This window comes from Pseudorca crassidens, chromosome 5, assembly GCF_039906515.1.
Source record: "Pseudorca crassidens isolate mPseCra1 chromosome 5, mPseCra1.hap1, whole genome shotgun sequence".
In the NCBI taxonomy this organism is placed as follows: domain Eukaryota; kingdom Metazoa; phylum Chordata; class Mammalia; order Artiodactyla; family Delphinidae; genus Pseudorca; species Pseudorca crassidens.
In genome coordinates, this window is record NC_090300.1 from 27,056,903 (window position 1) to 27,201,081 (window position 144,179).

The following is a 144,179-nucleotide window of genomic DNA, read 5'->3' on the forward strand; positions in this document are numbered from 1 at the left end:
TCGATTGAAACAGCTATTGATAGAATCACTCATGAATCCCACTTGATCAATTCTCCATCTTCATGTTACTTAATGTAACAGCCATATTGGGCATAGTTTCTCATTCATTCATTTTTGAAATAAACTTCTTCACATGGCTTTTAAAAACCACATTGAGATATTTTTATATTCTACTTCTCTGGCCACTGCTTTACAGACTCCATTTTTAGTTTCTCCTATTCTCCCTGCCCTCTTAATGCTGGAGTGCAACAGGTGGCAATTTTGCCCCTCTTCTCTTTTGTTGCTTCACTTACTCCCTAGATATTTCATGTAGTCTCAAGGAGTTAAATACTATCTCAACACTCAAAATTATATATATATATATATAATTATTATTATTATTATTTTTGCAGTACGCGGGCCTCTCACTGTTGTGGCCTCTCCCGTTGCGGAGCACAGGGTCCGGACACTCAGGCTCAGTGGCCATGGCTCATGGGCCCAGCCGCTCCGCGGCATGTGGGATCTTCCCGGACCAGGGCACGAACCCATGTCCCCTGCATCAGCAGGTGGACTCTCAACCACTGCGCCACCAGGGAAGCCCTCAAAATTATATCTTCAGTGTCAATCTCTCCACTGGACTCCAGATCCATGTTTAAAATGTCTATTCAACATCAATACTTGGTGTCTAAAGGCATTTCTAATTGAGGTCCTGATCATCCTCGAATTCTGCTACTTTCAGTCAAAGTAAAAGCCAGTAAAAGCCAGCATCATTTTTTTCAATTGCTCCGACAAAAAACAAAAATCGTTATCATTCTCGATTTCTTCCCTTCTCATGCATTTCACTTCCAGGCTGTCAGCAAAATTGTTAACTCTACAGATATTTTTTTTTCCAGAATCTAACCACTCCCTACCACTTCAACTGCTACCAATCCAGTTAAATCAACATTATCTCTAGACTAGAAAACATAGCCTCTAACCAATCCCCCACCTTCCATCCTCTCCCCATTGTAAACTATTTTCTATGCTGTGAGCAGAGTCATCTGTTTTAAACTATAAATCTGATCATGCCTCTCTTCTGCACAAAACATTAGAAAGGAAAATAATAATTTTAATTTCAAAACAACCTTTCCCTATCTGTCTCAGAGTAAAAGGCAATTGTTTTTCCAATGGCCCAACATTAGTTAATGTAATGTTAGCTAGCTGCCATAACAGAGCCACAGATGTATAAGGGCTTAAATGTAATAAATGTTTACTTTTGATTCTCATAAGTCTTAAAACAAGCATTTCTAATTGGAAGGTATTTCCCTTGCCCATGGCAGTTCAAGGCCATGAATTCAATCTCATGTCTCCACCCTCTTAAGCACGTGGCTTCCATGGTGACTATGCTTATCTGTCTCATGTCAGCGAATGAAGAAAGAGCATGATGATCAAACCTGAGAGATTTTTATAGGCCAGGGCTAGAAATGGAATACATCACCTCACTTCCTGTTCTACTGGATATAAGTCAATCACATGACTACATCTGATCCAAAGAAAACTGGGAAATGTCTTTATGCCCCATCAGAAGAGGAATGCATTTTGGTAAAGAAACTGTTTGTGACAAAGATCCCAAGGCCTTATGATCTGACTCACTCTCACCCCTTTGATCTGAATTCCTGCCATTCTCCCCTTTAGACTCTCAACCCCACACTGACATACTTACATTCCTAAAACAATATGAATGTATTTGATGCCACTGTGCTTAATGCTCCCTTTACCTTGAGTGCCCATCTCCAGACCCACCCTTAGGCCCCTGAACATTCCTCAGATGCCACCTAATCAGCAAGACCTTCTCTGATTCTGTTTAACGTAAATTAGAAATTGCAAACACCAATATTCTCTATTTCTTCTTATTATCTGTCATTTTTCTCTGTAGAGCTTACATCTGTTTGCTTATTTAATGCTTTATCTGTCTCCTATTGCTTTATACGCAAGGCGTTAAGAATATAGTAACCATTCACTAAATTCTTAACTAAAATTATTAATAAAAGAATGGATTAATAAATGTATCTATAAACTGATCCTGCCAATCTCAATATATTACTTTGGGCATCTCAATATTCTAATTACTACAAAAAATAAGGATGCCTCTCCAAGTGGCCCCTGTCTCCACTGACCAAACTGACAGCTTCTCCTTCAGTTGTTCATACAACAGCTAGCAAGGTGGAAGAGTAGATGAATTTTTAATTTGGCTGAAATGGCCTAGGGTTGACGGTGCGTCAATGGAGTTGAGGTTAAGCAGATTAAATGTATAATATAACTGTGAAATCAGTTCTTCATTTTAAATTAAAACTTGCCCCAAATTCCTTTGTAAACCCCTTTAGTTGGTTTCAAAATCCTGTTTACTAAAGCGAAGAATCCTAGGTAATCAAAAGAGCATAGGTACAGCTCCCAAATGTGTGCTGTAGGTGTCTGCTTGTGAAAGAGTACATGTTTTGTGGTAGGGAGGTGGATTTGTATTCTTCTGATGGTTTGTCTAATTGATTGAAATACAGCAGTTTTTAAGTGACAAAAATTTACTGTAATACAAATCCACATTTTTTATTATCACATGGTAAAATGATTAGACCATAATATATTGAAGGGGATAAGTATTTTTCAGCTTTGATTTAATATTAACAGGAGAAATTAGAGATTAGTGAGTAACACCAGAGTACCAGCAAATCATGGTTTCTAATATTTAATATAGTTCCTGGAAGAATTAGCTTCTAAAGCATTGCTTCTAAGAACCATAACACACTGTTTTTTTTTTTTTTATTACCTTTCAACTGAATATGTTCATCTGATTACCTCGTTTCTCAAACTCTCAACTTTTTAGCTTGTCTGTTTTTTTTTTTTTTAGCTTGTCTGTTTTTATAGTGATATGCAATAATAACTGAATAAACCTGCCTCATTTTTTGGACTGACAGAATCCATGAGAAAAATATACAGGTACAAAACTTCATGATTTTCACTAAAAAACTTAGCTGTCTGATCTTACCTAATATTATTCTGTGTACTATAAGATTTTAAATATATTTGTCTTTACTTATCTGTTATCTTTTCATTTTTCATGAAAAATGCTCCTTAAGCTGTTTCCTATGCATGTGGTTTGCTTGGGAAGATATATCTAAAATGTTGGAGGAAGGGTCTTTGGAAGGGTCTTTGTCAAGACTACTTTTCATTCAGTCAACAAAACTTTCAAAGACCACTTTGTGACAAAGTAATGAGGAGTCACTGAAAAATTTTAGGAAGAAGGGTGACACTAACAAGCTGGTGTTTTACAAAGTAAGATTGTAAGATTGTAAGAATTTAAGCTGAGAGGCAGTAAGACCAGTGTGGATACAGGCACTGAAATCACGCATTTGAAAAATGATAGTTTCCTGGATGATTTTCATTGCAGTGAGAATTGAGAAAGTAGATGCAATCATAAGCTATATGTTGGTAGAAGAGAAATACTGGGTGATGAATTGAATAAGACTTGCCATGATAACCTGTCCAGCCCCTGGTCAGCCTGATAACCTGTCCAGCCCCTGGTCAGCCTTCATGTGGCAGACATACTTCCAATATTAGAATTTTCAAAACATTTCCATGTTTTTGATCTCAGGCACAGTTTGCCCACAGGTCCAGAAAGAGAAGTATTTTTCCTTACTTATTTTAAAAGTTACTTCATTTCCTCCTACACTTGACCTTCTTCCAAGATTTGACAATGGGTTCAAGTGAAACTCAACCCACTCACATAAAGAGCTATCAAGTCCATGGCCGGGATAAATCTAATCAGATTAGTTGACCATATGCTTCCAAGATTCTGGATTATTAAGTCTCAAATGAGACCGTATGTGGCTCAGCAACAAAGGGCTCCAGGTAGCACTGTGCCAAGTTCAGGGCAGTTGTTTTCCATTCTTTACATTGGCAAGAGATGAAGATACTCTAGCCTGCATGTAATCTGTACTGACACATGATCTTCACTCTTAACCTCCTGTGACCAAGAGGTGACACAAGCACTCACATATCTAAAGACGAAAAATATTTTTTAAGTCAAAGCCATTCTAAATCTAGATGTGAGAGAAAGACATTTTCTACATTTATTGTGCATAATTGTAATAAAGTCACACGAAATTCAGATTCCTACATAATATGTTCCACATACACCACATCTCAATCTGAAGTTACTACATTTGTGTTATAACAGAGTCAGGTCTTGAGAGAAAACTTCCACCAAATAGTTACATTTTACCTTATACATGTGAAAATAAAAGACACATTAAAGAATTTATATCATGCTAAGAACAATTTCTCCCAAATGTAAAAATTTCAAGACCAAGGAATGGAAACCGCTTGTTTCTTTCAAAATGGTAAAGTCCTAAGCTACACCCAGCACTCCACACATTGTTTCATTTCCAAATTTAAGAGACACTGATAGAATCCACACTACCTATCAGAGATATCTTCACTTGTAAATCAAAAATTGTTTGTGGTATTTGTGTGTATTTTTCTTCCCTTTGAGAGGGCCTCTCAGTGATTGCCATTTATGTTTATTCTCTAATGTACTAACAGAATGTCTGTTCAGTCTACTCTACAGTTCTGGAATCAGTCTTTTTTAAATTAATTATTTATTTTTAGCTGCACTGGGTCTTCGTTGCTGTGCGCAGGCTTTCCCTAGTTGCGGCGAGCGGGGGCTACTCTGTCGCGTGTGCGGGCTTCTCATTCCGGTGGCTTCTCTTGTTGTGAAGCATGGGCTCTAGGCGCGTGGGCTTCAGTAGTTGTGGCACGTGGTCTCAGTAGTTGTGGCTCGTGGGTTCCAGAGCACAGGCTCAGTAGTTGTGGTGCATGGGCTTTGTTGCTCTGCGGCATGTGGGATCTTCCTGGACCAGGGCTCAAATCCGTGTCCCCTGCATTGGCAGGCAGATTCTTAACCACTGGGCCACCAGGGAAGTCCCTGGAATCAGTCATGTTTTCCACTCCTGATGCCACTAGTCCAGATCATGGCTTTTTTATTTTTTATTATTTTTTAATTTTATTTTTAACTAGAACCCATGTTATTGTACTCGCCTCTTCACTAACCTCCAAAATGTTAATTTATTTAGTCACCCTACTTATCTCCTATACTGCTACTTGAATTACTTATGTAAAAGCAGCTGAGATCAGGTCGCTTCCAGGTCGCCCATACCCATTTTACAGAATAATATTCAGAATCTTCAGTGTCCTTGTCAGGCCCCAGTCAGGGTATGTTAAGGATGAGTGAAACTGCTTGGTGGAGACTGTGGGACTAAAGATCACAGATCAAGACTGTAATCATTCAGTTATCTTCAAAATATTTTTAGATGACATTAAGTAGCCATACAGACTAAGTAGAGGCCACGGATCTTTAGTTTGCAATTTCTGAACCTAGAAAACCTGGTTATATTTTTCCTTCCTAGATTCTATTCTTACTAAATATTTTTCACCGAGCCAGACTGAATCATGGGTCTGCCCTGTATATTCTCTGAATTTTACTGCCTTTCATACATTAACTCACAAATGATCGGTAGCCAAGAATGGCCTCTCCACCTCTGTAGCTAAAACAATATTCATTTCCTTTTAGACTGCGCTCAAATGAAAGTGTATCCCTAAAACTGTCCATGATTTCAGAACTAGAATCCATAGTGCCTGATCAGAAGTTCTTTAATGTTGTTCTTTACTTTGGTCCTCAAGTCAATTATTAGTGTGTGTGTGTGTGTGTGTGTGTGTGTGTGTGTGTGTATTAGTATATTATATGTATATATACATATATTTTAAATTACTCACACAGTTCTTTTCCTCTATATAGATGGAATGCTCTGGCTCTCAGGAAATGTACTTGATGATCTTGTGTAACTCTCACTCTCTGATATAGTGTCTTGGATATACCAGGTCCTCAGTAAATTTTCATGAAAATAAATATGTGAAAGGGAAGCATCTGAGTAAATAAAATGAATGAGTTTTGGATCTAAAGGAATTTGGTCTGGGACTTCCCTGGTGGCACAGTGGTTAAGAATCTGCCTGCCAATGCAGGGGACACGGGTTTGAGCCCTTGTCCAGGAAGATCCCACATGCCGCGGAGCAACAAAGCCCATGCACCGCAACTACTGAGCCTGTGCTCTAGAGCCCACGAGCCACAAGTACGAGCCGGTGTGCCACAACTACTGAAGCCCACGTGCCTAGAGCCCATGCTCCGCAACAAGAGAAGCCACCACAATGAGGAGCCTGCGCACCGCAACGAAGAGTAGCCCCTGCTTGCTGCAACTAGAGAAAGCCCACAGCAGCAATGAAGACCTAACACAGCCAAAAATAAATTAATTAATTTAAAAAAAAAAGAATTTGGGCTTTATGTTTCTGCTTATTAGCTAAATAAATTTTACCCATTATCGAAATTCCCTGAGTCTCAATTTGTTCAGCTCTAAAATTATCCTAATAAAGCAGACCTCACAGAGTTGATATAAGGATTAATCATAATCTAGTATATATAAAGTCCGTGACATGTAGTATGCACCTAGTAAACAGTGGCTTTTATTACTAATATTAACCTTTGCCCATTAAAATGACTTGTTTGGGGGGTTTTCAGTTTTGTCCACTTAAAATTCTTTTTGATGGGATGGTTCATATTGAACTCTTAATCATTTGACATGAACTACTGCTGTCCCCACAATAAATTTAAAAATAAAGCACTATGGGACTGAAGCACTATATATGATTGAATATTGTCTAATATTGACTGATGGAATGTATAAAGTCTGATGGAAAGCCCCAATAAAATAGAAACAATTCCCAGTTGTTTGACAGCTACATATCTATATGATAAACTAGGGACCATTTTAAGAATTTTCAATCATTTTATAATTTAAGATACTTTCACTAGCAAGTAACAGAATATACAACTCAACCTGGCTTAAGTAATCTAGGGGACTCAGTCTAGAGGCTAAGCTCGAAGCATGTTCTTTTTTTTTTTTTTTAACACCTTTATTGGAGTATAATTGCTTTACAATGGTGTGTTAGTTTCTGCTTTATAACAAAGTAAATCAGCTATACATATACATACATATCCCCATTACTCCTCCCTCTTGTGTCTCCCTCCCACCCTCCCTATCCCAACCCTCTAGGTGGACACAAAGCACCGAGCTGATCTCCCTGTGGTATGCAGCTGCTTCCCACTAGCTATCTACTTCACATTTGGTAATGTATATATGTCCATGCCACTCTCTCATTTCATCCCGGCTTACCCTTCCCCCTCCCCGTGTCCTCAAGTCCATTCTCTACATCTGCGTCTTTATTCCCGTCCTGCCCCTAGGTTCTTCAGAACCATCTGTTTTGTTTAATTCCATATGTATGTGTTAGCATACAGTATTTGTTTTTCTCTTTCTGACTTACTTCACTCTGTATGACAGACTCTAGGTCCATCCACCTCACTACAACTAACTCAATTTCATTTCTTTACATGTCTGAGTAATATTCCATTGTATATATGTGCCACATCTTCTTTATCCATTCATCTATCAATGGACACTTAGGTTGCTTCCATGTCCTGGCTATTGCAAATAGAGCTGCAGTGAACATTGTGGTTCATGACTCTTTTTGAATAATGGTTTTATCAGGGTATATGCCCAGTAGTGAGATTGCTGGGGCATATGGTAGTTCTATTTTTAGTTTTTTAAGGAACCTCCATACTGTTCTCCATATTGGCTGTATCAATTTACATTCCCAACAGTGCAAGAGGGTTCCCTTTTCTCCACACCCACTCCAACATTTATTGTTTGTAGATTTTTTGATGATGGCCATTCTGACCAGTGTGAGATGATACCTCATTGTAGTTTTGATTTGCATTTCTCTAATGATTAGTGATGTTGAGCATCCTTTCATGTGTTTGTTGGCAATCTGTATATCTTCTTTGGAGAAATGTCTATTTAGGTCTTCTGCCCATTTTTGGATTGGGTTGGGTTTTTTTGATATTGAACTGCATGAGCTGCTTGTAAATTTTGGAGATTAATTCTTTGTCAGTTGCTTCGTTTGCAAATATTTTCTCCCATTCTGAGGGCTGTGTTTTCGTCTTGCTTACGGGTTCCTTTGCTGTGCAAAAGCTTTTAAGTTTCATTAGGTCTCATTTGTTTATTTTTGTTTTTATTTCCATTTCTCTAGGAGGTGGGTCAAAAACGATCTTGCTGTGATTTTTGTCATAGAGTGTTCTGCCTATATTTTCCTCTAAGAGTTTTATAGTGTTTGGCCTTACATTTAGGTTTTTAATCCATTTTGAGTTTATTTTTGTGTATGGTGTTAGGGAGTGTTCTAATTTTATTCTTTTACATGTAGCTGTCCAGTTTTCCCAGCACCACTTATTGAAGAGACTCTCTTTTCTCCATTGTATACTCTTGCCTACTTTATCAAAGATAAGGTGACCATATGTGCGTGGGTTTATCTCTGGGTCCAAGCATGTTTTGATCAGACATCAGACCCACTTTTTGGCAATTTCATTTATTCTGATCTTTCCTATTTATCAGCTTCCTCTTCAAGCTTCGCTTCAAAGGAAGCAAAGTACTTGAGGCAGCTTTAATTCTACATCTATATAACATGCTTTTTAAGAGAAGGTAGAAGCACCACTCATCACTACCACCACCGCTGAATGACATTTCTGAGCTTCACTCTGATTGGGCAGACACAGGCGATGATCCCTTCCCTGAACCAATCAATTAGTGAGGCCAGTGAGGCCACCTTAGCTGATAGGTGATTAGTTTAGTTGAATCAGTGCCAGTCTAGCAACTGGAGTTAGGTTAATATAATCAAAATAAACAGCTACTACACAATGGTAAGATTAAAATGAGGAATTCTGGGGAGACAGTCACTGTCCTAAGAGTGTGTGTGTGTGTGTGTGTGTGTGTGTGTGTGTGTGAAGACTGTCACTTAATTTTTCAATAATGACCTGAGTCTGGTTTAGTTGTAACCAGTATAAATGTTATCAATATATCATTTCAACTCTCCATTTCAAATCTTATAAATATTTCCTTTTACATAATATGGGTGCAAAAACCAGTTCTCAGGAAAATTTTTGAGTGTAAAATTCTCCCTTTAAATTCATTATTCTAGTTTTTACTTTTTTATTTTATTAATCTGAATTTCCTTAATAAAGGATCTAAAGTGTTTCTGTGTTTTTTATTTAGTTGTAGAGGTCATGGAATTTACAAATAATATTTCTTTGGAGAAACAAGAAACCAGCTACTAGTTACAAAATAAGAAGTTCTAGAAAATTTTCCTGTTCTTAATTTTAACATCCAAAGAAAACAGACCTAAGTAAGTGTCTCCTAAAGTCTTTTATTACAAACTGCTAATATCATTAAGGTCAACTTAAAATACCTGAAAAAAAAGTGGTATTTTTCAAATATATTCAAAAAGTGAAAAATCTCAGACTCAGTGACTTAGCAGTTTAGTAAACCAGAATCTTTGGAACCAGAAGTATTTTCCTGCTAATTTAGACAAGTTGTACCCTCTAATTAAATAAGTAGTTAGTTGATCTCAACATTTTTTTTTTACACATGCTTTGATCTTTTTTAACATGACATGGTGGATCAATGTTGGTTTTAAAACTGAATTATGGACTCTAACACAGTACATGTTTCCACATTCACATCATAATGGTAGATAAATGAGAGGTAAGGAACATGGTACCTCTGCTTGCCTACAACATTAGACCATGGTCAATCTATGAGTGTTTTGGCACAATGACATAAATGTTGTTAATTATTGTCATTTATGAAGGGTGTGCTGGTTCTGATCATTTATTTTCTAGGAATTATAAAGTCTTCCTAACCTTATGTATCTGGATTTCAGAAGTCAATCTCTACTAGTATGTTTTCCAAGAAAGATTAACATCATCAATGTCAAAGTAATATATATTTGTGTAAAGAAGATGGTTGCAACTGCAAGGAAGAGTGCCCAAATATGGAATATGGAGAAGGGTGGAAGAATCACTGCACCCTGATCAGACCATGAAAGATGGCCCACAGTCCCACAAGGGACCTGGTGTCCTTCAAAGGTAAATAAACTATTGTTCAAATAACAACTCATGTTTTCCATGCTGAACCGCATACAAAAGTATATCGTTTCCATATTTTTCAAAGTTTGTGCGTGTTAATTAAACCTAATTAACTAATGAACCTAATTTATTGTACATGTTAATTAAACCTTACAACTAAGACCATTGTAAATCAAGGCTCTGCTGGGATAAGATTAAAGTCTTAAATATTTCAGTAGTTACATAAATTAGAGTGTATTTAAAAGTTTACTTGATCATCTGAGATTTAAAGAAAAATAAATGTTTTTTGAGATAATGAATAGGGAGAAATCTAACCTTTCTAGTCAGCTATGAAAGTCCCTCATGGTCTTTCAGATACAGAAAGGAGTTCCAAGAGCCTGATCATTGACATTGTATCAATTCATTCAGGTATGTACTGGCAGCTATCCTTAAGAGAAAAAGTTAGTAGGGTTAATTAAGCGCACCGAAATTGAAGAGAGAGACTTTACATCCACTGTGCTTTATGTAAAAGCACTTTGCTTTTTCATTTTTGGCAGAAGTCTTAGGAAGATATGTGTATGTGTGTGTCTGCGTGTCTGTGTGTGCATACACACAAATACCAAAAGATTACTCTGGAATCTTCTAAGATAGACCTACTAAATAATCATCCACTATACAACTCTGAACAATTTATATGCAATTTTTTTAGTAAATGAAAAGTAAAATAATACAGTAATATGACACTCCATGGGAGGCAAAGCAGGTTGTTAACTTTTGCTCCAGCAATTTCTATTTAACAAGCTCCATTAGCATGAAGTTTCTGATTTCTCTCTGATGCGTAGAACAAACCACAGCATTTCTTTCTGCTTGTGCTCATTTTAATAGAGTGAATCAGTGACTACAGTAAAATTTAGGGCTTCTGTAGTATTAGGGAGGCAAATAATTTTTTATTAACTTACTGTCAGTCATTCAATCTACACAAACATTGTGAATGTATCTTGTGTCAGTGTGGCCTAGATGTGAAGGTAATAGACTGACTTACAACAATATCCTTTGCTGCTAGGTGCGGATGAAGAGGGTGTGCTTTAAAATACTGCATAGGAAATGTCAGAAACTCTGAAATTTATGCACAGTGAAAAAAAACAGTTTTCAAGCAGTGTTCAAACTGGACAGACTCTCCTTCTGAAAGCTAGAATTACATACAGTGAAAACACGTGTTTATTCAGTGTATAAACTGGAAATAGTTTTGCTATCACAGCTGCAGATTTGTACTACAATCTCACTTTATACCACTACCTTCACTTCCACCAAAACAGCCTCTTTCTCCTTCTCTTTTCTCCCTCTTCTGTGCCATCACCACTACTATAGAAGTATAGCTAGTGAGGTATAGACAGAAATCAGAGCCAAAGAGAACAGCCAGAGCTGAGCACAGAACAAACACTGAGAGAAGGCATTTCCCAGGTCTCAGGAAGCAGACATTTTTTGGAAAATGTATCATAGGAAAATGAAGCATCTTAAATCCCAGCATCTCAAGGATTGGAGTCATTAGAGATGAAAAAAGCCAGAAACAAAAATAATGCTGAAGAATCTCCACTTAACTAAATTCAGATGTTTGAGTAATTACATGTCAAAGAAACATTTTCTGCAATTTCTGGAGAAAACAATACAAGGAAACTGCCATTTGTCACAAACAGACATGGGGAATGGAAGAGTTTGAGCCCTTTTAAGCAATTTTACTAACTGACATTATCAGGAAAGAAGTCCTAACGACGGAGGAGAGATATTGACGCTTGAACGATGTTCCCATTTCTTGGATGCCCTCAATTCTTGGAGAAAGAGGGAGAAAAATTAGTGAATAAGAAAGAGCAAGGTAATCAATAAAGTAAGAAATGAACCAGGATGATATGTCTCTGACACAGAGAGGGCAGGATCAGAGGAGCACATATCTTTTCGGACGGCAGGGGTCACTACTAGTCATTCATCCCTGACAAGTAAATCCTGTGAATATTCACAATGCCGACGCATTCAGATACTGCTAGGACTCTGATATTTCTATCAGTCTTTCATAGTTATTCGAGTAATAAAAACACCATACTTCATTTTCACAAGATGAATGATTTAGTTGCTTAGTTGCCTAAATTTGTTTCTGAGAATCCACAAAAAATCAATTTTCAAGGACAGCACATGCCCTTCTGAAGAACTCCTGAGTGCTGCTAAATGTAGAGGGTATTACAAAGCCATGTGATCATGAATTATCTTCATATGCATTATATGCTCCAGAATCATCCCTTTTACATACCATAGCTGTTGAAATATAATACACTGCACTGGTAGGCAAACAGTGATGTGAACCAAGATCAAATATGTAATGTATTCCCTTCATTGTCTTGGGCTACTTATTAGATGTGCTGTATTAACAAGCTGAGTCTAGGCATCTGGCAGACAGGACAGCTGGGCAGTTGAGTCAGCAATTCTGACACTATCATATTGCAGGTGCAGAAATGAAACTCTCAAATACTTGAGAACAGTGGCCTTTGGGCCAGCTATGAACTTGACCTCATTTCAGATAGCAGCTTTTCTTTCTTACCGCAGCACAGCTGAAGTTTAGAATAGAATTCATTTAGCTCAACTTTCAAAAACAAACTGATTTAAAGCCTACTTTCCTAAGGTTCCTTTGAAGACAAAATGCTACGCATTTTTTCTTTGCTGTTTAAAAGGTTTATGAAAAATTAATTACCTAGATTTTTCTTCAACAAGTGAGAATAAATTCCATACTTCTGTTTCTAGCATAGACTTTATTTAAGGTACATTAAGTGCTTAGTGAAATTTTGAAAGCATTTTCTTGGGCATTATTTTTTTATTCTGATAAGATGTAGTCCTTGAATTAATGAATAATTTGATATATTTTTATTAGACTACACAAAATTTAATAGAAGTACACAATGTCCTGATCATTTTTTTTCTATTCAGGGCATTATTATATTGAATTGCTCAGTCCAAAAACGTGACCCCAGCAATTGCAAATTTTTTATTGAGAGGTATCTGGACACCTTTCCAAAATTAGAAATAACATTATAAACTTTAGGTATTTGAGAGATCTAAGAACTAGGAAGTCTCTTAACTCTGAAGAATAACAATTTGCTAAAAATATATTTTACCTCATAATAAGGCAAAAAAGTACTTAGTGATTATTAAACCAAAGAGTTTATATCACTTGCAGATAAAAATAATCCTGCTGGTAGAAGCTGTTCAGTTTAGATCCTGAAGTGATTAAATGGAAATGGCAATGGGAAACCTCTGAAATACCACTTGAAGCGATGGTTAATGGGCTTGGATAAGACATTGACTGGTCTCTATAACTGTGGAGTGAAGAAGTAACTTTCCACTAAAAACCTTTAGACTGTCTTGTATCTTGTCCCTCCTAACACTTACACTTAGTATACAGAGAACACTGGATATTCCAGAGGACAGAGACACCAATATCTTTTTATTTTTAATTGATGTGACATTGCCAAAATCTATGTCTATATACATCTGCAGTGACTCCCTTCCCACTAGAGCCCCCCCTTCCCAACTCATACCTTTTACCACCACACATGCCTGTCATGTACTGGACCTGATCATGTTCTAAGTCTATGTCATTAAGTGAGGAAAATTTAACCCAGTAAATATTTTTTAGTGCCAAGAACTAGGAAAGGATTTGTTTGTGATATGAAGATAACTAAACATCATCCCTGCTTTCAAGGGGTTGGTCAGCCAAAAAAGAATGTGACATACGCACAGATAATACATTAAGGAGAAACTATAATATTTAAAGGAGTAATAAAATGGGGTAAGGGAGAATCATGATTCTGGGATGTTATCATGAAGACCTGCCAAGTGAATTATTTCTGAGTGACTGTATGGGACTGTCAAGCAGGGGTTGAAATGGCAAGGAAGGGAAGGCTTTCTCAAATAGAGGAAACAGTATGATCAAAGGCTCAAAAGGAGAAAAGAGCAGGAAATTCTGACAGTACATAAAAAAAGAGAGGAGCCTCTGTACTTGTTAATTTCTACTTATGGTATCTTTTTTCTCACCCTACTCATTCTTTAAGACTTAGCTTGTAAATTACCTCCTCAAAGAAGTCTCAGAAAATAGAAATATGTAGTTGGCCTGGTGATGTCTATCATAATATATTTTCAGCATCTACTGTATTGTATTATAATCCATTTGCATACATAATTGACTTCGTAACTAAACTGTAAATCCTGAAAGGGCAGGGTTTGTGACTTAATCATCTCTGTATCTTGAAACCATAGTCCAGTGCCTGATACTTTGTAAATATTTGTTGAACTGATGAATAATTACTCAAATACTTTATATTAAGATATATATTCACATCATCTTTTTTAATACTTATAGCATATACCAGAGATATACCTATATCTGTATCTATGGTAATGTGCTACAGATAATATTTATAAATGGTTAGATATTATCTGTCATATTCAGGCTTTCGGAAAATAATTTTATTCAAAATGAAAGTTTCTACTCTCAAAGATAAAGAAGTTGTTGTACTGATATAATACATCCACATCAAATGCTTGTATAAGCTTGATTCCAGACTATAAATGCAGTAGTACGTCAATGTTAAAACATTTAACTTTATATTGAAAGATTTATTTCTGTGACATAATGCTCCGTATTGAGGCTGCATTCAAGTTTCCCTATGTATCTATTTCTAGCCTGGGATTCTGAGTGTTTCAACCTCTCTTTCACCCAATACCATCTATAAGAATATGATAACAGTAACTGACGTCAGGAAAAATGCAACAAAACTGATTGGAATTATATGTGAGTGTGTTAACAGTTAATTTCTTCTTTGAATAGGTGTATACCAATTCTTCTTTTTCAAGACTAAACAGAGCATTAAATTTTTTATAATGTCAACAACTTCTTTGTATTCTTAGCTGCAAAGATTAGGGACATTTTTTTTCTCTCCAGAGTTAAAGCAATTAGAATCCCACTGATGACTCATCCCCTAAATTTAACTCAGTTTTTGGCTTTCTATTTTTAATCTTACCTATTTTGCTTTAATTTTTAATTATAAAATATTAATATTTATTAACACATATTAAAGTATTTAAACAATACAGTCGTAGTAAAAATTCTCTGATTACCAGCTCATTCCAATTCAGTCCTTCCCCTAGGTGTAACCATTAACACCATTCTGTGTGTCCTTCCAGAATTTTTTAAATGTTTTACATGCCTATATTGTACCCATAGAAAATAGAAAATATAACTTGTGTGTGTTAGTGTATTTTATATTAGAGGTGTCATACTGTAGATATTGTTCGGCCCTTAGTTTTTTTATTTAGTATCTTAGAGCTCTTCACGTCAGTATATATAGATCTATCTTTTGCTTTTTATCTCTGCTTAATATTCCTTGATGGGGCTCTACTCTACTTCACATAGCCTGTGATGGATCTCCTCATCATTTCAATGAATGATGGGTTAAATGATACATTTATTAATGCCAAATTATCCTCCAAAACATTTACTAATTTTTAATCTCACTTGACAGTCGATAAAAGTATTACATTCAAATATTAGTCAATTTTCTGTTGTAAGTATTACAACCATCTTCCTCACATAGTTTTATTTGCTCTTTAATTGTATTTATGGAGTACTTTATTTTACCAATTTTTTAAAAGTTATGCAATTAACTTTGTCTATTTCTCTTTAAGCACCCATACCTCATCCCCCACATCTCTTTTCCCAAAATTCCTATATAAAATATTTTTTTCAACACCTTTCTTTGGAAACATCTAGCCAATTGTTTTAAAACTGTTCTCAAAAAAAAAAAAACTGTTCTCAGAAGCCATTAATAGGTTAAGTTGCTCTGACATATTATGAATATTCATCTGCTTAGACTTAACCCCTTCCATTTTATTGTATGTGTATATTAAGCTTTACAAAATTTTAACACAACTCACAGCCACATTTTCTCTCCATCCTAAAGTTTCCCTCCCTAAATAAGAAATATTAGTGTTTTCACCTGCCTTCTCCTCCTTCTTGAATGTTCCACACCCTATAGGGTTCCAGCAACCTCGTCATTGAGATCTTCTGATATTTTATTTCCAAGTTGCTATTAAGTTTCAATTTGTTAAAATAATAAATTAAAATCTGTTTTAGATTACTTCCTATATCACATTCCTGAGTTGGTTTTTTTTTCTTTAATTTTGCTCAAGTATGTGCTCTAGAAACTGGGCAGTAAGGTTTTCCCTCAGCATTTTCACTGTGTTTCTCTACTTTCCTCATCTATCTGGTAATACCAATAAGATGTCTGATGATAATCTAGTTTTCTTTATTTAAAGTAAATCTATTCATTCCCACTGGAAGGGGTTTAGGAGTTCACCCTCAATACTCAGTACTCTGACATTTACTCCAACATATGTCTAGAGATGAATCTCTTTTAAATTCATCCTATTCAGTCCTTGTTAGAGCCTGTCAATCTAAGGATGTTGGCTTTATCTCAGGCTGTGAGAGTTGTTTTTTTCTTTGTTTGTTTTAATGTTTCCTCCCTTCCATTTTTGTGATTATTTTAAAAATCTTCTCTTTTGATGAATACTGGTCCATCTGAATTATTCTGTGCCTCTGAATTTCCTTTCATTTTTCTCATCTGAGTTCACTATTTCAGTTCACCGATTTGTTCCTCAGAGCTTTCTCTTCTCATTCCCTTGGGCCTTTCCCAGACTTCTCAGTGTCTCCTCACTATTCATGTTCACCCTGTTCCAGAAGGTCAGTATATTTCAGCAATCAGCATTTCCAAGTCTTTCCAGCCTCTGTCAATAACTGATCATTCCTCACAACAGTGAATCCTGCTGAACACACTGAAATATTTGCAATTCCATTACCCTGTTTTCCTATGAGAACAGAATGTAGAGTCAGAGTCAAAAAGGAAAGAGAGATAATCATGCTCCCATTATGTTAAGTCATATCTTTTATTTGAAGTTTAATCTTACTCACCTCGGCAGTGACCCTTTGATAATTCTAGATGGTAGTGTGAATTTTGCAGAAATGTGCAAAGAGAAAGTGTGTGAAATTAAAATGTCATGAAATTACAAATGCAGGTGACAGCTAGTGGCAGAAATTGGAAAGAATATTTGATTGTACTTGAGCTAATGGTGGTATTGATTTCATGCTCCAATAGACCCTAAAGGACAAGGCAGCGTAATGGTACTTCATTTCCATTTAACATTATGGGTGTAATACAAGTCAAGGTACTTTTGCTTTTCAATGTCTTCTTTTAAAGTAAGGTGAATTGAAGATACAGAAAAGAATTACATATAAATCATATTTATCCGAGGTGCATGAGTGCTTCTCCAAGGAAATGTATATAAACTATATTATTATTAAAACATACCTCACAAAATAACTTCTCAATCAACTTGATGTAAATTGAGAAAGTAGATGTGGACAAAAACAAATAGGTGCACAGGCCTAAAATAACAGTTTTATAATAAGTCTAGACACTGTAGAGCTCTTTACCTTTAGCAACAATGTGATTAAAATATTTATTTAGGCTATCACGCTCTGAGTACTGCAGAGTGAGAACAGAAATGGTTACTCTTCTCAAGGAGCTTAAGTTCTGCGTATAGAGACAGACATTATTAAAATAATCACAGAAAAAGGGGCACAATTACAAACTGAGACTGAGTAGCGTCTAAAGAGGGAAGGGGGTATTGTATATGATAGTTTCAACCTACCGAAAGACACAGGAGTATCAGGTCAAGCTTTCCTGAAAAAAAGGTACTTGAGCCAGTTCTGAAGGGATGAACAAGATATAAGCAGGAGAGGGGGAGGTTGGTGAGCATTCTGAAGGCTAAATACAATATGTGTAAAGGCCCTGTGGCAGGAGAAAATAAAAGAAAACCTTTAAGACTGGAGAGCAGTGAGACACCAAGAGAGAGTGACACCAGAGAGGAGTGGCAGCTGGGCAAGGATTCTGCATCACTAAGTACAGTTCTTTAGACTTTTTTCTAAGAACAATGGGGAGGCAATAAAGGGATTTCAATCAATTTATTAAGGAGTGTGACAGTATCAGATTTTTATTCTGAGACCAGAATAGCAGTTTCAGTCTGAAGAACAGCTTGGACACTAGGAGACCTGGTCGTGGGATATTGCTATAGACTGGACAGGTGAAAACAGAAGCTTGCACTAGGGGGGTGGCGACAGAGAAGCATATAAATAGGAAATGTGTTGAAGATGTAAAATTGTTAGAACTGGATAATGGAATAACTATGTAAGGTGAGAGAAGCCAGTATTGATCATTTTTAGGCTCAGACTTCTGTGCTTACATGGAAGGTGGTAAAACTCACCAAGATGGGAAATGCTAGATTAGAAACAAGAAATCATGCTTGATTACTGCCTAGTTCTTTACATGCGAGAGAGTATTTATAAGATCAGGGGTTTGGTCTTAGGACATACTGAATTTGAGATGAGACTGAAACATTCTAGAGGAACGAGAATTTTGAGTAGGTAGTTGGATATATACATACATAGGTTTGGCGCTCAAAGGAGAGATCTGGTCTGGTGATATACATTGATGAGTCATTATTACATGGATGATAAATGATAACAAGGAAAAGGATGAAATTGCCTCAGGAGAGGCAACAGAGTGGAAAGAAAGAGAGACCCTAGAAACTCTGTTTATTCTCTGGGTTAATTTTAATGACTCCTGAGAATGAGATGAGGTGACTTAAGAAATAGAGGAAAAATAGGAAAAGCATTGTGTTATAAATGCTAATAGAAGAGTGTTTTGTGAAGAAAGGAATGATCGGTTCAATCAAATGCTGATGAGAGGTCAAATTTCAGAAGAACACTAAAATACATCCTTTAGCTGAAGAGACACAGAGATTATTAGTGTCCTTGGCATAATGGTGGGGAGTGTTTATTTAAAACATGACTAGAGTATCTCAATGAATACTCAACAGTAAATATTACTTCTTCCCATTTAATTATTGAAGAACAAATTCAAAGTAGTTACATCTTGCTCATGTTTCCAGTGTCTGAATCAGTATTTGAATCTAAAGTCTTTCACTCAATATACTCCACATACAAACCTTCTATACAATAGAGATTAATTTTTAAAAATTAGGGGAAATAACAGACAAAATGGGAAAATTATGCATATTCCTATGTTAATTATGGGTCATTAAGAAAAGAATGAGAAACATTTATTAATATTTCTCTTGCCCTTTTCCCCATACGTATCTTGTATACTGTTTCTCCATCTGGTTAGTTCCAGCTAACTTCTACCATTTCTCTACTGGCAATTAGGCCAAGAGAAATAAAGTCTTCCAACCCGGAACTAATTGAAACTTGAAGAGAGCAATTGAGAAACTTGCTTACTAGAAGAATTACTAGTAAGAACAACCAGCTGGAAGCAAGCTAATAATCCTTTAGCAAGAGAAAGTAATCACCTGAAAAACAAATACACTTAAAGAATCTAACCACTATTTAGAAGATCTCGGTTTACTAATTTCATATTTTGTATTTGGCCAGATTTCATCCAAATTTCCCTGCCATGAATAGCATCTGTATAGACCTCACCTATGTCAATTATATTCTTAGTATCATAGTTAATAAGAATAATAAGCAATAGATAGAAATATCTAAGAATTACTAGTACCTTTTTACAACTGCAAAACAGATATGTCTTATGAGGACTACTGTTTGATGAATAAGTAAACATATATTCCAATAATACTATTATAGAAAAAACTGTATGCTGCATTTCAATAATAATACAGTGCTTCATATTTGACAATGTACTTTCATATACATTTTAATAATGAGTAACATTTGTCCAGCGATTTACAATGGGGTTTCACGTTGTCTAATTTAAGCCTTATAACAACTATGTGAAGTGAGTATTAATACCCTATCTTGCTGCTAAAGAAATTGTGACTTGGAGGTGTTCAGTGATTTGCTACTTTCACTCAGGTAGAAAGAAGAAAATCAGGGATGCAACTCATGACTACCGATTACAAATTTAGGGCAATTTCCACATGCATAGCTACCTAAAAGAATTCTTGCTTAATTATTTCTTCAGATATGGCTTTATTTTTTCCCAATATTTTTCAAGATTTAGTTAAATGAGAGTAGATTTCTCATGTTTCTTATGTCATTCTTCAAATACTACAATCACTTCACATATTTATTATCATATGCTACCACATCCACTGTATGCAACAGATATTGCTAATTTTACAAGCACCATATACTTAGCATACCTCTTCCATACCTCGGCATCCAGGTTGAAAGTTTGTTCTCAGGTATATTCTCAGGTATATTCTATATAAATATTGATAGAAAATAAACATGCTAGAAAGCAGCTCCAATTTTATTTTTAATTCCAAATAGACACATTCTTTGTTATTACTGATATTTGCAGTTAACGGATAATACATACTTATAAAATTAAAAGATTACACCATCCTTGTTACAAATGAATTAAGACAGAAATAATTTAATCGCAGTATAAAATGCTTTTAAAATAATATACTTGATAACACACGAAGACCAGAAAGATAAGAATAAATGAACACTATTGAATGAGTTTTCAAAGTCTAAAATGCTAATGAAATTTTACAATGTAGAGAAACAGCTTTCAGGAGCAGGTTTAATCAGATTCTGGTTTCTATAAAATTTGAGGTTCGTTTTTAGCAATTGGGATAAGGTGATGCAAAGTGTCATTTAAAATAACAATTCAAATGCTTCTAATAAATATACTTTAAAATGTTCTTAGAAGAATTTGGAAAGTAGAATGTCACCTAATATTCAAGTTATAAGCTTCATCATTCATAGATTTATGGGATTTTCCATAAAATTTAATTTCAAACATTCTTCCCACAAAGAACATCATCTCATATTTTCATCCATAAGCAAGCTTTACTGTAACAGTAAAGTAGACTGTGATTCTCCCAAGGAAAAAGTGCATTTTGAGGACAAAAAAAGTTTTACTTTATAAAATTAAAAGCATTTGTATACAGAGATATTTTATTGAATTTCAGTAATGGACTCAGGATAGTTAAGAAGGGAATTTGTATTTATTGAGGGCCTACTATGAGCCAATAAATGTGCTGGGCACTTCAAATACAATATCCAATTGGCAGACTCTTGTTTCTGGTCTTTTACCAGCTTTAGGAGATCCAGGATAATGAACTTCAACATTAAAAAGAAAATAAACTTGCTAAGTATGTTACTAGTTAACTATAGGAGCAATACTCCGGGATGATTTTCCATTTACCATCCATACCTATCCAAAATACACACACACAAACACACACACACAAATAAACACATATACATAAAAACACACAGTTATCTCTTTTAGCTTTACAATTATACATCATTTATGGAACTGATTTGACACTTTATCAATACTATCTGATTGAATACTCAACACCCCTGAGAGGTATCAATTTTAATCTCAATTTACAGTTGAAAAAATTGAGGCTCAAATAAATGATCCTGCCATAGTCATTCAGCAAGTAAATTTATAGTGAAAATTTGAACTCAGTGTTTCACAGAATGTGCCCTTGTAAACACTATAATATATTGCCTCCTGACAGATCTTAGCAGATTCCAGCAGTGAAGTTCAGGGACCGATCAGCTCCCTCCCCTAGAGGAATGCAGTCCTAAATCCGCAGTATCTTTGGCTCAGCCTTCCTTATCTCTGTCAAAGCTGCATTGCAAACCTCTCTATTTCTACCCTGCCAATGTTTTATACAACCCTAATCCTTTTTTTTCTAATTATCACCAATTTTCTAAATGGGTAACACATTTTCATAAATTTAAAACATGCCAAGGAATATTCAGAAACCAGGATTCAAAATCTGGGAACTGTGCTAGAAAATACATATTTCTTATATAATATTTCATGTCCTGATTTAAATGTTTAGTGTTCATTCAGGAACAAAAGTAAACTTCTATCTGACTCCCACTATTAACTTCAGTGTATAGTTGTAAACTTTTTTGCAAAGTATTTCTCTTCTCATATATTTTATACTTAATTTCATTGTAGAACAATAAAGCAGGAAAATGTGTATATTATTTTTTTCATACAGCACACTATAAACATTTACTATTTGTCTTAAAATAGATACAGTCAATTTAAGGGGGATTTTCTCTTTTCCTTGAGCTGATTCAATGGTAAACAACAGAGATACATACTCAGATCAGAATGACTTAAGATCTGTGGTGGTTTGGCTGAATGAATTGAAAAGTGTATATATATATATATATATATATATATATATATATATATATATATATATATGTGTGTGTATATATATATATATATATTTTTTTTTTTTTGCGGTACGCGGGCCTCTCACTGCTGCGGCCTCCCCCGCTGCGGAGCACAGGCTCCGTACATGCAGGCTCAGTGGCCACGGCTCACGGGCCCAGCCGCTCCGCAGCATGTGGGATCCTCCCAGACTGGGGCACGAACCTGCGTCCCCTGCATCGGCAGGCGGACTCCTAACCACTGCGCCACCAGGGAAGCCCGAAAAGTATATTTTATATTTTGCAGATTGTTCCAAAGCCAGGTGAGGTTCTATGATTCCTTGGGAAATAATAACAATTCACAGAAATTATTGCAAAATAAGATTCTGCAAAAGAACTTAGATTGATAAGTATTAAAGGTAAGTAGAAATATGGCATGTATAATTTTTTTAAGTGTTTCAGAGGATTGTGGCATACAGACTATCCCATTTATCCCTGCCTCCTAGTACTAACGCCTTCGTGCAATACCCTCCTGTTTCTTGTGTGTGGGACATGTGACTCACTTCTAACAACAGAATATGGCAAAGGTGCAGTGACAGGATGTCACATCAGTGATTATGCTACATAAGGTTTTAACATCTGTCTTACTAGAGATGCTCCCTCTTGCTGGCTATGATAAAGTCAGTGGCCATATTGGGGAAGTCCATGTGGTAAGGGAGCAAGGGTGGCCTTGTGTTAACAACCAGCCATAAAATGAGGGCAGCCCTTGGCTGACAGCCAACAAAGAGCTAAGACCTCATTCAGCCTGGAAGCATTCCCTCCCCAGTTTAACTTAAGTTAGACTGCAGCCATGGCCAGCACCTTGACTGCAGCTTTCAGATGAGATACTGAAGCAGAGAACCCATCAAAGCCATGCCCAACTCCTGACCTACAGAAACTATGAGATAATAAACAGGTTTTATTAATCCAAGGGTTGGTGGTAATTTGTTACACAGTAATAAATACTTGAAACAAGGACTACTTAGTGAAAGAAAAACATTGACTTTGTTGGGATCTCCTATCAGAACAGCCATCCTAGGCAACAGACAGATTTTGTCTCCTCTACTTTAGGATTTTCAGTTGAGAAACTCACAGACACTCCATAGACAATGAACAGTAAAACTGTCAATCTTGTTTCTGAGTATAGTCTGAATACTTGGGATAAATATAAATATATTTTATTTAGGATTAGATCTGGTTGTATGCATAAAACATACCAAATAAAATTGGCTCAAAAACAAAGGATTATACTTTCTTGTAAAATCAAATCCAGATATAGACAGTTCAGGACTGGTTTGTGGGCTCCATTGTTGGCAAGCTCACAAGCACTTTAAACATCCTCTCATTATCAAAGGTGACTGCTTTAGCTCAAGGCAAACAAGTGGTAGAAATAAAGGGAAAGGGAGAATTATCAGTAGTCATAGACAATGCTTTTCCTTACATTTAATATGACAAAATTTAGTTATACAGCTACACCTAAGTTCCAGGAAGCTATAGAAATCTAGTCTCTTAACAGGGCTCGTTGTCATCCCAAATAATATTACAGTTTTATTACTAAAGAGGAAAAGAATGTTGGAATTCTGAGAGTCAATTAGCAACCTCTACCACATAATTACACTTCTAAAGTGATTAAGTCTTGAAGAATCCTTTAGGTATAAAATTAGGTGGCATAGATAAAAGTGTTCCTGAATTATATTTATAGTTGTACAACCAGAGCATGAGTTAATAATAAAGCAAGATAAGTAGTAAGTGACACCATTTAATTTATGATAATTGAATTATAATAATTCATAACTGTACTCAAACCTCTGCTTTTAAGTTGTCACATATGCAAAAACACTATCTTAATGCTAAATAAAATCAATACCAAGCACTCAAGATTTATAGATTGACTCCAAATAATGTGGTATAAGAAAAGTTAGATTATACTTTCAAAACATAAGGATGGCCCTAATATGTCATGTTTTAAATAAATCATCATTAATAACTGAGTCTATTTCTTTACCACTCTTCCCACTTTTGAACTAATTGACTTTGGATAATCTATGTACTTTTGACCAAAGTGGGACATCAACAACAAAAACAGAAAAAAAACAGGGAAAAGTAGCTGATAAAAATACAATTAGAGATGACTGCTTTTTCAGGGGACCAAACAAATGCAAATGATTGAATAAATGGCCTGTCCTGAATATTATATTGATCTCTGAGAGTTATTCTATTATGTTCTATTATTGTTTTATTTGTCAATAGTCTTATAAAGGTAAATTTTTTATATATAACAATTCTATATCTAGGCACTTATTTTGGGGGGTAAAAAGTATGATGTTTTTATTGCTGCAGCATGAATGATCATGAAAAAATATCAACAAGGCAGCTGCTAAACTGTAAGGGATTAATAATTTATGGTATAAACATACAATAAATACTTTTCAGACTTTTTAAAAGATGAGGTTGGAAAAATAAATTATGTTTATAATGTATCATTAGTTCAACTAATATTTATCAAGTGGTTCTTTATCTTCAGGAAAATCTCCCATCATTGAACTTAAAACACTCAGTGTTATGAGGCTATTAATATGTGATCACTTTTCCAACATGTGTCACTATGACATACTATGAACGAAATACTCATTAAGGGAGAGTTAGAAATAAATACAAAAATCTCTGCTTAAATATGTACCTTTAATCTAATTATAAAATTATAATAAATACAAAGATGAAAAATATTGACTATAGTATAAATGAACTTAACAGAGTAGTTAATTTTGAGGATAAGTAACAGCATAGAAGCAATAGAAATTTGACTGGTGAAGTTTAAAAGGAAGAATCTTCTAGGCTAAGGAAGCAACATGTGGTAAAGCTTAGCCATGGAAGCCTTGGTTACCACAGAGTGTGTGCTCTGTGATTCCAGTTTTGTAAAATTATGTTGATAAAGGTCTGAAAGGATAATAAATACTATCCTAAGTGATAGCTTTATAAACTTTTCATTTATTTGTTTTAAATTTGTCTTCAGTTTATCTATATGGATATTTGGATTATGTTTCATTGAATCTAGATTGCTTTCGTAATGAGAAAAGGCACTTTTTGCGGGGGGGGGGGGGTGTAAGAAAAAATATTCAGCATTAACATGGAGTAGATGTGCCCCTATATGCTCTCACAGTGTTATGCTTCCCTCTGGAATAGCATCCTTCATCAAACTGTGTTAAAATGACTATTATGTTCATCTGGTACCACTAGGAGACTGTGAGGTCCTTGAGGGCAGGAACTTTTCATCCACCCCTGGGCCTGCCATGCTCATTGTAAATGGCACAATCATTCCTTGTACTTGTCCCTCATAAATGCTTGTACCTGGGATCAGATTTCAGTCAGTTTGAATCCCAGGTTCACCATTTACTACCTGGTGTCTTAGGTCAAATTACACAAACTATACAAAGCCTTATTTCCTTTTATGTAAAATGGGGATAACATTAAAATCTACAATGTAGGTATGTTGTATTAAATGAGATGAAGCACACACAGTGCTTAGAAGACTGACTGACACCAATTAGTCAATAAATATTTTCAAACATCTCAACAACAGTCACCATCATCAATTTACAGTTTAAAAATGTCCAGCAACAGCTTCTCAAAGGGCATGCAGTACTATTAGTACTGTTACTGTTATTCCTACTACTACTAAGCCACCAAGGATTTATGGTCCTCATTCTATTAGATTTCTACATCTGTCTTCTAAGATGAACACACATTCCCCATAAAGAAATTTCAAAGAAAGTATATACTATAGGCATCCTAGATTTTTTATAGCATGGAAAAGATTTAGCAAGGAAAGAAAGAGTAATAAAAGAAGAAAATAAGAGTGATATGTAGAAAAAAATAACATATTCTACGTACCAAATTCTGTATTAACTGTCTTAGGTTTTATTTATTTTTAAAATTAAAACCCTATACATGTTAAATTTGGAAAAGTAAAAAAAAAAAAAAAACACTATATATATGAAGAAGAAAATTCAAATTATCTGTATTTGTACCGTCATGTTTCCAGCAAGATTTTAGTACACCCCCTTCCAATCTTTGCTATATAAAAGTGACAGTGTAATTGGGAGAGGGACAGGAGAAATTTGGTGGCAGTTTTACGGATCCACAGCCTTTCCCCAGAGTCCTCATCCTATCATAAAAAGGAAAATCAGGGATGATACTTAATACAAGAATTATTAATTAATACTTAAAGAACTTGCAACCTCAAAATAAAACTTAGCACAGTGTGAATGGATAATTAACAAGGCAACAAATTTCAGTGGAAAAATATTAAAAATCATGTCACTTCACTAATTATAAAAAAGCAAAACATGTTACATATTTCGCTATTAAGTAATAAAGATATACTTTCATAAGAGGATTCTGAGTTGTCAAGGGTCCGTCAATAATGGTGATGGGTAAGTAAACAGTTAACATTTGTTGAGTAAATGAATGAGATAATGATGGGCCTGCACACCAACAATAATTTCCAAAGGAAAATTTGGCAGTAAGGGTCAAGAACTTAACAATGTTTCAGACCCTTGGACCCAGAAATTCACTACCTTATACATATTTTAATTTAAAGATTATATATAGAATTAATTATGTATAATTATATGCATAATAGGAATACATAATATATGTAGAATTACATATATATAATTTATGTAATATATATGATTTAGAAAATCACCTTAGCTTACAAGTCAATGAATTGTCAATGCACTTGTTTAACCACTATCCAAATGAAGAAATAAAGCATTACAAACCTCCCAGAAACCCCTCTCATTACCCTTTCCAATCACTACCCTCTCTCTCTTCCCAAATTTAAACACTATCCTGACTTCTAAAACTAAAAACGTTCACTTCAGATGGTGACTAGAGCTAAAATTTAAATCTAGTTTTGTCTGATGCTGAAATTCATGTTCTTTCCATTGTGTCATCCTACTTTATGTATGTTACAGGCTATGTAACTGTAAAATTGTATCACTATAGAACATGTAAAACATGCTTAACAATATAAAATGGATATCTGGTACATGGACTTGGATTTCTCATATTGTTAGAAATATGGATCAACAATTCAATAAATATCATTGATTATCTTCTGGTCATGTACTAGTCTGGATGCAGTGGATACAGAAGTGAAAAAGAAAGGCACGGTATTGCCCTTGGAAATCTGCATTTTACTGTGAAATGAACACAAAGTAAATAAATTTAAAAAGTAAGTTCAGTGTCTGCTGAATGCTGTAAAAAAAGTAAACACACTTATGTGATGGGAATTAATGAGGAGAAGCAGTGGATGGAGGATAAGTAGGTAAGCTAAGCCTGCAAAGGAGCCCAGCCATGTGCCAAGCCTGATGAATCAGACTCACTGAAGGGCAAAAGCACTAAGCCAAGCAAAGCCTCCATGTTTTCTCAGAGAAAACAGAGCAGGGCAGCTGAGCCTAGTGAGCAAAGGGGAGAAGCTATAGAATGCACTCAAGAGATAAACAGGAACTGGCTATGCAAAGACTTAGCAGAGGTGGGGGGATGTCTGCGTTTAATTCTATGGTTTTATTTAGCAATGTCTCAACTAGTATTAGTCTTTAGAAGATCATTCTTACTTTGTGTGGAGACTGAGCTACTGCAGAGTGAGAATGGAAGTGAGAAGCCTACTGAGCGAGGATAATTAAGTGACCTAGGCAAGAGATACAGTGGCAAGGACTATGATGGCAGCCTTGGAGGTAGGGATTGCTAAGGGCATGGCTGATGGATTGGAGGCAGATGCAGTGGGAGGGATTAAGGATGCTTTCACGGATTTGGGCTAGAGTGACTGGATGTATCACTCTGGGGAGTCACACTGTTACCTAGTGAAAAAGTTTACCTGATTCAGGAGACGTTACAATAGATACACACTACAATTTTCAAACAATTTGTTCTTTACAAATTAGACAGTCATTGCAGTTTTCCTATTGACACCATCACTCATTTACATTAATGCTGATGTGCTTTCTTAAGTGAGAGAGTGAGCGGTGGAGCTAAAAACAGCACACAACTACTGAGCCGTGTGCCACAACTACTGAAGCCTGCACGCCTAGAGCCCATGCTCCGCAACAAGAGAAGCCACTGTAATGAGAAGTATGCACACTGCAATGAAGTGTAACCCCCGCTCACCACAACTAGAGAAAGCCCACACACAGCAATGAAGACCCAACGTAGCCATAAATAAATTAATAAATAAAATTAAAAGAGCACGGAAGAGCACGGAGAATGTCCCACACATGTGAATGCCACCACATGTAGTGGTGTGTGTGTGCGTCTCTGTGTGTGAGAGAGAGAGAACTGAAGGAAGGATGGAAGGAAGGAAAGGAGGGAGGGAGAGAGAAAGAAGACTGACTATGAAGATAGTGTGTTTGCTGGGATGAGATGGGATTGCTAGCAAACATCTGGCCTAGAGGTATCAAAGAAAGCGATTTTAGAGGTTTGGAAGTCTGGGCCTAATTTGGATATAGTTTTATTAGATGAAGTATTTATGCCTTTGATTTCAAATACAGTGTGCAAAAGTCAAAAACAATACAGCTTGAGGTCTTATTCTAAATTTAAGAGTAATAGTTTGTGGTTTAGGATCTAAAGCACAGGTTGATGGTAACTTCCATTTATACAAGAATTGAGGATTGAGACAGGAACCAGCCCTGTGTAAGAGAGATTGTGATTATTTTAAGGTTTATCAGGATGCTGCCATCTCAAAAGGTCATGAGGCTACCTGGTCAGAACAGCTTGAGGACACTGGTATCTGAGACTGTCAAAGGTTGGGGTATTATAAAAATTAAAATAAACTTAGAGAGAGCAGATTAAGTGTTAAAAAAAAGTTCACCCTCAGTTGTATTCAAGCCTGATCCAAAATAGTAATATTTGCCAGAAAGGAATTCAAACCAAGGATTTCTCTGGAGACTACCTCATAAGAAATTCAATTTAACTTTAAATTGATATAAAAACATAAAGCATTAGAAACACTTTAGACATGATTTAGACCAACACTGTTTTTAAAATATGAAATTATAATAAGATCCATTTCATAGAGTAAGACATTCAGTTCACCTTGGTGCAAGCAAGTAGTAACTGGGTAACCTCTTAGATTACCTGAGTCCCTGTTTACCTTCTTTCCCAAGACACCAAAATTACTGCTTGATTTCATCAATTCAGCAAAAGTCAGTTTTTCTTGAAAATTTTAAAACTCTTCACTAAGTGAAAATGACTACTTAGTTAAATCAAAGCATCCACCTGTACTTGCCCCAAGAAACACACAAATGCAACACCAACCAAAGTGAGCCAATGAGAGTACCACAAATAACTGGCAAGCCTTTGCCCTTCCTCACCTCTCAAGCCCAATGGCATTACTAAAAATAAAATTTTAAATTAAAATTAAAAAATGAAAGAAAGAAAAGTAAAAAAAAATGGTGGCAACTAAATGACAGATGCCAACTTACTGAATAAAACTTGAGTATCCTGGGCTTCCCTGGTGGTGCAGTGGTTGAGAGTCCACACGGGTTCATGCCCCGGTCCGGGAAGATCTCACATGCCGCAGAGCGCTGGGCCCGTGAGCCATGGTCGCTGAGCCTGCGCGTCGGGAGCCTGTGCTCCGCAACGGGAGAGGCCACAACAGTGAGAGGCCCGCATACCGCAAAAAAAACCACAAAAAACTTGAGTATCCTGCAAGAGGACAAATAGAAGTCCTTTGAAAATGACTAATCTAAAAAAGATTAGAAGAGAACCTGCAGCAAATTCCCAAGAATGTTGATTTTCCTCTGATAGTCTTAAGGTTAAGCCTCATTCATTTGATGTGACAGAGAATGGTACAGTTATTTCAGACCTCACAGTGCTGAAGCTAAAAGGCAATTTAATTAGCATCTTTATCTGGCCACTTGGACATTTATTACTCTAGAACAAGATTTCAAAATAGCAGTGAATTCTTCTAGAAGTTTTAAAATGAATATTTTTATTCTTTCTGCACATTGTATCAGTAATTTTTTTAGCTCTTTAGTTTTCTAAGTGTATCTTCTATTTCCTACACTGTCATTTGTTCAAGATAACGCTTTCCTTCTCTTTATAACACAGAAATAAGGGAAAATAAAATTATATGAAAACAAACTTTACCCTAGATTCACTTTAGGTGTGTTTTAGGTGAATTTCAAAAATTGCCTTAATACAGAAACAGAATCATCTTTGTCTACACCACAGGCCATAGTCTCTAACAGTGGCCCTGTATGATGTTATTTCAGGTGAGCCAGGGGAGGAATCATTCAGTCCTTTCCTAGGTACCATATCCAGTTCCATCGTTGGCTACCCATAATCAGCTACCCAAATTCTTCTCAAATGAATCAACTCCTGTCAGTTTTCTCTACCAATGTCCTCTCTCTAATCTCACTCATTCCTCTAACAATCCACTTTTAGTCAATGCATAGCCAGAATGTCATTATTCTGAGTCTATAATTAGCCCAATTATTTTAGTAGCTTTACTTTCCCATGGAAATGTTTGCTTGGGGGCAAGAGCACTGACAGATGACAGAATGGAGTTATTTGTGTTTGTGCTTAAAAGAGGTGATCATATTGATATCTATGAAATCTCCACTGAACTGCATACAGTCAGGGGGCTACAGATAAGGTACAAATCCCCAGCCATGTACCTTCTCCTTGGCCCCTCAGTGGTCAAGGTTACAAGGACAAACTGAGGGCTTTGAGATTCTGCTTCTAAAAATATTCTCACTCACGTATTAAACAAACATGCTTGAATGCCTAATATCTGCAAGGCACAGCCAAAATATAAAAAGCAGCAAATTCTGGATGGACCACATTTCTTTGGTCTTTATAGCAAGGCATATTTTAGAATTTTGGTGCCTTTTACCTTTCAGTTTACACATTTTATGTCCCCAGTGTTGATAAGGCCAGCTACTGCTTGCAAAATTCCTTCTTTATTTGCATTAAAGAACAGCATGGAAGGTTATCTCATCTAAACTATTTCATGGATAGTAAGGTTATAAAAGCAATGTAATTTTAATAGATTTTAAATATTTATATGATAGAGGGATTTTTTTAAGCTATTCTTAGTATCTCTAGCTATATGGCATTTTATAAGTATCTAGAGACTGAATCTGTAACTTAAGTAAACTGAGATTTTTGCTTTTTTCATTAGTGTTAAGCACTCACACTACATCAAAAATATATACAAATCCACAAAGATTACACCATTTAGATTAATTTTTTTCCCTGAATTCTATCCAGATCTTTTAAACCACACACACATACAGCCATAATGTCTTAATTTGGTATCTTTTATAGAAATTAAACTGTTGCTGGATCCAGTTCTAATTTTCATATTCGTTTAAATATGTATATTGTGGAAATAAATGAAAGCCACTGAAATGAAAACAGAGGCAATTCAGAACTTGCTATCACAAGGGAGTTAGTCCATCACCTGTGTTTGGCAGAGACTCAAGGCAGGCGGAGGAGTGGGACAATTTCATAAAAAAAAAAGGACAGGCTTCAGGTATGCTTGATTGGAAGTTGTTGGCAGGGGAAGCTGGAGGATGGCTAACTAGAAGCAGGGCCTCTTGTGTGATAGGTCTGGGGAACATATTTGGCTTTCTCTACTTGGTCCTGAGTTGGAAGCAGGAGGCAAAATAGTAAAGTTGGTAGTCATTGACCAAGTTCTGTCCATCTGGGTCTGGTTTATACAGAGGTTGTGATTTGGCTCCTGGGGCTGGTTGCTGCAGAGATTGGGAGCCAGAGAGAGCTCTATTTTCATATAACGGTCTGACTATTGTTCCTTTGAATATTCGGTCTCTCAGTGTAATATCTAAAATAAAACAGTCTGGCTGATTCGTTACCATAAAAATATCTCTCTATAAAGTATGGTTAGGAGGCAATTCTCCCTGAGTTTCTTGTGTTTTCTGCACATCTTGTAAGCGGAGGCGTAGACATCTTTTTTTTCCAGATTATTTTTCAAGGATATTTGTATAAGAGCCTTAGAAGATATAGATAGCAGCCCCCTCCAGAGGGAAGCACAAGTACGTTTACAACTGAATACATCAAAGCCAATGTGAGCCTTCAGGAAAAAGTGTGGAGAGTTTGCTTTATAAAACATTTGAGTAGCCTAAGTTTAAGTCTCCTCAGTTGTAGCAAAACCACCGTGTGCACGACGTCCACTAAGGGCATTTCATGTGCCACTGTGGAATTTGGGGGCAAGGGGAACTGAAGCAAACAGGAAACTTAAGCTGCTTGCTGTGTTGTAAATTAAAGTCCTTCATCTCTGATCCAAGAGTATCATGCCTTCTACCAACACCCAGTTTCTACTTATAGAAACTGTGGCAGGATAGCTTGTCAGCTTAAAGCAAGATAAAAATCTCAAACTCTTCTGCTCTTGACAAGTACTAGGTATTAATACACAAATAATCAAGTCTATGAATGAATGCTATCTATTCCTTCCTCTGATTTAGGAATATAACCAGGATTACAAGAATAATGCACACAAATGTAAAGAGCACCTTAGAGAAAACTCACATAAATTAATTCAGACTGTCTTTGGTAAATGGAAAGCAATTTAGTGCTTAAGGACAAGTGGGACTAATGAAATAAGGCTTCAGATTGTGTTTGTCAAGATATATGTGCACTACTGTTCCCCAGGTGGTTGGTATTAAAATAAGGCCAATCATCAAAACTGTGTAAGAATGAAAAAGATTACAGAAAATGCTCAGATTTAATTTGTTTAATACTAAATACTCATCTTTTCCCAAATCTCATAAAAAATAATTGCAGCAAAGGTACAAAACATCTCTACTTCATGATAAAATATCAGTGCACCTGGCATATCTAAATTGTTTACTTACAAGCTGCCAACATTTTCATCTCAATGAATGTAATCTAACTAGAAAAAATTCATATGCTTAAAATACATCTAAATAGTCACCCATGGATTGGAAAAATAAATGACCTTTTTAAAAAATGTACTTAAGTAAGATAGCTTTTATGTCTCTCATATACAGTTGGAGCACATGCTATGACACAGCATTTTGCAGAGTCATATTATGCTCAGCAGTGAGTCTATCTGTAAGTCAAGTTATTATTAACAGGGTCTTTGTTAGTCTAATGCTTTGTTGTCTGAGAATTTTTATATTAATTCTAATTTATCCAATAATAAAATTTAAGATTATGTACACAGACTATGTACTTTTAAAAGAATGACCCAGAGCTTGGATTAAAATATTCAGCTTCAGAGTTTACCATGTGTTAGGCCACAGAGGCAAGAACATTTTTTATTCTGCCGGGGCACTGCATTTTCTTTTTGAGAAGGAAGGCCAATACACTTTAAACTTCAAGACAAGCTACTATACTTTTTAAAGTAAAAACTAAATATATGAGCAATGGATACATAATGGATATATAACCTTTAAAGTGGCCATCCCATAGAGCTTGTCCTTCTTTGGAGAGTATAATATGTTATCTGTGTGATAAGGATTATAATATTAATTTTCAAGAATTGGGGACAACTTCAGACAAATATCCTGAAAGTAAAACGAGCAGTAATCACATATGCAAAGGGAAGGTTTATAAATGTATTGGGACCCAAATATCCCCTGGATCTAACCAAGAAGACATAGGCATCACCCCCCCCAACTCTATCATATTCAAATGCATGAGTTAAGAATTGTGCTCCCATAACATTTCTAATATAGTTTAAATTAAATCTAAAATGAGAAATTTAAAAGATGGAGAATTTGTTTCCTGTTGTTCAGCAGAGAATCTTAATGACTGATTCCAAAAGAACAACTTTATTTCATCGTGAACATTTTTAATATAAATCAGGATGTCATTTATGTACCATAATTTGATAAAAATATCTTGAGCATATCCAGCATCCCTTGTCCTGTTCCAAGCTTATATTGCTACCTTCTGATTTGTAATTTAGTCTCCTGAGTGGCAGAGGGAAGAGCTCTTTGCAGGAGAACAGCCCTAGTTCTTGAGCCAAATCACCTAATGGCATGTCATTTGGTCTATTACATTGCTATGAGCTTATCTCTCACAGACTGAGAAACTATAAAATGATATAATTATTTTTCTCAGCCTGAAATATTAAGGACCAGATCCTGGGCCATGGTGATCCCACACAATTACTGGTGGAAGACTCTAGCTGAACCAGCTCATCTGTTCCTCTTTACTGACATAATGAGCTACCAGAAGAGATTTTGCATAAAACATAGTTTGTACTTACTTTGAAATTCAAAAACAGAAGTGAGAGTTCTAAAGAAAACCCCAGATGAAAAGATAGCCTCTCTATCTGAGTAGGAGCGACTGTAAAACCAAAACGAACATCTTTAAAGGAGATCTATAACCTTTCAAATCTAATTTTACAATAGTTCCTGTTTTAGGAGGTTAGGTGATTGATAAAATCAAATAAAAACGGAAAGGGTAGCTTTGGATGCAAATTTAAAATCTAGGAGTGTCCAATACAGACACAGGCTATATCTGGGAAAACTATCTAAAAAGAGGTAAAAAGCTCTAGAAGATTTGTTCAACTCCAGACAAAGGCTGGAGAAAAGATTCTGCTATGTGGCTGAGCAACAGGGCTGTTCAATCACTACCATGTACAAAGAAACCTAATAAGATGGCAGATTGGTTACCTTGAGGTGGGACCCCAAGTCCTGATCCTTTTGATGCCGCACGACCTTACCTTTTAGTTTTGTTTTCAAGCCCTTTAAGCTAAGACATTCAGTTTATTTTAAATAGTACTTGCTCTTTGGAACAAAGTTTCTATTATGGCTAAAGCTTTGTGTCCCCGGCTAGTAGTTTAATTGTGTTTACATGATCCTGACAGGCAGTAAGAACGAACCTGGAAGAGAAGGTTCTCTCGGCAGTGGTTCTTAGTTGACCAATTAAGAAGTGGGGCATAGAACCGATAAGTTACTACAGAGGAATAGGTACTTAAAGGCAGATCCAGCATCTGTCAACAATAGTCAAGTAGGCAAGTAGAGCATAACCTAAAGTATGGTACTAGGTAGATTCAGGCAAGTCTTCGTTATCTTCAGAGATTTTCGCAAGGGTTATATGAGGATGTTTTTAGACACGTGAAAGAAACCAAAGTAGAGTCTGGAAGAAGGACATATCAGACAGGTGAGAGATGGTTATCATTAAATAAGGAAATCTATGGCAATTAATTATTAGGGTAAATGGGACTGGGGCCCAAGTTACAGAACTCCAGCATCCTGAAGGATTGGCAATAGTCATATAGGGTCCCCAACTACAAAGAAGCAAGATTCTAAGTAGATTCGAGGCTCATGCTCATATGCTGTTTACAAATCCAGTCATGTCTTTTGACATTTGTTCCTACTATGGTCAGAGGAACCAAACAAAAGCCATATCTGTACATTTATCTGCTGTCTTATAACGGATAACTTCATTTTTATTTGTTTACCACATTGTTGCTCAACCTCCTACTTTCAACCCAAAGTGTAGTTTCTCTTGTCCACAAGGGTTCTTGAATTTGTGAACTCAGTGCTGATTTCCTGAGTATTTTAGCTTATCTGTTGACCATACTGGAATTGGCAGCCTGTTCTTTATGTGTGTTTCCTGACACACACTCCGGGTCCACCTGTTTTAACCTCGTGGTATCTAGTCTTGGGTCCTAACACATCACTGCTGCTCCTTAGGGGAACCTTACTCCTCTTTTCTGTCCTAGAGTACAAATCAGGATTGGGCTTCCCTGGTGGCGCAGTGGTTGAGAGTCCGTCTGCCGATGCAGGGGACACAGGTTCATGCCCTGGTCCGGGAGGACCCCACATGCCGCGGAGCAGCTAGGCCCGTGTTCCATGGCCGCTGCGCCTGTGCGTCTGGAGCCTGTGCTCTGCAACCGGAGAGGCCACAACAGTGAGAGGCCCGCGTACCACAAAAAAAAAATAATAATAATAATAATAATCAGGATTTACCTCCACTCAGCTTCTGCCCATTAACAAACAAGATCATAGTGAATAAGACAGAGAACAGGCTGCTAGACTCCAAATACAAGCTTAAACATAAATGAATTAGTTACTATAGTGTATATAATCACATTTTGTTGACTCATATCTCCATCTGCTTAACTTCAGGATTCTTACTACTTTGTATTACTTGTCCTCTGTATGTATTTCTGGGAGGCTCTGTAAGGATGACTTACAGGTACTCCATTCCCAATGTTTCCACACTCAGGTATCAGGAACCCCAGTTCCTCCCAAACAGTCCCCTGAGCAGTTCCCTGCCAGGAGCCATGTCAGCTGGGCTGAGCATTGTGGGCATATCCACTGTACTGTACTGCTCTGTTATGGGGGATGGTTACCTGCTTTGTTCTGTTATCCTATTTTTACAGTAAGTATTACAGCTATTCCACATCAACTTCCAGGTATTCAAGTCAGCATTTAGGAAGCAAAAGATGCAACTGGAGTTTACAGCAAAACTGAGAAAGTGCATTTCTCCCCAATGGGTTACAATGTTTTCAACAGATCTCAAAGCAGGAGTTTCTGTGTTCCAAGATGTAGTAGCACAGTTTTTTGCTTGGCTTTGTTTTTTATTTTTTATTTTTCCTCACAGCCTGTTCTTTTCCTAGGACTTAAAGGGCTGGCCTGAGGACAAATTCAGTTCACAGACAATGGACTGTGTCCAGACTGCCTGTCCCCCTCAGGACAACAAGAATTAGTAACAAAAACTCAACGTGCTGACTCATCCCATAAAATATGCTCAGCCATGCAGTCCCACACATTTGCTACCCATGTTCCATCTCTGAACTGGTGGCTTAGCAAGCAGGCGCCCAGTTCTTGGAATTTGGTCTACCTTGTGTTAACCAAGGAAGGCTGACTTTTTATAGTAGGCTGATGATTAGAGAATAAATAGACATTTCTTAAATACTCTGTACTACAGAGGTTCTCAGCCCTAGCTATGTACCAGAATCACAATTTTACAATTCAAGATGAGGCTCAAGGAGTTTACACAGCTTGTGCAAAGTCAAATATCAAGAGAATTATGGTCTGAGATGGCACTGAAACTGAGATTTATTCAAGTCCAAAGTCCATGCTCATTCTGCACTGCTACACTGCTTCCCTGTTCCTTATTTTTTTCCAACTAAGGAACTAATTTACTTTAGATCTAAGAAAACTATAGAAGCAATCTTAAACTTGACTTAGAATTTTTCTCCATGTTGTGAATTGCTTCATTTGAAATGTTTCCTGGAGGATATAATATCTGAATATGATCAGCGCATGTGGATGTTATATATATTTATGAATGTGAATTATGAAAATTAAAAAATTGACCATGAAAATATAGACAGGATTTTGATGATTTATCATGTAATTGGCTTCTAGATTGATGGAAAGTTGCTTAGAATATAGAGTTGCATACATAATAGTTTGATCTTGTACTGCTGATTAAGTTAATTCCTGCTGATGGGCTGAGAGAAAATGTAAGCAGACAGAAAGCTTTGTGACACAGAGCCCATCATAAGAGTTTAACTGAATTTTTCACCCGATTTGAGCTGCATAAATTACCTGATCACTCAGTTTTCCCTTTGAAACTCTCCCAATGGGGATTCCACAAACTCCCAATTAACCTTAACAAGAGAGCCAAGCTACTCAAATTGCTTGGGTAATGCATGTCTGGAATGTGTTCACTATTTTGTTTCCTTAGTGCTTGGGGCCCAGACTGCTACTCAGTATCCATTCTCCCCTCTTCCTTAGTAACAAAATCCAGGTATTATTCTAGGCAACAATTTTCCTAGCTAAATAACTACATTTCCAATCTTCCATGAAGTCTGAGTTGACTAATGAGAAATAAGTGGAAGCTGCTAGGTAGAACTGGGGGAAAGCTCTTTTAGAAGCAGACAGAGCTGGCATATGCCCTCCCTTTTATTCCTGCTGCTTCTCTGAAATGCAGGTTATGATGAAGAGTGTTCACTCCATGAGCCATTTTGGATCTGGAGGAGATTCTAAAGGTGGAAGACTTTGCAAAGAATGATGAAATGGAAAGAGAGGGAAAAAACAAAGGTAGGTCCTTGATTGAATCACCACATAGCAGTCAAAATAGGTCTGGACTATACAGAGTGAAGTAAGTCAGAAAGAGAAAAACAAATACCATTTGCTAACACATATATATGGAATCTAAAAAAAAAAAAGAGGGTTCGGAAGAACCTAGGGGCAGCACAGGAATAAAGACGCAGATGTAGAGAATCAACATGAGGACACGGGGAGGGGGAAGGGTAAGCTGGGACAAAGTGAGAGAGTGGCATGGATATATATACACTACCAAATGTAAAATAGATAGCTAGTGGGAAGCAGCCACATAGCACAAGGGAGATCAGCTGGGTGCTTTGTGACCACCTAGAGGGTGGGACAGGGAGGGTGGGAGGGAGAAGCAAGAGGGAGGAGATATGGGGATATATGTGTGTCACTTTGTTATAAAGCAGAAACTAACACGCCATTGTAAAGCAATTATACCCCAATAAAGATGTTTAAAAAAAAAAGAAAAAAAATAGCTCTGGACTACATATTTCTACTTTTACTCTATGAGAGAGAAATAAACCTCTCTCATATTGAAGCAACTGTTATTTCTGTTCTTTGCCACTGTAGCCACATGCAATTCCAAGCTGATACATTGTCTTTTCTGTCTAGGGCCACCTGGTGCTCAATGAAGAAAAGGTCATCTAAGCAATGTCTGGAATGATATGTCTAGGAAGTTGACCTCTTCATCCTTCAGCTCTGATCTTTTGTCTCTTTTGTCACAATTCCATATTACCTGAAGGTTGTGTTACTATTTTCCAAATGAAAGTATGGTTTGAATAGGGAAAATAGAGTTTGAGGTGATACTAGCAGTCAGCATGGTATAATGGAAAGGGCTTGGGATTTAGAATCAGTGAGTCCTGAATTCATATTCCAATTCTAACACTTTTCAACTGTGTGCCTCCTGTACAAATTATTTGGTTTTCCTAGGGGTAAAATGGGAATAATAAGAGCCACTTCATAGGGTAGATGTTTAACAATACTAGAAAGTATCATGATACTAAATAATAGCATACATTACTTTATTATTTAATTCCTATAACAAATCCTACCCAAAGCTTAGGAAGAGATTGTTATGGCCTCAATAAAGTTCTCTAACATTATTATCAATCTGACTGAAACACAATTTCTACCAATCCTGAGCTCTTATTACCACTTATATTTTATGTGTGCTTGGTTTTCCCTACAGATTCTAAGTTTTTTACATCTTAAATCACTACCAGAGGTTGTTCTAAACAGCAGCTAGTCAAGAAATATTTGAGGTTGCTGCTGTAACTATATCTGTTCTCACAAATAGTAGAAAACATATCAGGTGGGAGGGAGGGGGGTGGATTTTATCCATCAGAATTCAGTTATTTCTTTGCCACTGAAGCTGTATGTCCTATAAGGCCTGAACTAGCAGCATAAGCACTAAGAAAGGCCATTTTAACAACTTCTATCATGTGAATAGGCCTTATTTATTGTAGTTATACCTTATTCCCATTCTAGTCCATTTTTCTGCACCTTACGCATTAATTTTTAGGAAAACTTAGCAGATGTACAGAGATTACTTCTATTTACACTCTAGTACACACTGAATTCTTCATCACCAGTGTCATAGTTTTTTTCATGGATATTTTAAGATTGATTTTTGGTATCATATTCGAAAATGAACAAATCCAATTTTATATTGGTTGTGGGTGTCAGATTAAATTCAAGCTGAATTGTAAGCTACTAAACCAATTAAAAACTTCCCCTGATCTTCTTATTTAATAATACGTGAAAATAACCTTGGAAGCCATTTCTAGTTAGTGTCATTATAATTTTAGCATGACTTCAGCATTTGGAAACATAATTATATAATTAATTTCATATATACATTACTACACATTAATCATCAACATGAGATATTTTAAATATAACATTCAAATCAATCTATCTTTGAAATCAGAGATTACTCAGCAAGGTTATAAATGGTAGTTAGTACCATTAACCTCTGATTACAAAACAAGTGTCAAATATAGACAATTATTATACTAAATACTAATGTTAAATAATAATGTACTGATGCCCCTTATCAAAATATAGTTCCATAGTACACTGAAAAGGTGGTAAATGCATGTTGTATCTCACACGTAATGTCCTCTCACTGATTATAATCACACTAAACAATTAGGCAAAAACATGGACAGTTACGTAAATAGGAAATAAATTCAGAATAAGTGTATAAGTGGTAATACTTCATAACAATATAGAATACTTATTCATACTTGTATGTGTAAAAGATGCCATACTTAATTCAACTAATATACATTTGAAATTTTTCTACGTTCAGGTATTATATCAGGTCTTGGGGATTTTAATATTACTAACATATATTCCCTGCCTCCAGAGTGTTCACAGTCTAATAAGGGATAATTATAATGCAATGTAGTAAATTAAATTATTCACATGTATATATGTATACACACACATACACATACATATGTATATAAGTATACAAACACATTCACACACAATATTGTGGGCAAACATATAAAGCGTACTTAACCCAGCTGCAAACTTTAGGGAGGCTTTCTAAAGATATGATACTTAAAGAATCAAATTTAGACTGACATTCTCAATATCACACTGATTTGTCCTTTGCACTCTGTTGGCTCTTCAACTTGATATAATACTCTCCATGAAGGACATAAACAAGAGTCTTCAGGGAATGATGTAAGCACAGGCATTATTCCTGGCCCCTGCCCTTCCCATCCCCAGTCACCATTAACTGAAAGCTAAGGAAAGGACTAACAGAAAACACAATTACGGAAGAAACATGTGAATTAGAAGTAGAAACAAACAAAAAAAAGATGTCAACACATATGCCACAAGAATTGAAGAATTTTTCTAGGTTAGGTGAAATGCATATGGAACTAAATAATATTAAGATTCTAAGAAAAGCAATATACTTACCTGGAAGTTGCTGCTATTTGAGTTGTTAAGTAAGGGGTGCTGGCAAAAGGAGAAATGACTCCCAATATATTTTGAGGAGCAAGCCAATTATGAGAGTGACTTATGAGAGAAAGATGTCCACTACACTTGGATTTTTTTTTTTTTGGCAATCGAGAAACAATTGCCCATTGGCAAATCCATTGGCAACTGTGGCCAATTCCAAGTAGATTTACTAAAAAGATACATTTTTCATGAAATTTATAAATTCTTTGTTCTTTATTGTTTTCCTCATTTTATTAGAACTTTATTTTTTAAGCAGTGTTAGGTTCACAGCAAAATTGAGGGAAAGTACAGAGACTTCCCATATACTCCTGCCCTTATACATGCATAGACTTTCACTAATATCAACATCCCCTACCAGAATGGTACATTTGTTATAAATGATAAACCTATATTGACACATCATAATCATCCAAAGTCCATAGTTTACATTAAGATTCACTCTTGGCACTGTACCTTCTATGGGTTTTAGACAAATGTATGATGACATGTATCCATCATTGTGATATCATCCAGAGTATTTTTACTGCACTAAAATTCCTCTTTGCTTCGCCTATTCATCTCTTGTGTCCAATTCCTGGCAACCATAGATGTTTTTACTATTGCTATGATTTTGCCTTTTCCAGAATGCTTTTCAGATTTGCTTGTTTCACTTAGTAATATGCATTTAAGATTCCTCCATGTCTTTTTATAGCTTGATAACTCATTTCTTTTTAGCACTGAATAACATTTCATTGTCTAGATGTACTACTTTATTTACCCATTTGGCAGGTGAAGGACATCTTTGGTGCTTCCAAGTTTTGGCAATTATGAATAAAGCTGCTATAAACAACCATGTGCATATTTTTGAGTGGAGGTGTTTTCAATTTCTTTGGGTAAATACAAAGGAGCACATTTTTTGGATCAAATGGTAAGAGTACATTTTGTTTTATAAGAAATGGCCAAATTGTCGTCCAAAGTGGCTGAACCATTTTGCAATCACACTTCCTGTGGCTTCACATCTTCACCAGTATTTGGTATTGTCAGTGTTTTGAATTTTGGCCATTCTCATAGGTGTGTAGTGGTATCTCAATATGCATTTCCCTGATGGCATGTGATGTGGATCATCTTTTCATATGTTTATTTGTTATCTGCATATATTCTTTGGTGAGGTGTCTGTTAAGGGCTTTGGCCCATTTTTTAATCAAGTTGTTTGCTTTCTGACTCTTGGGTTTTATAAGTACTTTGTATATTCTGGATAATAATCCTTTGTTAGATGTGTCTTTTGCGAATATCCTTTCCCAATCTGTGGCCTGTCTTCTCATTCACTTGACATTGTCTTTCACACAAGAGCAGAAGTTTTTAATTTTAATGGAGTCCAGATTATCAATTATTTGTTTCATGAATTGTGTCTTTGGTGTTATATTAATAGGGCACCACCATACCCAAGGTCATCTAGTTTTTCTCATATCTTCTAGGAGTTTTATACTTTTGGATTTGACATTTATTACTGTGATTCATTTTGAGTAAATATTTAAAGGGTGTTTAGGTGTGTATCTAGCTTTATTTTTTTTATGTCCAGTTGTTCCAGCACCATTTGTAGAAGTCTATCTTTGCTCCATTGTATTGCCTTTATTCCTTTGCCAAAGATCAGGTGACAATATTCATCGAGGTCTATTTCAGGGCTCTCTACTACGTTCCATTGATCTATTTGCCTTTTCTTTTGCCATTACCACACTGTTTTGATTGCTGTTGCTTTATACTAAGTATTGAAATTGGGTAGTGTCAGTCCTCCAATTTTGCTCTTCTTCAATACTGTGTTGGCTATTTGGGCATTTGCTTTTCGGTATAAACTTTAGAATGATTTTGTTGATGCCCACAACATTAACTTGCTGGGTTTTGACTGAGACCACATTAAATCTATAGATGAAGTCGGGAAGAACTAATATCTAAACAATATTGAGTCTTCCTTTCCATGAACATGGAATATCTCTCCATTTATTTAATTCTTCTTTGATTTCATTCAGCAGAGTTCTGTAGTTTTCCTATATAGATATTACAAATATTTTGTCAGATTTATATCTAAGTGTTTCATCTTGAGGGAGTTAATGTAAGTGGTATTGTGATTTTAATTTCAAATTCCACTTGTTCATCATATAGCATATAGGCATATGATATATGCCTGGCATATAGGAAAATGACTGACTTTTGTATATTAACCTTGCGTCCTGCAACCTTGCCATAACTGCTATTTAGTTATAGGAGTGTTTTGATCAGTCCTTTAAGATTTCCTACATAAACAACTATGTCATCTGTGAACAAAGACAGTTTTATGTCTTCCTTCACAATCTGTATACATGTTATTTCTATTCTTTGTTTTATTGCATTAGCTAGTACTTCTAATATGATGTTAAAAAGAAGTGGTGAGAGTGGACTTCCTTACCTTTTACCTATCTCAGGGGGAAAGCTTTGAGTTTCTCATTATTAAGTATGTTAGTGGTGTTTTTTCTTTTTTTTTTTTTTTAAAGTCATTTTTTATCAAGTTGAGGGAGTTTCCTTCTATTCCTAGTTTACTGACAGTTTTTATCATGAATAGGTGTTAGATTTTGTCAGTGCTTTTTCTATAGTTATTGATAGGATCATGTGATTTTTCTTTTTTAGTCTATCAGTGTGTTGGACTGCATTAATTGATTTTTGAATGTTGAACTAGGACATTGCGCACCTGGAATAAAAACCACTTGGTCATGGGATATAATTCTTTCTATATACTGTTGGATTTAATTTGCTAATATTTTGTTAAGAATTTTTGCATTTATGTGCAATGAGAGATATTGGTCTGTAGTTTTCTTTTCTTGTAATGCCTTTGGTTTTGGTAATAAGGTAATGCTAGCCTCATAAGGTGACTTACAAAGTATTCCCACTGCTTCTATCCTCTGAAAGAGATTATAGAGAAGTGGTGTAATTTCTTCCATAAATGTTTGATATAACAGAATTCACCAGTGAACCCATCTGGGAATGGTGCTTTCTGTTTTGGAGTGTTATTAATTATTGATTCAATTTCTTCAAGAGGTATATGCTTATTCAAATTTCTATTTTTTGTGTAAGTTCTGACAGGTTGTGCTTTTCAAGGAATAGGTCCATTCCAACAAGGTTATAAAATTTTTAGAATTGTTCAATAGTATTCCTTGATTATTTTTCAATGCCCTATGTCCTCCGTCTTATGCATTCAAAAATAGTTGTAGATTTTTCAATCTGTTCAAGCTTTTTTATTTGTTGTTAAGACAGAGTGGTGACTTACATGTGGAACCAGAGACCAAACATCTATCAATCATTCTTTAAAGTTTTAAATAAACTTTTCAGTGTTTTTATTAAATTTTAAGGGTTTTGGTCTAATTTTTATATAAAATAAAACAATTTTATAACTTGTTTAGTATTTTCAAGAAGAATTTATCCTTTTTTAAGACTTTTGATTTGGAAGATTTATTTATTCTTAAAGACATCTGTTTTTAAAAAAATATTTTGACTTTATTCAGATTTTTAAAATGTCAAAATTTCTACCAATTATAAAATTGTGTTCATACAATTTTGTTAGAGATAGTTTTAAAATTCATTAATACCAGCAACATATACAGCAAACATAATGAATGATAAATGATGAAATGAATGATACATTTGAGATCTGGAAAATGGGTAAATATATTAAAATATATATAAATTGTATAATTGTATCTTAATCCAAAAATTAAAGTTAACAAAATTCCTTCAGATGATAAAAATTAAACAAAACCCTAATGGCACAAAATAATTGCAAATATTATTTTTCTATACACTGATTCCTTTGATTTATATTCTCTTTCAACCACTTTGATCTGGACAAATTGTTTTAAAACAAATGATGCATTTCCAAACAGCTACGGCAAAAAGAGTTCTGTGGAACTGTGGCTTTTCCCATACCCAAGATTCCCCTAAAATAAAAGACCACTTGCTTGACATTAGAAGCTAACCCTGACAGGTCTCAAGTTAATGTATTTATAACTATCTTTTTTTAAAAAATTCAATGCTATATTCCCCACTATATTTAGTCTTAGCTGCTGGAAAGCAAGAATCATGACTGCTTTTGTCATCATTGTATACACTGGAGTCTAACACAGTGTTCGACATGTGGTAGGGGCTTAATATATATTTTTAAGTGAATGAACATTACACATTGATGACAGCTTCCTTCTTATTTATGTATGAGCTTTTAAAAAGTCCTATTCAGTTCGCATCTGCTTTCTGCAGAATACTGTTGCTTTCAGATTTGAGAGAAGAAAGACAGAGAGAGAGATGGTGAAAAGAAATTATCTCAGTAGGATGTCTCCCTCCTGTTGATGAAAAGATTTAATAAGGTTTAAAGGAGCTCTGCAACACATCATTTAAAGGTACCTCTGCTCTGTTCTCTTACACAAAATAGGACATCCCAAAGCAGCCAGCATGTGTATAAATGCAAATGTCCTGCAGCTAATTCTATATTGTTTGTGAAGTTGCAATCAAGAGGGAGGTGCAAGTCAACAAAATTATTTGAAGACTTTCTCCCAAGTGTGGGACTTTTTAAATCAAGTGCCATGGTCTACATGGGGAAAACCGATAATAAGGGACATAGACACACTTTTCTAAGAGTAAATATTATGTAAAACTCCACACTTGAAATATTACTTTGAGTTGAATATCTTCATCTTAGCCCAAAATAGAAATAGAGGTAAAGTTAATTGTTTCAAATATTTTGCCCTTAAAATTCATCCAAGTCAGATAACCATTTGGGGAAATCATGCATGAAAAAACTCCTTGTGGATATATGTATATGTATAGCTGATTCACTGTTATAAAGCAGAAACTAACACACCATTGTAAAGCAATTATACTCCAATAAAGATGTTGAAAAAAAATCCCTTGTGCTAGTTTTCTATTTCATTCATTACAATCTGAAATTAATTTGATTTTTTTGAAATTACTTGCAAATACACAACCTCTTTAATGATTGAATCTAAACTCAGGAAAAGAAAATGCACTATTCTGTTATAGAATATATCTGTAGATATAATCGTTCATTGATACAAAGGAGGCATTAGTGCTTAACTGCTTGAATTCTTCATATTAAAGGATTTGAACAGCACATGTTTATGATCAGATTATGATGGAAGGGATAGATGCTTCTCAGGAATACGTTTGCCTTTATGATCTGTTAGGAAGGAGTTTATCCCAGCAAAACTGACATCAGCACTTAAGTCCCACAGGCACTCCAAATTTAACATGTCCAATGCTAAACTCATTTTTACTTTACCTCTCTCCATATTTATTCTTATTTACATTATCTCTATTTCAGGGAATGGTAACACCAATCACCCAGTCTCCCAAGCCAGGAATATGGAAGAGACTTTTTTTCATTCCTCTCTCTAAACCTGCACCCTAAATCTTTCAGAGCCATCCGTTCATTCTCCCTCCTTCCTGTCTCTCAAATGTACTGCTTTCTCTCCAGTCCTTCAGACAACACCCATGTTTCAATTTTCATCATTTTTCTGTGAATTTTTCTAACAGCCTCATTACCTGCTTCCCTAGTTTCAGTCATAGTCCTTTCTGACTGATTCTTCCACAGTACGTGAAGAAATCTTTTTAAAATGTGAATTACGAATGACTTTTCTGTTTAAAATCATTCACTAACCTCTCTGACTTTCAGAATGAAACCAAACTCTTTTCCATAACACTGTGGTTTTCATGTAAGCCATTCTTTAGATCACTAGTTTTATCATTTCCCTCAAGTTCCTAATTTCAACCCCTTGTCTCTTGAACTGAAACACAGCTGTTTCTCATCCTAGATTAGCCTCCTTCTACCTGAAAATTTGGCCATATTAACTTTCCTGAAAGACTCAACTGAGTCACTTCCTTTGGATCATTTTCTCTAATTTCCTTCCTCCAAAATCCCAACTTGACTATATTGGTACCTAAGCTCTAATTATCTTTTTTTAATTTATACTACTCTTAAGCTCCTCAAAGGCAAGTAGAGTTATATTTATCTCTTTGTATGTCAATAATCTTGCATAATGATCATACATCCATTTGTTTAGTTAGTGACACTGGATACCTTTCCATTCTGAAGAAAACTAGGGTACACCTCCTCTAAAGCTACACACAGGTATTCTGACAATCCAAAATGTAATACATATAGATAAAAGCAGTCTATGCCTTGCATCATAACTTGATATCTATATTCATAGCTACTTGATTATTCTTTTAAAATTTTATCTCATTGGTCTATAAAAAGCCATTAATATATTTAATATATTTAATGAAATTGAGTTATTCCTCATGCAGAATAAATATGTATTTCCAGAGTATATTTGATTGGGGAAAAAACAAAATTTATATGAATAAAGTCATTGTCTATTGTTTTTACAAATGCCAACTCTTTAGATATATTCATCTTCCATATTATAGACATGGATAAACATGACCATAATTTATGTAAAATGTTTTAATTTTCACCAAATCCAAGAATTTATAGCATTTGCTAGGTCCTCACATATGCAAAATAAAAAATTTTACTTTGTTCTTTTGAGAAGTGAAAATTGTCATTATATGCCAAAGTTTCTTTTCATGAAATGCTACCCCTCAGTCCTGAAAATTTTAAACATTATCTATGAAAACTTTTTTTAAAATATTTATTTATTTATTTTTTGGCTGCGTTGGGTCTTAGTAGCGACACACAACTTTCGTTGTGGTGCGCAGGCTCTCTAGTTGTGGCACACAGGCTTAATTGCCCCATGGCATGTGGGATCTTAGTTCCCTGACTAGGGATCGAACTGGTGTCCCTTGCATTGCAAGATGGATTCTTAACCACTGGACCACCAGGGAAGTCCCTATGAAAACCTTTAAAGATACCAATTTTTATGGTCTGTCAACACACATAGTTCCTTCTGACTGTCCTTTTCGAGCAAAGAAAGATTTCTTTCGGTAAAAGAGTTAATATTTTCTAAGTTGTCTAATAGTTACATGCATATTTATACTATGTTTTATAATCTTTAGGAGAAGGAACAGTGGAAAAAATAAAATGACATTTTTTTCTATCTATATTGTGCACCAGATAGTTTATGTATATCTCATTTAGTCATAAATGTTTAGGAAATTGTAGTTGTCATATTTAATATTAAATTATAATCTTGTTCCTTGGAAGGAAGCATCACTGCTATCAGATTAGTGAAGTGAAATTCTACTGACAAAAATAATTTAACAAATAGCATCGAGATTGTAAAGTATTCAATCAGATATTAATAGAGAATAGTCATTAAAAAATAAAATACGTCTTTATATGTATAACTATCTGTATAAAACACTGTCATATAAAGGTTTACCCCAAATGGTGCCAATTCTCCATAAGCTTCTCATTTTGCCAAAAACAGCCAACCAGGTAATAGTTATATTTCTATCTGGGTCAAAAGATGTATTGCTAAGGGTATTTCTTTTTATCCCTTATCACCTCTTTCTTTACTTTCTCATCATCCTTTTTATTTATGACCTTGGACTAAAATGTTTATGTTACTTTTCAAGTTATTTCTTTCTTGTAATTCTTTACAGACTATTTCATTTTCAGCCAAGAGATTTGTGGAAGTTTTCTCACTGTATGTAGTTGAACCAGATACCTTTTCTTCTATCTCAGTAATAAGAAAGTTGCACCTATATCCTGCACAACAATGGGAACCCACTACCAAATGGGTGTCATTTTCTCTTATTTAGAGGGAGAAACTGAAAGTCAAAATTGTCTTTGCCATAACAACTGTATAACAGTTAAAGCATGTTCTTCAGAATTCCAAAATGTTTTGTACTAGATTTCTTGAAAAATACTTCAGTGATCAAAATGATAGTCAAAGGTATAAACTTTATGTAAACTGAATATAAGAATACCCTGTAAAGACAGTTGGTACTGTTTTAACAAAATAGCCAAAGTCAATCCTTAATTGCTACTATCCTTTGTCATCTAGTTCCATATAATAAGAAAATAAGAAATTAAGAAAGAATAAAATATAAAACCCAGCTTTAAAGTGAATTTATAATACTTTCACATTAAAAAACTTTCCAAAGTGATGAGTAAAAATATTTGACTTACAATAAAGTAAAATAGGATGAGCATAAATATTTCCCTTCTGCAACATGTTTCTTACAATGGCTGTGTTTCCTAGCACCACCTTCCATAAATTACAATAAATGAATTTCTTCAATTTTTGTCAAAATGACCAAAGCACAATTGTGAAATTCTCTAGAATAATCAGAAGTAAGTGTAAAATAATATTGTCAAAAATTATTTAAAGCTGTGGAAAAAATTAAATGAAATTAAATGCCCATGATAGGCACAAAATCTGTTATCCACAATTCCAAATATATATCTTTTTAAAACAAACATATGTTTGTGAATTGCAGAAAACTTACTTGAAGTCAAAGCCTGACCTGAACCAGTGTGAGGCTGTATATGTTCTTTGTGAAAATTTTTTTTTCTTTTTTTTCTTTTTGCTGCTGAGATATTATAAGTTTAACTAAGTTCTACCACTTCAGGCCCTGTTGGCAGTGATAGATAATAAATGGTGTGTGAACAATCTTAAATTTACAAAACCCAAAACCTTTGATGTTAGAAACACACATTTTCCAAAAATTGGGAAAATGGCTTGTAGAACGCTACTATAATTCTAAATCAGCAAGGTTTCTTTTTTTCTTTAGTTTGCTTTAGAATCAAAATTATGTAAGTATGTTATAATACAGATAATATATTCTGCAAATAATATATTCTGCTATTTTGTCGTCACTTTATTCAGCAGTGTGAAAACTGTTTCTATATTTGAAGAAGAGAGGCTACCTTTACTAAATAAGAACATTCTAAATACAACATGGAAGAGAGAACTTTCTTTTGTATGTCCTCAGAAGGGAAACAAAATATGTGATATACTCTTAAAGTCAGAGTGGGAAGACTGACAATATGGTAGACAGGCTATCCCTGACCAGAGATAATTTATTTATAAATTATTTAGCCCACGTGCCTGAGCAATAATTGGTATTACTACTGCTACTATTACTACTCCCACAGCAAAAGACCTTATGCTCAAAGCCCCTGTTGAAGAAAGCCCCATTCCAACTATACTGGGGTGTTTATAACTAAAGCCTGAGTTTCCTGCCGCTAAAGCCAGAAGACATAGAAAAGCATTTGACCAAATCCAACATCTATTCCTGATAAAAATTCTCAGAAAATGAAGAAAAGTAGGGAATTCTCTCACACCTGATAATGGGCATCTATGAGAAACTGATAACAGTGTAGTTAATTTTCTTCCTAAAATCAGAAACAAGGATGTCCATTATCACCACTCCTACTCAACACTGTACTGGAGCTTATAGACATTGCAATCAAGCAAGAAAAAGAAATAAAATAAATACAGTTTGTAAAGGAAAAAGTCTTTATTCATATTGATCTGATTATATAGAAATCCCATTGGGTTTTCTTGAAATCTTCAGAAAAATGCAGTAGATTGTTGTGACTGGAGTGTGGGAGGAAAGATGGAGTAAAGAGAGAGAGAATTATGTTTATTTGAGTCCATTAATGATTGCTGTATACAACTTGCAGCTACAGGAAAAAATGCTTGTGTTATAATGTTAAAAAAAAGCAGCAAGGGGCTTCCCTGGTGGCACAGTGGTTGGGAGTCCACCTGCCGATGCAGGGGACATGGGTTCGTGCCCCGGTCCAGGAGGATCCCACATGCTGCGAAGCGGCTGGGCCTGTGAGCCATGGCCGCTAAGCCTGCGCGTCCGGACCCTGTGCTCCGCAACGGGAGAGGCCACAGCAGTGAGAGGCCCGTGTACCATAAAAAAAAACACACAAAAAAAGCAGCAAGGCACAAATATATGAATGCATTATAATATTAATTATAATGCCAAGTATTTTAAAACAATTGCAGGGAGAAAATCTTCCTATGGAGAAACTAAACCAGAATGTTTACAGTGATTAAAATGGTAAAATTATAAATTATTATTATCTTTTTATACATTTCCTGGCCTTCTATTTTTTCCCCAACATATTTTAACATAAAGGATTAAAAAAATCTTTTAAAATTAAAGTGTTCCAACAGGCTTTTTAAAAAACCTGTTTAATCTTACAACTTTCCAAAACTATTCCTTTCTTTCTCAAATTTAATCAAGACTATTCCTATACCATCCACTCAATGTGCAACTCTCAATCCTGTCATTATCCTTTTCTTATACTGCTTATCTACTTGGATTCTTCCCCCATACTTCTGAAAATATCTTACAATGTTAACAATAAAACTGCTGCAGTAGCAGTGAAAGTAATTAATATTTACCATTTATTACTTATTCTGATTCAAGCATAATGCTAACCCCTTTAAAATAAGTTTGATTAAACTTCAAAATAACGTGATGTGAGATGATTATTTAAAGTACACTTCAAAATACCTGTTTTTTCTAACTCATCATACCTAGATTTTCCTTTTTTTATTTAACAGTTTGCACTAAAATTTCACTCAAAGTACATTTTATCCTACTTGTAAATGTAGTTACTTGAAAGAGAGTGTAAGTTCCATATGGTCAAGTATGAAGTTAATCAGTCCTTCCTTACTTTCTTCCTTCCTCCCTTTTTTCCTTCCCTAATTTCTTATTTGCCCTCTCTTCTTTCTTTTTACACCATTTATTCCACTTTAGGCATGTTTATTAATATGCATTATTAAAATAAAAAGGAAAAGTTGTATAATTTCCAATTATAAGTTTGAGAAACAAAACAATTATGTGTAGAATGACATGTAAATGTAGCAGGTGTATGTATTTGTTTAGACTGTAAATAACACAGGAGCACTAAAACCATATAATGCACTGAATTCATAGATTTTACTAATTTTTTTAAAATAAGCTTTATAGATAATAATAGCGTAGAGAAGTTGCATTTGGATTCCAAGATTGCATTCATATGATGTCATATTTAAGTGTACGGAAACAACTGGATTTGGAGATAACACTTTCAGATTTCATTTGAATAATTAGGATGATTGAGATCATTTTGGTGAAACACAGTTATGAATAATGTTAGGTTTCAATTCTATTTCAAATTTGACCATTTGTGAGAAAATAATGGAATCCACAAATGAGAAGCAGATGTCAAAAGTCTACCAAACAATACTAGCTTGTAGATGCTAAATTGTTATGAGTTTACCTATAAAAATTGAGTCATGACTACTTTTACTAGAATGGAAAAATAATTAAATGGAGTCAAAATCTTGATGAGTCTACAACATGAAAGGGGAATACATTATTTAGAAAATATTAATGATATATTTAATAACCCTGGGGAATTATAATAAAAAAGTTAATGATAAAATGAGAATCCTGTGTGCAAAGTTGTTCAATCAAAATGTCCAAACACATACTTAACTTTCAGTTAGAATCACTTAAATTGAAAGAAAGCACACAACATTGATGTTTAGAAATAAATGTAGTAAAGGAGGAATCTTATACATCCTGAAAGATGTGTTGTCTGCATACAGAATTTGAGTGAGATGGACTTGAAAAAGAAGTACGCTGGACTTAAACTACTGAACTTTGGTAATACAAAGTTTATTTTTATTGAACTTTTGGTCTAGGATTATGCTTATATTTCATTACTTCATTATAGTATAAAAGAAACAAAGACTCATTTCAGCTTGTAGGCAAAGCAGAATTTTAAAAAGTATAATTCATCTAGTCTCAGAAACATGGTTAAAGTTTGTAGATGAAGAGCTTTTCTTTCAGATATAGTTTTTTTCTTTGTTCCAATCTAGTAACATAATGGTGTTGACTCCTCAGATGAGAGAATTAAAATTTAAGAGCGCTCTAGAAAAATAAAACTTCATATGTGTAAGTAGTGAATAACTTGCCTGTGTAGATCTGCTTGTGTTTAATGTTATCATCACAAAAGACTACAGATCTTCAGGGAAGAGCATTTTAGTGTGACTTTTGACATATTTGAAAAAGAAGCAATATTTACAGCTGTTTCTACAAAATAAAGCAAAGCAAAACAAAAACAAAAGCAGAAAAGACTTGGAAGCAAATAACATACCGAAACCACTTTGACTGTGGCTAATTTGTGGAATTGTGTGAGAAGTGAAACATTTATGTATTATAAATTGAGAATGAATATGTTGATTTTTTTAGGTATATATGGAGAGCTGTGATTTGTTAATAATGGCCTCCCCCAAAAAGGCATATTTAAAAAATCTTTCTTCAATTGCTATGGTAAACTTCTATAACATCATAGTTTCTATTGATCCTTAAAATAATTTAAAACATTATTAAATACCTGAATAGACAGTTTTAAACTTAGAAACTAAGCTTGATCAGGGTGGGGACAAAATGGCAGAGTAGGAAGATCCTGAGCTCACCTCCTCCCATGGGCACACCAAAATTACAACTACTTACAGAGCAACTGTTGATGATAATGACATGAAGGTTAGTGGAAAAGATTTTCCAAAACCAAAGATATAAAGAAGAATCCATAATAAGACAGGTAGAAGGGACATACACAAAGTATAATTTAGACACACACCTGGGCGTGGGCAACCCACAAATAGGAGGCAAATCACAACAGCAGAGGTTCATCCCAAGGAACGAGGTGTCTGAGCCACCGATCTGGCTCCCTAGTCCAGGGGCTCTGTAACGGGAAGACAATTCCCAGAACACCTGGCACTGAAGATCAGTGGGGCTTGCTTACAGGAGAGCCAGAGGGCTATAGGAAACAGAGACTCCACTCTAAAAGGGTGTGCACAAAATTTCACACACTCCATGACCCAGCACAGAGGCAGTAATTTGAAAGAAGCCTAAATCAGAGATAATTGCTGATCTTGGAGAGCCTCCTGGAGAGGCAGGAGGTAACCGAGACTCCCCTGGGGACATAGATGCTGGCAGCAGTCATTTTTTTGGAACTCGTTCTACTACAAGGACACTGGTGCTGGCAAGCACCATTTTTGAGTCCTCCCTCTAGCCTACTAGAGCCAGCACTTGCCAGCACACCAGCCAGTCAGCACCAGTCCTAGCACTCCCCAGGATGAGCATCCAGGTGTGGGGAACCAACCCTGCCCACCAGTGGGCCAGCACCAGCCCTGGGCTGCACAGCCAGCTTTCCTGAAACCTGGCCCTGGCATATAGCTCTGATGACCAGTGGGGAAGGTGCTGCTGGGCCCTATATAACCTCCTATATTAGGCCACTTCAGAAAGATTGGGAAAAGTGACTGACCTACTTAACATATAGGAACAAAAACAAAGAATTAGGCAAAATGAGGTGACACAGGAATATGATTCAAATGAAGGAACAAGAGAAAAAAAACCCAGAAGAAGAACTAAGCAAAGTGGAGATAAGCAATTTATCCTACAAAGAGTTCAAGGTTAAGATCATAATGATGCTCAACAAACTCAAAGAACAGATGAACACAGTGGGAAGTTTAACAAAGAGAAAATGTAAAGAAGAATCAAACAGAGCTGAAGAATATAATAAACGAAATTTAAAAATACTCCAGAGGGAATCAACAGTAGATTAGATGATACAGAGAAATGGATCAGCACACTGGAAAACAGAGTAATGGAAATCATCCAAGATGAACAGAAAAAAAGAAAAGAGAATTAAAAAAAAATTGAGTATATTCACAAGCAGAAAGTGGGTTGTGGCCATGGAGGACGATGCATAAAGAAGAACTTCCCAGAGACTAGAGCCAGAGGACAGTGCTCATAAGACCTTCTTGCACCACATTCTCTTTTCCCTTACTTCTTGCAACTCAGCTTTAACCACACAGATGTGGACACTGTCTTAAGGCTGGTGGAGAGAAAAGATAGAAAAACCTGAGTTCCAGAATGACTACATAGAACAGAGAAGTCAGCTAACTTGGAATGCTGACTTCATGTTATTCATAGGAGAAAAAAATTAATTTTATCTTCATTAAGCCCTACTGATTTTTTTTAAATGAGGATAGTTTAACAGACCTATTGAAAAACATTGAGCATATCAACACTTGCATTATAGAGGGGTCAGAAGAAGAAGAAAGAAAATGGAGCAGATAATTTATTTGAAGAAATAATAGCTAAAAACGTCCCTAACCCAGGAAAAGAAATAGACATCCAGGTCCATGAAGCACATAGAGTCCCAAACAAAATGAACACAATGAGGTCCATGCCTAGACACATTATAATTAAAATGGAAAAATTAAAAATAAAGAGATAATCTTAAAGGCAGTAGACAAAAAAAAAAAAAAAACAACTAGTTATGTACAAGGGAACTCCCATAAAACTAAGACTGTCAGCTGACTTTTCAGCAGAAACTTTGCAGATGAAAGGGAAATGGCATGATATATTCAAAATGATGAAAGGAAAAAAACTACAACCAAAAATAATTTATCCAGCAAGGCTATCATTCAGATTTGAAAGAGAGATAAAGAGTTTTAAAGACAATTTACTGTCTGCTAAAAGAGTTCAATGCCACTAAAATAGCTTTACAAGGAATATTAAAAGGACTTCTCTAAGGAGAAAAGACAAGACCACAGTAAGAAACATGAATATCACAAAAGGAAAAATCTCATTGATAAAGACAAACATACAGTAAAGGTAGTAGATCAACCACTTGTAAAGCTAGTAGGAAGTTTAAAAGACAAAAGTAGTAAAATCATCCATATCTACAGTAGGTAAAGGATACACACACACACACACACACACACACACACGATGTAAAATATGCTGTCCATAATATTAAATGTGGTGGGTGGGGGAGTAAAAATGCAGGGTAGTTAGAATATATTTAAACTTAAGAGATCATCAACTTAAAATAATCTTTACTTATTTATTTATTTATGTTGTTGTTGTTTAATATATAAACCTCATGGTAACCATAAGCCAAAAATCTCAAATAGGTACACACACAAAATAAGAGAAAGGAATCGAAACATAACATTAAAGATAGTCATCAAATCACAAAAAAAGAGAGCAATGGAAGAAATAAACCAAAAAAAACTTCAAAAACAGTTAACAAAATGGCAGTATGTATACACACATCAATAATCACTTTAAATGTAAATGGAGTAAATGCTCCAATCAAAAGACATAAAGTAGCTAAATGGATAAAAGAAAGCAAGACCCACGTATGTACAGCCTACAAGGGACTTATTTCAGATCTAAAGACATACACAGACTGAAAGTGAGGAGATGGAAAAAGGTATTTATGCAAATGGAAATGAAAAGGAAACTGGAGTAACAATACTTTCATCAGACCAAATAGACTTTAAAACAAAGACCATGAAAGAGACAAACAAGCACATTACATAAAGATCAAGAGATCAATTCAACAAGGAGATATAACAATTAAATACATACATGCACCTTATGTAGATGTACCTAAATACATACAGCAAATATTAACGGACATAAAGGAAGAAACTGATAGTAACACAATAATAGTAGAAAACAATGACAGCCCATTTATATCAATGGACAGATCATCCAGACAGAAAATCAATAATAAAACACTGGCCTTAAATGACACATTAGACAAGATGAACTTAAGAGATATCTAGAACATTCCATCCAAAAGCAGTAGAATATATTCTTTTCACATGAACATGGAACATTCTGTAGGAGAGATCACATGCTAGGCCACAAAATAAGTCTCAGTAAATTTAAGAAGATTGAAGTCATATCAAGCACCTTTTCTGACCGCAGTGCTATGAGACTATAAGTCAACTACAAGAAAAAAACTGCAAAAGACACAAACACGTGAAGGCTAAATGATATGCTAGTAAACAACAAATGAGCTACTGAAGAAATCAAAAAAGAAATAAAAAAATACCAGGAGACAAATGAAAGTGGAAACAATGATATAAAACCTATAAAATGCAGCAAAAGCAGTTATAAGAGGGAAGTTTATAGTGATACAAGCCCACCTCAGGAAACAAGAAAAATCTCAAATAAACAACCTAACCTTGCACATAAAGGAACTACAAAAGAAGAAAAAACAAAGCCCCAAGTTAGTTGAAGGAAAGAACTCTTAAAGGTCAGAGCAGAGATAAGCAAAATAGAAACTAAAAAACAATAGAAAAAAAATCAATGAAACTAAGATCTGATTTTTTGAGAAGATAAAACTGATAAACATTTAGCCAATATCATCAAGAGAAAAAGAGAAGGCTCAAGTAAATCTAATCACAAATGAAAGAGAAAAGTTAAAGCGACACCACAGAAATATTAGGGAGCATAAAGATTACTGCTAACAATTATATACCAATAAAATGGACAACCTAGAAGAAATGGATAATTTCCTAGAAATGTACAATCTCCTAAGACTGAATCAGGAAGAAATAGAAAATATGAACAGTCTGAATAACAGTAATAAAATTGAATCAGTAATCAAAAAACTCCCAACAAACAAAAGTCCAGGACCAGAAGCTTCATAAGTGAATGCTACCAAATATTTAAAGCACAGTTAACACCTATCCTTCTCAAGCTATTACAAAATATTGAGAAGGAAGAAACAATTCTGAACTCATTTTATAAGGCCAACATTATCCTGATACCAAAACAAGACAAAGATATCACATAAAAAGGAAACTACAGACCAATATCACTGATGAACATAGGTACGAAAATACTCAATAAAATATTAGCAAACCTAATCCAATAATACATTAAAAGGATCATATGCCATTATCAAGTGATTTATTCCAGGGATGCGAGGATAGTTCAATATCCACAAATTAATTAATGTGATACACCCCATTAACAAATGAAGCATAAAAATCATATGATCATCTCAATAGACGCAGGAAAACCTTTGGACAAAATTCAAAATCCATTATGATAAAAACTCCCAACAAAGTGAGTATAGAGAGAATATACCTCAGTGTAATAAAGGCCACATATGACACACCCATAACTAACATCATACCCAATGGTAAAAAGCTGAAAGCATTTCCTCTATTATCAGGAACAAGACAAGGATCCCCACTTGTACCACTTTTATTCAACACAGTATTGAAAGTCCTAGCCACAGCAATCAAAATAGAAGTAAAAGAATACAAATTAGAAAGGAAGAAAAACCATCATTGCTTGCAGATGACATACTATACAGTGAAAATCCTAAAAATGCCACTAAAAAGCCATTAGACCTCGTCAATGAATTCAGTAAAGTTCCAAGATACAAAATTAATATGCAGAAATCTGTTGTGTTTCTATACACTAACAACAAACTATAAGAAAGAAAAGTTAAGACAATAATTCCATTTATAATTGCATTAAAAAGAATAAAATACCTAGGAATAAATCTAACCAAGGAGCTAAAAGACCTGTACTTGGAATACTATAAAACACTGATGAAAGAAATTGAAGACGATATAAACAAATGGAAAGATATATCATGCTCATGGACTGGAAAAATTAATATTGTTAAAATGCCATACTTCCCAAGGCAATCTACACATTCAATTCAATCCTTATCAAAATACTAATGGCTAGAACAAAGAATTCTAAAATTTGTATGAAAACACAAAAGACCCTGGATAGCCAGAACAATCTTGAGAAAGAAGAACGAAGTGAGAAGCAACACACTTTCTGATTTCAAAGCATACTAACAAGGCTACAGTAATCAAAACAGTATGGTAGGGCTTCCCTGGTGGCACAGTGGTTAAGAATCCACCTGCCAATGCAGGGGACACAGGTTTGAGCCCTGTTCCGGGAAGATCCCACATGCCATGAAGCAACTAAACCCATGCCCCACAACTACTGAGCCTGCACTCTAGAGCCCATGAGCCACAACTACTGAAGCTTGCGCACTAGAGCCCGTGCTCCACAACAAGAGAAGCCACCCCAGTGAGAAGCCCATGCACCACAATGAAGAGGAGCTTCAGCTTGCCGCAATTAGAGAAAGCCTGCATACAGCAACAAAGACCCAACACAGCCATAAAGAAATAAATTAAATAAATAAATAAATAAAAAGAAAACAAAACTTAAAAAAAAAAAAACAGTATGGTACTGGTAGAAGAATAGACACATGGATCAGTGGAACACAACAGAGTGCCCAGAAATAAACCTAAGCTTATATGGCCAATTAATGTGTAACAAAGAGTGAAGAATATACAATGAGGAAAAGACAGCCTCTTAAAAAATGGTTTGGGAAACCTGAACAGCTACATGCAAAAGAACCAAACTGGACTACTTTCTCACACCATATACAAAAATAAACTCAAAATTAATTAAAGACTTAAATGTAAAACCTGAAACCATAAAATTCCTAGATGAAAACTTAGTACACCTTTTGACATTGGTCTTAGCAATACTTTTTTAGATCTCTCTCCTCAGGCAAGGGAAACAAAAGCAAAAATAAACAAATGGGACTATGTCAAACTAAAAAGCTTTTGCACAGTGAAGGAAACCATGAACAAAATGAAAAGGCAGCCTACGGAATGGGAGAAAATATTTGCAACCAATATATCTGATAAGAAGTTAATATCCAAAACATACAGAGAATTCATACTACTCAATATCAAAAAAACAACCAGATTAATAAATGGGCAGAGGACCTGAATAGAAATTTTTCCAAAGAAGACATACAGATGACCAATAGACACATGAATAGATTACTCAAAATCACTAATCATCAGGAAAATGCAAATCAAAATGACAATGAGACAAATGAGATATCGCCTCACATCTGTCAGAATGGCTGTTATCAAAAAGACAATGAATTGCAAGTGTTGGTGAGGATATGGAAAAAAGGGAACCCTCATGCACTGTTGGTGGGAATGTAAATTGATACAGTCACTATGGAAAACATATGGAGGTTTCCCAAAACATAAAAATAGAATTATCATACAATGCAATTCCACTTCTAGGTATTTTTCTGCATAAAACAAAAACACTAATTTGAAAATATATCTGCATTCCTATATTCATTGCAGCATTGTTTGCAATAGCCAAGATACGGTAGCAATGTAAGTGCCCATTGACAGCTGAATGGATAAAGATGATGTGGTATATATACACACGAGGGAATATTAGCCATAAAAAAGAATGAAATCTTGCCATTTGTGACAACATGGATGGACATAGATATTATGCTAAATGAAATAAGTCAGAAAGACAAATCCCATGTGATTTCACTTATATTTGGAATCTAAAAAGCAAATGAATAAACATCATGAAACAGAAATAGACTCATAGATACAAAAAACATGTAGTTGTTTGCCAGAGAGGAGAGTGTGGAAGATTGAGTGAAATAGGTGAGGGCGATTAAGAAGTACAAACTTCCAGTTTTAAAATAAACGAGCCACAGGGATGACATGTACAGCATAAAGAATATAGTCAATAATATTGTGTTAACTTTGGTGACAGATGGTAACTAGACTTATTGTGGTGATCATTTCGTAATGTACAGAAACATCAAATCACTATGCTGTGCTCCTGGAATTAACATAGTGTTGTAGATTAATTATGCTTTAATTTAAAAAAAGAAAGAAAAAGAAGAAATTAAGCTTGGACAAAATATATAAATACAGATAATTTCAATGCTTTAAAGATTTTATTCAACTGTTCTTTGATTCCTCTTATGATTGGAAATGTAGAATTAAAAAATGGGTAATTGACTTTTTAAAAATTATGAATAATTTCATTTAGGTTTTCTGGAAGAGGAAAACTAAAACCATATACAGAAAAATAATTACAGTGTTACATGATATACTTCATATAATGTATATATTTTCATGTTTCTTGCTCTTGCATAAATGTTTGTACATGCCAGCATATGCACCTTGGTAATTTTAGTACAACTGTCCTTCATACAAAAGATTATCCAGTAAATATACATGATGTTGAAATCTACTCCCAGCAATTAGTGTTGTTTTGTGTATTATTAATCTCGGAATTACACCAGCTTCAGTATTCTCTGACAATGATAATGTTTTGTTTTGGTATTTAATATGTGTCTATTATCCACTTCTATAGTTTAATACATTGTGTTTTGAAATTGAAGGGATTTTTTTTCCTCTTTCACCTTTTTTATTTTCAGATAAAAACTGTAAAGGATACATTTATAGATACTCAAACCAGTCAGTTCAGAAAGATTTCCTGGAAAAATTTTGATGTGATCATAATTGATGTTGTGTGAACTCCATGGAAAGAAACTTCCATTCTTTCTAAAGTGATCTAACAATACATGTGATAGTGCACTCTAAGCTAGCACTGTGCTTCTCTGTATTAGCAGTTGTCCAACTTTATCTTCTAGAGATATTTTCATTGTGTATTCTTTACTTGTTTGGCATTTTTTTTAAGTTTCTAATTTCTCCAAATGTGGAAAGAAGATTATGAGACTATGTTGACAGAAATAATGTTAAAAGACCAGAGGAATATGTCTCTATGAATAGTAATGTGACACATTGCTCTTCATCCTGTGTGACAGACCAGCATAAATCCAACATGACTTATCACAAATATCTTCCTGTTCTTGCATAGATTTGAGCCTTATTAGAAAACACAGGTTCTGATAGCAAATCTGATAGTTATCTCTCTGGAAATACAGTGACTCTCAATGAGCTTTTTCTCACAGCAATTGTTTATTCAAATTACTAATGATGAAACTTAAATGTTAAGGGTGACAGTAAATAAATTACCACAAACTTGTGTTTTAAAGCCACAAGTTATTATCCTACATTTCTGTATGTATAAGTCTGACACAGGTCTCACTGGCTAAAATCAAGGTGCTATCAGGACTGGAGATTTTAAGAGAGCATCCGTTTCCTTGCTCCTTCAGATTGTTGACACATTCAGTTCCTTATAGTGTTGAGATCCTTGTTTTTAGAGGTCCCAGTTTTTAGAGGTCACCTGCATTACTTGGCTTGTGCCTCCCTCCTTATATCTTCAAAGCCAGCAACTGTGGGTCAAGTTCTTCTCATGCTTCAAATCACTCCTTTTAACTCATCTCTCTGTCTCACTCCTTTGCCCCTCTCTTTTGCTTTTAAGAGCCCATGTAACTAGATTGGGTCCACCAAGATAGTCCAGGATAATCACCCCATCTCAAGGTTTGAAACCTTAATCACATCTGTCAAGTCCCTGCTGCCATGTAAAGTAACATATTCCCAGGTTCCAGGCATTAAGATATGAACATCTTTGGGGGACCATAATTCTGCCTACAACAGTAATAACAGTAGTAAACATTAATACTGTACACAAACACTTTTTAAGTGTTTTACATATATGAACTGATTTAAATCTTACAGCAACTCTATGAAGAAGATATTAGTAACTCCATCTTAGGCATGAGGAAACTGAAGCAGAGAGATAATGTAATTGCCAAAAGTCACTCAGCTTGAAAGTTAAATAATCTTCCTGGAGTCATACAGTCGTAAATCTAGAATTCAAATCTATGAGTACACAGATAGTCAGATGAGGGTTTTTTTGTTTGTTTTTTCCCTGCTCTGTCTTACAGGGAGTCAAGTCATAGCTCTGAACAGAAACAATTAAGGTAAAAAGTTTAAAGTACTTCTCTAATAATTCATCCTAGGATCTTGTCTGAAATCAATATGGGACTTATTAGCTGAGAATATGTAAACATATTCTGTCCCCACTTAAAAAAGGAAAAGGATTAGGTGTTTTTCCACATCAAGTTTTCAGGCACATTCACCCTCTCCATTATTTCCTAAAAACGATCATGCTGTCTCTGTTTGAAACTCCTTCAAAATCAAGATATTTAATCATGTAGGATCCTGAGTGTGGAGACTTGAATATATTTCAACAATTAGATGCCCTCTTGAAGTTGTAGAATCTTCCTAATAAAATGATCATTCTTTTTCAAGAGGCTATAACCACAAAAACAAGACTGGTGAAACAAACAACATTTGCTGGAATTTTGCAGTCAGAGTGTGTGCCTGCGCATTTGTGGATGCATGTACATGTATGTTAGTCCAGTAGAGAATTATAGCTGGCCATCTTTCAGGGAAAAACTTAAGTAGCATAGTCATTATTAAAACACATTAGGAGTATTTTCTTCTATTTCACTAAACAAAAAAAAAAAGGCTTTTAAAATAAATCCTGAAATATAGAACTCATTAAATATAAGGACATTAACCTTGAAATATAGAAATTGTTCTCTATGTGTCCTATATGTGTTTGTAAATAAATATTATAACCACACCACACACATTTAAATAACAGATGGTTAAAACACAATCGCTAAAACTCAATAGTTTTAAGTTTAGTGGTGACATATTGCACCTTTAGCTTCTGTCACTACAGTAAGAAAAACATGCCCAAACGTATTTCAACTGTTTAACTGCAAATTGCAATAAAAACTCCATTACATAGAACAGACTACACCCTTATGAAGATCAATGAAGTCAATACGACTTTTTAAAATAATCTTGTTAAAAAATTAATTAATTAAAATAAATTAAATTAAAAAATAATAATCTTGGGCTTCCCTGGTGGCGCAGTGGTTGAGAGTCCGCCTGCCGATGCAGGGGACACGGGTTCGTGCCCTGGTCTGGGAAGATCCCACATGCCGCGGAGCAGCTAGGCTCGTGAGCCATGGCCGCTGAGCTTGCGCATCCGAAGCCTGTGCTCCGCAACGGGAGAAGCCACAACAGTGAGAGGCCCGCGTACAGCAAAAAATAATAATAATAATCTTGTTTGTAAATACACTTACATTACAGTATATGAATCCTATATTCTCAGTTGCATGTAACTAGATTTTATGTAACTAGCTATTATGTTACCAACAGAATAGTTTACAGATGAATATGTTTGCAGCCATGAAATAGTTCATTATTTTCTTAGCTAAAATAATGACTGCTTCTTGATCCCCTTCTTTCATTTATTCTGGAAACATATTGATAGCAACAAGCATCATTCTTGAGCAAGTAAAGAACAAAGAGAATAGCAAAGAGATTGGATTAAAGGAGGAACAGAGCAAAAAAGGAAAGTGAATCACAAATATTTTGTTTTAAGAATGGCAGACTGTACATCCTGTTGGTAAATGTGTCCATTTCTTTTAAACATAGTATCTTCTATTCTGTTTCTCAAAAGGGAACAAAACCATATATTATCAACTATGTCCTATTCATAAGTAACTCTCTTTCCAGGACTTAGACAAATAATTTAAAGGTTAGGATGATGTATCTGCAAGAAATTATTCATTGTTTTAAAATTATTTCATCATGAATTGCTGAGGTCTGTAAACATCAGAATCATGTTTGCATAAATAACAACTTTTTGTTTCTATTACACATACTAAGACTACTCCAGACATCTCTACTTTATACCACTATTTCAAAAGCCTGCTTGCTTTTAGTAAGAATTTAATTTTTTTTTAATTTGGTCATGATTTGCCTAAAATAAACAGAAAATTCTTTGTAATTCTGTATACAAAAAGAAAAATGGAGGTTATTAGTCTTTCTGCCTGTACACCATGGTAGTTAATTGGCCAGAATTCCTAACTAACAGAAAAATATAAACCTCTTGATATTTTCTTTTTCCTTTTTTTTTTCCCTTTTCTTAAAAAAATCTCACGTTACTAGTATGAGCCTCCCTGAATTGAAAGGTCAAGTTATTAGCAAAAGCTGATCTCTGTAATGTTACTTTGTCTCCGAAGAAAACTGAAATGACTCCTGGTGATACTCTGAGAGGGATATGCTCATCCCAGAGAGTTAAGAAACTGAAATTAAAAGGTCAGAACGTCTTTGGGGATGCTGAAAAAGCAATGTGGTAGAAGGGGTAATCTTCTTCCCATGCTCAGGCCTGTCTATAAATGCAGTTCTCTAAAGGCAAGGCTAATTCATCAGAATTAAAATCAAAAAGAACCTTTTAAAAAATGCTTCATGTCCTGGGTACTAGTTATAAGAATACTTGTTTGGGATTCAAGATAAAAGGGCTAATCCCAATTCTGTCACTGAATTGATGTATGACCATGGACAATTTGCTGTATTTCTAGGCCTCAATTTCTTTATAAAGTGGTCTGGGATCATTGAGTGAGTAAATAGTGACATTTCTACCTTCTATCCTTAGTGTTTAAAACGTAGAAATCTGAATAAGCATTTTCAGAACTCTAATGGAAAACTGATGAATTCATAAAACTGCTAACAAAAGATCAAGATGAAAAAAAATTAATTACATGGGACTGAGTGAACTGATGAGGATGATTATAATTTTTGTGACTTTCTGTTTGAATAAAATTTTTTTAAAAAAATCTCCCCCCCCCCCCACCAAAATGTAGAATTTAGATGGATTACTCACCCAGGGTGTAATTTGTTTAGAAACCTTAAAGTACCTAGCTGATCTCTAAAATCCTTTCTGGTTTTCACATTATGGTGTTAAGCCACATAAATGTCTCCGCATTTAACATCCTCTATGATTATTTTAATTTTTCATAATTGTGAGTCAGATACCTCCTATGTATTAGAGAATTATGCAGCAGAATTGTTAGAAATACAAAGCCATATAAGACATATAACCACCCTTAAGAAGTATAAAGTCTGGCAATTGGAGGAAGATATGTAAATAGGTAAGTGCGATAAAGAATTGCAGGTGTGCTGAGAGAGCTATTAAGTTAGGGAACTATGGAAGAAACCCAGTTTTACCTGGGGCATTTTGAGGTGATTAGTCCAGAAAGACATTATATAAAAAGTGATATTTGATATTTTTGGAAAGATGACAAAAGGTGGGTCAGATGCTTAAAAGAAAGGCACACCCAGACAAAAATAATACAATAGCTAAAGCACAATGACCCCAAGAAACAGCTAGCCATGTTTAGAGTCACTATTAACAACTCAATAGGGTTGGGGTGTAGAATTTCAGTATAGATACAGCAAGAGAAAATGTCAGAGAGGTAGGCAGAAGTTAAATTTTGTGGACTAGAATTCTTTCTTAAACGGTTTGAGTTACATCCTGAAGACAAAGGGATTTGGAGGAAGCAACAACATGAATAAAGCACCAGATTTGTATTAGAGAAAGCTGTTTAAGGAGTAGAACATTAAGAAGGTATTACTGATTTCATGTACGGATTTACTGCAAAGTATAATTTTCCAAAGGCAGAACTGTGAAACTCATGAAAGCAGAAAATGAATATAAGCAAATATTTCGTTCAATAAGTATTGTTAATTAGTGAGGAAAACATTAACATTCGAGAAACTAGTTATTTACAAGCAACTTAAACAATGAATGTTAGGTTAAAATTTTTGGATTAATTTTTGGTTAATGCTCAAAAAGGCAATCAACTACAACCTTTGAGCTTTTAGTTCCATCAAATGGAACTCACTTGCATTTCTACTGGGCAAAAATCAACAAGCTAACATTTAACTTTACTAAATCTGAGACCTTTAATCAACAGCATACAGTGAATTGAAAAGTATATTTCCCTAAACTGTGTGTGAGTCCATGTTCCTATATGAAAATACATTCTATCCACCTTCTTGCCCTATTTCCAACTTTTGGATAATTTTTTCTTATTTAGGGAAACTATATTATCAGTATTTTAGTATGTATTATCCCTTCCACTAAGCTTGTGTACCATGTAATTAAACAATTTAAAATATGCATACATAAATGCTACCATACCCTATCATACTGTATAACTCATTTTGAAATTTCAAGCTAAATATACCACTTGAGATAATTTCTCTAAGAAAATTTATGAACAGCATTAAGTGGTGGACTCTCTTTAACATTTTTGAAACCTGTTTTAGGTATATCTGTTTTGCCCAGCACAGTCATCTATTGTACTTTTTAAAAGGTAACTCTTTGTTCTTCCATCATATAATCAATTAGCTCACTATGCAAGTTTTCCTCCGGATAAATTAAAATCCTGGGCTTCTGAGGCCAATGTTCAAAAAGAGAAGCAGGTGGGACTTAGGCATGGCTATTCCATCACTGACATTGTTCTGCTCATCAGTAACTCTTAGATTATACTGAAGGAAACAAAGAGGATTTGTGACTTTTATTGGGTTTCCCTTGAATGTGGACTCTGTGGTCAAGAATCCAGTATGTGCCATGTTGAATAAACATGCTAGTATCCCTGCCTGTGGATGCTCATCCTGAATTTGTTTCAAAAAAACCCAATTCTGTGAAATCAGCATCTTAACAATGTCTTACAGGATAACAACAATATTTTTTACAGGAAAAACTAAACACTTGATACCCTTCATTCACTCCCACATTCCTCAGTAGGGAATATGAGGATAAGTAACAATTTGCTTTATATACTGATATGGTTTTATTACTACAAGTTTACTAGGTGCCCTTGGTGCAAAATATGAAAAGTCCATTAAATACCATACGAAGAAAGTCCAGAGATCAACTAGTCTGAACCCTATGTGATTGTATTTTGGGCAAATGTCTTTCAATAGTTAACTGCTTTATATCTAAAGACCTTGTGCAACAAGTCAATAAACTCGTCTTCCTAGTTGTTTATTCTATAACTAATCTGTCTTGGAGAATGGACTTGTGTTACATAGTTGAAAGTTAATTTCATTCACTCATGCAACAAATATTTATCGAATTTTTCTAAGTTTCAGGAAACTGACAATCAAAAGCCCATGCTTTCAACCATCTTACATGGAAGTGGGAAAAGTCAGATGATAAGTAAATACATACATGCATAAATAAAAAAGAAAATTTCCTGTAGTGGCAAGTTCTTTGCAGAGAAATAAAAGAGATTTGTATAACAGTGATTAAGCAGCTCTCTAGGTTAAGAGCTCAGGCTAAGATTTCTCTAAGGAAGAAACAGTTAACATGAAGTTGAGTGACAAAAGAAAGCTCGCCATGAGATGATAAAGAGGAAAAGCACACAAGTCCAAGGGAAGAGAAAAGGCAGAGAGGAGAATGGATGTGCCTGTTTTAAAAACTAGAATACCAGTCTGCATGGAACACAGGAGCAAAGGAAAGAGGAGCCTGAGATGCTATGGGTCATAAATGCTACAGGGAGATTTTGGTTAATAGCTAAAATGAGCACTCTATGTCATGCCATTTGAGAACTTAATTTGCCCATTTCTGTTATATTAAGTTCCAAATTTATTCATGAAAAAAATCATGAAGCTGCTTATGATAGTATATTTCTGCAGAGAAGTTGGTCTACCTTTTATCTAAGCAAGTATTATCCAATGACTCCATTTTGGTCAAAGGGACAATAGTATTGCTAGTTCCTGTTGCAAGAGTCATTGAGAGAAATAGTCCTTTAGGAGCTTGCTTGAAGGATGTGGTTTCTATCATTCTATACAAAAAAATGTGATTGGACCCAACCTTTTTTTTCAGAGCTGAGCACCTCATCTTCATCCTACACCTTACCATTTTACTTCCTATTATCAATTTGTGTATGTTTCAGTTTCATTGATCCAAAATTGAAGGTCATTATAAAAATACCTCTGGTGGATAACCTGTTGAGAAGTGCTTTACTGTCTTGTTCTTGACAGTGTCAGACAGACAAGTTAGTGGAGGGAGGACCAAGCTGAGGAAAAACTCCATCCCAGGTCTTGCTATGTGAACCATTTGCCCCACAAAAGAAATAAGAAGTTAATATCCAGAGATGGAGAAAGAATAGAATTGACCCTTTGAGGGAACAGTTCTGAACTCAGTAAGATGGCTCTCCTGAGACTGGGAGGGAAAAGGAGGGTGGGGCTATGGATTATTCAGTGTTCTGGGCTGCAAGAAACAAACACAACTCTAGTTAATTGAAGCAAGGGGAAACTTTGAAACAACTGTGAGGGCTCACAGCATTTATAAGAAGTTTGCAGAGCAGGCTTGAGATCAATAGGAAACAAGAAAGATCCAGAAAAACAAGAGGCAAAAAGAAGGGAGTAACAGCGACTGTGCCATAACAGAAACTACGCGTCGGGAGGCAACTGCTGGTCCTCCCGATGCGGCTGGATCTCCTCAGCTGCAATGAGAATGCTTCATGCTTTTGTGTGTGATTCCTGTTATGTGAAGATCCCATGCACTGTGTTGTGCTCAGATGCAAATAATACCAACTGATTTACAAAGGTAGGTAGTGGAAGTCACGTAAGCTCCAAAGTGAAAAGAACATCAATAAATATGAATCTATTTGCTGCGATTTCATGGGCCACAAAGAAAACACTCTTATCCAGAAATACCTATAAGGTAAAATACCTTTACCTACTGTCACCGGTAAAGCCCATTAACAATTCCTGGGAAATAAAAATAGTATCTGGATAATAAAGTCTAACTATTTTTCTCCTTTGTTCTTAGTTTAGTTTCACTTGCTCCCGGGATACCACATACAGAGGCCTTGCACCCGGCACTGCAGACCAGAGTTCCTAGTGTGAAACTGCCTGACCCTTCAGCTGGGCCTGCCCTGTGCCGAAATGTTGCACCCGGCACCTGGATCTGGAGTGCTGGAAGCAGCACAGGTGCACCCAACCCGCAAGAACCCTGCTCCCCACGCCGCTGACAAGAACCCTATGAAGCAGCACCCACCCATGGCCTTTTGGGGGGAGCGTGTACTCTGGTGACAGTGGCCAATGGGTCTGGCCTTGACTTCAAGCTATTACAAAAGTCCGTTGAGTCACTGGCCAACATGGTCCTGGGTAAGGGAATTGCCCTAGATTATCTGTCAACTGACCAGGGCAGGGCCTGTGCACTGGCCAATACGTCGTGCTGTTTTTATGTTGATGCAAGTAGCCCAACTGAAGAAAGTGTAGACAGACTACTCGAAAAAGCCGCCTGACTGGCAGAAACCAGTCGGCCTCATTTGGCCAAACAAACGTGGACTGAGCCGAGCAAAACAGGCCCTTCCTAGCGTCAGTTTGCACCTTTCCTGGGCCCCTTAAGGACCATTATTCTCTTGCTAATACTTGAACCATGCATCCTAAATTGTCTCCAGCAGGTTAGAATCTATAAAACTCCAAGTGGTGGTCGCTCAGGGACAGGACCATTTAGGGCCAAGCCCTGGTGACGATCAAACATACTTAAAGGCAGCTGCAGAGAAGTTTTCTGCTCCTCTTCCCAAGGTCTGGCGCCCAAACTCAGCAGGGAGCAGTCCCAGAAGACGGACTGTCACCCCTCAGCACCCCTCAAGAATGACGAGCAGGACAAAAGACAGGAGGGATGTGTCACCGGCAAAGCCCATTAACAATTCCTGGAGAATAAAATTAGAATCTGGGTAATGAAATAAAGTCTAACCTTTTTATTTCTTTTCCTTTGTGCTTCGTCTAGTTTCGCTTGCTCACAGGGGGCTGCACGCAGAGGCCTCGCGTGCGGCGCTTCAGATCGGTAAAAGGCAGCACCGGCACTTCAAGATGGCGGCGGCGGCGGGCTGCCTGCGGAGACTCTGCGCGGCATCTTAGATACCGCGGGATCTTAGATACCGCGGGATCTTAGATACCGCGGGCTCTGAGATCGGGAGCGTGAGCAGCACAGCCCCGCCCCGCACTCCAGAACCCCGCCTCCTCCCCTCTGAGGAGATCCCTGTGAAGCAGCCCCGCCTACCGCCTTCCAGAGAGAGCGTTCAGAGTATGGAGCTGGAGCTTGTATCTCTCCATTCTTTGACGAAAGAATGAAGCTTTCCTTTGCTTTTTTTTTGTTTTAAATCTTCATTGGAGTATAGTTGATTTACAATGTTGTGTTAATTTCAGGTATATAGCAAAGTGAATCTGTTTCGTTTGCTTCTGAACTGAGCTAGGTCTCATTCCACCGATGTGGGCAACACTGCGCAGAAAAAATCTTATTGGGGACCATCGACTCGGGAGGGTAGGTAACACTATCTAATATGAGATATTAGATGCATAGTAATTGGCATAGTCCTAGGTAATAATAATCATACATTCTATATTACCGATTATTATTATTAATCATTTTATAAAATTACTGGATATTCATTTTAGACAAACTTCTTTTTGTTTTATCAGAGTGATGCAAAGATATGTAAGTAATCCAATGGTACAAAAATCTATAATTAAAAACTATAGTCTGAGGCCTTTCTTTTTTACACTTTTTATAAAGAAATAAAACTAATACAGTCTCACACTCATTATAAAGAATGTAAGCAATTCAGAATCCTAGCACTTAAAATGACATCGTTCTGATCATCTTTTTCTTCTTGCCTACAGAGAGAAGACAAGATATAGTTTTATACTTTTTTAGAATAAAAAAAATTAGATATTTTTACATAATAAGGATGAAGAGAAACTGAAGCAACTGCCAATATTTAAATACATATTTCTTCACCAAAAGATGTATTTCTTAAAAGAGCCTTATAAAACTGAGAAAATAGATTTTGTATTAAGGGGTCATTAGTTTTTAACTATAAATTTCAATTATAGAAAGTTGTGTTGACTTCCCTATATGAAAAACTGGACAATGGCCTAGTATTTTTTTCAGTTATACTAGAGTTTTGTAGAATCTAAGTTGATAGTATTTGTATATATTGTGCAATAATCAAAATTTCTTCAACATTCCACAATATTCAGTCATCTACATAAATCTTTTTTAACACAGTATTTCTTTTCTTTCTTGTTTATTGTTTTAATTTTTAAATGGTTCCTAGTATTTTTGGATTTTTCTCTAACCAGGTAATTTCTACTAGTAGTGAGAAGAATGTTTTCTTTATAATCAAACTGTAACTTACCAGCTATGGTAATTGGATCACTCATTGTTTCAGGGTTTAGTAGCTGTTATTATAATGCATCAGGCATTGAATGTTGCTGGGAAGTGTCTCAGGTCAATGTGTTTTGACTTTTTCTCTTGAAAGATTTCCTTTCTCTCCATGGATGCCCAAAATATTCTTTCTTTATGAACAGACTTTAATAAATCAATTAGACTTAACATTTGTGTCACATGTTCTATATGGAATTTTTCTAGAACTAGATGTGCTTTTTCGTACTGCAGATTAGTTCTTTATTTTAGAGAATGTTGCTCGTGTTATATTTCTGAAGACTTTTTGATTTTTGATAAATGTGTTCTCTATTCTAGGGAAATCAATAATGCTTTAACGGGATCCATTTTGTTTCTTCCATATGATTTTGCTTCTCACTGATAGCTTTAATCTCTTTGTCTTTTTCATATATGTTTGCTGCAGTTATCTGAAATCTTTACTCAATGTTAGTAATTTTAATTTCAGATGTCTGTACATTTCTTGTCACTCTAATATTTTTTCAGCATTTTTGGGGTGTGTCTTGGTCCTAACTTTTTTTTTTCACATCTTCAGTTTGCCCTTACTTCTCTTTCTGTTTTACCAACATATCTATGTATTTTGTTCTATTGCATTCATATTCATATTGTCATTTTACAGCACAAAGTATTTCTGGAGAATTTATTTCTATTTCCCATGTTTTTCTTTCTCCAAGCTGGAGTAATTTTTTAACTGTCTTTTACAAAATATATATTTTTCTCTGATCATTTTAAAAAATCTTCCCATTAAAAAAAATCTTGCTCATGGTATTTCTCTGTGCTCTGACATGGTGAGTGAATTCTTCTTTCCCTTGTCCCAGAATTACAGACTAGCTCTCCCTCACCAAGACAAAGTTTGAGGGCCTGTCATTTTCCCTCTCCTTTCTTTCCCCTCCATTTTCTAAAAACAGAGCCATAGAAGGAGGAAGAGAGCCCAGTCAAGACAGGCTCTGGCATATCTTTTCTCATCTTGTACCATTACTGTGGAAAGACATTTTTGGATTTCAGATTTTAGAACTAGGAAACAGTCAATACTGTCCATTTGTTTATTTTTTTTTCCTGTTTCTGCCCCATAACTCTTTTCACCTCAACTTCATCACAAAAGGTAAAAAAAATAAAAAATAAAAGAAAATATTTACTCAATTTGCTTCACATATTTATAAAAATAAGAATTATTAGTGTTTTGTGAACTTATCAGCATGACTTCTGAGGGATGTAGGTAGATTTAGGGATATTGCTACCCCTCAAAAATGTTTTTCTTTCTTCAAAATCTATGGACTGGCTCTGTGAATCCCCTGTTAAATGTTTCTGTGGTAAATACCTTCTTAAACAGTGGACAAATGTTTCCCAATGGAAATTAATTGTTAATGAAAAGAAATAAGAAAGGTGACTATGAGACTGGAAAATTGCACAGCACCTTGTTTTATCAAGGGGGCATCTCTTAAAAATCATTTTCCATTGCCAGGATTCAGGGAGTGTTCTTAATTCATCCCTTTGATTTTAATCTGAACCAGTAGTTCTCAACTCTGCCTGCACATTCGAATTACCTGGGGAGCTTTAAAAAAAAAAGTGTCTCTACTCAGGCCCAAACCTAAACCAAAGGAAAAGAAAAAATTTCTGTGGTGAGACTCAGGCATTCACATGTGATTCTGATGAACAGTGAGTGTTAGAAGCCACCAGTGCACACCAACATTAAAGCTGTTACTTGATTTGTTAAATATACCTTTGAACATTACTTTTTTCTACCCAACCTAATGTTTTATTAAACATTAATAACTTTCCATTACTAACATATAAGCTTTTCTTCTAAGAGACGAAAAAATACATATTACGTAAGCCTAGCAGAACTTCTAAGTAAAGCTATTATTATGTGGCAGAACTAACAATTCTTTCATCGACTGAACATGTTCTATTGCACTTTTCATATATAGTTATGCCGTTAGCTATCTAATGTCATATACTATTCAGAATGTTACAACTGGGAGCCACTGGTATTGGTCTCCCATCTCACCAAAATCAAATCAATGTTATGTGAGAATATCTATGAAGCAAACTGTTAAGCAAGATGTTAAAGTCCTTACTCCACCAATTCTTTTTTAAAAAATCTAGTAAATCAGTCTGTATTTAATAGATTCCACTAATATTTTTTTTCTGTTAGCCTTTTACCTAATTAAAAAAGAGAAAGAAAAACCTTTGATGTGCTTCACAGAGTATCTATCAATGCAATATTTTACTGCACAGTTTAAATCAGAATATTGTGCACTGAAGCAATTTAAAATTTCAGTAGGGAACATAGTCTATTAGTCACTTCTGTTGTATCACTTGGACCTTGGAAATTGTGTAACAAAATGATCTAATGTAGGTTCACCCCAAGAGATTTACTGATGAACAAGGATGTAGTAATAAGTAATAGAACAAGCTGAACACTGTGGTCAAAAGTTTATGTTTGTCATCTGAAGAGTAATAAATGATTGTATTTGCTGTTTGGATCAATGGCCAGTACATTTCCTATTCTAAGTTATACTTCCAAACATCCCTTTCCAGATAGCCCAATTTAAGGGCTAAAATTTTAAACCAGAGCATTCATAAAACACACAGCTGGGAGTAAACCAGTGAAATATCATAGTTTAGCTCTGTGAGACTGCTCAGAATCACAATTGCAAATTTATTAAGGGATTTTGACAATTATATTTTGTGAATCCTATAGACTTACATACCATTTCTGAAATGGAAAGTAAAGAATTTGCTTCATGACGTTTGTTTCATGAATTCCCTAGATGTTAGTAGCTGTTCCAGTATTGAAATCTCTTCCTGAGATTTTATAGCTCTCCAATCACTGGTAAGGCCAGTCTTACCCAGAACTAGATCTTGGATGAGATACTTATTCATAGTTCAGTACTGGATAACTTACTTTTTTTTTTTTTTGCGGTACGCAGGCCTCTTACTGCTGTGCCCTCTCCCGCTGCGGAGCGACGCGCAGGCTCAGCGGCCATGGCTCACGGGCCCAGCCGCTCCGGGCACGTGGGATCTTCCCAGACCGGCGGACGAACCCGTGTCCCCTGCTTCAGCAGGCGGACTCTCAACCACTGCGCCACCAGGGAAGCCCAACTTACTTCTTCTTTTGAGCCTCAGTGACCCTATCTGTACAATTATAAAGATAAAACTACCTTCTTCACAGGTGTGTTTTAGGTACCTACGTTTAAGTTAATGTTTATATGTGTGGAAGATATTATCTGTCATATAGCAGTTGCAGAGTACCTTAATAAATTTAAAGTAACAACATTATTATTAATAATAATAATTACAATGATATTGTTCTCAGAAGCCACCAGCCTTAGAGTTCAAGGTCATTCTAATCACTTCCAAATTGGTCTGCTGGAAAAAGAACTTCATAGCTAAAAGGGGAACTTACTTATTTAGAAAGTAGGCATGGTTTTGTGAAATGTTACATTCAAACAAGTACAGCATTTGAAATTTTGTCTGGTTATACTTCTTGTTGGGATCCTACATTTACTTCCATTTGCTTTTCACCATTTCATATGGTTGGTTCAGAAAATTCTTACCTTTGTAGATCAAGTTTAGGAAGAAAATAAGCCAATATTTTGATTGTGGTTAATTTTAGTATGGATTGAGCAATCCATATGGATTCCTTTGCCATCTGCTACAAAAGTCCCTGAGTAGACTCCATGATTTAAAAATATTGCTGTCATAAAGTCTTCCAAAATATCTGAGTAAAATAAGCCAATATTGATCTTGTTCTGCAGGAATCTAAAGTTTATCTGAACAGAAAATCTCATTAAAGCTTTAGCAGCTGCCCTTTGCTGCTATTGTTATTTTAAAATGTCTTTTGTACAATACTTTTCTTCCTGATTAAATGGCCTCAAGTGTGGAGGAATCAATGCAGTTATCTGAGACATTTGGTAAATAAAAATTATTGTGTGGCAACAAAATGAACCTCATTGCCATACTTTTAGTGACTGGCAGGAAGGAATCTTTAATTTGTACTAAAGCATCAGAAAACCTCTAAAATACAAACTGTACTTAGGTTCCTTTTTTTTGTTTCTAAGTGGCAATTTTTCTGTTCTAACTGTGTATATATTTTTCTGCTCAATATAAATTCATTTAATGGCCATGAAGCATATTCAAAGTAAAGACAATAAATTTTGATGATTGGAACTTATTTTAAGAAATCATATAAGCCTAACTTTTTGTGCCAAATGTGCTTTTAAGAGATCTATTATTACAAGAAATAACCAAAGCCCCAAGCAGCTACAGAGGCTTAATTAATTTCTTTCCTTAATGGATATAACTGGAATTATAGTCCTCTATGCTTTCAAATACTGTCTTTCACTGTCATAGTTAAGACTATTTAGCTTTTTTTTTTAAATTTTCAGGATATAAGGTAGCCCTCAGGAATAACTCATTTGAAAGAGAGACCCTATTTGAGAGCCCAAAGGAACAGCTTACCATATGGGGTTAGGTTAGGAGGAAGCTTAGGTCTTTCTTGAGCTTGGGGCTACTGTTAAAAACAAACAAATAAAATAAAACAAACAAAAAGACATTATAACCATACCTGTCCAGGCAGAGCAACAATTCATCCACACTGAGTAAATACCAGAAAGCATCACCTGGGACCTCACAGAGGCAGCTATGGATATGCCAACACCTGCTGGGTGCCAGGTGGACAGGATGCTCTGCAACCCAGCAGCTCCCATCACTTGGTGCTCTGGAGCTGCACATGCAGCAATCACTGTCATGTGATGAGGCACTCAGGAAGTGACAAGGGAATGACTGTCAATGTTTCTGCCTTTCTAGAGTATATGTTCTTTGGATTAGGGATTGCCTATTATAAATATTTATATCCACAGAACCTGTGTCAGTAGACATATAACTTCATTAATCTATTTAATAACTGAGTATTAAACATGAATGAGAATTTTGTTGCAGGCAAAAACGGACATTTGTGTGTTGTGTGTATGCATGTGTATACATGCATGTGTATGTATGTTTACATGTAGGCTCCTACATAAGACAGACAGACAAAATGACTGACCAAGTGATTGAAAAAATCAAGTTCATACTTGTAGACTTGCTTGTTCTTATTTTGAACCATTCTTTCATATAATTTTCTTCAGAACAATATATAAGACCTTATCAGTGGAAAGCAAATGTGAAAAATGTCACTAAGACGTTTTTTGAACTGTTATAAAGCGGTAGTCTTCAAAATTCGGAACTTAAACACCCAAAGATACACAAAGATTTTCTAGCAGGTATGTGAGCAGGACATAGATTCTAAAAAAAAATCAATTTATGGATGCTTAACTTTTTTTTTTTAACATCTTTATTGGAGTATAATTGCTTTACAATGGTGTCTTAGTTTCTGCTTTATAACAAAGTGAACCAGTTATACATATACATATGTACCCATATCTCTTCCCTCTTGCATCTCCCTCCCTCCCACCCTCCCTATCCCACCCCTCTAGGTGGTCACAAAGCACTGAGCTGATCTTCCTGTGCTATGCGGCTGCTTCCCACTAGCTATCTATTTTACGTTTTGTGGTGTATATATGTCCATGCCACTCTCTCAGTTTGTCACAGCTTACCCTTCCCCCTCCCCATGTCCTCAAGTCCATTCTCTTGTAGGTCTGTGTCTTTATTCCCATCTTACCCATAGGTTCTTCATGACATATTTTTTTCTTGGATTCCATATATATGTGTTAGCATACGGTATTTGTTTTTCTCTGACTTACTTCACTCTGTATGACAGACTCTAGGTCCATCCACCTCACTACAAATAACTCAATTTTGTTTCTTTTTATGGCTGAGTAATATTTCCATTGTATATATGTGCCACATCTTCTTTATCCATTCATCTGTTGATGGACCCTTAGGTTGCTTCCATGTCCTGGCTATTGTAAATAGAGCTGCAATGAACATTTTGGTACATGACTCTCTTTGAATTATGGTTTTCTCAGGGTATATGCCCAGTAGTGGGATTGCTGGGCCGGACCCTTAACTTTAATATGTGTCCTTTCCAGAAATCAATCTGCCAGAGAAAATCTGTGATTTGCCAAATTTTTTCACTTCCCCTTTCAAAATTACCCTTTACCACTACACAAAGGAAAAGGGTACATCTCAGCCACCCCACATAATATGGTACATTGCCACAGGATGAAAATTCATGTAGACACTAAAGGAGTATTCTAGATACACTGCTTTTTTAGGAGCACCATGAGGGCAAAATAAAGAGAAAGATATTGAAGGGAAGCACCTTATCTCATCTAGGTAACAAAGTGAGGGTATGGCTTTCTATACACTTGATCTAACCTGTTTATCTTAGAATTAAGTAGAGATTTCTGTCATGGTAATAAAAAATTGATTATATTTAAATTAAATAAAATGATAGCAGATGTTTTCATGGAAATTCAGTCTGATTTTAGCTAAGAACTACCTTTGCTGTTTAGGTTATATGATGACTTTTTCCCAAATTTGAAAAGACTAAATCTGAAGCTTTATGGTTTTGATGACAAACATAGTGAAAGCCCACCCTACCATTATAAGTGAAGTTCAAATATTTAAGTTGCACTAAATGCAGGGTTGAATTATTGCAAGCTTAACTAAATGACCAGAGTGAAGCTACTCTGAAGCATGGAAACCAATAGCATTCTATCTGAGTTGGTGGTAGCGGTGGGCATCATTGTCTGTTTAAAGGAGGATACAATCAACAAAATGTCAGAACATTTTACAGTGTATAAAATTATGATAATAAATTATTGACAAGTTTAAAATGTGCAATGGTATACAGAGTTTTTTTCAAAATTCTTTTAGTACGTATAAAATGAAAAAGTTTGAATATCACAGCATTGTGTGCAGGCTGGTTTCTAACTTTATTCTTAATTTGTATGATAGTCTTGTGAGCAGTTATAATTGCATGGAAATTCTTGATTTAAGTAAAACATGACCTTCACCTCCTCCTTTCCATTCCTCTCCATCTTTTAGAATTAAAGTAAGTAGGGAGTAAGGTAGGGAGATTTAAAAGATGATCTCTAAGTTTCAAAATGTTGGACAGAGCACATCAGTTGGCCTACCTACTCCTCTGACTCCATTAATTCATTTACATCCTATATAATTATTTATATAGAAGGTTTTAAGTCTACCATCTTGCTGTTTGCTTTCTAGTTGCCACATTTTCCCCCCTTCCTTTATTCTCCCTTTCATGTCTTCTTTTGGAGTAAAATTTTTTTTCATATACTAATTTAATACCACTATTGGCATTTTAGCCATACTTCTTTTTGTAACTATTTAAATAGTTGCTTTAGGGTAGGGTTTCTCAACATAAGCACTATTGACATCTAAGACTGGATAATTCTGTATTATGAGGGGCTGTCCTGCATATTGTATATTTAGAAGCATCCTTGGCCTCTACCCTCTAGATGTCAGTAGCACTGCTTTTTCAGAAAACAAATATTATTTCCAGATATTCCTACAAGTCCTATGAGGGAAAAAATTTACAACTTGTTTAGAACTAGTTGTCTACAGGGTAGAAAATGTAATGACAAGTTGTCACCATCAACTCAAAGATAATATTATACCACCTGTATTGACTACATTGATCTCTATAAGAACTCTATGAAATAAATATGATCTTTATCCCCATTCTCAAGATGAGTAAAGCAAGCACCGAGAGGTTCAATAACTTGCCCAAAGTTACAAAGCTAGAATCACTGTAAAGTTTTGATTCTTATAAAAATAACATACTTTTATTTTTAAATTTTCTATTCTCTTGAATTTCTTATAATTTAAGAATCTGTGAACTAATTCCCCAACTCCACTTTTTATTGTTTTTACAATTAACACCTTATTAACTGTGGACAGGTGTTTCCCAATGGGGGATTGAGTTCCAACCAGGTGTTAATGAAAAGAAACAAGAAAGTTAGGTTAATAAAACATGGGGAATTTGCCATGTATCTAAAATAGGAATGTAAATTAGCTTGTTCTATCGAGGGAGAGCTGTATTTTCTTTCAAAATCACTTCTTGCTTTCTGCCAAATTTCAGGAACCTTTAGAAATTCTTTGATTTTGACTTCACTTAAGGTAACATAAAAATCTGCTGATTTGATTTACATAAACATAGCCTTGATCATTGATCTTGTATCAAAATGAATGCTTTGTAAACCCTCTTTGAATATACAATGCTAAATAATATATTTTATAATAAAAAAACAGAATGGGAGTAACAATGGAGGCTGAAGTAACACATATTATTAATGTTTTGTGACAGAACTAACAACTTTTTCATGGGATAAACATGTTCTTTCAATCCTTTGCTATATGCAGTCATGGCATTATGTAATATACTATGACCCTCAGTGAAACCAAGTTCTTATAACATTCAAGATTTTATAAATAAGTTGTATTGGAATTTGATTTGTCCAAGTACAATTATATATGTTAAGGGAAAATTGTTAGGTATCTTTTCACAAAGATGGTTACAGCAAGTAGGTAGAATATTTCTCAGAAACCAATGTTGATCAATTTAGATATAATGGCCAGAATATCTGATTTAAAATGGAAATAATAGGACATGGAAGCAACCTAAGTGTCCATTGACAGATGAATGGATAAAGAAGATGTGGCACATATATACAATGGAATATTACTCAGTCATGAAACAAATTGAGTTATTTGTAGTGAGGTGGATGGACCTAGAGTCTGTCATACAGAGTGAAGTAAGTCAGAAAGAGAAAAACAAGTACCATATGCTAACACATATATATGGAATCTAAAAAAAAAAATGGTTCTGAAGAACCTAGGGGCATGACAGGAATAAAGACGTAGAGAATGGACTTGAGGACACGGGGAGGGGGAAGTGTAAGCTGGGATGAACTGAGAGAGTGGCATGGACATATATACACTACCAAATGTAAACTAGATAGCTAGTGGGAAGCAGCCACATAGCACAGGGAGGTCAGCTCAGTGCTTTGTGTCCACCTAGAGGGGTGGGATAGGGTGGGTGAGAGGGAGACACAAGAGGGGGGGAATATGGGGATATATGTATATGTATAGCTGATTCACTTTGTTATACAGCAGAAACTAACACAACAATGTAAAGCAATTATACTCCAATGAAGATGTTAAAAAAAATTGGAAATAATAAGATAGCATTTTATGCCTCTATGCTTAATAAACATGAAAAATATCTACCAATTCTAGAGAGGATAAAGTGAGTTGTGTACTTCTATATACATCTAGTGGAAAATAAATTGGTAAAATACACCAAGGGATGTATAGGGTATGACAGTGAAGAAAAGGAAGGGCATGGTAATGCCTTAATATGTATCAAGAGATAAATAAAATCACACATGGATGTATTTTATACATCCATGAATGTATGCTACTAAAGTAATCACAGATGTTACCAAGTTTATATTTTAATGTAAATGGTGGGGTCAGTACTGTAAAAGTGAAGGGAGAGGTATTTGCAATTTAAAGTAGGGTGGTCGTGGTAGATCTCACTGAAAAGATAACATTCAAGTGAAGACCTGAATGAAGTAAATATTTTTTCAGAACACTCAGACTTTTAATCCATTTGAAATATGAAAAGACCAGGAAGTAGGATTCTTTTTCTCTCCTCAAAAATGGATGGACAATACTGTTAAACTCCAAATTAAATTTCATCCATTGTGTTGCTCTGCCAACATTATCATATACTAAATACACATATATTCATGAGCCTATTTCTGGGATTCTTTCATAATGTCATTGATGTATTATTTTATCTATTGCTGACTTAATAACACATGGTTTTAATTATAATATGTAATTTTTAATTTACATGTAAATGTGATTTATAACTTACAGATTTGTATTATAATGTACACTATAATTATATTTTGAGGCCTGATAAGTTGTCTCCTTCTTTATGTGCTTTTGTTTACATATGGCTTGGTTTAGGTTTATACTTCCCTATGCTTATCAGAAATATCTGTGTTAGGAATAACCTGTGTTAGGAATATTCTGTAAGCATGGAGATTTTTATTATACTGAACTTATAGATGATTTGGGGAGAATTGACGTCTTGTACTTCAAATATATGATATACCACTCCATTTAATCTGATTTTCTTTAATGTTAGTATCTTCATCAAAGTTTTATTCATTTATTTTTAGGTTTATTCTTTGCTAGTTTAAAAATTTTTTGCTATTATAAATGCAGTCTTTTCTATTATTTCTTAATTCATTATTGCAGGTTTATTACTTATGTATACTGACACGTGTCCAGCCATGTTGCTAAAACCTCTTCTTAGTTATAATAATTTGTCAATTAGTTTATTTTCAGTTCTCTGGAGAGACATTTTTATTGCCCGTAAATAATGATAGCTTTCTCTGTCTTTTCCTTCTTTTGAAATATTTTAGGACTGACTAGAAACTCTATAACAATGTAGAATTTTGTGCTGTTCTTGATTTTAATGGGAATATTTATACTGTTTAACTGTTATGTATGATAATGGCTGTGTTTATAGTTGAATGTTCTTATCACATAAAAGAAATGCCCATTTATACATGGTTTATTAAGATATTTTACCAAAAATGTGTGTAGAATTTCATCAAATGTTTTTCCTGAAATTGTGTTCGTTTTGTAATTCTGATCTGTTAATGTAAAGGAAATGAATAGATTTTTAAAGTGTTGCACAATCTTTTAATTCCTAGTTGGTTGTGATTTCTTTTTATTCAATGCTGGATAAATTTGTTAATACTTACAAAAAACCTTTTTGCTTTCATATTTACAAGATTTTCCTCCTGTTTTTTCCTAGTAGTAAAATACATTAATCTATTTAAAATGAATTCAGTCATTTTTCAGCTTTTCAATAGTCTATAATTTTATAATTTAAGAAATATCTACTTCTTGAAAGTTCATTATAACTTATCAGTGCAGTTATCCAAGGCTGCTGTCTAATTTTGAAATTAAATATCAATTTTTAAATGTATGGTTATTGATAATTCCAGGTTTTCTAACTGGGATGTATTTGCTAATTATATTTTTTTCTGTAAGTCGATCCAATTTACCTTGTTTTCAAAGGTATTGTTTTAAATATATAAACATTTTAAATATATATATGTATGTATATATATATACATATATGTTTGTGTGTGTGTGTATATATATATATATATATATATATATATATATACAGCTGACCCTTGAACAACTCTGGGGTCAGGCACCCAGTTGAAAATCCAAGTATAACTTATAGTCAGCCCTCTGTATGGGCAGTTTATCCATATCCTCAGTTCCTCCATATATGTGGTTCTGCATCCCTGGATTCAGCCAATCATGGATTGTGTAGTACTACAGTATTTACTATTGAAAAAATATCCACATTTAAGTGGACCCATGCAGTTCAAACCCATGTTGTTCAAGAATCAATTGTATATTCATAAATTTTAATTTCATCTGTATCTCTAAGTCAACTCAATTCTCAGATTTTGTATATGGCTTATTTGAGCATTCTGACCTTTTTTTTTTTCCATATTTGCAAAAATGTTGCCTACTTTGATAATATTTTGGTCTTTTGGAATAATCAGATTTGGAATTGATCAACTGTATTACTATGTTCACTTTAAAAAATGATGTCTACTTTATTAACTTCTTTTAGTTATTAGAGAAATTCAAAGAGATGAAAAGAGAGATCCTGGCAAGAGATATAGGATTCAGGTGGTTCACAGAACAAAAAGAAATTGCCTAAGTCTCAAAGAGAGTCATAGGGACCAGACATTCCTATGTCAACTCATAATGAAACATGAGTAAAGTGATTAATAAAAGCCAAGATTCATGTTTCATCCAGTAGGCACTAGGGAGTTGGAACCAATGGTTTTTGGCCACTGACCATCCTGTTTGGTCAGTTGTCTCTCATGCCTATGCCACAAGGATCTGATTGTTATTTGCATTATCACTCCCACTCACAGAACTGACAGTGAAAACTGGGGTATAATAAGGCAGTATAATGAATGTAGGAATTACATTTTTAAATCATAAAAAAAATTAAGTTTAAATATATTCAAATGTATGTCTTGTAACTTTCACTTAATCTGAGCACAGGCTTGTGAGTGGGTCTTTGATGTCTCCAGAAAAGTAAACTATGTGACTCCATTACCATATTGAAAATATTTCTCCAAAGTTTTAATTCCCTATCATTTCTCCTCCATTTGTCTGAAGATGCTATTCAGAATTTTAAATAATTCATTTACATAAGAATCCTTTTCATAGCTCCAGACAGTGTGAATATTTTTATGCAGATTAAAAGTGTACTCATATGAAAATTTTAGGGTGAAGAAAACCCAGAAAACAGCAATAAAAAAAACAATTCCCAGAAGCCAAAATCAGATTATAGAACTAATCAGCTGCAGTGAATTCATATGTGCTACAGCTGCTGCAGAAATGTGAAAACGTCATCAGGTAAAATCCAATTTAGATAAAATGTTCTACTGTCTATGTGTTTATTATTTATATTTATTCTGGGATAGGAATTTAATATTTTACATATCTCGCAAAATTATTATGCACTGTATAAAACTTCAAAGATCAGATTGCCCAAAGATCATCATATAAAAATATGGATTATCAAGCATAGAAAAATGCAAGATGATTTCCCTCCTGCCTGATGTTCCACTAGCCAGATATAAGAAAACAGTATAATGAATTTGAAAACAAGAAGCTAACATATTCTACTCCCTTAAGCACTTTACATTTTCTAATGAAAGAAACATCTCCTGCTGAGTTTCTTGTCAGAAAATCCAATAAAGTTTTTATTAAAATGAACAGTCACAGAAAAGGAAAGTTTAAAGTAAATTCTCTGTGTGGTTTAATAGACCTTTTCCTCATAAACAGCACTTAAGTCCTTCATTAAAAAGATCAATAAGACACTCAAAGGTATAGTTTAGTGCAGCAGCCATTAATTAGGTTTTGAAGAATATTGTATGGCTGGAAGAAATCATCAATATAAAAGCAAAATGAAAACAGATGTCACTTGAAAATAACTAAAATGAAGGTTTCGGGCTTCCCTGGTGGCGCAGTGGTTGAGAGTCCGCCTGCCGATATAGGGGACACAGGTTCGTGCCCCGGTTCTGGAAGATCCCACATGCTGCGGAGCGACTGGGCCTGTGAGCCATGGCTGCTGAGCCTGCGTGTCCAGAGCCTGTGCGCCACAACGGGAGAGGCCACAACAGTGAGAGGCCCGCGTACTGGAAAAAAAAAAAAAATGAAGGTTTCATTATGCACTTAAAGCACATAAGACTTTGGACTGAATATATAGGACCAACAAATTATCAAGCAACCATGTATGAAAGACTCCTTCAGATACTGTTTAGCAAGGAACTATTTTTTGATTAACTAGTGAAGACTCTTCCACTTTGAGAAACATTAAGAACCAACACAGATTTTGAACAAACCAAATATTGTTAGTATGAAGCAGAAGGATCATGTCTTCGACTGATGCAATGAATTCAAAGCCCCAATTCACACCATCCTATAGGTAAGAATTTGGAGAACACTTTCACTTACTCTTTTGAGAAAAACAAAAGAACTCTGTAACTGTACACAAAACTTAGCAATGATTAGCATTTTGCCTGAAAAATAAATATGAAACAGGGAAACTAGTGATAAACAAACATGCACAGTTTACTTCTTTTTTTTTTTTATGCGGTACGCGGGCCTCTCACTGTTGTGGCCTCTCCCGTCGCGGAGCACAGGCTCCGGACGCGCAGGCTCAGCGGCCATGGCTCACAGGCCTAGCCACTCCGCGGCATGTGGGATCTTCCCAGACGGGGGCATGAACCCGTGTCCCCTGCATCGGCAGGCGGACTCTCAACCACTGTGCCACCAGGGAAGCCCTACTTCTTTATTTTTTATACAGCAGGTACTTCTTTCTTTTATTAATGTTGGGGATTTTTCAATAAAAAATATAATGTTTCAGTTAATTGTTATTTTGTATATTATAATTTTAACAATATATAAGCATTTTATATGAGGTCTGGGGGAAAGAAGGATGAGTATGTTCTTAAATAATCTTTATACATGACTTACCATATAATTAGATTTTTTAATTTAGGCTTTGGGTTTTGAATTTTAAACATTTACCCCAAGTAAAATATATACCTCATATACCTGCAATGGGACCATGTCTCACACTTCCCTGTTCCTAAAGTGTTTCATAAAATGTCCTGACATGAGCATTACTGGGTATGGTGATCATACCTTAAACTGATTAAATGTTGACACGGTCTCTTTTTTGATATAGTCTCCTGTAATAACTTTCTTAAAACTAAGGGAAGATACACAGATAATATCAACAGAATGTGAAGCTCACAGTCACAAAAGAACACAGTGAGAAATCAGTAGCTCTTCCCTTTTCACAGAAGAGAATCAATTATTTTGTCTTAAGAGCTATGAATCTAAGATATGTTCAGTGCACACCCGGACCATTTCCCATGCTTGCCCCTCCTTCTGCCTTAGCCATGTTTGTATGGCATGATGACTCTCAACTGCAGGCAAAGAACCAAAAACCCCATATTTTCTTCTCCCTCCTCTACATTAAGAGCCTCCTCTTAGAATTTCTTTTGTTTCTTCTTGGCATAGAAGAACTTTTTGACTACAAAGTCCTACTCCTATAGATCTTCTCTTTCTTTAGGAAAGTCAAGGTGAATTTCTTGTTTGATTTAACATACCTGAGCAGAACAGAGTTGAGATTCAACCCTCTGATAAATTGATTGGAAAAACATGGACAGTTAATTGCTGGGAGGAACAGTAGACATTCTCAACCCAGATTCCTTCATTTGTCAAGGAAGAATTCCGAAGTTCAACATTGTTAGAAGGTCTCACAGCTCTTCAGGGCAGAAAGGACTTAGGATCTAGGTGGGATACCAAACTCAGAGCTTTTTACACAGTGCAATTTTATAAAGCAAGTACAGGATTAATGAAAGCACATATTTATAGAAAATTTTAAAGTCTATAACAAATAGGGTCCATGTTTTTGTTTATATTAAATCATTTATTGGTAGATAAAATTCATCCTCAGAGAATTTGATGACTTGGCAAATCTACCCACTTTTCTTCACACCATTTTGGAATTCTCCATGCCACCAATCATAAATTTGGACTCATTTTATTTCAATTTTATTGTGTACAAAGAAATGTCAAAATTCTGAGTCTTGGCTGGGTGAAGATTAAAAGCAAAGGTAGTGAAGCCAAAAGATTAGGCTATTGGTGAACACACAGTACAAGACAAAAGGAGCATATGCTGGAAAACCACCAACTCCCTGTCCTCAACATTGTGGCTAACAAATAATGATTAAATTAAAAGGAAGACAAATCCCCTTGCTACTAGGAAGACAAGCATTACTATCACATCTGTATCCTCAGTAAGTTTTAAAGATTTTATGATGAAAGATTATAACCTGACACATTTAAATGGATCAAAATGTAATTGCATTCAGATTGAAATGAATTTTTTTTTCCTGTTCTACACAATTGTATTCTTAAAGCTGTTAGCTTTCTAATGAAATCAGTTTGGTAATTAAAATAGAATACTTTGGGCTTCCCTGGTGGTGCAGTGGTTGAGAGTCCGCCTGCCGATGCAGGGGACACGGGTTCGTGCCCTGGTCCGGGAAGATCCCACATGCCGCGGAGCGGCTGGGCCCGTGAGCCATGGCCACTGAGCCTGCGCATCCGGAGCCTGTGCTCCCAACAGGAGAGGCCACAACAGTGAGAGGCCTGCGTACCAAAAAAAACAAAAAAAAGAATACTTTTATCATGTTATGGACTGAATGCTTGTGTCCTACCAAAACTTATATGTTGAAGCTCTAACCTCCAATGTAATGGTTATTGGCGATGGGGTATTTGAGAAGTAATTGGGGTTGCATGAGGTCATGAAGGTGGGACTTTCATAAGAAGAAAGGTGGGGGGGCCCTTATAAGCGACACCAGAGAACTCCCTCTCTCTCCCTGTATACACACAAAGTCAGTGAGTACACAGTGGAATGGCAGCCACCTACAAGCCAAGAGAACAGGCCTCATAATGAAACCTACCTTACAGGCACTTTGATATTGAGCTTCCCAGCCTCCAGAATCCTGAGAAATAAATTTCTGTTGTTTAAGCCACCCAGTCTATGATATTTTGTTATGGCAACCCAAGCTGACTAACACATATTATAACATCAATTGCCAAGAACATATAAAATGTGACTATTCTTGGTTTGCTTCCAGAGAAAACAATTTAAAAAGTAAATTAGCAAGATTTAAATAGTTTTTTTAATCTATATTAATTTTTCCATGTTTAATTTTTCTATTAATTCTGTACTTATATTCACAGTTACAGTTTCTTTAATTTTCCCCTCTCATGTCTTTAGTGAGTCCATATTCAATATTTTCATTATTATGTTGCATAAATTATAATTTAAATGAGTAGAGAATTCTGCTGTTCCTTGCAATTTCATTTACTCTTTCAATTGTAAACATATCCCATGTATTAAAATTTTTCCATTGTGATCTTCCATCATGCATTTGGGGTAATTTCACAAGTGCTTTCTATTTAAAACAAACAAGGAAACAGATAGATAGATAATAAATAGGTAAGTAAATAGACTTATTGGAAAGATGATGCCATTTTTTTACACCTGCTAGATTTACATGTACTTTATCTTCTGCTATTTATATTCATATATACTTTAAAATACAGACTAAAGTTTAACACAGTCAGCTTTTTCAGAGGGGGAGGGAATACGCACTAAAAGGAATATTAATTCGCTGGAGATCGGTTCCAAAATTTTAAATGGAACAAGCTATGGATTTCTTCTAATCTGTGTCAACAGAAGGTGAATTTGGAAATATTCATCAATAGTCCCTTTTACTTTTCTTTCCACAATTAATATATCTAAATATTTAGAGAAATTCAATAAATTCTAATAATAAATTTCAGATTTTCTGAGTCTTTTACATGAAAACTCACAATACCTTGAGGTCAATTATTGCATTTCCACTTTCTTTTCATTATATAGTGTCCCAGGACAAGAACAGAGTTGTGTTAATCAGTATGGATCTTTCTCCACTTACCATGGGGTTACATTCTGATAAACCCATTATAAGTTGAAAATATTCTAACTCAAAAATGCATTTAAATACACCCAACCTCCTGAACATCATAGCTTACTGAGCCTAACTTTAACTTAAACATGTTCTGAACACTTACATTATCCTACAGTTGGGCAAAATCTTCTAACACAAAGCCTTTTCTATAATAAAGTATTGAATATCTCATGTAATTTATTGACTACTGTACCGAAGGTGAAAAACATAATGGTTTCTGGGTACAGAATGGTTGTAAGTGTATCAGTTGTTCACCCTTGTGATTGTGTGACTGACTGGGAGCTGTGGCTGCTGCCTTGCCCAGCATCACGAGTGAGTTCCTACCACATATAGCTAGCCCAGGAAAAGATCAAAATTCAAAACTTAACGTACAGTTTCTACCGAACATGTGTCACTTTCACACCATCATAAAGTCAAAAAATCATAAATTGAAACATCGTATATAGAGGAAAGTCATTGAATTCTGCCTGTTTTAAGTTCTACAGCAGTATTCTCTATATATGTTATACAACAGTATTCTCTACAACAGTTAGAAACGTACATAACAAAGAATAAGTAAAATTAGTATTGATTTAGCCTTATAATAGAGCTTTGTCTTTTTCATGCAGTAAGTAGCTCATAGTAAGTATTGGTTTGGTGTAGCAAAAACATTGAAACCTAGGGATCTGTGATTCTCTAGACCTTCTTTAGTAGATACAGGATGGCTGACTCAGTTCAAAGATCACAAATAATGTCCTGGCAGGAGGAAATAAAAAGGTGAAGACAAAGACAGGTACCAGCTGAGTTCGTCCTCTTTCCTAGGGGCTTTCATGTAAATAATACTACCTAAGTTCTAATTGTAGTAAATTTACCAGAACTGTGTCTAATACTAGTCATCTCTTGGCATTAATGGAGGTCGAGAAAAATAGTTTTGTAGCTGGGGACTTTGCTGTTACCAATAAAATTGAGATTCTGTCAGTAAAGAAGAGTAGATTGGCAGTTGGAAAAGCAACTCATATCAAGTCTCTTTTCCAACAACGGTGGTATGAAACTAGAAATCTATAACAGGAAGAAAACTGAAAACTATGAATATGTGGAAATTAAACAACACGTTCCTGAACAACTAATGGGTCAAAAAAAAATCAAAATGGAAATCAAAAAAATAGATTCAGATAAATGTAATGGAAACACAACATACCAAAACTTACAAGATGCAGAAGAAGCAGTTCCAAGAGGACAGTTTATAGCAATAAACACTTACATTAAGAAAAAGGAAAGATCTCTAATAAACAACCTAAGTTAACATTTTAACGAACTAAATGTAAATGAGCAAACTAAACCTGACATTAGCAGAAGAAAGGGAATAATTAAGATCAGAGTAGAAATACATGAAGTACAGACAAGAAAAACAATAAAACATATCAATGAAACTAAGAGTTGGTTTTTGAAAAGATTAAAAAAAAATTGACAAACCCACAGGTTAACTAATTCAAAAAGAAAAAAGACTGAAATAAATAAAATACAAAAAGGATTATAAGAAACAATTATGAGCACTCATATGCCAACAAATTGGCTAAGCTAGAAGAAATGGATAATTCCCTAGAAATATATACAGCCATTCTAACAGGTGTAAGGAGGAATTTCTGGTTTATATGCTATTTTCCCAGAATTTGTTATAATTTCCTTACCACTTTTCCAGCCTCTTCAAGGTAATGCTACATGTTCAAGGTTTTTGTTATGGCAGCCTTCTCACTCTGTGGATCAATTTCTGTATCAGATTTTTCTGCATAACAGACCATCCCATAATTTAGTGGCTTATGACAACAGCCATTTATTTGGCTCATGATTTTGTGGACCTGCAATTTGGTCTGGACTCAGCAATTCTTCTGCTAGTATCATCCATATATCTGTAGTCTGCTGTCAATTACCTAAAAGACTCTCCTTTGGAGGGTTTGGATGGGTATCAGCTAAGCCGCTGGATGATTCTTCTGGCCTGGAGAAGACTAGTCTCAACTAGGTTCACATATCCATCAGCTATCGTGTTGGCTATGACTAGCTGACTTATGATGGTTTTGCCTGGGACAGAGGATTTACTCTGTGTAGTATCTTTTACACCAGACGTGTCTACATGGCAATTGTGAAGTACCCGAACCAACAAGAGTGGAAGCTACAGGATCTTTTTTATGAATAAGCTTGAAACAGTCACAACGGCACTTCTGCTAAGTCCCATTAGTCAAAACAGGTCAGAAAGCTAGCCTAAAGTCAAGGATTTGGAAAATAGATTGCACGTCTTAAAAAAAGGAAATGAAAAGCAATTTCCTTGGCCATTTTGGAATGTTAAATGGTCCAAAAAGAAAATAGTTGACTTAGCCTGAATTTTTTCCGAAATGCAGAGCCTAAGGAAAGGGTTTTGCTGCAGACAGTTTTTTTCTCAAAATGTTCATAAGAAATAGTAATTTGAAAGATTGTATGAGGGGAAAACAGAAAGCTAATCCAATGGTGCATTAGCAAACTGGTCACTACTGGGTATCTAGTGCTAACTCTTGGGTAAGTTTACAATGATGTGCCATCGTCTGCCATGGTCAATCTGAATTTTCCAGGGGCTACACAGGTAAAGTCAAAGGAGATGTGGATACCACAACTTTTGTATCCTGTAAGTTTCAGAAATGTGCTGTGAATCTCTCTAATTCCTCTGAGATGCACATTTTCTTCCGATTTACTATTTGGAATTTGTGGGAGATTCACTTGGACATTTCTATAATAATGGCTCTGACACCCCTGATGGGGGAACCAAAACCAATGTGAGACTTTTGGCAATTGTACTTGCCAATCAGGGAAATCACCCCAGAGTGAGTCTCGGAACCCACTGAACTCATTGGCTGGGACTCCGTGCTTCACATGGCCTCCAAAAACCTCTACTCTTACTAGGACCATAATGGTATATGGGGTTCCCTGGGATTAACATCAACTCATACCCTGTATTCAACAGCTCTAGAAAAGTCTGAGTATCCCCCTTTTCCCTAATGTACAGTTAGACTGGCAATTGGCCATTGATCACTTTGGGAACAGATTAGGGTAATAATTGTCTTATGTATATATCTTATATATCTACTGCAGGGTTCTTCCTTAAGGGGGTCATTATCAAAGTTAAACTGATGTACTTTGAGAATGAGAATTGGGTAAAATCTGGAGATTGAAGAAAGAATGGAACATTTTCTATTGTAATGGCTGCCATCAGCCTTCTGCTAGCCAGTCCTTTTCTGGTTATACAGTTAAATAGCCTAGTCTGGCATCTTATTTCTGAGAATACAGTGATGCATTAGCCATGATACAGACCCCTGCATGTTAAAGAAACTTGGTTGCAACACTGACTTGGCTACCCACCTCCTTGTCACTGATATTTAAGTAATTCCACTTGGCTTCTAATAGTCTGGAATTCCAACATTCTCACTGGTGCTAAGGAGCCCAGTTACTCTCAACACTGGTCTATAGATCACCACCTTCATGAACCTTCTTAAAAATGTAGTTCATTTTTAATTGCCTAATTGAATGGAATTTATTCTGAGTTCTTCTAGGGAACCCATCTGGGGTGTGGATTCTCTGGTCTGAAATAAGAAACCTATTATAACATCTCTGCCTCCATGAATCTATAGACTTCTTCTCAATTCTGGGTCAGGGCAATCCTGGCATCTCTTCTATAGGCTATTGACATGTCCAAGCTTCAAGGAGTTATCCCAGCAGCATGTTAGGACTTGTTCCAAGAGTCCTTGCAAGGACTTTAAACTTTGACTCATGAGAGAGTGCTCCCATATAAAAAAAAAAGTTTTTTTCACTTTTAGCCTCTTAGTAAGGTCTCCCTGATCTAATACCCACAAGAACCACTCCCACTTGTATTCCCAGGTTATTAGCATACCTGCAGTGAGGTCCTATAATTCTCTCTGGATATAAGCTGTTTACTTCTGGGGTAGAGACTACATTTCCCTTGCTCAAATTGTGCTGTAACTTCTCTCTGGTTATTCGTTTGGAGACAATGAGGGGTGAGAGGCACCCCCTTTGAAGAGGAAAAGCATAACTTTATGAGACACCTTCTTGAGATGAAGGTTCTGTAGTGTCTCTGGTCAAGAGGAAACTTCTCACCTCTCGCTGGGGGAGGAAGATGTTCCTATTGGCCTGGAGTGTTCAGGAATCGGAGATTCTCAAACTTGTCCACTCAAAGGCCCAGGAGGACTTAGGGTCTCACTCTTTCTCTGTCAGATCCATAATTTTGGCATAGGGAACCCACAGAGGTAGTTCATAAGTCTCATTTGTGACTATAGTTAATAACACTGCATGGCATTTTTGAAAGTTGCTAAGAGAGTAGATCTTCAAAGTTCTCATCACAAGAAAAAATTCATCTCTATGTATAGAGATGAATGTTAACTAGATTTTTGTGATCATTTCACAATATGTACAAATATTGAATCATTTTGTTGTACACCTGAAACTAATATAATACTATATGTCAATTATACCTCAACAAAAAACAAACACTGATTTAACCAGTGATTCAAACATTTAATTTCCATTTAGCCATTCTCAGGAAGATAGAACATGTTTCACACAATGAGAAAGTAAAAAAAAAAAAAAATTCCATGAGATCCTGGAAATGGGAGAACCAACATGGAAGAGAGAGGAAGAAAGCTCCTTAAAGTGATGGTAAAGGGGCTCTGCAGCAGGCCAAGAAGCCAAGTCCAGTTTGAGGAAGGATGGAGGTTTCTGTTTGATCAGATTAGATTGATCAGACATATTAATAGTGCCAAACAATTGGAGGACCATATGTAATGGATAGGGTTATATATAAAATTAACAAAATATTAGCAACTATTGACTGCAAGAAAACAAAAACTGTTACTAGAAATGAAACTCAATTATAGTACACAGGTGACTGAATTGTGAACAATATTTACCTAGTTATACTAATGCAAACACTGAATATTTATAAAGGCAAAAATTATGTTATAACTATGTTGGGAATATAGAGGATAAGTGTATGTGTTTGAGGTGAGCACTGAGGAGAGTCAAGTTCTCACATTTTTCCAAAAGAAATCAATAAACAATATTGAAAATTAAAAATAAAATGTAAGTAGTAGAATAATCATTTTATTTAGAAATATGTAAGTAAATACCAGAAGTACTAAAACTGTATATAGTGAAAGAATCATTAAAGGGAGTTTAAATGTTCCACTAGAAAATAGTTAATTAATGCAAAATAAAGGAGTAAAGGAGGACAGAAGAATGAAAAACCTTTTTTATTTAAATAATAAAAAAAAGAAGTATCAGCTAACAATAAAAATATATTTACCTCTGAAAAGCAGGAATCTGATGAGGAGGCTTGAGGCAAGGGACCGCTCTTTACATTTGTTATAAGACATACAGAAATATTATGATATGAAGTTATGCACATTATTATTGTGATCAATTAAAATTTAAAAAAAATCAAAAAAGAAATAACAAGAGGAAAAGGTAAGGGAAGAGCACATTTTTGCTTGTTTGTTTTTTAAGAGCACATCTTTTGATACAGTATGGCTACAGTTCAGAGAACAACTCTTGTATAATTAACAAGATTACCAAAATAACATCTGTGTCTTGGTCATGGAACCCATAAAAAATGGTAGTGTTGAAGAATCAAAGTGTCCCATCTATGAAATATAACATGAGTTTTATTCTCAACTGTGGCACTTAGTAGCTGTGTGGCCTTGGATGAATTACCTAGACTCACAAACCCCAGTTTCCTCACCTATAAAAAGAGTCACAGAACTGGTGTGAGGATTTAATCAAATAATCTATTTAAAACATCCTCCATTCTTCCTGACACTTAATAGCTACATGAGAAATATAGCTGGTTATTATTCTCTAGGAATCCATTTTTTAAATTGTCAAAATAATATAATCTATTAGTGAAGTTTCTATGCTCATTGTATTAATGGAATTATAGTTAATTTAAAAAAATCACACATAAATGAACCCATCTACAAAACAGAAATAGAGTCACAGATATAGAAAACAAACTTATGGTTAATAAGGGGGAAGTGGCGGGGGGAGGGATAAATTGGGAGACAGGGATTGACACATACACATTACTATATGTAAAATAGATAACTAATAAGAACCTACTGTATAGCACAGGGAACTTTATTCAATACTCTGTAATGACCTATATGGAAATAGAATCTAAAAAAGAGTGGATATATGTATATGTATAACTGATTCACTTTGCTGTACAGCAGAAACTAATGCAACATTGTAAATCAACTATGCTCCAATAAAAATTAACTAAAAAATCACACATGCAAATAATTACATTGAAATTGTCTGTTCTCATGATTTCCCAAACTGACATCAATCACTGTATTAGTCATTTTGATACTTTTAACTAAGTAAGGCATTCCCCATACATGAGACTAACAATAACAAATGCAATTATTTGGGGGTAATTCTTCTAAATATAATGAAAAACCTAGTAAATTCCTTCAATTCATAGAAGAGAAAGAATATCTAAAGATTTCCCTAAACATATTGCTGTTTCCTTTGTGCCTCATTGTCACTCTATATGGGTATCATATGTCAATGTTCAGGAGGTGTCAAATAGAAATAAAGTCGTGTGCTTTGGACTTCCTCAGTGCGAGCAGGATAAGCAGGAAAAATGCATTCAATGTCAGTGCTCCAATGTAAGTTAGAAGCTAGAAACGTGAAAACACTAGTGGGAAATGTAATATATGGAAATTGGTTTGCCTAAACCTACTTTCTGACAGAGAATGATGGCTCCCCTCTATGTATCTATTTGATATCATAAACTGCTTATCTCAGCTGCAGGGCTGATACCGCTTTCCATGAAGCAGATGGTGAATCACAGCTAAATCAAAAACTGCAACTGTTTTAAATGTAAGGAAGCGCAGTTTGTTTGTCCCCCAATGAGGACACTCCAGCACACATGAATTTTCCTTTCCAGTAACATCTGAGTGAAGATATTTTAAAATGCATCTGGTCAAGGACAGACTTTCATTATTTCTTCATCAAAGTGTCTTCTATTACTCAATTCAAAGAGGAAAATGGATCTCAGCTATACAAAGCAAATAATTGGCCATTTATACTTTGCATCTATCAAATATGCCAATTTTATAAGCCTAATGGGTATGTTTTAATAGTGTTTTTATTGTAGCTCTTTAAAGGAATACACAGTGTTTTGAGAAAAGCTATTTCTCTTGTTATATATCTTCTAAATATTTTTTCCAACATTATAAATATCATCTTGAGAGAGATTACAGGATTAAGAAGAGTACTGAAAACAATGATTTTTAGCTTAGAACATTTATTATTTTAAAGAATGGATACAGTAAATGCTTGGTCAAGTAAAATAAATTACTGCAAGTCAATGAGAAGCAAGATTTTTAGTAGGTGATATAAGCGATATAAATGAATACTGAAGCAATCAAAGTGAGAAGATGACAACCATGAGGTAGAATTAGCTAGTTCTTAAAAAGAAGTTGTTCAACAGGGCAATAGATGGGATGAGTATATTCAAACATATTTTTCCATATATTTATTTATGAAGAGATTAAAAATCACTAAGAATGTGGCACTATTAGTGCAAAATTTTTTTTCTAAATTTGAATTACAAGTCCATCACTGACAATCTGTATGGGTCATGTATTTACTATATTACTTGTAAAATATTAATGATTTAACTCATAGTCATAGACTTGTTTGGTTATAAAAGACCTAATTTATTTAAGTAAAAATAGGACAAATCTGACACAAAGCAGAAACTCAACAATCATATTTTGCTTATTTTCTGCACTTTTATCAACTCCTCAATTGCCTTCATAGTGGCATATTCTGACTCTATGTGTAAAGACGTTTTAAAGATATCTTATATACGAGAAAGGAACCCTATGCTAGCAAACAGGTCTATAAACGTTAGCCTTCCGTCTATGTCCATGGATGGTTCTCCACTCAAGGAGGTTTATCCCAGGGAAATTTGGAAATTATTGGAGGCAGTTTTGGTTAACACAACTGTGGAGGTGACCTAGTAAGTAGAGGATAGCAGTCATGCTAAACATCCCAAAAGACACCAAATACACAGGAGAGCCCTCTGACACAAAGAATTATCCAGCTCAAAAAGTCAACAATGTTGAGGTTGAGAAACCCTGGTCTATGTAATGAGAATGGTCCCTCAGGTTTAATCAAATGTTTTAAATGAGTGTAGAAATAATCCAGTTTTCTTTCAGAATTAGAGTTGCCTGGTAAATTTTAGGACAGAAGAAGATGAAAATGGCAGAAATACAGAAAAACAGAGCTCAGATTTTTCCAACTGAGAGACAGATTTACATAACTAATTCCAGTGAGTTCAATCTATGACGAAAGTGAACATGTTATCTCAATGTCCCAGAGCTTCCATTTCCTCATATCCCTAAAAAACAGGGATAACAATACCTTCCTTTTATGTCTCTAAAAATTGAATGGAAAACATATATAAAATTTCTATCAGAATGTATGACAATAATAGATTCTCAAAGAATAAAGACTCATTATATAGAGATAAGGCCAAGAATTAACTATACTCTAGAATAAATTCTTACTCTTGACCAAAATGATTTGATTTTAAATCATTGTAGAAGCTTGCATTCTGACCTCAGAAACTAAATGACTGAATATTTTTATGATAGATCAAAGGACAATGCAATCATATTGCTACACACTCTGAATCTCTCCTTGTCAATCACCCAACAGTGCTGGCATTTTTCTATGACTATTTTTAGTTCCTGTAACCAAACTTCAAATCTTTAGGATTAATGCTGTGTAAAAATTTTAGCATTATTGACTTTCTTCATTCTGACTTTCAGTTACAATATTCATCTAAAATAAACTGTCTCTTTTCTATTGATATACTGATTTAAAAGAGCCGACAAGGAGAATAGGAGAATTCACTAAGGAACACCAATCCACAGTAAAGAAAATTACTAAAACCTCAACTCCCAACAAACAAGAGCTGATTACAAGAAACTCAGGCCATCTTTTCTTCTAAAGAAATCTAATGTGAAAACTAAAATCAATGAAGTATTTCAGTGCCTTTAAAGTTTCAAATTGTTCCCATAGTATATGAGCCAGAGAAATGTAATCAATCCAAAGAATGCAATGTAATTGGGGGCCCTATGGTATATTACAGGGAATTGTCAATGATAGCTGATCACTAATAAATAGGAAATATGGATAATTTCTACTTCAGAATACAAATAGTAGTCAAAATCCTGTATTATTATTATGTTTTCTTATATTAATAATGTATTATATGCCCAGTAATGGACACATTGTAAAACATTAAAAATCTACTTAAGCAACATAGAATAAAATTGGAATTTTTTTTCCCCTTGTGTCTTGGTTGTAACTTTAGAAATTATACTTAAAATGAATACACAATCATATCTAGTTATTGGGAGCCTACTGGCATATATGAATATGTATAGAGTGGAATACACTTTTTGAAAATGCCTTAAAATTGGCCTTTAAATAAATAAAACTTCAGTGAAATTGTGAGGTACTAATAGCATGGAATTCTTATAATCCTTGCAACAGTAAAAATAAGACTTACATCTACGTTAAAAACAGCTATAACCTAGAGTGAAAAATGTAACACATGTCAATACCTAATATTGCTTTAATAAAATATTGCTTTGATAAGTACTGAATGCTATAGAAGTTCTAAAAAGAGGAAAACATCTCTACTAGTTAAACTAAGTAGAAATATTCTTTAAATTTTAAATTTTGGTCTCATAAATGAGACTATGGGCAGACAATGATTTACTCTTCTGACAATATCATTCATAGATAATCCAGAAAAGACGGGTTCAAATTTTTGCAGAGTTTAGCAATTGCAAATTGAAAATTCCAAAGAAGTGAAAAATACAGTCATGAGATTTTTTTTAAAAGGGAATCAGAAATATCAAACTTTATTATCTTCAAGTATACATGTTGCTGGTAAACACTGTAGTTTATAAAGTTCTGAGATTGTTCTGCATGTAAAATTACTTACTCTGACAAAGCATCAATTACATTTAAAAGCAAATAAATAGCATCAATTACATTTAAAAGCAAGTAAATACTGGCTTATAAGTTCAAGAACTCAGAAAATTCAATTCTCAGACATTCTTTCAGGGAAAAAAATATTTGAGGGCAGATTGTAGCAAAGCAAAAAAACCAAAAATAATTGAATCTGAAAAAGAAGATGTGAGATAAAAAAATAGATAAAGAAAAAATAAATATTGATGATTTGAATTTCCTAAACTTTGAATTAAAGATTAAAGATTATTTCACATAGAGCACAATAAATATTACATCACAGCATGATGCAAGACAAAACAAAATAAAACCAACAAATAAAAATAGGCAACAAAAAATAACCCTCCAAAGTCCATTGCATATATGATTTATCACCAGTACAAAAGAGATGGGGCTTCTAGATTCTGCCTAACAATATGGGGAGCTAGAAGGAGCACTGCTCCCCACCTTATAATGAAAAAGAGCTGAGTTAATTTCAAATGTGAAACTTGTTTTACAAATTGCTGAGGTCAAATTGCTGAGGTCACAGAACAACCAATTTGCACCAAATCTCAGAAGAGATAATGCATGCAGGGAAGGACACATAAGGACTCAGCCAGCATTGCCCTTGGGTTGATGGAACCGGACACTGGTAAACAGAGTTCAGCTAGAATAAGTGACAGATTCGTAAAGACTGAGTGCGGACTGGGAGGCAAGAAACGGGGGAGTCCACACCTTTTCACAGGCTCTTATTCCATTAAGGGCATAAAGTGCTCCCAGAAAAGACTGGAAACAGACCCAAGAAGTTAGGCAACCCTGATGGAAGAGAAGAACAGCAACATGAAAGGGCAAACAATTCCACAAATACTCGTCTCCTCTGTATTAATTTGCTAGGGCTGTCATAATAAAGCAGCAAACACTAGAAGGCTTAAATGACAGAAGTTTTTTTTTTTTTTTAACATCTTTATTGGAGTATAATTGCTTTACAATGGTGTGTTAGTTTCTGCTCTATAACAAAGTTAATCAGCTATACATATACATATATCGGCATATCTCCTCCCTCCTGCATCTCCTTCCCACCCTCCCTAATGCACCTCTCTAGGTGGACACAAAGCACCGAGGTGATCTCCCTGTGTTATGCGTCTGCTTCCCACTAGCTATCTATTTTACATTTGGTAGTGTATATGTGTCCATGCCAATCTCTCACTTCATCCCAGTTTACCCTTCCCCCTCCCCCTGTCCTCAAGTCCATTCTCAACATCTGCATCTTTATTCCTGTCCTGCCCCTGGGATCTTCAGAACCAATTTTTTTTTTTTTTTTTAGATTCCATATATATGTTAGCATACGGTATTTGTTTTTCTCTTTCTGACTTACTTCATTTACTTTTCTAGGTCCATCTACATCACTACAAATAACTCACTTTCATTTCTTTTCATGGCTGAGTAATATTCCGTTGTATATATGTGCCATATCTTCTTTATCCATTCATCTGTTGATGGACATTTAGGTTGCTTCCATCTCCTGGCTATTGTAAATACAGCTGCAATGAACACTGTGGTACATGACTCTTTTTGAGTAGTGGTTTTCTCAGGGTATATGCCCAGTAATGGGATTGCTGGGTCATATGGTAGTTCTATTTTTAGTTTTTGAAGGAACCTCCATACTGTTCTCCATAGTGGCTGTATAAATTCACATTCCCACCAACAGTGCAAGAGTGTTCCCTTTTCTCCACACCCTCTCCAGCATTTACTGTTTCTAGGTTTTGTGATGATGGCCATTCTGACCAGTGTGAGGTGATACCTCATTGTAGTTTTGATTTGCATTTCTCTAAAGATTAATGATGTTGTGCATTCTTTCATGTGTTTGTTGGCAGTCTGTATATCTTCTTTGGAGAAATGTCTATTTAGGTCTTCTGCCCATTTTTGGATTGGGTTGTTTGTTTTTTTGTTATTGAGCTGCATGAGCTGCTTATAAATTTTGGAGATTAATCCTTTGTCAGTTGCTTCATTTGCAAATATTTTCTCCCATTCTGAGGGTTGTCTTTTGGTCCTGTTTATGGTTTCCTTTGCTGTGCAAAAGCTTTGAAGTTTCATTAGGTCCCATTTGTTTATTTTTGTTTTTATTTCCATTTCTCCAGGAGGTGGGTCAAAAAAGATCTTGCTGTGATTTATGTCATAGAGTGTTCTGCCTATATTTTCCTCTAAGTGTTTTATAGTGTCTGGCCTTACATTTAGGTCTTTAATCCATTTTGAGTTTATTTTTGTATATGGTGTTAGGAAGGGTTCCAATTTCATTCTTTGACATGTAGCTGTCCAGTTTTCCCAGCACTACTTATTGAAGAGGCTGTATTTTCTCCATTGTATATTCTTGCTTCCTTTATCAGAGATAAGGTTACCATATGTGTGTGGGTTTATCTCTGGGCTTTCTATCCTGTTCCATTGTTCTATATTTCAGTTTTTGTGCCAGTACCATACTGTCTTGATTACTATAGCTTGTAGTATAGTCTGAGGCCAAGGAGCCTGATTCCTCCAGCTCCGTTTTTCTTTCTCAAGATTGCTTTGGCTATTAGGGGTCTTTCATGTTTCCAAACAAATCGTGAAATTTTTGTTCTAGTTCTGTTTAAAATGCCATTGGTAGTTTGATAGGAATTGCATTGAATCTGTAGATTGCTTTGGGTAATACAGTCATTTTCACAATGTTCCTTCTTCCAATCCAAAAACATGGTATTTCTCTCCATCTTTTTGTATCATCTTTAATTTCTTTATTCAGTGTCTTATAGTTTTTTGCATACAGGTCTTTTGTCACCTTAGGTAGCTTTATTCCTAGGTATTTTATTCTTTTTTTGCAGTGGTAAATGGGAGTGTTTCCTTAATTTCTCTTTCAGATTTTTCATCATTAGTGTATAGGAAGGCAAGACATTTCTGCACATTAACTTGGTATCCTGCTACTTTACCAAATTCACTGATTAGTCCTGCAGTTTTCTGAAAGCATGTTTAGGATTCTCTATGTATAGTATCATGTCATCTGCAAACAGTGACAGCTTTACTTCTTTTCTGATTTGGATTCCTTTTATTGCTTTTTCTTCCCTGATTTCTGTGTCTAAAACTTCCAAAACTATGTTGAATTATAGTAGTGAGAGTGGGCTACCTTGTCTTTTTCCTGATCTTAGTGGAAAAGGTTTCAGATTTTCACCATTGAGAATGATGTTGGCTGTGGGTTTATCGTATATGGCCTATATTATGTTGAGGTAACTTCCCTCTATGCCTACTTTCTGCAGGGTTTTTATCATAAATGGGTGTTGAATTTTGTCCAAAGCTTTTTCTGCATCTATTGAGATGATCATATGGTTTTTCTCCTTCAGTTTGTTAATATGGTGTATCACATGGAATGATTTGCATACCTTGAAGAATCCTTGCATTTCTGGGATAAATCCCACTTGATCATGGTGTATGATCCTTTTAATGTGCTGTTGGACTCTGTTTGCTAGTATTTTGTTGAGGATTTTTGCATCTATGTTCATCAGTGATGTTTGTCTGTACTTTTATTTTTTTGTGACATCTTTGTCTAGTTTTGGTATCAGAATGAGTGGCCTGGTAGAATGAGTTTGGGAGTGTTCCACTCTGCTATATTTTGGAAGAGTTTGAGAAAGATAGGTGTTAGCTCTTCTCTAAATGTTTGATAGAATTCACCTGTGAAGCCATCTGGTCCTGGGCTTTTGTTTGTTGGAAGATTTTTAATCACAGTTTCAATTTCAGTGCTTGTGATTGGTCTGTTCATATTTTCTATTTCTTCCTGGGTCAGTCTTGGAAGGTTGTACCTTTCTAAGAATTTATCTGTTTCTTCCAAGTTTTCCATTTTATTGGCATATAGTTGCTTGTAGTAATCTCTCATGATCACTTGTATTTCTACAGTGTCAATTGTTACTTCTCCTTTTTTATTTCTAATTCTATGGATTTTAGTCTTCTCTCTTTTTTTCTTGATGAGTCTGTCTAATGGTTTATCAATTTTGTTTATCTTCTCAAAGAACCAGCTTTTAGTTTCATGATCTTTGCTATCATTTCCTTCATTTCTTTTTCATTTATTTCTGATCTGATCTTTATGATTTTGTTCCTTCGGCTAAGTTTGAGGGGTTTTTTTTTTCTTCTTTCTCTAATCACTTTAGTTGTAAGGTTAGTTTGTTTATTTGAGATGTTTCTTGTTTTTGGGGTACGATTGTACTGGTATAAACTTCCCTCTTAGAACTGCTCTTGCTGCATCCCATAGTTTTGGGTCGTTGTGTTTTCATTGTCATTTGCTTCTTGGTATTTTTTTATTTCCTCTGTGATTTCTTCAGTGATCTCTTGGTTATTTAGTAGTGTATTGTTTAGCCTCTACGTGTTTGTATTTTTTACAGATTATTTTTCCTGGAATTGATATCTAGTCTCATAGTGTTGTGATCGGAAAAGATACTTGATATGATTTCAATATTTTAAATTTACCAAGTCTTGATTTGTGACCCAAGATATGGTCTATCCTGGAGAATGTTCCATGAGCACTTGAGGAGAAAGTGCATTCTGTTGTTTTTGGATGGAATGTCCTATAAATATCAATTAAGTCCATCTTGTTTAAAGTATCACTTAAAGCTTGTGTTTCCTTATTTATTTTCATTTTGGATGATCTGTCCATTGAGGAAAGTGGTGTGTTAAAGTATCCTATTATTATTGTGTTACTGTCAATTTCCCCTTTTATGGCTGTTAGCCTTTGCCTTGTGTATTGATGTGCTCCTATGTTGGGTTCATCAATATTTACAATTGTTATATATTCTTCTTGGATTGATCCCTTGATCATTAGGTAGTGTCCTTCTTTGTCACTTGTAATAGTCTTTATTTTAAAGTCTATTTTGTCTGATATGAGAATTGCTACTCCAGCTTTCTTTTTGTTTCCATTTGCATGGAGTATCGTTTTCCATCCCCTCACTTTCAGTCTGTATGTGTCCCTAGGTCTGAAGCGGGTCTCTTGTAGACAGCATATATACGGGTCTTGTTTTTGTATCCATTCAGCCAGTCTATGTATTTTGGTTGGAGCATTTAGTCCATTTACATTTAAGGTAGTTATTGATATGCATGTTCCTATTACTATTTTCTTAATTGTCTTTGTTTTGTTATTGTAGGTCTTTTCCTTCTCTTGTGTTTCCTGCCTAGAGAAGTTCCTTTAGCATTTGTTGTAACGCTGCTTTGGTGGTGCTGCATTCTCTTAACTTTTGCCTGTCTATAAAGGTTTTAATCTCTCTGTTGAATCTGAATGTGATCCTTGCTGGGTAGAGTAATCTTGGTGTTGGTTTTTCCCTGTCATCACTTTAAATATGTCCTGCCACACCCTTCTGGCTCTAGAATTTCTGCTGAAAGATCAGCTCTTAACCTTATGGGGATTCCCTTGTATGCTATTTGTTGCTTTTCCCTTGCTGCTTTTAATATTTTTTCTTTGTATTTAATTTTTGATAGTTTGATTAATATGTGTCTTGGAGTGTTTCTCCTTGGATTTATCCTGTATGGGACTCTCTGTGCTTCCTGGACTTGATTGACCATTTCGTTTCCCATATTAGGGAATTTTCAACTATAGTCTCTTCAACTATTTTCTCAGTCCCTTTTTTTTTTCCTTCTTCTTCTGGCACCCTTATAATTCGAATGTTGGTGTGTTTAATGTTGTCCCAGAGGTCTCTGAGACTGTCCTCAATTCTTTTCATTCTTTTGTCTTTATTCTGCTCTGCGATAGTTATTTCCACTATTTTATCTTCCAAGTCACTTTTCTGTTCTTCTGCCTCAGTTATTCTGCTACTGATTCCTTCTAGAGAATTTTTAATTTCACTTATTGTGTTTTTCATCTTTGTTTGCTTTTTATTTCTTCTAGGTCCTTGTTAAATGTTTCTTGTATTTTCTCCATTCTATTTCCAAGATTTTGGATCATCTTTACTATCATTATTCTGAATTCTTTTTCAGGTAGACTGTCTATTTCCTCTTCATTTGTTTGGTCTGGTGGGTTTTTACCTTGCTCCTTCATCTGCTGTGTATTTCTCTGTCTTTTTCTTTTGCTTATCTTACTGTGTTTGGGGTCTCCTTTTTGCAGGCTGCAGGTTCGTAGTTCCCGTTGTGTTTGGTGTCTGTCCCCAGTGGCCAAGGTTGGTTCAGTGTGTTGTGTAGGCTTCCTGGTGGAGGGGACTAGTGCCTGTGTTCTGGTGAATGAGGCTGGAGCTTCTCTTTCTGGCAGGCAGGACCACATCCGTTGGTGTGTTTTGGGGTTTCTGTGAACTTATTATGATTCTAGGCAGTCTCTCTGCTAATGGGTGGGGTTGTGTTCCTGTCTTGCTAGTTGTTTGGCATGGGGTGTCCAGCACTGGAGCCTGCTGGTCGTTGGGTGGAACTGGGTTTTAGCGTTGAGACGGAGATCTGTGGGAGAGCTCTTGCTGATTGATATTACTTGGGGCCGGAAGGCCTCTGGTGGTCCAGTGTCCTGAACTCAGCTCTCCCACCTCAGAGGCTCAGGCCTGACACCTGGCCGAAACACCAAGACCCTGTCAGCCACACAGCTCAGAAGAAAAGGGAGATATAAAAAAGGAAAGAAAGAAAGAAAAAATAAATAAAATGAAATAATTAAAATAAAAATTATTAAAATAAAAAAATTTAAAAGTAATAAAAAAAAGAAAGAAGAGAGCAACTAAACCAATAAACAAATCCACCAATGATAACAAGCACTAAAAGCCATACTAAAAAAAAACAAACCCCTAAATGGACAGACAGAACCCTAGGACAAATGGTAAAAGCAAACCTATACAGACAAAATCACACGAAGAAGCATACACATACACACTCACAAAAAGAGAAAAGGGAAAAAAAAACTATATATATATATATATATATATATTTAAAAAAAGGAAGAGAGCAACCAAATCAATAAACAAATCTACCAATGATAATAATCTCTAAATACTAAACTAAGATAAACCTAAAACCAGAAACAAATTAGATGCAGAAAGCAAGCTCCTAGTCTACAGATGCTCCCACCGTCCACCACCTCAATTTTGGGATGATTCTTTGTCTATCGAGGTATTCCACAGATGCAGGGTATATTAAGTTGATTGTGGAGATTTATCTGCTGCTCCTGAGGCTGCTGGGAGAGATTTCCCTTTCTCTTCTTTTCTGCATAGCTCCTTGCGTTCAGCTTTGGATGTGGCCCCGCCTCTGTGTGTAGGTCGCTCTCTGGCGTCTGTTCTTCACCCAGACAGGAGGGGGTTAAAGGAGAGTCTTATTAGGGGGCTCTAGCTCACTCAGGCCAGGGGGAGGGAGGTGTACGGATGCGGGGCGAGCCTGCGGCGGCAGAGGCCAGCATGACGTTGCACCAGCCTGAGGCGCGCCGTGCGTTCTCTGTGGGAAGTTGTCCCTGGATCCCGGGACCCTGGCAGTGGCGGGCTGCACAAGGTCCCGGGAGGGGAGGTATAGATAGTGACCTGTGCTTGCACACAGGCTTCTTGGTGGCTGCAGTAGCAGGCTTAGCGTTTCATGCCCGTCTCTGGGGTCCATGCTGATAGCCGTGGCTCGCGCCCGTCTCTGAGGCTTGTTTAAGCGGTGCTCTGAATCTCCTCTCCTTGTGCATCCCGAAACAAAGGTCTCTTGCCACTTAGGCAGCTCCAGACCTTTTCCCAGACTCCCTCCCGGCTAGCCGTGGCTCACTAGCCCCCTTCAGGCTGTGTTCACGCAGCCAGCCCCAGTCCTCTCCCTGGGATCTGACCTCCGAAGCCCGAGCTCAGCTCCCAGCCCTGCCCACCCCGGCGGGTGAGCAGACAAGCCTCTCAGGCTGGTGAGTGCTGGTCGGTGCCGAACCTCTGTGCGGGAATCTCTCCGCTTTGCCCTCTGCACCCCTGTTGCTACGCTCTCCTCCGTGGTCCGAAGCTTCTCTGCTGCCAGCCTCCGTCTCTGCCAGTGAAGGGGCTTCCTAGTGTGTGGAAACCTTTCCTCCTTCACAGCTCCCTCCCACTGGTGCAGGTCCCATCCCTATTCTTTTGTCTCTGCTTTTTCTTTTGCCCTACCCAGGTACGTGGGGAGTTTCTCGCCTTTTGGGAGGTCTGAGGTCTTCTGCCAGCGTGCAGTAGGTGTTCTGTAGGAGTTGTTCCACATGTAGATGTATTTCTGATGTATTTGTGGGGAGGAAGGTGATCTCCATGTCTTACTCCTCTGCCATCTTGAAGCTCCCCCCACAACAGAAGTCTTTTTCTCCTGTTCTGGATGCTAGAAGTCTAAGATCTAAGTATCAGTAAGGTTGGTGCCTTCTGCTGACTGTGAGGGAGAATACCTTTATGCCTCTCTTTTAGCTTCTAGTGGTTTGCTGGCAACTTTGGCTTAGGAACACCAAAGTTGTAGCTACAACAGATACATCACCTCACTCTCTGTCTTCATGTTCACATGGGGTTCTCCCTTTGTGAATCCTGGTTTTTGTGTCTAAAGTTTTTCCATTTTAAAAGGACGTGAGTCATATTGAATTAGGCCATGCTCAGATAACCCCATTTAATTTTTTTATCTCAGTAAGATCCTATGTCCAAACAAGGTCACATTCTACCTACGGAAATTAGGCCTCCAGCATATATTTTCTGAGGGACAAAATTCAACCCACAGCATTCTCTAACTGCAGTATAGAACATAGCCTTGATGGGTGGGAAAGTCAAGAATTGCAGTCCTTAGGTCACTAGTAAAAATTCATTACAGATGGGAAAGGGAACAGGAAAAAAATCCTACTCTGCATGAGAGATAGCATTATAGACTGAATCCACAACCATAGCTGAGAGAGGGGAAAGAAAACTGAAAATGTCACACCTCTTAGACACAGTGACACAGAGCATGCCCAAATCTGAGGCTTAGGCAGAAAAATAATGAACGCACCCTCCCACTGCAAGCTAACAAGCTACAAATAACAAGTAGAAGCAGAATATTGCTGAAAGAGGAGCAGGAGAGGAATAAGAATTTGTACAGAGACTCTAAGGCACAGCACAAACGGAAGATCGAAACCTCAGAATCAGGCATTTCTTTGGTAAACCATCCTCCACCCTACATGCAAGCTATCTCTATAGAAATTTGAAATCTAATGTGAAATCTGAAGGTAACCATAGCAACAACAATATCAAACCTAACCGAGGTCCTAAGTCTATTAAATGAAATCCTGCTATAAAGGTGTAGCAGAAGGAAAAGTGTACACACATCCTGACATGAAAACCATCTCAGTCTCTGCTGCCCCACATAAAATGTCTGCCTCTCATCAAAATATTCTGAAGCATAGAGAAAACAAGACAAAACAGAGTCTGAAAAGACAAAATGATCATAAGAATGAGACTCAGATATGACACAGATGTAAAAGAATCGATAGGAAATGAAATTTCTAATAATTATGGTTAATAAGTTTAAGGCACTAATGGAAAAGGTAGACAATATACCATTTGGTATGCAAAGTGTCATAAAAATTAAATGATGTTTCTATATACTAGTAATGAACAACTGGAAATTAAATCTTTTAAAGAAAACAGTACCATTTACAATAGCACCAGAGAAAAAAAGAAAGGAAGGAAGGCAGACAGGCAGGCAGGCAGGCAGGCAGGAAGTTTTCCTGGCTGAATTGTTTCACTCTAAACATCCATATGTTGATGCCCTAACTCCCAGCTCCTCAGAATGTGACTGTACTTGGAGAAAGGGCCTTTTAAAGAGGTTACGAAGTTAAAATGAGGTCCTTAGGTTGGGCCCTAATCCAAGCTGACTGGTGTCCTTATAAAAAGAGGACATGAGGATACAGAGACACCAGGGATGCAAGCTCACAGCGAAAAGACCATGTGAGGATACAGCCAGGGGCAGCCATCTGCAAGCCAAGGAGAGAGGCCTCAGAAGAAACCAAACCTGCTGATAGTTTGGTTTTGGACTTCTAGCCTCCAGAACTATGAATGAATAAGTTTATGTTATTTTAAGCCATCTAGTTTGTGGTAATTTTTTTTTAATGGCAGCCCTAAAAAACTAACACAAAGGGAAGGAAGAAAAGTGAAAACAAAAGAAATGCTGAGATGTAACTCCAACAAATTATCTATAAAATATGTGTGCTAAAAATGACAAAACATTAAGGAATAAATTAAAGAATACGTAAATTTATGGAGAAAGATAATGTGTTCATGGAATAGAAGGCTCAGTATTATCAAGAGGCCAGTTCTACCCGATGTGATTTATAGATTCAACATAATCCCAATCAAAATTCCAAGGGACAGAGAAAAGTTCCCTCAATGAATGAGTTTAAAAGTTCAGTGGAGATGAAAATATATTTTATTATTAATCCTGTCAGGAGTGCTTGTTTAAATAATCAGTTATTTAGTCATTTAGTATTTATATTGATACAAATATTATTTATGAAATCCAAACAAAGAAAAAATAAATAATAGCCACTACCTGTAATAGAAAATTAAAAATAATAATTTAAATGAATTCCATCAGAAACATAGGATTTTTTTAAAAATATGTTAAATGGAAAATTCTATAGCAATGAAAATTAAGTTTAATTTAAAATACCCCTAAAACTGGCTAGACACATAATAGAAGTTGATTAAGACATTGCTCATTAAGTGAGCGTGCTGCTTTCAGAAATACGAGGAGTCAAAGAATTCCTTAGAAAGGTAACCTGCCTCTCCCTAGGAAATATTACTTTGGTTACCTCCTTTGTACCCCTTGTATAACTCATAAGAAGGAAGATTCTACTTGTTAGAGAAAAGAGTGAAGTTCCAGGACAAGGTAACAGTCCTCTAAGGATGAAACACATAAACACATGTTTGGGGAATGGAAAATAATTCAGTAAATTAGGGCTTGGGGTTTAGGAAATGAAGTAAAAAGAGTTGATCTTCATAAAGTGAGCTATTTGAAAAGAGTGCCACAAACATGGGGGCTAAAAGAATTATATCTATTTAGAACACAACTGAATACTAAGGGCATATTGAATTAGAGTGAATTCCAGTCAAGGTTAATAAGCTATCAAATTTTCCAAAGTGATACAATCATGAAGAAAAGCAAAATCTGCAGATAAAAAAATGGAAATGTGGATTTGAGGTTCAGGTTAAAGAACTTAGGCTAGGAAAGTAGGTATCAGTTATAACTGAAGCAATAAAAATAGCTGTCATCTGCCAGCACATTTTATAGATGTAAAAGGAGAGGCACATAAAGCAGACCTTTGGGACATACCAGCATATGAATTACTGTCAGGAAAAGGGAAGAGAGAGAGAAAGATTAAGAAAGGGAACTAAAAAAAAGCAGTCAGCACAAGCCAAATGTCAGAACAGCACAAGCCAAATGTGAGAATGTCAAAGAAGGTCAGATTCAAGCAGAGGGAAGATAGAACAGGTCGTTGAACTTGGCAATTCAAAGCTTAAGCATAATTATAAAGGGAACATTTTCAGGGACATAATTTCCTCAATTTAAACACTGGGACTAGTTGAACTTTAATGTTCCTTCCAGCAATAACAATTCTGTTATCTTGGATCTAGATTCTGAATCTGAGTGTCTTAATTATATTGTTTTCCTTCAGTTGCAGAAGTGATTTATTTGAATATTCATTCATTATAACTACAATAATTGGCCATATATGCATGTCTATATGTATATACCCTCAAAAAGTTTAGTTTATATAAAATTATTTGGGGGAGTCTTGAAGGTAAAGAAAATCACATCATCACTGTTTTTATTAAAAAGATCTCATCCAATAATCTACTTGGAATTCAGTATTTGTCTTTTTTTTGAAAACAGAGGTTGGTAAGGAATAAGAAATATGGTTAGTTTTACTTAAGATAAGCTTTAGTAACTTTTTATAAAGTTCTTCCTTCCTAATAATATCTGGTTGTAGAGAAACAACTTCATCTAAAAAAAAAATTTACTTTATTTCCTAAATTATATCTATGTGGTTATCACGATTTTGAAGACACTGAAACTATTTATTATTTAAGCAGTAATTCACTCTATTGTGTCAGGGATAGGTTATGCCATTCTGTATTAATAATCTGATGCTTTCTACTCAATTCATTTCAACAATAAATAGTCATTTTCCATTATGAACAGCTAACTATAATTAGTTATTAGTTCCCTTTGTTACTCTCATAAACATGATATTTGTGATACTCTGTATAGCCATTTAGCATATTTAGCAAATGCAAGATGAAATTTAAATATTCCACATACAAAAACTCCGAGAATTGTAAGGTCTCTTTATTCTTGGAATGATTTACTATAGAGTTTACTCTGGTGGAATTTCTTTTGACATTTTCTAATATATTGCTTTTTCATATGTGTAGATTTTTAATAGGTTATCCTACTATAAATAAATAAATGTTTTAACAAATTATAAAACCTAATGGATGTATGAGAACTATGGTTTTATCTCCTGTTGTCATCACAATTGAAGGATTAAGAAATTCACAGTATTTTTCTAACTTCTTTGAAGTATGGCAGATTTTCATAATTGTATCTCTAATAAGTATAGTGCCTTGCTAAGGCTTAATATAGAAAAATCCCTTGCAACATTTTAGCTAAAATTATTATGGACATATCAACTTGGAAAACAAGATTAAAATGGAAATTTAGTTTACTGAGATAACAGAAGTAAACATGTAATAGTTCTTCAAACACAAGTACGAACAAAGAATAAAGATTTAAAAATAAGTTTTTAAATCTCATCTAAACCAACAACATCACTTAATAGTCCTGATTTTCAAGAAATAATATATTCCTAGATGTAACATGATATATCCCTCTTTTATATTCAAGTTTGATCTACAAAAATCTGTTAAAATTGTACAAATAAACCCCAACGGTAAAGGTTTGCTACTAAAATATGATCAGTTTTTAGCACTAAGGCTATTTTACCTTTAGTTTAAATTTTAAATCAGTTGAGTTCTTTTGTACATCTGAAGATAAAACTTTTTAATATTATTTTAATGCGTTTACACATAGACAAACATTGAAGAGTTTTAGAACATATTTGAGGCTCTGTTGTATGCTGGAAAGAATGTAAGATTGGTTTGAAGAACTTTTGCCTCTACAGCTAAATGACTGTGTGATCTCTAGGAATGTACTCACACTGTCTGAAAGTTTCTGTGTTATTAAATAAAGTGGGGATAACATAAAAGGATCAAAATGAGATAGTATTTAAACATGCTTCACGAAGTACAAAGTGCCATATAAGTACTAATAATTTTTATTATCCCAGCCTCATTTTTAATCCAAGTCCAGCATGAGATCTTTTAAATAAATAAATAAATAAATATACCCGATAATTTGGAATTTTCAGGACTATATAGCTATAAACTGGTGAGTTAACAGGAACCTATTCAGGAGTCAGACCAATAATTAAACAAACAAAAAAATACTTTAGAATGAAAGGATTGCACTTAATTATGGATACTTAATTTTTATATGGTAAGATGTAGTTGTCTTTAGGCTTCATCAAAAATTTATGAGGAAAAATAGTATAGGAAGCCATCTACGATCCTCACTCAGTAATAAAAATAAAACAACCTGGGAAATGTATGTCCATGAACAGTCATAATCAAGAACATTTCAAACAAAGCCTAATGGTTATGCTTAGATTCAAAACAGGATCAGACCTTGATGCTGTATTGTCTGTCAAGGAAGAGGTAGAATTTGACTAGTGGCCATTTTTTTAACCCACACTGTGTTTTTAAAATGTTTTAATTGGCAACATGAAAAAACTGACACCTTTCATACAAACATGTCAGTTCATAATTTATTTGAAAAATCATAAGGTCTTGTGTGGCCACACTGAGGCTACTCTCCTGGCAGCTGGAGTTGAGAAGTCAGTGGTCTCAAGTTCAATGACACCCACCTAGCCCAATCTGTTTATTTTACCCATGTAAACTGCCCACTGTAGACATTTAAATTTTACGTTTGTAAACGTTGGTCAAAATTTGTTCGCATTTACTTTCAATCCAGCTTTATCCTTGAAAATTTACTTTTATTTTAACTTGAGTGACGATTTGTAGTTTAAAAGTCTCTGAGACAATATATATTTAAGCCTAATATATGCTGCTACATGTAAATTTTACCTAAATTTTACCCTTTTACAAACCCTGTAATAAATGTATCTTCCGTTGTTTCAGGAGATGTCCCTGAGTTCTTCTGGTGTGCAGTTTGATTTTTCTTTTTCTTTGTTTTTTTTTTGCTGCCTTATTTTAATAGACCTATATTTAGTTTGCTTCCAAAGGTATTCATTATGAACCTACTGAACAAGTGCATGATGAAGTGTTGGAAGAACATTACTGGGCTGTAATCAAGTCAAATAATTTTACTGTTAGAGTATATCAACACATGGAGAAAAAAGTGCTTGAAGACAGCAGCAAAAGAAACTGACAGATTTTATTCATATATTAAAATTTTCTGCAGTGCAACAGTATTTAATCTATTCGCCAGCTCCTATCTATAGCTTATAGTTTGGTGAAAAAGTTCCATTTGAAATTTTCATAAAGCATTCTGCTGCAATGCCAGCATAAAAACTAAATAATCATCACCATAATAATAAATTCCCAGTTGTTGAAGAGTTTCTTACATTATCTTAAAGTTTTAGTACAAATCTTAATTTCCTGTGATTCAATGGACACATGTATTTAAAGCGTTTCAATCAAAGTCGGCATATCTCCCAGGAAGCATTTGGAAATGTATAGAACATTTAGGAATGCTGCTGAGTGAGCAAGTGACACAGATACATAATACATGCAATGAATAGGACAGTGCCCTAAAGAAAGAACTATCACACTCAAATGCCAAAATGCTTGCCTATATAAAACACTGAACTGACAAGGCGTGGGTTTAGCTTCTGATATCAGCTTTGCAACTTGGCAAGTCACTTTCTCTCTGAGTCTTAGCTTTCTTATGTGTTCCAAGGAGACTGGAGTTAAGAGAATCATCTCTAAGACTTCTTCCTGCTCTTACATTCCTTGATTGGTTTATCTAGCAAATACTGATCTCCATTTCTAAAGGCCTATAACAGAGTTGTAGCAACACAGCTTAGCATTCATATATATATATATATATATATATATATATATATATATATATATATATATATATATATATATAAATCCCAAATTAGATTTTCAACTTCTTGTAGACATAAACTTGGGTATATAGATAGCCATACACACACACACACATATATATATATATATATATATATATATATATACACATATATATTTTTAAATAATACCTTAGGGGCAAAAATTGTTGGCAATTACTAAGTCCATAAATACTCAAGTAATCTTCTATTTATACATTCTCATACTTAATGTCATATGAGTACAATCTGTTGTTTCAATGGAGAAAATCTTATAATTTTATACCACGTCATATTTTCATTATTTCCTCATAGTTTTTCTATATGTTAAAATAATTATTACTTGGAAAATTATTTATGTTTACAAATCTATGATTTCCATAAAATGATAATGTATTGATAATGGGAATTCATTGTCCCAAAATTGGTAAGAAAAGACAATTTTCATAATGTATAATTAATTATTAATTTACTAAAGTAAAGTTTTGAAAATTATTTTAGTCCATGAATCATATAAATACAAAATCCATTTAGTTAATCTTTGAAACCAATTTTATTATTATGGTATTCTCATTTTGTAAAGACACCCCAATATCCTAAGAGATTAGGTCAGTTGATATAAGCTTCTTCTAAACTTCTATCATCTGATTAAATTCCACTTGAAATTTTCTCTTTTCATAACTCAGACATACTCAACTTATATAAACTACATTAATTTTAGATATCTGGGTGAAAGTGGGAATAAAATATAGCTTAGATGTGTTAATATTTTTTTAAAATAACTTTTTTGGCAAACTCCTAACATTGATTCTTATTCATTTCTTTGGGGTTTTTTGTTTGGTTTCATTTGGTTTGGTTTGGCTTGGTTTTTGTTTGCTTTGTTGTCCATTAGGATCTTCTAGTCCTAAAGATTAACAATATTCTCAAACTATTCTAGACTGTTCCTAATGAACCTATTAAAATATCCCTTCATCCAAGAAGCATTAAACAATTATTACCCAGTCATTTTGTTTTTGACTTCTTATTCAGAAGAATGTTAAAGCTGTTTAAAATAACATTTGTTTGAGTTATCATTTAGCCTTCCACTAAATTTAAGCAATGAACTGTGTAACAACACTGTAGGAATAAATAGAGAACAAATATATAATTTCTGATAAAGCCTATTTCAACACCTCCTTTAATTGTCAATTGGACTTTCCTGGACAGCATGGATAATTATGTCACTATTACTTTTTTTCCTTTTCATAACATGCCATCTTTCTTGAATGACTTGCCTGAGAGAACATAATATTCAAGACAAGGAAAGAGAAGTAGAGAGATTAGGGGTGGCTGCAATATTGAATTATGAATCATTTCAAGAGCATTAAGAGGTACCGAATGCAGAGGTCCCTCTAGAAGCAACTCACCAATGATTAACCTGGAGGAAAATGCCTTTAGTGGAATTTTTTTTTTCCTTAAGAAATAAGTTTAAAAGAAGAAGATCCTGGAAGTATTACTTTAACTGAATGGTTAGTACGATAAAAATTCACTTCAGATAGGCCACCATGTAGGCAAAGTAATTATTATTCTTTTAGCTAGTACACAGTAAATAGAAAAGAAAATACTTCATTAACGCCTATGTCTTTAAAGTATGACATTTTACCTTAAAGTGTAAATCCAGGGGTAAAAAGAGGACTGAGACTAAAGACCTTCATATTGGCAAATACAATAGAAGTTTTCATTTCAATTTTATTGCAACATCCTGTTATATCTGATATATTTGATAAAGCCCATCTTGATAAAGCCCACCAGGCCCTAACCTGTAAGATCTTATAATGTTAAGCTAATATGTACTGAAGTTGTTCTAAATGCCAAGGAGCTCATTGTAGACTGACAACAACCATGAAATAGACACTGTTCCTACTTTATAGGTGAGAAAGCCATATCACAGAGTAGATGATATTAATTAAAGCAACCAAGCATTTCTTGTTGTTGAATTAACTGTTCATTTGCTTTGTGAAGGCAGGCACAGCTGAATTGGCCAGTAAGGTGAGCAAAACTGCCTATCACTGTACTTTAGTGCAGCGCAAATTGGCTGTCTAATCTCCAGGTTTGGAATTACAAATGGTGCCTTACTCAGGTGAACTAAACGACTAAAGGGTGACATATCCTTACTGAAATCTAATGACTCAAACAATATTCTACTTTAATATCCAATTATACAGTTGTCCATGAAGTAAAGAATTATAAAGAAAAATGTTAAGGATGAACTTCTTAAAATTTGAGGAGTAAAAACTTGAATTTGTGATTATAAAAATCACTCATGTTGGAAATTTAGTATTTAACAGGACATTCTTTGCACATCTTATAATTTTACATGACACCAGACTAATAATCAGAAGACAAATGGGATAATTTAATATCACTCTGAAGTGTCTTGATAATGAACTCATAACAGATTTTTACAGTCCATTGAGAATGGCATTACTAGATTTATTTCACAAAGTCTGCTATGGGTAACTTATTCAACAACTCTAATCAGTCTAGATGGAACTGGATTAATCTGCATTCTCAGAAGCAAAAGGAAAAAATGGGAGAAAAAGTATCAAGAGCCACTAAAGCTTCAACCCAAGCACATTGAAAAGATGTCACATTAAACACCCCCAAAATATGCAATCATGTGCAAATGTTTAGCATGATGCTCTGGTTTCTGAAAATCTCTCCCTCAGGGAAAGCACTTTAATTTTTTAAGGTTCAAATACAAGAGGGAATTAAACAAGAATTAAAGCATTATTATAAAACTCAACAACAAAATGGAGAAAGCTTTATGTATTATTTATCCCCATTTCCCTCTCTTTTCCCTGTCCTCCATAAACTATTTTCTTAAAGATTATTTAACATTATTTATTGAGAGTAATATTTTCTTCTTTGGTATTTTTACCGACTACTGCTCCCTCCTTCTTTATACAAGTTTAAAGCATCTCAAATTTCATTGTCTATTGACAGTATTTAATTTTGCTTTTGATGAATCATCTACTATGTTAGGCAGCATTGCATAAGTTGTCACAAAGTGGCAATGTGCTCGGCTAGTTCAGGAGTAGAATGTAAGCCCATGGTATAGGAATTTTGTTCTGTTTACCTCTGTATAACATCTAGAAAAATGCCTAACACATAGTATGAGTTCAATGAGTATTTGTGGGTTAAGTAAATGGTGAGAAAGGAGGTAAATGGTGCTGGAGATTAGGGAAACAAGGAGAGTTATATAATTGCAGAAAATTGGGTAGGGTACAGTCATGGGAAGCTACATAGATCATGATAAAAAATTTGGATTTTATTAAAAATTCACTGGTAGATTGTGGGAAAACAATGACAGCCAGACTGGCCAAAAACAAATAGCAAGAGGGAGGTTGACGTTAAACAAGAAAATAAAATTTTATGATGTTCAAATTGGCCAATATTTTTAATGCTAACACAATTGGCAAGTATGTGTGGTTACAAGCTTATTTGTAAAGTTCTGATGCACTTAAAAAAAAAAACAACTTATTTCCAACTCTGCGACATTCAGGAAAAGTCAAAACTACAGAGACAGTAAAAAGATCAGTGGTTGCCAGAGGCTTTCAGGGAAGGAGAGGTGAATAGGTGAAGCACACTGGATGGACTTTAAGCTCAGTGAAATTATTCTGTATGATACTATAATGGTAGTTCCATAACATTACGTAATTGCCAAAACTCGTAGAAAGTTCCACACCAAGAGGGAACCCTAATGGAAACTATGCACTTTGGGTGATAGTGATGTGTTAATGTTAGTTCATTGATTGTAACAAATGTACCACTTTGGTGGGAGATTTGCTGGTGGGAAAGCTGTACTTGTGTGTGGGGAGGAGTACATGGGAACTCTGTGTACCTTTTGCTCATTTTTGTTGTGAACCCAAAACTTTTCTTAAAAAAAAAAGCCTCTACAAAATAAAATTGTTGTAACATTTTTATTGTTGCCAATTTGGCATTAGGTATCTAAAGCCATTAAAGTATTCACATATTTTTATTTGGGAAATTTACTTCTACATTACCCTCACACAAAATAGTCAAAGATGTACACAGAGTTTTTGTTAAAAGTTTTTATCTTATAACTTTTTATAATAAAGAGACTCTGGAAATATCCGCAGTTTCCTGTACTAACAGAACGGGGAAACTAATTATAGAGTATCTATATACATTTTGCCATCATTATAATGTGTTAAAGAATGCTTGATAATTAAGGATATACTTATAAGAAAAGTCAAATAAAATACTGCTACAGTGTAACATATACAAAACAAAATTAATGATGAAAAGTGCAAGATAGATACATGTACCTAGGAGAGTGAGGGGAATAATGGAAAGACATCAAAATGCTATAGTCATGGTCTCTAGTGGATGGGATTTCTAATAAATTGTTTTCTTTATAAATAGCTGTGCTTTCAGAAATAATAAAAAGTCAAAGATTAAACTTTAAAATAGCCTTTGCTAAACATTTTATTTTATTAAGTAAACAAAATAATTTAATTGTTGGGGTAGGTAATGAGATCGAGAATTGAGAAAGGAGTAAGTTACAACAGCTTTGTGTAATTGCCTAAGGAGCATTTATTTATACATTAGCATTTACCAAAGTGTGTTTTCTGCAGACTCAAGCCCGTGAAATTCTCACTGGGAGGCAAAAAAAAAAAAAAAAAAGGAAAAACTAGATATTATTTCACCTTCTTTGAGGTTAGCAACATATGTATTATGGTTAAGGCTCTAAGAAGCCCTGCATTTAAGAAGCTTGTTTAACTTTATTTAACCAATGTTTCCCAAATGTATTTGGCTTGAGGCATTTTAAATGCAATTGGAATCAACGTCCTGAGGAATACACTTTCGGAAATGCTACTGTAGGCAATCCGAGCAATCAACAGTTTGATTTAAATCAATTATTAATTTTTTTACATTGCAATATCCCCAAAGTAAAAGCCCAAAAGAAAAGTTGCAAATATAACGACAAATAATTATTTTCTAAACAATTTGGGAGTAAATTGCCAACCTCATGTCCCGCTTTCCAGGATAACTCCTGAGAACATTAGTGCTTATGTTCAACAAACAAGGACATTCTTCAACAAAACCATAATAGCAACATCAAAATCAGTAAACTAACATGGATACAATACTTCAATACAGTTTTCAGATCCCTTTGAAGTTTTACCTTTTAGCCTAATAATGTCCTTTGTAGCTGTGGTTTTCAGCTAAGAATTGTGTGTTTCATTTAGTCATCTGTAGTCTGGAACAATTACCTGGACATTCACGATCTTGACATATTTGAAGATTACGGGCCAGGTATTTTGTAGAATATCCTTCAGTTTGGGCTTGTCTGATGTCTCCTCGTGATTAAACTCAGATTATATATTTTTGTCAGGAAAATATTATAGAAGTGATACTGTGTTCTTTTCACTGTATTCTACAAAGTGTCACACAATTTCAGTTTACTGCATTACAAGTTAGATTCACTTTGATAATTTGATCAATGGAGCTTGTGCCAGACTTCTCTCACTGTAATGTTATTCATTTTTTCTCTTTGTAATTAAGAAGCTATTTGTGGGATGACACTTTGAGCTATGTAAATATTCTGTTCCTCACTATGGCAAACACTCCCTAAGGATTCCCACCTTTTGATATGCATGCCCTTGTACAATCTCCTCTATAGGCAGGAACTAGGACTTTCTTCTAACCAGTAGAATATGATAAAGGCAATGGAATGTCATTCCCCTGATCATGTTTTGTTATATAGAGTTTGTCTTGCTAGCTGACTTATTCTAGAATCATGCTCTCCAAGGCTGACCTCAAGGAAAACTAAGCCAACATGGGTTTTACAGCCATCAGGAAATGGATTCTTCCAACAACCTGAGTAACTTTAGAAGCAAAATTTTCCCTAGTCAAACCTCCAGATGAGAACCCAGCCCTGGCCAACTCTGACTGCTGTCTTACAGAGGACCCTGGATAACTCTGTGATTGTAGCCTCGCAGAGAACTCAGTCATTCTGTGCGCAACTCTGGATCCACAAAAACTGTGAGATAATAATTCAGGTTGTTTAAAAGCTGTTATGTTTGTGGTAATTTGTTACACAGCATAGAAAAGTAATATACTTGCCAAACTTTCCATTAATTAATTAATCAATTAATTCCAGTATAGACTCATAGATTTTATTTATTCCTAATTTATTCAATGAGTTATAGTCTAATACTATCAATATTGATTTTGATGCTCAAATGGTGATAGATTTGGCCAGTGGCATTCACTGTCACTTTAATATATCCCCATTCATCTTTGAGCACTTCCTTACTTTCTGGTAGAGCATCATATTCTAGACTTAGCTTGTATGATCTTGCCCTAGCCCTAGGAATGAGCCATTTTCCCACTGAGCACTGATTTATTTTAGTGGAGAATATTTAGAAAACAAGATCTATTTTCTAGATGTAATTATTGCTATAGGGTGTTCCCACTACAAAGCATAGCTAGGGACACACATACATACCTTCATAAAATATGCACATATATTTTTTATTCATATACATAAATATATATACACATATTTCATTCTATATCTATTGAAAGGCATGAGTTTGCTCACATGCTTCAAATTCAGTCCAACACCACAGAGTTCATGCTAATTTTATCCCTTTTTACATTTCTAGTTCCCTTCTTAGACAATTAGAAAACTAGTGCCCATTATTCTTCATGTGTTTACTTATTTGTTCAATTTCCTGGAAGAGAACAATGCCCAATCTCTCTTAAACTCCTCCTCTTCTTCCTTCAGACAGGTGCCCTCTTCCTCTAGTTTGGGCTAAGAAATTTCACGACAAGTCACTGTCATTACCCTACCATTTAAGGGACCCTCTCCTCATCCTGCTCAGCCTTCAGTACCCCGTGCCAGGCAGTTCTCCCATGCAGACACTCTCCTCTTTCTCCTGGGGCTCTGACACTACACACTGCTGGGCTTCCTATAAAGACACCTGTTCAATCCTCTTGGAATTGACACCACATGGTGAATGACCCCCATCATAGACATCCTCTTCAACCTGATTGAGCTCCACTGTCCTGCACTAAGCTGTATTTCCAGGGGGACATACATCTTATTCCACTCTGGCTGTCCTGTGAGGGATGCCTTTCAGTGTGGTTACCTTCTTGGCCACACTCAGGCCCTGACACCCCCATGCTGGTCTGCATACAGTCTCTAAATCTCAAGGCAATGTAGCCCACTATTCAAACTGAATTATACTAGCTCTACCCTTCTGAAATAAATAGGAGACAGAGAGACTAAAAGAGACAGAGAGACAGAAAAAAAAAAAAAAAGAAAACACACACTAACATTTCTTAAATGTACTGATGGAAATCAGTACATTGTACAGTACAATGTACAGGAGGAAAAATGATCATAGCTTCCAAATGTAAAGTTACATAACCTGCCTTAGCAAAGCAATGATTTTTAATGCAGCATGTTGTAAATTTTCTGTTGTCATATCTTTCACATTTTGTAATTATAACATTTTATATGTATGTGTGTATCTATAAAGAGTATACATGCTCAGTTCTCCCCATGTTAACAGCTTAAACTCTTGATTAAATATTAAATGATTAATTACTTAAATATTAAAAATTTATTTTTTGCTGACTAGGGTTTAAGAATGTACACTTGACTGACATTCTAAAGAGAAAAACCAACCAAAAGGCACATGTGCACAGCAATCATTTTATGTAAAAGAAGGTAGCTGTGCATAAGGTTACAAATATGAGCAGAGCCTTTTTAGAAAGCATATCATAACTTCAAACAACATGTGGTCTTACTCTGTTATGCTAATATATATATATTAATTGGCTAACTACTTATAAATTTGTGCTTTGTAAGTGTAAATTATGTACTTAAATCATTAAGAAAGCCAAAACACACATTTTAAGTAATTTTAAAGCTGCAAATGAGCTTACAATTCACTAATATGTGTGACAGAAAGATAAATAAGTTAAGACCATGCTCTCCAGGAATTCACATTTTGCTCAGTAAGGCAGAAAGTAAACAGTAGGTCGTTACAAAACAACACAAGACTTTGAAAAATTGTGATAAAATAAGGTGTTGAGAAGAAAATATGAAAGGAATAATCATGACTTTGGAAATAATCTTTCAGTGAATCTAAGGATGAGAAAATCTAAATGACTTCCCCATAATCCCAAATATTCAATGGTAGACCTGAGACTGGAATAAATTATTTCCTCATATGTCCTGGGGTCTTTTTCCTTACTTTCCAATATATCATAGGAAGTTTAATAGCAGACACTTTTAGGTATGAAATATCTTGGAACATAGTTATGTTTATACTAGATTAAAGCACTTCACAAACAAAATCATCAAATGTTCAGTAAATCATTCCATACCTAATAGTTTTATTGTTTTTATTGTGGCTCACATAAACTATGGAGATATAAACTACGTGGATATCTGTAAAACTTTTTATCTAGTGCACACACACACACAAACACATACACACACACTGAGGACAGTAAAGAACTGGTTTGTGGTGAAGCATTTAATAATAAAGGAGTATAACTTCTGCATAGTCAGCATATCCACATCTGAGATTCTAATGATGTTGAAAATTAAAAGAAATAACAGCACATGGGTCTTGCCATGTTTTCTAACCCCTTTAGTCCTTTGGTGCTTTCTTTCTCAGATTTTTGCTTGACAATGTTTACTGTGGTGTTGATATAAACATTTATCATTGTGCAAGTGAGAAAGTATAAATTCCTACTGATTCCTTGACTCAACTGATACCCACCTGGGAAGATTAATAGAGACTGATTTTTCCTTTTTCTTTCTATAAATGTCTTTTATTTGAGTTTTCAAATCTGATAAAAACTCTAATAACCTTCTATAAGTTTGAAAATTAATTAAAGTGTTTATTTACCTTTGCCTCCAGTGAGTGCTCTATCAGCTTTTAGCTCAATGTCAACTAGATAAAGAAAAATGGGGCAAGAAAGAAGCCAAATTGAGAGTAAAGAAATGTTGATAAATGAGGTTAGAGGACTTAAGTATTTTCTACTAAATTCAGCCTTTCTAAAACAGCTATGTTGCAATAAATTCCAAGGCCAAGTTCAAAAGTGAAGCACTGTAAGTGGTTAGATTTAACAAATACAAACATAACTATCTGCTGCAAAGCTATGGTTACTGACCACTGTATTGAGCAGAGGATGATGATGCATATAGATTAGCATCATTTAGAATCAGATTTTAGATTTATTAAAGCAAGTGCTATGTTTTTATTGCTTAGTTGGCTACCTTTTCAACATCGCAATTGCCTAAGTAGTTCATGTAAGCTAAAAGAGGCCATCATAAAAATATAAGTCAAATAGAGTAGCAACATTCAAAGGACAAATAAGGTTTCCTTCAAACAACAGAAAAAGATAAATTTTCTTTAAGATTTTAACAGTTTGTTTCTTAATTTCTATTGCAGAGTGAAATAAGAAAACAGAAAATACATATTTTCAATTTATTGTATGACTCCAGATCCCACACACACTAAACAGTAAAGTATTATACATAATAGCCAATGTTTTTTATGAAAAGTGTGCACACAGCACCCTGAGTGTGAGTGTATGGATAATATGTAAGTGTATGAAAAATATACTTTGTATGTATGTAAGTATATGTATCTATAATTTGTGATGGTGTGGATAACATATATAAGTTGGCTATAAATCTAGGAAAACTAAAGTTGACCATTTTGTTGTTGTTGTTTAATTTACTGCTGATTTTGAAATGGTCTTAAGCTAAAATGGTATTTATTTCTCCCTTCATTCCTCACTTGGAACTCAGGGAGTTTAATCATATTCTTTTTATGATACACTCTCATTCCTACAGGACAATCATCCTGTCTCCCTACCTTCCCTGCCCAAGATGATCATTATCCCAAATTCTATTTTTATTGTTTTCTGTATTCCTTTTTATATAGTACATATTTCAATATTTTGGGGGTAATCTTATTTATTTTTTATTCTACAAAATGAGTATTATGCTGTATGTTATCTTTTAGGACTTAACTTTTGTCACTTAAACACATATTACTAATGAGAAATGCTCTGTAATGGCAAAATAAGGACCTCTGAAAACTGACTCCTCCATAAAAGCAACGAGAACACTAAAATTTGTTCAAAATTATTATTTTCAGAATTCCGGAACTCAATCAAAAAGGTTTGCAATAATCCACGAAGTGTTTATTCAAGGAAAGAAACTGAATGTTTTTAAAAACAGTGAAGTCCCTGGAATTTTTAACTAGCCTTGTTCCCATTGCCCTCACCCCAACTTTTCAGCAGCCTTGAAAACAACCTTATAACCGTGGTAGCTATGGGCAAAAGCAGCCTAGTAGCATTGGAGGGGGAATAATGGGTTTGGAGCTCCCCAAAACCCAATCCCCACAGAATTGTCATTATTATACCTGTCTGGCAGCTCCCTGGAAAAAAACCTCATTCACAGAGCATGTCTTTATTTCTTTTGCTTCAGACCACACTTGGTGAAAAATGACCAGTCCCTAAGATATTTGCCAAAGCAATCAGCAGCAATTGTTTGCCATCACAGATACAATACCAGTTGAGGCAAACAAGAGGTTGGCCTAAAAACTTAAAAATACCTCTGGGAAATAAGATGTCTTTAGAAGACTTCCAGTTTCTGGTCTGGCATGTAAGAAACTTGGAAGTTGCAGCTCCATCCTAATAACAAGTAAAAAGTTGAACAAACTGAAAAGTCAACAACTTTTTTTAGATCTGTCAGAGAAGTGAGGTTACAGAACAAACTAATGACCCCAAAACTGGAGAAACCAACAGGCAAATACAGAGAATCACCACTTTTCAGAGCAGACACTCTCTAGCTGAAACCTCTGTGAGAACCAGTGCCAGGGTAGGGAAAACTGAATTGTAATTGATGAACTGCTGGAGACAAGACTTGTCTCAGCCTGAGACAAGTTTGAAAGATAAAAAAACTCAGGGGGACTCAGTCATTAGGAAGCCCCACACTTTTGTGAGTTTTACTTCCTGGAGCTCTAGCTGGTCCTCACAATAAACGTCTGAAAAAAAAAATCCTCTTGCCTCTAGGAGGGAGAAAGGAAAAAGAACAATTCTGAAATACACTGGAGCATTCTGTTTTTCTTAACAAGATCTGACCTCCAGTCTAACATATTGGGATTTTATTAGAGCCTAAGTGACCTAAGGGAAGGGAAATACCCCCCTCAAGCCCACTCTAGCCATCCTGTCTCACCTGAGTGAAGGAGAAGACGGGAACAAGAAATACATGTGAAGTTCATAGTCCAGGGGTATAAAAACTCCCTAAAAGACTGAGACTTAATCATAACAATAGAGAATGTTTGCCGTTCTCCCACACCTAACCACCACATTACGAATGGCCTATTTATAGCAGTTTCTTTTACCTGGTACATCATGTCTGACTATCAGTGAAGAATTACAAGGCATAATAAAAGTCAAAGAGCACAGTTTGAAGAGACAGAACAAGCCTCAGAATCAGACTCACATATGGCAGCAATGTTATAATTATCAGACCAGAATTTTTTAAAATGATGCTGATATGATAAGGGCTCTAATGGATAAAGTTGACAATATGCAAGAACAGATGGACAATGTAAGCAAAAAGATGGAAATTCTTAGAAAGAACCAATAAGAAATACTAAAGATCAAAATACTTCAACAGAAAGGAAAAATGTTTTTGAGGGGCTTATTAGAACGCTAGACAGGACTGAGGAAAGAAATCTCTAAGTTTGAGGATATCTCAGTAGAAACCTCCCAAACTGAAAAACAAACAAAAAATAGAGCCAAATATCCAAGATCTGTGAGACAACTACAAAAAGTGTATCATATATGTAATGGGAATATCAGAAAGAGAAGAAAAATAGTAATATAAAATATATTTGAAATGATCATGACCAAATTAATGCCATACACCAAATCACAAATCCAAGAAGCTCAGAGAACACCAAGCAGAATTCCAAATAAAGCCACTACACCTTGGCATATCATTTTCAAACTATAAAAAAATCAAAGATAAAGATAAATTATAAAAGAAGCCACAGGGAGAGGGAGGAAAACATCTCTATTGAGAAGTAAAGATGAGAATTACATCTGACTTCTCCGAAGAAAACACATAAGCAAGATGAGAGTGGAATGGAGTGAAATATTTAAAGTGTGAAAAGGGGGAAAAAAACCCCCACCAACCTAGAACCTGTAACCTGGAAATTATCCTTCAAAAGTAAAGAAGAAAGATTTTCTCAGACTAAAAAAAAAAAAAAAAAAAATTGAGGAATTTGTTGCTAGTATACCTGTTTTGCAAAAATGTTAAAACAAGTTGTTTAGAGATAAGAAAAATGACATAGATCAGAAATTTGAATCTACATAATGAAAAGAAGAACATAGAAGAAGGAACATAAAGATAAATTTTTTTATTTTTCTTATTCTTAATTGAGCTAATGAAATAGTCTCTTCAAATAATAATAGCAATATTGTATTTGATTATATATTCTTATGTGTAATTAAAATGAATATCAGCAGTGTTACAACTGACAGAAGAGAGGAATTAGTATTATTGTCTTATCATAAGGTACTTGCAATACCTGTGAAGTGGTGTACTGTAATTTGAAAGTGGATTTGGATTGGTTCAAATGTATATTGCAAACTCTAGATCAACCACTAAAAAAAGTAAAAAGTATAACTGATGTTTAGAAAGGAGAGAAAAGGAATAATACACTTAATTAAAACCAAAAAAAGATAAAATAAGAATGAAAGATAAAAATAGGAACAAAGAGAATTAGCAACAAATAAAAAAACAGTAACAAACATGGTAGATATTAATCCAACATTATCAATAATAACTTTGCATGTCAATAATTTAAAAGTATCAATTAAAACAGAGATTATTAGAGTGAATCAAAAAACAAAATCCAATGATATGTGGTCTATAAGAAACGCACTTTATATAAAAAGACACATATAGATTAAAAGTAAATGGATGGAGAAAGATATACCATGATAACACAAATCAAAAGAGAGTGTGAGTAACTATATTAATTTTGGACAGAGTAGACTTGAGAGCTACCTGGAGCCCATGCTCACTGTGCCACTAAGCCTGTTCTTGTGAAGACTTAGTTGCCTAAGAAAGAATTCAGGAGCCCACATTCACTGGATGCTGCTGTTTTCTCAACTGCCACCAGGATGCTGTCACAGTTACTATTACCACCACTATTTCTATAGAAATAGAAACCACCACTGTTTCTTTTACTATGCTATTAATAATGCCATTGCCATGTCTTGTTAGCACCCTGCCAGAGGGGAAGGCAGCAATCATTAAAAAGTGGCACTTTTCTTTTTTTCTTGCCTTCCATTGACCAAACTGAGCAGGAAGTCAGCTGGTAAGGGTATCTGGGAAATGTAGTTTGTAGAACTCCTACATGGCTGGAGAGAGGAAGATACATAAAAGCAGATGTAGATGTGAGAGGTGACAGATGCTTTCCAGCATATTGCAAACTCTCCAACACTTGGCATACTTACACATCTTTCTACCCATGTCTACTCTTTTCTGTAACAACAGTAAAAACTACATCATGCTTTTGTATAACAGAGAGCAAGTAGTCTTTATACAAAGATGCACTCTCCCAAACTGGCCCAAGTGTCCATGTTTCATCTCTGGAAATGCTAATTCATTTACAAATGCAGTCACAATCATATCTAAATAGTCTGCAACATAAAAACAAAAGTGTAAATTGGCCACTAGCAACTTAATTTAAAATAATGGGGAGGGCTTCCCTGGTAGCACAGTGGCTGAGAGTCTGCCTGCCGATGCAGGGGACATGGGTTCGTGCCCCGGTCCGGGAGGATCCTGCATGCCGCGGAGTGGCTGGGCCCGTGGGCCATGGCCACTGAGCCTGCGCGTCCGGAGCCTGTGCTCTGCAGCGGGAGAGGCCACAGCAGTGAGAGGCCCGCGTACCACAAAAAATAAATGAAAAAATAATAATAATAATAATGGGGAAAGGGGAGAGAAATAAAATGCTTAATCTGCAAAAAAAAATGTATATAGTATGCAAAGAAGGAAATATCTATAGCTACTAAAGTCCTTGTTTCTGTAACTGGTCACAAGGACACAGTTTTTATTTAACACTTCCATCTTTTAATCCCTATTCTAGAAAGTGTCAATAAAGTAATATATGGATCCATGAAAGACTCGCTGGCACGTAAAATCTAAAATTCAGGATATGCTTCTTTGCAATTTTTCGTTACAAACAACATAAATTAGAAAATTGAGTATATGAGACATTTCCATTGAAGTCATTTGCATCAAAAAGCCTGGCAGATAAAGTAAGAATAATGATCCTACTTCTATTTTCTCCTTTGAGCCATTACGATCACAGTGGAAGTGACACTAAAAGACATTTCCATTGAATTCATGCCTATTGAGCTAGAGCCTTAATGGTACTAGGGCTTTTCTACCTTTTAACATTTGAGTATATTATTGAAAGTCAGTGAAGTTCACTAAATTTTGCACTGTTACCCTCTTCTCAATAAGTCATTCATTCTTGGTGTGCTTTCATATATAAGACAGGGATTCATAAAGCTGTCATTAAAAAAGCATACTGCAAAGATGCCGAATGAAACAAGTTGGAAGGACAAAGTGCAAAACTGCTTGCTTCCTACAAAATGCCTTGGACAAATAAACGTAATGATTGAATATAAATTACATAATTGTGTCAAAATAGATAAAGAATGTAAATAATAAATTATCAAGTAAAATTTGAGAGATTGGTTCAGGATTGCAGAGCAGGAGGATGGGTGCTCACTCCCTCTTGCGAGAGCACTGAAATCACAACTGCTGAAAAATCATTGACAGGAAGACACTGGAACTCAATAAAAGAAATACCCCACATCCAAAGACAAAGGAGAAGCCGCAATTAGATGGTAGGAAGAGCACAATCACAATAAAATCATATCCCATAACTGCTGGGTGGGTGACTCACAAACTGGAGAACAATTATACCACAGAATTCCACCCACCGGAGTGAAGGTTCTGAGCCCCACGTAAGGCTTCCCAACCTGGAGGTCTGGCAACCGGGAGGAGTTCCTCCTCCCAGAGAATGAGACTTTGAAGGCTAGTGGGATTTGATTGCAGGACTTCAACAGGACTGGGGGAAACAGAGACTCCACTCTTAGAAGGCACAGAAAAGGTAGTGTGTGCATCAGGATGCAGGGGAAGGAGCAGTGACCCCATGGGAGACTGAACCAGACATACCTGCTAGTGTTGGAGGGTCTCCTTAACAGGCAGGGGGCAGCTGTGGCTCACTGGGGGGGACAAAGACACTAGCAGCATAAGTTCTGGGAAGTAATCCTTGGGTAAGCCTTCCTGGAGTCCACCATTAGCCACACCAAAGAGTCTGTAGGCTCCAGTGCTGAATTGCCTCAGGCCAAAAAACCAACAGGGAGGGAACTCAGCCCCACCTATCAGCAGACAAGTGGATTAAAGTTTTACTGAGCTCTGCCCACCAGAGCAACACCCAGCTCTACCCACCACAAGTCCCTCCCACCATGAAGCTTGCACAAGCCTCTTAGATAGCCTCATCCACCAGAGGGCAGACAGCAGAAGCAAGAAGAACTAAAGTCCTGCAGCCTGTGGAACGAAAACCACATTCACAGAAAGATAGACAAAATGAAAAGGCAGAGGACTATGGGACAGATGAAGGAACAAGATAAAACCCCAGAAAAACAACTAAATGAAGTGGAGATAGGCAATCTTCCAGAAAAATTATTCAGAATAATGATAGTGAAGATGATCCAGGACCTCAGAAAAAGAATGGAGGCAAAGATTGAGAAGATGCAAGAAATGTTTAACACAGGCCTAGAAGAATTAAAGAACAGAGATGAACAATACAATAACTGAAATGAAAAATACAATAGAAGAAATCAATAGCAGATAACTGAGGCAGAAGAACGGATAAGTGACCTGGAAGACAGAATTGTGGAAATCACTGCTGTGGAACACAATAAAGAGAAAAGAATTAAAAGAAATGAAGACAGCCTAAGAGACCTCTGGGACAACATTAAATGCACCAATATACACATTATAGGGGTCCCAAAAGGAGAAGTGAGAGAGAAAAAATATTTTCTTCAAGAAAATATTTGAAGAGAATTTAGTCAAAACTTTCCCTAACATGGGAAAGGAAATAGCCACCCAAGTCCAGAAAGTTCAGAGAGTCCTAGGTAGGATACACCCAAGGAGAAACACGCCAAGACATATAGTAATCAAATTGGAAAAAACTAAAGACAAAGAAAAATTATTAAAAGCAACAAGGGAAAAATGACAACAGACAAGAGAACTCCCATAAGGTTAACAGCTGATTTCTCAGCAGAAACTCTACAAGCCAGAAGGGAGTGGTGTGATATACTTAAAGTGATGAAAGGAAAGAAGCTACAACAAAGATTACTCTACCCATCAAGGATTTCATTTAGATTCAATGCAGAAATCAAAAGCTTTACAGACAAGCAAAACCAAAGAGAATTCAATGCCACCAAACCAGCTCTACAACAGACGCTAAAGGAAATTCTCTAAGTGGGAAACACAAGGGAAGAAAAGGACCTACAAAAAAACCCTCAGGGCTTCCCTGGTGGTGCAGTGGTTGAGAGTCTGCCTGCCGATGCAGGAGACACGGGTTCGTGCCCCAGTCCGGGAAGATCCCACATGCCACGGAGCGGCTGGGCCTGTGAGCCATGGCCACTGAGCCTGTGCGTCCGGAGCCCTGTGAGCCATGGCCACTGAGCCTGTGCGTCCGGAGCCTGTGCTACGCAACAGGAGAGGCCACAATGGTGAGAGGCCCGCGTATCACAAAAACAAACAAACAAAAACAAAACAATTTCAAAACAATTGAGAAAATGGTAATTGGAACACACATATCAATAATTACGTAAATGTGAATGGATTAAATGATCCAACCAAAAGACACAGGCTCGCTGAATGGATACATAAACAAGACCCCTATATATGCTGTCTATAAGAGATCCACTTCAGACCTAGGGACACATACAGACTGAAAGTGAGGGGATGGAAAAAGATATTCCATGCAAATGGAAATCAAAAGAAAGCTGGAATAGCAATTCTCATATCAGAAAAAAATAGACTTTAAAATAAAGAATGTTACTAGAGACAAGTAAGGAAACTATATAATGATCAAAGGATCAATCCAAGAAGAAGATACAACAATTTTAAATATATATGCACCCAACATGGGAGCACCTCAATACATAAGGCAAATGCTAATAGCTATAAAAGAGGAAATCAACAGTAACACGATAACAGTGGGGAAATTTAACACCTCACTTATACCAATGGACAGATCATCCAGACAGAAAATTAATAAGGAACCACAAGATTTAAATGACACAATAGACCAGATAGAATTAATTGATATTTACAGGACATTCCATTCAAAAACAGCATATTGCACTTTCTTCTCAAGTGCACATGGAACATTCTCCAGGATAGATCACATCTTGGGGCACAAATCAAGCCTTGGTAAATTTAAGAAAATTGAAATTATGTCAAGTATCTTTTCTGACCACAACGGTATGAGATTAGAAATCAATTACAGGGAAAAATGGTAAAAAACACAAACATATGGAGGTTAAACAATACATTACTAAATAACCAAGAGATCACTGAGGAAATAAAAAAATACCTAGAGACAAATGACAATGAAACCACAATGATCCAAAACCTATCAGATGCAGAAAAGCAGGTCTAAGAGGGAAGTTTATAGCAATACAATCCTACCTCAAGAAAAAAGAAAAATCTCAAATAAACAATTTTACCTTACACTTAATGGATCTAGAGAAAGAAGAACAAACAAAACCCAATGTTAGTAGAAGGAAAGAAATCATGAAGATCATAGCAGAAATAAATGAAATAAAAACAAAGAAAACAATAACAAAGATCAATAAAACTAACAGCTGGTTCTTTGAGAAGAGAAACAAAATTGATAAAACTTTAGTTAGACTCATCAAGAAAAAGAGGGAGAGGACTCAAATCAATAAAATTAGAAATGAAAAAGACAAAATTACAAGAGACACCGCAGAAATAAAAAGCATCATAAGAGACTACTACAAGCAAATCTATGCCAATAAAATGGGCAGCCTGGAAGAAATGGACAAATTCTTAGAAAGGTATAACCTTCCAAGACTAACTAGCAAGAAATAGAAAATATGAACAGACCAATTACAAGTAATGAAATTGAAACTGAGATTAAAAGTCTTCCAAAAAACAAAAGTCCAGGACCAGATGACTTCACTGGTAAATTCTATTAAACATTTAGAGAAGAGTTAACACCCATCCTTCTCAAACTCTTCCAAAAAATTGCAGAGGAAGGAACACTCCCAAACTCATTCTAGGAGGCCACCATCACCCTGATTCCAAAACCAGGCAAAGACACTACCAAAAAAAAAAAGAAGAAAATTAGAGACCACTATCACTGATAAACACAGATGCAAAAATCCTCAACAAAAAACTAGCAAACAGAATCCAACAACACATTAAAAGGATCATACCCCATGAACAAGTCAAATTTATCCCAGGGATGCAAGGATTCTTCAATATATGCAAATCAATCAATGTGATACACCATATTAACAAACTGAAGGATAAAAACCATATGATCATCTCAGTAGATGCAGAAAAAGCTTTTGACAAAATTCAACACTCAGTTATGATAAAAACTCTCCAGAAAGTGGGCATAGAGGGAACCTATCTCAACATAATAAAGGCCATATACAACAAACCCTCAGCAAACATCATTCTCAATGGTGAAAAACTGAAATCCTTTCCTCTAAGACCAGGAGCAAGAGAAGGGTGTCCACTCTCACCACTACTATTTAACATAATTTTGGAAGTCCTAGCCATGGCAATCAGAGAAGAAAAGAAATAAAAGGAATATAAATTGGAAAAGAAGAAGTAAAACTGTCACTGTTTGCAGATGACATGATACTATGCATAGAGAATCCTAAAGACGCCACCAGAAAACTGCTAGAGTTAATCAATGAATCTGGTAAAGTTGCAGGATACAAAATTAATGCACAGAAATCTCTTGCATTCCTATAGACTAACAACAAAAGATTGCAAAGAGAAATTAAGGAAACAATCCCACTGACCATTGCCACAAAAAGAATAAAATACCTAGGAATAAACCTACCTAAGGAGGTAAAAGACCTGTACTCAGAAAACTATAAGACACTGATGAAAGAAATCAAAGATGACAAACAGATGGAGAGATATACCATGTTCTTGGATTGGAAGAATGAACAGTGTGAAAATGACTATACTACCCAAAGCAATCTACAGATTCAATGCAATCCCTATCAAATTACCAATGACGTTTTTTACAGAAATAGAACAAAAAATCTTAAAATGTGTATGGAGACACAAAAGACTCCGAATAGCCAAAGCATTCTTGAGGGAAAAAAACGGAGCTGGAGGACTCAGACTCCCTGATTTCAGACTATACCACAAAGCTACAGTAAACAAGACAATATGGTCCTGGCACAAAAACAGAAACATAGATCAATGGAACAGTATAGAAAGCCCAGAGATAAACGCACACATCTATGGTCAACTAAGCTATGACAAAGAAGGCAAGGATATACAATGGAGAAGACAGTCTCTTCAATAAGTGGTGCTGGGAAAACTGGACAGCTACATGTAAAAGAATAAAATGAGAACACTCCCTAACACCATACACAAAAATAAACTCAAAATGGGTTAAAGACCTAAATGTAAAGCCAGACACTATAAAAATCTCTTATAGGAAAACATAGGAAGAACACACTTTGACATAAATCACAGCAAGACCTTTATTGACCCACCTCCTAGAGTAATGGAAATAAAAACGAAAATAAACAAATGGGAGCTAATGAAAGTTAAAAGCTTTTGCACAGCAAAGGAAACCATAAACAAGACGAAAAGACCACCCTCAGAATGGGAGAAAATATTTGCAAATGAAGCAACTGACAAAGGATTAATCTCCAAAATATATAAGCAGCTCATGCAGCTCAATATCAAAAAAACAAACAACCCAAACCAAAAATGGGCAGAAGACCTAAAGAGACATTTCTCCAAAGAAGATATACAGATTGCCAACAAACACATGAAAGGATGCTCAACATCATTAATCATTAGAAAAATGCAAATCAAAACTACAATGAGATATCATCTCACACTGGTCAGAATGGCCATCATCAAAAAATCTACAAACAATAAATGCTGGAGTGTGTGTGGAGAAAAGGGAACCCTCTTGCACTGTTGGTGGGAATGTAAATTGATACAGCCACTATGGAGAACAGTATGGAGGTTCCTTTAAAAACTAAAAATAGAATTACTGTATGACCCAGCAGTCCCACTACTGGGTATATACCCAGAGAAAAGCATAATTCAGTAAGACACATGCACCCCATGTTCATTGCGCACTGTTTACAATTGCCAGGTCATGGAAGCAACCTAAATGCTCATTGACAGATGAATGAATAAAGAAGATGTGGGGCATATATAGAATGGAATGTTACTCAGCCATAAAAAGGAATGAAATTGGGTTATTTTTAGAGATGGGAATGGACCTAGAGACTGTCATACAGAGTGAAGTAAGTCAGAAAGAGAAAAAGAAATATTGTATATTAATGCATATATGTGGAATCTAGAAAAAATGGTACAGATGAACTGGTGTGCAAGGCAGAAATAGAGACACAGATGTAGAGAACAAACATATGGACACCAAGGGGGAAATGCAGGGGGGATGGGTGGTGGTGGTGGGATGAATTGGGAGATTGGGATTGACATATATACACTAATATGTATAAAATAGATAACTAATAAAAAAATAAAAGGCGATTAGCAAAAATGAAAGAAAAAGTATAAATTTTGCTATGTGGTAATTCAATGGTTAGGCAGAGAGGGTGGCAAAAGAGATGTGGACTGGCCCTGAAAAGAGAAAGCCAGTGTCCCAAAACAACCCCTCCCTAGAATATGAAATTGGAAGACTCTTCATTACTTAAAAAATTTAAGTAACAATTAAAGGATATTTCAGAATGGGAAAGAAGAAAGTAAATGACAGCAGACACGAACAACTGTCCATAAAAAGGGAAGTTAAAAGAAACAGTTTAAAGCAATAATAACAAGTATTTCCATGAATATATGGTACAGAGTAAAACTAAACACTAATACCCATTTTGGCTCTTTGCCAGAAAAAAAATAGTTAATTACATGTAAAATAGTTTTAACACAATATCTACTACATTGTAAGAGCTTAATAATTTCAGTAATTATTTGAAAGAAAGCATATGACTGAAGTTTCTTAAAATTTCAACCAGTAGATCTGCAAACCTAATCTGTCATCTTCCTTCCTTTCAAATAAATGAAATGTAACAATGGTGGTGCCTTCCCTCCTGTCTTGTAATGGAAAAGTTACTTCATTCCTTCATTCCCCAGCCCTAACCTTAACCCAAGTTCAAACCCTAGTTCTGTCTTTTCCTTCATAATCAATCACTCACTCATGCACTACTGGATTTTTTGCATCGTGTGAGGCATGTTCTTCTAAATCTCTCATCTTATAATTTAGCCTTTAAAACTCACACCTCTAGATACCAACAAGTCAGAAAACTTGTCTAACCACTTTCTTATTACCACTCAATCTCAAACTAAATCAAAATTTGCTTCTCTTTCCATGTTCCATTGAAACTGATCTTATGTGTTTCTAAATCAACTGGGTGATTTTTCACATATTAGCCTTTCAAATGACTGCAGTTTCCTCATCATAGAGTTGTCTGATGTCAGACCACTTCTGCAGCACAGTTTTCATCATTATTCCTGAAGTCAAGCCTCCAGCCTACTTCTCCAGAACTCCCAACAATTCTCCTTGGAGAAGAATGGTCTAAAGTGAGAACACGGACCTAGGTCCCCAAAGAGAATTCACAGATCTTTTAGCTGGGATGGTTAAATCAAGAATGAAGGGGAGGGCTTCCCTGGTGGCGCAGTGGTTAAGAATCCGCCTGCCAGTGCAGGGGACATGGATTCGAGCCCTGGTCCGGGAAGACCCCACATGCCGCGGAGCAGCTAAGGCCTTGCACCACAACTACTGAGCCCACGCACCTAGAGCTGATGCTTTGCAACAAGAGAAGCCACTGCAATGAGAAGCCTGCACACCACAACGAAGAGTAGCCCCTGCTTGCCACAACTAGAGAAAGCCTGAACGCAGCAACGAAAGGCCCAACGCAGCCAAAAAATTTTTTTAATTTAAAAATTAAAAAAAAAAAAGAATGAAGGGGATCCTGAGGACTCCTGGAGCCTAGTACAGATTGGAAGACTGACTCTGTAGGTGTAAATAGATTGTAGGCAAGGTTTTAAGGTGTGGTAAAGTAGCTGATAAATTTTGCAACTCTCACATAGTAGCTTCCTAAGGAAAAAAAATTAGTATTTCACAAGGAAAAAAAGATAAAGTTTTTCATTTTTAACAATTAATAACTCTTCTCCAACATGAGAAAATTAATCTTTGTTTTTACAGACCTCTCTTTAGAAAAGGAGTTGTTACCTTGGAGATTTATGATTTCTGCAAGACAACTGAGTGAAAAAAATATGATGCTTAGAGGACAAGAGCATAGAAATTATTTTCTACATGGAATAATCACCCTGGAAGTACAAAAGGTAAAAATGCTAAAGTGAAATTTCCATTGGTAAAAATATTAAAAGGAAATTTCATTTTGAAACCTCCTTTTTGTAGCAGATTTACTGAAGTATAATTTACATAATATAAAATGTAGCTATTGTAAATGCACAGGGTACAATGAATTTCAATAGATTCATAGTGTTGTGCATTGATCACCATTGTTCAGCTTTAGAATAGTTTTATTATGCCCAAAACGTTTCTGAATGCCATAGGTTATGGTCAAGCAATGATTGGGCAAAGATTGTACTCAATCACTAGAGCCCATAATGCTTCCCTCTGGAGACTATCTGTATGTGTGTTGGGGAGATGGGGAGTACATCCAAAGTTCAGGAAGTTTTAATGTGTCTGCTTCAGATTTTACTTTCTGTCTGGCTTCTCTGGTCCCTCACCACACACTTACAGTTTCCCAGTCAGCCAGGGATGCAAGGAAACCTTGTCGAGCCCTTATATGAATTCTTCGTTTCTAGGATCTCCATATTAAATTTCCATCTGGTCCTCCACTTGCCTCAAATCGCAACCTCAAACTAGTTGAGCTATGGTTCTCCCCATTTGTTTTCTACCAAAGTTATCACTCTTAATGAAAATTTTACTAGACGGATGTTTGCCCTCTACTCCATAGCACGTCAGTTCCCTTTGAAAGCAAGTCCACTGGAATTCACGGTCAGCTCTGCCTTGATTAAATCCCCTCACCCACAGAGCTGCGGAGCTGATCTGAGCAAGATGACTGCCACTCCTGTTCTTACCTGGAGTTTATGAATAAGCTCTTCTCAATTTGTTAGCCTTTGATCAAATTCCAAAACCCTGAAATGGTCGTTTGTAACAATTTTGTCCAGTCTTACACTTGTTTGTTTGGGAGAGGTCTGCCAACCTCTTAATTCCTCCATAAATTCCCAAATTTCTCCTTTTAAGAAATTGAGATTACATATGTGATCTTACCTAAAGAATAAATGTATAATCTAAAATCTAAAAAGGTATAAATATGAATAATTCCAGAATAACAAAGCGTTTGCACATTCTATGCTGAAATGATCACAACAATTTTAGAACAATATTAATCAATTTCTGTATTGTAGACATATTGTTAGGGAAGAGATGTTCATACTGGACTGGAGCCAACCGGGATAAAGAGAAAAGAAAAACACACTTTATTTTTCCAAATTTAAAAATCGTCTGAAAAAATATATTTTCCCTGTAGTGTTACTTTAGGGAATGAATAATGAGACCTTACTGAATAGTGAGACTCAGCTGATGTCCCACAACTTAGCTCTAAATAACTGCAACCAATCTTCTATTCCCCAGTTTGGAGGATACTCTACAGGGAAACTGAGCAGCCTCAAATAAACATCCTATAGATTCTGACATTTCAGTGTCCCCATGAAGTTGTTAAGTCATCTGTAGAATAGTTCAGTTAAGAAAAAAAAAAAAAAAGCTTCCCATCAGCATCTTAACATTTCAGTCTTAAATATTCAGCTTTAAAAACTGCATGAAATAAACAAATGGAGAAAAAGAATAGTAGATTATTTAAGCCTCTAAGCATACAATTTTAAAAACAAAATGAGAAACTAAAAAACCCACAAAAGAAAAACAACTAAAAAAATAATTGGGAACATGTGGGCACATTACGTTGAATGCAGAAGAAAACTTGAAAAATCAATAATTATGATTAATAGCTTCGAGAGATGAAAAAGAATACATTGTGTCCATGTAACTAGAAAGAAAGTTCTATAAAAGGAGAGAAAAAAAAACTCTTGGAAATACAAAAGTATGATAGAATAAATTAACAATTCAATAGACCAGCTGAAAGATAAAGCTAAGAAACATCCTGGCAAGAGAAAAAAAGGAGACAGAAAGTATGAGAGCAAAGATAAGAACTCTAGAGAATTAATACAGATGGTTCAATATCCAACTATAAACAAAATTCCAGAGAGAAAAGAAAAAAAAAAAAATATATATATAAAATTGTCAAGAATATCAAGGATTGAGGGTGGGAGGGAGCAATAGGCAATGAAAGAATGGGGTGGGGAAACATTCCAGGCAAAAGAGGAGAGAAGTATATGGGAAGGGAAATGACATGTGACATGGTACCTAGAGAAAGTGGCAAATAGTTTGTAGGACTGAAATAAAGGCTGTGCTTCAGAAGGAGCAGAAGATAAGGCTGAAGGTTTTTGGGAACCCAAGCAGAATGAACCTTGTTTGCTAAACGAAGGAGTTTGAAATTTACTCCAAAGTACCTGTGAGTTGTGGATTTGATGAAGTTAGAAGACTAGTTGTTCGCTTTTTTAAAAAGTTTCCTCCCTTTTCATAAAGTTACAAAGTTACATTTTCTACCAAGGAGAAATTCTCAACATACCAGCTGACCATGGGTTCACACCTGCCTTATGAAGGTGGACTGAGGCTTGAGGCAGAGGTGGTAGCAGGAGGTAAGAGGCAGCAGAGGATGAAGCGACTTCAGAGAAGAGCAGGAAACTGAGTCCTTGCAGGAAACATCAGAAACCTCTAAACCTCTGATTTCACAAACCTCAGCAGTGAGGGTTTCCTCAAATTAGGTGAAAGGACTAGGAGATGTGGGGAACGATTCTAACTTGCTGAACACATATGAAGTTGAGCTACACTTTCTGTTTAAATTTATATTTCTAGTTACTAGAAATAAATTGGAAATAAATTTAACTCATGAAATGAATTGTTTGTAACTGAATTGCGAAATACAGAGGAAAGGCATTGGGGCTTCAAATAGTGGCACCAGTAACTGGATGGGAAAGGTGTTGGCCTTGACTGCATCCACGAGTTGGTGCTCCTGTAGGGCTTTTTGTGGTTGTTCATCTGACACCTAGCTGTTCTGTAGAAGCCTCCACAGGCCTTTTCAAGGGGGATCATTACCGAGACCAAGTTAACTCTTGCTAATCTGAAGGCTGTGTGAAAACAAGGTGTGCTATTAGTCTGTGCTAGTGGGTGACTCATTATGTTTCTTCAATCCGCCCCCCTTGGTTCCAGCTCTTAGGAGGCTCTATCATTTTTTCCCTCATAGTTATTGCATTTCATTTTTTTCTACTGTTCTGCTGTTTTTTGAAGTTATTTTAGTCAAGAGGAAAATGCAAGTTAATATTACTACCATCAAAGTGACGGTCTTCTTAGTACTAATATACCTCTCACTAAACTACATGCAATCTGAGGTTTAGAGAAGATCATTTTGTCGTCGTTTTGTTGTAAGTTTTACCTATGAACACAAATCAAAATAGGTCAGTATGATGTGCTGGTCTACTTTGTTGAGATGTCACCATTAAGTTTTTGAGCTATGTTATGCCTTAATATACTATACTTATATATATACTGTATCTTAAAAATTTGTAGTAATACAGAAAAAATTTCTTGAGTTCTCCATGCAACAAAACATCCTGTTGCATCTACAATATTGCCACACAGAGTAGTTAATAATATAGGAACTAGGAAACATTTCGAAAAAAGTTGATATAATTTAAACTGTAAGTCTAAAACAGAATGGTAATAACCAAAAAGTAGATACTATTTTTTAGTTTAGAATTTGTTTTCAAACATATTAAATGAAAAATATCAATGAATGTCATCTCAACAAGTATAAAACCTAATTATGATAGATATTCTTATCTGAAAAATTAAGAAACTAGATGCCAAAAGTTTGAGTAAAGCACCACATGTATGCACAATTGAAATTAGCAGATATGAGACAATCCAGGTTTTCTAAAGTCAATTTTGTATTTTTTCTACTGCAAGACATTATTTCCCCATTTGGGTCCACATTGTAAAATTACAACAATGCCATATTCATACAAACACACAATCCTGGATAAACAAAACTCCAGCTATATTGGGAAATGAATTTTCATGTGTTCAACAATTTCATATATTCATTAGAGACTAATGTTAACTCAAAGCAGTAGCAGAAAAGATACTTTTCTCTCAGTCTCTTAGCTGATAACGTTCATTAATATTGAGACTTCAATACATCACACCACACTCACCAATGCAGTGAAATATCTGCTTTCAGTACTCCGATGCATAAAGCATGTTAAATGCTACTGGGTTTAAAGTTTACCTACAGTTACATATATTAAAATGTTTTACAATGTAGTTGAATGTTACAGAAAGTATAATTATTTTACTATTTACTTCATCTCATAGGGTTTTTCTTATCATTAATTCATTATAAATAAGCAAAAGTCCTGTTACCAAGACAACTTGAGAGATGCTCACAATTTATACTGAGAGCTCAGCTTTTAGTCTAACTCGGCTGTTCTCTATTTCTGTAACTGCAACAATACATAATGTTATATAGCCCTAATGTCCTGTTTCCTTCCGACTTTCCTTCCTTCCTTCCTTCGCTCCCTCCTTTTCTTTCTTTTCCTTTCTTTCTTTCTTCCTTTCTACAATTTCTTATTGAGAGCTTCCTTGAATCTTTACTTTTCTTGTAATTAACCTTGACATCTTTTCCTCACTCCCCCCTAAATGGATTCCTCAAATATCAACGCAGATAACTGTGTGTAGCACAGAATTAGTAAGAAGGAGATTTAAGCTTTTCAGTCCATCTCAGTGTAATCTTTGATACTTCAGTATAGCGTTACCCATTAAACTCCTGTACTTCTAGGTAAAAATAGCACAGTCATGGTTACACCAGTGTTCTAATTCCACTTATCACTGAACACAGCATTCATACGTGGCTACAGACCAGTGGTCATAGCACTCTATAACAAAAGGAAAATTTCTAATCCTTTGTAGCTTGTTATTTATATATTTTTCTTATTGCTTTTTCCTGAAGCAATAAGCTTCAGGCCTATTGCTTGGTTATTATTCAGTTTTCAAATCTACATATCACATTGTGGTCAAAGACTGACAATTCTTAGATATTTCATCATTGCCTTCTTTGGCTGACTTTAAAGAGCAGATCATGGAAAGTCTCAGAACATACTTAAACTAATTCAAATAGACTGTCAGCAAATGGCTGTTTTGGTACTTAACTTTATCAATAACAGCTTAGCAAAAAATTGCTTGCTGAAAGGAAGCATGCATTTGGACGTTGCTTTTCAGTTACATTAACATCGTTTAAACTCTTCAAATTTTTTCTCGCCAATAAACAACTTTAAATCTAAGTACCTTTTTCTTCTAGTTTATGTCTTTCTTTTTACTTTTTTTTCTTTAACGGGACTCTAGTACAGTGTGTGTGTGTGTGTGTGTGTGTATGTGTGTGTGTGTGTGTGTGTGTCTGTGTTTGAGACCTTTCCAAAATTCTTCAGAAGACTGTGGTTCAAATTGTTTGTTGGCATTGTTTCTTTTAGAAATCAAGATAAAGGAATCAGAAGGACCAAGACTCTGAACACTTGTTAAGAAATCTTCTTCATTTTCTTAAATTGGAAATTCATTTGGGATTTCATACAAACACATTATTTATGTAAAAAATACACTAGGGAACATAGAAAATATGTAGTAATAAAATTGCTCATCATTTTAGAATCAAATTAATAACATAGCATTTCTGGAACGCAAATAATACTTTGATTTCTAGCTTCAAGATTTCTGTCATTAAAACAAAATTTGTAGAGATTTAGGAAAAGAAATTTTAGGACCTGAAAGATTTGTATTTTATGACATTATTGTATTTTGCTAGAGAAGACAAATGCCTTTAGAGTGAAACTATTCTTAAGAGAGAGCAAAAAAGACTATAAATTCAGAATAAAAACAAACGGTGACAATAAGACAGATATTATAATGATATATTATTGAATGAAAACTTTTCAACGCTTCTTCCTAAATTCCTAAAGCTTTTAGACATGAAATAGAAATTCCGGGGGAAAATGTTGTCTAGTTAAATCACAATGAATTTTGTATTTTACTTTCTTTACATGTTAAGATATTTTTCAACATATCTTTCTAGTATTCATCCTCTGATTCTTATTCAAAATATAAAGTTTATAAAAATGGCTTCAAATCCATCCTCTTCCTGAGTTCAAAATTTTGTACCTAAAGGCAACAGCATACGAGCATTCTTTTAACAAGATTCCCTATTGGTTTTGTACCTGTCTTTTGAAGTGAAGGGACAAGGAAACTTCTGCCATCAAAGAAAGGCCACGTTGCCACACAGGCCCTTGGTTGAGGGCAAAGTAAAGAGTGAGTGAATAAGTAAAAAGTGGGTAAAGAGCATTGGATAATTGGGCTTTGGGTCAAATACCAGGCTTCAAATCCTAACATCCTTAGATACTGGTGTTGGAAATGTTAACCCTTCTGGACTCGTTTCCTTATAGTAAAGAGATATAATGCTAACAGAGTATTGTGACAAATAAAATGACTATGTAAAATATTTAACCTATATTTTTAATTCTATTGTAGTACACGAAGACTAGAAATCAGGTAGCAAAACTCACTGTACTGTATTTCTCCTGAGATTTTAGTTTATTTTATTACGTTAAATACGGAAGAATGAATGATCTGGGGAAGACATTAGATAGAATGCTCTCTATATTGGCTTAGCACACAGCCACTGGAGTCAGACATCTCAGTTTTACCATATATTGCCTGAATTTGGACAAAAGATACATTGTCTAAGCTTCAGTTTCCCATTTGTAAAATAAGAATAATAATAGCCTCTGCATTATGGTGATTTATAGATTAAGGATGATCATCTATGTCTGACATGTACTTACATGGGATCTGCATGTACAGAGCATCCTATAGGTGCTAAAGATGATACCTGCCATCAAGGATGCTCCGTTTCATTCCCATATGGAAACAACAGATTTATAAGTAAAACAAGGGTTTGTAAGAGGCAAAGGAGAGGGCTAAGTGGGAGACAGGGGAAATGTAGGGAATGGAGAAAGTCAATTTAAATTGTGCCCAAACAGGACAGGAGGACAGCCTCGATGGAGCCGCCATGCAGAAGTCATGTTCTGCTGTACCCACAGCCTCACCTTTCTTGTGTCTCTAGCTCAAAGGCCTGGCAGCATTTTGGCTGGTTCTAACTCACAGATTTCTTTCCCCACACCTCTACAAAATTTTATAAATTAGTCACCTCACTTAAACATTCTGATTTGTGGCTTCTACTGAAA